The sequence below is a fragment of the Lygodium microphyllum genome, chromosome 12, assembly GCF_053477565.2.
Source record: "Lygodium microphyllum isolate KBCC chromosome 12, Lygodium_microphyllum_v1.1.10, whole genome shotgun sequence".
Taxonomy (NCBI): Eukaryota; Viridiplantae; Streptophyta; class Polypodiopsida; order Schizaeales; family Lygodiaceae; genus Lygodium; species Lygodium microphyllum.
Genome location: NC_141146.1, coordinates 25,608,181 through 25,752,359, shown reverse-complemented (window position 1 = coordinate 25,752,359; position 144,179 = coordinate 25,608,181). Strand labels below are relative to the sequence as shown.

Here is a 144,179-nt window from a genome sequence, read left to right as displayed (position 1 = left end):
CAAGAAAAGAAGAAAAAACTACTACTAATACAACAACAACAACAAACAAGAAAACTACTACTACTACCACTACTACTCAACGCCTACGGCTAGGACTAGGACTACTACGACTACAACTACTATGACGACCATGACCACGACGATGACCACAACCTCTACCACTACCACTACCACTACCATTACAACAAAAAAAGGAAAAGAAGAAATTAAAGAACTACTACTACTACTACTACTACTACTACTACTACTACTACTACTACTACTACTACTACTACTACTACTACTACTACTACTACTACTACTACTACTACTACTACTACTACTACTACTACTACTACTACTACTACTACTACTACTACTACTACTACTACTACTACTACTACTACTACTACTACTACTACTACTACTACTACTACTACTACTACTACTACTACTACTACTACTACTACTACTACTACTACTACTACTACTACTACTACTACTACTACTACTACTACTACTACTACTACTACTACTACTACTACTACTACTATTACTACTACTACTACTACTACTACTACTACTACTACTACTATGACGACCATGACCACGACGATGACCACAACCTCTACCACTACCACTACCACTACCACTACCATTACAACAAAAAACAAGAAAAGAAGAAATTAAAGAACTACTACTACTACTGTTGTTGCTGCTGCTGCTCCTACTACTACTAGTAGTAGTAGCAGTAGCAGACTAGGAGGTCCTACTACTACTAAGCTACTGCTACTGCTACTGCTACTAGTAGTAGTAGTAGTACTGCTACTGCTACTACTACTGCTACTGCTACTGCTAGTAGCAGCAGTAGCAGTAGCAGTAGCAGTAGCAGTAGCAGTAGGACTAGCAGCAGCAGTAGTAGTAGTGTCTTATGTGCATGCTTTATGTGTTGTATGTCTTGCAAGATCTCAAGCTCACTCACTCTCCCCTATCTTTTCAACATTATGGGTAGAAGTCTTGTATATGCTACACCAATACTGATTAAGTTTTTAATTTACTACCAAGTAGCATGGATTATTATAGTTGGAACATGAGATAGTCTTCATAGTAGATTTGTGAGTATCATTTGAGGAATTCCTATCCTCGTCCTTCCTTTTAGACCTTGAGGGATTTTTCCCATTACCCTCTCCAAGGTTCTCCTCCTCACCGCTACAATCTTCCCCTAGATTTGTATTGAATCCAAGTCACTATCTTGAGATGTTTTACTTTTTCCAATTGATTTAGAAGATATATTCGAACCCAACTAGTAAGGTATGTTATGTCGTCTGGCGTGCTGCCTTAACAAAATAATCAAGATCATCAATGACTAAATCATGAGTGGCCAAAGCCACTTGAAGGGTGTAACTCAAACATCAAACATAAATAAAATGTAACATCTTTCCAGCATGTTTATTATTGGCAATCCGATCAAAACTCAAAATTGAGATGTGTAAGTTTAAACATCCTAATCCCTTGTTTCAAGCCCTACAATCGTTTGTAACTTTTGACCGTCGATATGATCCTATTGAAATTGACTTTGAAAGGCTTTCTTAGTATCATCATAGGCATTCCATCCTTGCTTCACCACCACCCAAGTTGTGCCATACTTCCACATGATGGTTTCAAGCATTGTAGCTTGTTGGGAAATATCCACCTATCTTGGATAGTTGAGCACATAAGCCACTTCAAAGTACTAAATGTCAGGATCCATAACTTGCTCCACAATGCCATAGAATTGGGAAAGTGAAATCAAGGAGGGGAACAAACAATTGGGAAGAATTGACAATGTAGACAATGAGATCGAGGACTTCATGCCATTGCACAATCAAGAGGTTGTGAGCACAATGGGAGGGTTATGACTACCATCACAATCTGACATGTGATCAATGATGCTAGTGAAAGTTGGTGTTACAAACTTTGGTGATGCTAAATGATGGCTCTCATGCCTTGGGCACAAACCACAAGTTGGACTTGTAACATACCTTCTATACTCATTGTAATCCATGCATGACACAAAATAAATAATCATGAAGATAAATGAGTGAAAGGACTATTGAACAAAATAGAAGACAATTGCAGCACAAGAAACATCTTGCTTCATTGTAATTCTAAGAAAAAGATACCTCATGTGATACATCTAAATTGCTAATTGGTAGATATCAAAGGACATGACTTATGACTTATAATTGTTCAAACCAATCCAACCACACTTGGACCATTCAACATCCAATGCTCAACACACCATATTTTTGGGTGCACCAATCATCTACTTTATGGATACACCTATCATCCACTTTTCTCTCACCTAACATTTTGACTTCTTTATGAGGTTGTTGTGTATATAAATACAACATAGCTATTGAGCATGTTGAGAGTTATAGTATACCTTCTACACTCACCATCCTCCATTTAGCATTTGTGTAGATCACCATTGAAGCTCATATGAACATGGATAGAGCCTTTAGCATTGATTGTATTAGTTTGGTAAAATGGGGGGAGGGATTGTTTTACTCTTTCTTGTACTTTTGTTCATTGTGCTCTATTTTCTTACACATTTGTCTCTATGAGAGAATTTTAGACAACATGAGTATTTTCGAAAAGCTACCTAGATCCTTTGAGACATGAATCTACAATACTTCCTTAGGCTTATGTATTAGTAACTTGAAGCCTTTGTATTAGGACACATACATCCAAATTGACAATAAGTAAGGCATGACCCATGTGTTTGTAAATTTCATAGAGAATCATGCCAACTCTACATCAAACATGATTTATGGCACTCACATAGTTCAACTTGTGAAATGCATGGTTGGTTTTTGAACCTCTAAAGCATTCTTCGTTTTTTCACCTTATAGGTGTGCCACTACTATAGACAAAGTCTCAATCAAGTAGCCTACCTTGCAAAGCTTGTTGCTTAATGTTTATTATACTCATTAGTTATATCATTGAACTATGTGCCATGATATATCCTCAAGCGATATATTTGTCAAGGTTGATATTCTATTTTCTGAATTAAACTTGACCAAGCTAGAGGAATTGATGTCATTCAATCACCTAATATTGTACATGCCCACTAATCCACTAAGCATTATGGTTGGTGTAGAGTTAGAGTCCTTTCTGGGAGGTCTATAAATGGGGTGGTGCGATTTTGTTTTAACAAATCCTTTTTACGAGTTGAAAATTCTATCTCATCCCTTAAAAGGACTTAGACAAATGCTAAGGATGACATGTTAGCATCTGAATACTATTGGCTTCAATGCTCAAAGACTGTCATGTCATTCATTAAAAAGTATGCAAAATTCGGGCGGTTAATGGGAGAAGACAAAATTTGGGCGTTAATGGGAGAAGACTCAATGGAGTTAGGAAAACTCTTATTTTCTATCAAGGAGGCTCCTACCAATCCCTATCTCCATCTTTGTTGTAGGGAAGCTCTATATGTAGATTTACAAAAATTTAGATGAAAGGAGAGTGGAAGTTGATGAGGGATGCTCTCACTTTATTCTCAATGCTTTAGAGATAAAGCAAATGAAGGAGACCATTCTTACTATCAAATGTAAAGAAGGACAACTTCTTATGAACAACTTTGACATCTTGCAAGTCTTTTATAGGATTTGACCTTGATTGTTGGGTTTGAGCTTCAGATGATGGAGGATTATCACGGAAAATTGAAAGATTTTTTTGATGGTGTTGTTTCCTTGCTTTTATTAACCACTTTGGATGTGAAAGGCCATTTATGAAGGAAGAATTAAAATTAGTTGTTAACTCCATGAAGCACAACCAGTCCTTAGGCAATAATGGGTTGCTAGTAGAGGTCTTTCAAAAAATATGGGATGTTTGTGGTTAAAAATATGGACAATATGTGAATTACTATCACACCGCATGTATGATGTTGGAAGAGTTTAATCAAGGATTACACTCACCATGCTTAGTTTTTCTTATAAAATTTTGACTAAGTAGTTGTCTCTGATAGTTAAAATTCTATTTTTGAAGGTGGTACAACCAACGCAATATCGGTGTATTCATGGAAGGATGATTTTAGGTGCTATCTTGAACCTAATATTCTCAATGGACTTAGCTCTAAAATTAGGGGTTGATTTGTCTTACTAAATATGGAGTTTGACAAACATGTGTAATTGGGTAAGCTAGATCTTCATTATGTCTACACTTGGAGCCCTAGGTTTTGGTCCTATTTTTGTGAAGATGGTTGTAGCTCTCTTTACTAATGCTTCTACTTATGTTAGCATGAATGGGGGAGTGTGTGTCCATCTATGCTAAGAAGATCAATAAGTCAAGGTTTCCCCCTTTCATATTTGCTATTTGCCTTGATTATTGATTCACTACTATGGAAAGTAGATAAAATCGTTCATGGTTTGATCAAGGGCCTCCCTCTCTTTGAAGATAAGACCTTCGTGGCACAAATTTTTGTTAATTGTCATACAAGCCTTGTGAAGGTTATGTGAGTTCCCTCTTGTAGATGCACAATGAATTTGCTAAACTCTTTGCTTTGATGATCAATCAATAAAAAATTGAGTCGGTTGTGCCATGCAATTTGGATTGCACCTCATTAAACAAGGTGAGATCTTTAGCTATTTATGATGTCCTATGGATGTTTATATAACCATCAAACAAAGCTTTCAATGATTCTATGCTTGAATTCAAGCCACCAATGTTGAAAGTTGGAGTGCAATGTTAGTCTCAATTGTGGGGAAGCTCTTCATTCTCAAATCATTATGCTTATGGCTGTCATCTACATTCGTATCATTCTCTGCTTTAGTAAGAATATATGGAAGTCGGTTGAGAAACTATTTCGTGATTTTTTTTGGCATTCTAATGGTAGACATGGATGGCATTCTATTCCTTAGGCTATGATTTTAGCCAACAAAGAGGATAGAGACTTAGGGTTGATGAGTCTAGTTGATAAAGCCAAGATATTGGGTGTTTCTCTTTTCAGAAGACTGTTTAGGATCAGTCACCATGGATGTGCATTATTCGGTCTTGGATTATTGGAGCATGCATCAGAGGAAGTGTGTGGCTTGGCTTGAGCTAGGAAAATGCACTTTGTAGTACTCAAGTGGGGTTGCATATCCCCTAGTTGCAATTGGAAAAAGCATTGATTAAGCTAAGGATTAAGGAATTGCAGTGGGGAGGTGTCAAAGGAAGGAAAGTTGACAACGTTAGTGCAAAGTGTCTAGATATCCCGCTATGCATACAACCCCCCTTTGTACCTATCCTAGTTGAAGCTAGACTCTCTAGAGCCATTTAAGTGCAAATATAATGGCTTCAAGCTCATGCTATGGAGGAGTTATGGATAACAAGAGTTTTTTGGGAAAAGAAAGACTCATGGCTATCAAGTTTGACAATTTCTTAGAAGCACCCTATCAAGCATCTTTACATTGCTTCTACATTGAAAGTTGGGTGCAAGCTCTCACTTTGTATATTGCGAGATCGATGGGTGCACATTGCACTCTACACATTGAAAAGGTAGAAAAAATTATTCCTACATGCTAGGCTCAAAACATGGAAGAAGAGATTAAAAGGGTGTGGAAATCTACCTCATCAATTGGGTTCAATTTTCTTTTATGGAGATTCATGGTTTTAAAGTTCCCAACATATAAATTGGTTGGAAAGTTCTCGATGTCCCACATTTGTCCACTTTGTGGGTAGGAAGAAAAAAGTGTGTACATCTTTTTTGGCAATGTGTCAAAGTCCAACCTACCTAGAGACAAGTTAGAAAGTGATTGGCATTAAGGGAGTTTTGAGGTCTCGAAAATGCCTTGTAAGCGATCCTAGAGAGATAAAATATTTTAGGAAATAAAATTATTTTTTGGATTTTTAAGAACTTTTATATTTTGGTAAGTAAATATATCAAAATTTGTTAATAAGTCATTGTCGTGATATTCTTGTGGTCACATCAAACCTAGAAATCTAGGCCGCTATGAAGGTGACAAAGATCGTCATAATGAAGATCTCACTCATCCTCATTGAAGTGAAAACTAATATTCAATTTGAATTGTGTTTAACATTTGATTACTTCCCTCCATTCTCACTCTCTTCTTTCTTTCCCATCCTTACTAGTTTCTTCTTCGTTTTCCTTCTTATTTCTAATTCGCATACTTTTTCAATCCAATCTTCTAATCGCATCCTTAGCTATGGATCTGTCATCCAATGATCTCTGTAGCTCTAGTAAAAGACTTCTCTATCATCTTCATATTGAGTTGGATAGTGAGTATGAACCAATAAGGAATAGAACAAAACCCATTACTATTAGAGTCTACAAAACATATATTCAGGTTTGAAGGAAAGAAGAATCTTGAACTTTGGTTAGATGGCAGGCTGTATCCCAAAAATCCTAGCAAAAATAGCACTCCGCCTTTTTATAATAGCTCTTCATTATCGAGGTTCATTGGTGATGGTCATAATGGGTTTCTAGGCTACACACTTAACTTCATTGTAGAAAAGGATGTTCTCAAATTGAAGAACCATCTTTTATCAAAATATAACAATGAGTTACTACTGCAGAAGCTAGAGGGCTATGAACAAAGGATTCATTTGTTGGAGAAACACATAAAATCTTATCAACGCAAGAAAACTATTTTAGGACTTTGAAATCGACAAATGGCTCTTAGAAATATTGAGAGTCTCAAACGAGGAAGAGGTGGTTGTAGTAAATGAATCCAAGCAGCAAGGTACATTTTTTTTCACTTTAAAAATATAAAATATGACTTTGTTTATAATTAATTGTATTGATTTGTGATGTTGATTTTGTTTAGGTCTCATCCTCAACCGAATACAAGTGAAAGAGATTCTTTGAAAGCATCTCAATTTTATTATCATCTTCTTCCTTCAGTAGTTTCAAAAGATATTTTGAAGAAGAAGAAATTTAAAAAGGCAAAGAAACAATGCTTGGGGTCATTTATAAAGGATCATTCTTTGGATACTGAGTTAGTGCAGAAGACACTAGATAATATTGGTATCAGTTAAGATGCTTATATATAACTTTTTCCATTTTTACAGTCAAATATGAAGCAAGGACAAGTACGTAATTGCATACTTCCTAGGCCATCTGTGATTAGAACTATTAGACAGAGAGTGATTAACAAAGTAATGGAGATTCTAGGTGAGCCTTTCCATATCAAGGCCAGCTTCAAGGGCAAGAAAAAGGATGTTGTATTCAATGAATTCAACAATATTTTCCTTGACTTGCCCACCCTACAATACTTAATGATTAGATTATATGACTTGTCACTAGAATAGGCACAAGGAGTAGCTAGATTTGTGGTTAAACTTGGTGAAAGTGAGGTTCTAAAATGTACAAAACTAGGGAGGGTCTCTATTACCTTGATGAATAGAGCACTTTAATCATATCATTACAATCACTCAATATCCTTTAGTGTTCAATCAAAACACAACATCTGGTGGCTAGGAGCATTTGAAGTAGATACAGAGGATTTTGATATATTGTATTGGGCTTTTCATCGAACATCAATACCTGATGTTATTAAGAGACAACAAGCAGGAGAAGAGCTATTTGTTGAAGGATTTGGGAACTACAAGATTGAGTGACACATAGCTTGTGTCTTAAAGACACTTAAATATATGTATAATGTATCAAAGGGAGCCAACTCTAGATCTCCTTACCTATATTGCATGTCCACAACCATATAGTTAAACTCAAGCAATTGGAATAGAGCTCCCTCTAAGCGCAACAAGGATCCACAATTTAAGCCAGTCCTAGATATTCCTTTAGAGAATGTCCATATCTATACACTTCATGCACTTTGTAGGATAATTGAAAAACTTGTTCATCTTTATATAGGATTTGCATGGAAGCTGAAGCCATTATCAGCTAGAACAGATGCTATAATGAAGATTGAAAAAGTCTTATCGGCAATTTTTTTGCATGGTGGTAATATTGTTATTGAACTAGATCTTCAAAAGTATAAGGATGGCAATTGTGTCCCCAAAAAGCCATCTATTGGTGGAGTGAAGGCTAGAAGGTTCCTAGACTTTCATGGGAGACTTGGTAAGATAAACTCTAGATATGGTGGCTCAACTATTAGATACAATCAATGGAAGTGCCTATATAATTCAATTAAGGATCATGCTAATACTGGACAAGCTCGAAATAGAAAAGCCAATGTTTGGGAGACACTAGACAAAGTATTCTTTTATTGTGATAAAATAGAGAGGAATGATAATGATCTCAAAGACTTCAAAAACCAATTGAACCTTTTTAAAAAGGCAATGACAGAAGCTTGGGGTAATCAACACTTCTAACTCATATAGGGTTCTCTAATTGAATTTCTTTATTTGTTAACTATGCAAGCATATTTTATACAACCATGCTCCATATTCTATCAAGAAATATGGATATTTATCTATTTGGTCAACCCAAGGTATGGAAAAATCACATTATCAAACAATGACAAAATATTTTAAACACACAAGACATGGAGATGGAAGATACAAAGCAAATAGTTTATTAGAAGCCTTTCAATGGTTCTACAGATAAATTTGGCATAAATTCAAGCTCAAGGACACAATCACATCATGTAATACATCATCTTTGGCAAGGACTATATCCAATGTTACCCAAAGAATAAAATATAGATATTTAAACTTTTGTCCAAAACAAAGATATTCAAAATGGTTACAAACTAGACAAAGAGATGGAAAAATATGGGTTTCAAGAAACCCTTAACATCTATTAGTCTGACTCTATTTGCAGAAGAGTCTTTAGTTTTAGGGAATTCATTAGGTCCTCTAAAGGAATCTTTTGTTTCATCCTACTTGATGAGACCTCTACATTTCAGGAACTCTTGTTTCCTATAGCCTCTGGAAGGAGCTTCAAATTCTTAGCATCTCCTACATGGGAGAGCAAATAAGAGGCAAGAACTCTAAAGTATCCTATCCTAGATCCATTGTATCCAAGCATGAAGCCAAAAAATCTTATAGCTTCCTTCTTCTCCACCAAATTGGTAAGCTTGGAGAGCTTGACAACTTGCTATGATAAATTGCAACTGTTTGATTATTTAAGCTTCCAATATAATGACCAAGGCCTTGACTTTTGCCAAGCTTCAATGGCCTTGAGCCCTTGGCTCTTCCAAGAAAGTTGTCTGCATCTTCAATTTCTATCTGCACAATAAACTACAATAGTATAAGATGTCAGTAGATAAATATCCAATAATATTTGTCTATAATACATAGCATACTCTTGTATAAATCACAATGGATATCTTAGAATTATATTTCATACCTTAGGGTTTTGATTCTTCAAGAAGACTATCATCATATAGATTTATAAAACTTTTTGGTTTCTCCTTTAATGGAGACTTCAATTTCTCTTCATACCCCATGTTATCAATACCAAGTCTCTCTGCTAAATTTGTAACTGCTCTTCCTCTATAGGTATCCCCCCCTTTTCATATTCCACAATCTGATTAATACAAGAATGCAAGGCTATAGAGCTATCTTGAAAATTATATCCCTCAACATCAAGAGTTGCTAGCAATTCCTCTTCATAACCTATAAAATTCTTATCATTTTGAACCCATGCTACAAGGATTGCCAAGCAATAATCTTCTCTAAGATTTAAAAAATATTGAGTATCATTTAGCAATATATATCTATTTTTGTTGATGAGATAATTGGGAAATGTTGGGACACATTCAAGAGGATCTATTTCAATCTCAACACTCAACTCTATCTCATTTTCTTCCACTTTTGTAATTTTCTCACTTTTAAACAAAGCAACATCAAGTCCCTGCACTAACTGGTTTTCAATATCCTCCTGAAACATTTCACCCTTTTCTTCAACTTCTTTGTCTTTGCATGCAATATCCTCCATCTTCTTCTCTTGCATTGTATCTGAAGAACAACTATCCATATATTGAAGATATACAAGAAATCCAATATCCTTCTGTACAAGAAGACATTGATGCTGATTCTGATGAAAAAGATAGAAAAATAAAGTAAAACCCTTATAGAATTTCTAAGTTCCTGATGTATCTTTCTCCTTTTAAACCAACTTACATCTTCAATGCCTTGAAATTTAGGATTGCATAGATAAAATATTAAGAAAAGTGTGATACCCGATATTTATAGTCCCTGCTACTGCTCTAAGAATGAATGATTTTTTGTAAGAATATGCTTGGTTTGGCTTGTGATGCTTACAAGATAAGTAGCTCATCAAAGACAAGATGAGATACGTGAAAGAAATAGTAACAAAACCTGACCCTGAGTGTTCATATATATATGCCAACAGTCATCGCATGTTTGTTCAAAAAGTACATTACACTAATTCGGAGGAGGTGCGCTTAAATGAAAAATAAAATACTAAGAACTTAAAAAGTGGATCCATAAAAGTGATATCATGCTAAAAAAGTAAGTGACACATGGCATAAGTTCCCAAATAAAAACAGTATGCCCATCGCATGTGTGAAATTAACTATGCATTACAACAGCCACACGTGTAAACCAACATCCTTATAAACCCACTTTTTGAATGGCAAAAGAGTTTTTTCGAAGACAAAGCTCTTTCTATGCTTGATCACACCAACACAACGCTAATTTGATCAAAGGAAAAAATTATTCTTCAACGCAAGGCGACTAAAGAAGGCTTCATCGCCCAGTATACACATCAAACCCTCAAAAGTGTAAGTTTTTTGACAAATATGAGTTAGCCCTGAATCACTTGACAATTCCTACCAAATGATCCCAAAAAATGCTAAACATATGAAACATGATTATTCATGGCTCTTCACATTAGCAAGAGCTATTTCATGTTTCATACGTCGCTGTGAGGGCAAGTTTCTCTTTGATCGAATATGTATGAAATGCAAGATTGTGTTGGTTTCTCTTGTCCATGTTGGGCCTCCTTGCACTTCATACAACTTAGGCATGCATTGTTTCTCTTGTGCTGTAACGTGAGAGGGTGTTAGGTTCTCTTGTCCAAAAGGTTTCCTCATGTTTCATAGGTCTTGTGCATTGTTTTATTGAAGTTGGATTTAGACTATATGATTAGTGTTTCTTTGCTACTTAGTGATTGTAGATAAAATTATACGATATATTTGGAGATCTTTCCTAATTTGGTTGTATTATTTGTTTTTTTGGATGTTTCAGATGGCTAGTTCTAAGGCCATTGTAAGGAAGCAGAAAGTTGATCCTAAAGGTCTTGCTTCAAAGATCTATCAGTCCTCCAAGCCTTCCAAACTTACAAGGAAATCAAAGCCAAGAAGAAGGTTCTCACAGCATATTAGGTGCCTAAAGGAGATTAGGAGTGCAATGAAGGCTCTGAATAATGCAATTCCAAAGCTGATTTTTCAGAGGCTTGCCAAAGAAATTTGTGACAAGCATAGTCTTGATAGTTTTAGATGGACTAGGGCAGCTCTCAAAAGATTTTTTTATTGAGTTTTTCCAAGATTATTATATCTGTGCTGCTCATGCACATAGGCTTACACTTATGGATAAAGACATGATAATTCTCAGGAGATTGAGATACAGGTTTTCAAAGGTCCTTGAGTAGTCCCTCTTTTTGATGTGAAGGCTTTCAATATTTTAAATGTGCCTCCATATAGAAAGGAGAAAAATGATCCAGGTCTTAAAGTTAAAGATGTCATGCATGAAAAGGACATAAGACAACATGAGAAAGAGGAAAAGGCCATAGAAGAGCGGGCAGATAAATGGAGGGAGTACAAAAGAAAGAAGGAAGAAGAAAAGGAAGTAAAACAACTCCCATCTTTTGAAGAGGAGTTCCTTCTTGAAAGGGCTGACCCTAAGGGCTTCAATGTTTGTTACTTTTTACCTCTGGTGATATTAACAAAAGATTTGATACGGTATTTTTGGACTCTGATTGTGTTCAAATTCTCAAGAATAAAGTGAGAGAAGTAAATGACCCTATTCTTCTTGCTTGGATGAGGTATAGTATACCAAAATTTATTTTTATTCACTATATTTTTCTAGCAATAGACTTTCACGTTATGCTTACTATCTTTGTTCCTTTGCTAGGTATGTAATGCATGAGCTCCCCTTTTATATACAACAAAAGATTGAGGTTCTTGATCCATCTATCTCATACTATATGAGGAATGAGCTTGATGCAAGTGCATTTGACCATTGGTTCAATTCAATTGACTTTGAAACTTTCGAGCTTCTTCTAATTCGATAAATGAAAAGTAAGTAATTTGATATTTTGTTAGATTTTATGAGGTCTTGTTTTGCTAGATTATTGAAATATTTTTGTTTCCAGCTCTCATTGGAGCCTAATTGGAATAGACTTTGTGGAGAGGCAATGTTTCCTCATCAATTCTATAAAAGGAAGCCATGAAAATGCCAACTTGTAAGTTATATAATCTAGGGTCTCCTTGATATTTTGATCTTTTTGTTGCAAGTACTCTAAATATTTTGATATTTCTTTTGTAATAACTCTAAATTGTATTGTCTTTTTTGTACAGATAAGTGCTGGAGAAAAGGCCTCCCATGCCTTCAGACCTACTTGCAACAATGCAATATAGACAAGTTGCGATAAGATCTTGATTAATATGGTTGGAACATACTAAGAAAATTTATTCTAAAAACTACCATAAATAGGTTTCATAGTTTTACTTTGTATTATTGATTGCAGTGTCCTCATCAAGATGATAGTTACTTTTGTAGCTGAAGAGTAATTGTAAATGCCAAAAGATTGGTTCTGTTTATTTATCTCAATGATGATAAACTTATAAAGGCAATGTGAAACATACTAAATTTTAAGATAGAGGTTTATTGCAAAATAGTCCATTGATGATAACAATATAATCCATTGTAAAAAATAACAATGAACTAAAAATATTTTCTTACAAATGTATGACAGTTTACAAGGGATTGCTATACAAGTGAGCATATTTGGTATATAAGATCAAAGCTCATGAAATATATAATGGTCAATTGTATACAACCGACAAGAATGGACAATAGTGGGGGCTTGGACATTGAAGGAGAGGAGGTGCATGTAACTACAGTAGGTGAAGCTATGCCTTCAACACCCAAGATAACCAAAGCATCAAAAATAGGCAAAAGAACTCCTAGAAAGGATGTCCCTTCTCCTAAGAAAAGTTCTCAAAAAAAGTAGCTTTGCCTCGTTAATTGTAAACCCTTATGTATAAGTCATGAAGATGGCTGACAAAAATTTGTACATGTATTTTATATTGATAGTAAAAATATCTTTTCTTCAATATCCTTGCATTGTATATTCTTCTCTCTCCTCATTGATATGTGTAAAAAAAAATATGTTACAAATGTTTATTAATCAAGAAGTGAAATTAGATATACACCTAAGTGTTAAAAAAGACGGACCTAGAACTAGATCGGCTATGGTGGACACAAGTCAAACACACAGACGATACATTATCAGAATAATGAATTGTAACTCAAGTGAATTAGGTTCCAAGATAGATTAGCTTGGACTCATAAACACATACTTGAGTGACTCAATTGATAGTACAATTACATTGAAATGAGTGTCAAGTACATGCCTTTATAGCTTTTTAGATAGTACCACTTTTCCTCTTTGTGCTTATGGGATTTTAGACATCTCTTCCTAGAGCATACATCATTGTCTCTCTCTCATATACAGCCACTTATGGGCAAGCATCATTTGCCATTCTCAAATCCCCCCCTCAAATGATGAGTTCCTACACCTAATGGCATTTGCCCCCCCTATATGTGAACATGGACCATGAGACTAGCTCTTTGGCAACCTTAGGCATGTTAAGCCTAAAACTTTACATTTTTGGTAGGATTTGTTACATCCACTATGGGAAGTAGATCCACTCAGGGAATTTGAGATCCTCTATGGGAATTTTTTTTTTCAAAAACATTTTGTTGGCTTGTAGCAACGGAAAATATTTTCTTCATCCTTTTTTTTTTTGCTTTGTTGCTTCTTTGGCAACCTTTGATCTTTCTTCTTGGTCTTTTGCTCCAATCTTTGATCTTCTTTGTCTTCTTGGACTTCATCATCTTCATGCTCCTTGGCTTTTGTTGTGCTCCTTATCCCTTTTGTCGATGTGTGGTACGTGCTTTTTACTCCAGTCTTCTTGACACATTCTTTCTGCTTCATGCTTTTACAAATGGATACACTGATGGGTACATGGCCTTGTCTTATCAAGCTTTCTTTGACATACGTGGCATTGATCATTTGCACATGGTGCAAACAAATCATTTTTTCAAGTGCGGGAAGGTCTTACCAATTTGCTTTTTGCTCAATGGCAGTGTCTAATCTCGATTACAAAATGCTTCAGAGAAATTGAGAAAGCACACAATGCTAGTGTCAAAAGACACTTGATGGCAAATATAAAGAAATGGTAAATCACCTTAATGTCTAGGATTTTAATGGAGATGTAAGGAAGATGATGTGGATTAGTGAAGTGGTTTGTGAAGAGGTTAGGTGTGAATGTACTCTATTGACTAAGCTTAGCTTTTAACCTTAGTGATAAGGTTAATGAATAAGCTTCTGGATAAGCTAAAAAATCTTATCACAACACCAATGGTCATCCGTTGTCGGAGGGGTTTTTGTCGAAAGGTCGAATCCACCAGGGATCAGAAGTAGAAGGAAGTAGAGATAGGAGATGGAAGAGAAGATAGAGAATACCTAAGTGGTAAACACTACAAAGACAAAGCACAATGAATTGAATCAATATGTATTGAAAGAACTTAAAATCTTTGCACTACTCAGAAGCAATCTCCAGGCATTAGATCTCCTGGAGCTTCTTCAACTCCTTCTCTACTGCTCGGAACCCAAATCTGATGGCTCTGTTGGCTCCAAAAGGGGGGTAAAACTGCAGGGCACCTACTCACGAACCTCCCAAATCACTCCTCCTCTTCTTTCAGTTCAATCTCTAGTTTTCAGCCTTTTTACAACGATTGCGACACGTGTGATTTCGTCCATCTGTCCCTCTTGTGAAAATCCCATAATTGGCTAAAAAAGCAACTAACTTTTTGCATGCCATCCTAATCTAGAAGCTTTTTCTAACTTTTTCGGATTTTTACAATAAATAATATAAAAAATAGGCTAAAATTATCCAAAAATCTAGTATTTTCAGATAATCCATGCAACTCACACTAGTACTAATGGCTCAGATCACATTGACTCTCTAGATCAATAAAGAAGTCGGATGATGATGCATTCCATACTTTTTCACACTGTGTCCTCATAACATCATGACATCCACCCCCTCTGAACCTGCACATCCTTCGATATGTGCCAAAATCCTAGTTGTCACCGGATTCTGAGCCCTCCTTATCCTCTGCAACCATATCCTTTGCTTCTTCATTTTCCATATCTTCCTGGCTAGCCCCTGTATCATGACCACTATTTTCTTCCAATTTTGGTAACTTATAGGGAGTAGATTCCCGCCTTTTGAATAATTTAATTCTTTTCCCTGCTATCGGAAGTTTGATGGCTGTCCCATCCAGCTCATTTAATGTATAAGTAGCATTATCAAACACATGTCTTACCACATAGGGTCCAAACCATCTTTTGGAAACTTTGCGCATGGCACTATGCTGGTTGTCTAAACTGCTAGCATAAACCAATACGCAATCCCCATCTTGTATGGTCCTTGGTCTCAGTCTATATCTTTTTTTAAAAAATTTCTTGTTTTATATCCTTGTTGCCCTTAACTTTGCAATTGCTGCCTCTATGTCTTCTGACTTTCTTTCCAACTGTCTAATGCGTAAGGCCAACAACTCCTCTCGATTCAACTCCTCCTCCCAAGATAACACACTCCATGTGACTGTCATCTCTTCTATCGGCATGATAGGTTTTTGACCATACATCAATTCTACAGACATATATCCTGTAACAACACAATGAGTTGTTCTGTCGGCCCACAAAGCATAAGGGAGCAATCGTGGCCACTCTTTTACCTTCTCTCCACATGCTTAATGCCTTCACAGTAGATGGGTGACCTCTTTCACTTTTTCCATTTCCTTCAGGGTTATAGGCTGAAGTTAAAGCAAGATTTATCCCCAGCCGTGTAAGAGAAATCATGAGCTTCATTTGCATCTAACTCACCCTTATCTGCTGTAATTTTTCCCACATAGCAATACCAACAAAAGATCTCTTCTAAGAGAAAAGGACACATAGCATTTGTTGTCTTAGTACGTAAAGCTTTCCCTTCCACTTGATTAGTCAAGTCTTCACGAGCAAGCATAAGATACCTCATTTGCCAAATACTTGTAGGCATTGTGATCAAATCCACCACCCACTTAAAATGAAGAGACAATGGATATGTGGGTTGCAATCCATCTCGATGTCTCACAGATGAATACATTTGACATGTCGTACATGTTTCCACAAAGTGAGCAACATCCTTATATATACCCTACCACCAATATCTTTCTTTGATCTTTGTAAAAGTACCCCTAACACCTGTTGAGATATCGAGCTCCACTCGTGATATGTCAGGGTGATCGTTGTGCATTTATGTCACCGACTTGTCAGTTTGCAGATGCGGTTGGTATACCGCCCATGAATAATAGCTAGATGACAGCTATCCTTATCTACTCTAGTTCATGGCTCAGTTAGTATGCCACCTTAGTTAGTTGAGTTTGGTTTGAGACCCATATATAGGGTTCTTCTATTTCTATGTACTTGAGTTCTTTTTAGCTTACACAACTAAGAAGAGGAAAATTGTTTTCAGCCTCCACCTTTGTGTGTATTCCCCCATTGTACAAGCGAGAAAGCTACAAGTGAGACTCCTTCCTTCTCTCCCACAATCTTGACATGGTATCAGAGCCTTGTTCGTGGTAAGGAACTCAAGAAAGCAAGCCAAGTTCGCGGTGTTCTGGTAAGAGGACTAGTGTTGCTTTTATTTTTCTGTTTTGGGAGCAAGTCTCTGCAAGTAGCACAGCCGGAAAGAGCAAGAGTGCATTGTCTCAGATTGAGATGCCCTTCGCGGTGTAGCAAGAGGGCAGTATATGCTGTGGGAGAGGCCTTTAGCCCTTGGTTGCTCTGTTTTTTTGATTTGAGGCCATTTCGGGGCCTGTTTTGGAGGCGGAAGTTTTCTGCACGCACTCAGGAAAAGGCCCTGTTTTATACTGTGCAACCACTATTCTACAGGTCGGTGAAAAGTTACTGTAGAAATTGCATCGTATGCCTGTGCCAGAGACATTGGGAGTTACAGAATCATCCTTGTTGCCTGTTGATGCAAAATCGTCACTAGGAAGTGACTGTGTGGTCAAATACCACTTTCGTCAGTTTTGCAGATTTGCCCTTGTGAGGCTGAAGCTGTGTTCTTTGCAGTGACAGAATTTTTTGCAGTGTTCTGTAATGGCGTCTGATTCTCTTTCACAGATTGTCACTGAAAAGCTTGACAAGAATAACTTCCAAGCATGGAAGTTCAGAATGACGAATTTCCTTATGGGAAAGGATATTGGGAATTCGTTGCAGGAAATGAAGAAGAACCAGTTCTTCATGATGTTCCCAATCAACAGCAAATGCAGGCATTTAAAGCATGGCATGAGAGAGCCAGGAAAGTTATGTACTGGCTGTCTATTAGCATTTTAGACTCTATGATTGTGCATATTCAAGATGCAAGTACGCCAAAGGAGGCATGGGATACTTTGTCAAAAATGTATAGCACAAATACGTAAGCCAGGAAAATGCAGCTCAAGCAAGAGTTGCACAATGTGCAAAGAGAAAGTATGAGCATCAATGACTACCACATGAAGATAAAGAAGATTGTAGATGCACTTGCCTCCATTGGGTCGCCAGTGGAAGATGATGATTTAGTTTCTGTGACCTTGAATGGTCTAGGAAAGGATTATGCATAGTTCCGAACATCCATTTCCGTCCGTGAAAGATTTCCTGATTTTGAGGAGTTGATTGCTCTTCTAATTTCTGAGGAGCAGAGAAATGGTGGTGCATCTTCTTCAGGAGGAACTTCAAAAGAAGCTGTCTTCTACTCAAATGGTGGAAGAGGTAGAGGCAAAGGTAGAGGAGGCCGATCTGGAGGCCGTGGTAGAAATCAAAATATGTAGCAAACTCAAGAAAACCAGTCCTATGGAGGACGTCGTGGTAACTCTAGAGGCAGGGGGAGCCAAAGAGGTCGTGGTGGATGGCAAAGAGGCCAAAATGCAAACAGCAATGTTGAATGCTACTACTGTAGTAAAATGGGTCATAAGACTAAAGACTGCTATAAAAAGCAGAATGACATCATGAATGGAAAATTGCAACAAGGAAATTATGCATCTTCTAGTAGACAGGGTGATGACAGAAATGAGCATTTGTTTATGGTGCAGTACATGACCAATTCTGTGACAAGTACAGAAGAAAGCAACGATGTGTGGTATGTTGACTCAGGTGCATCAAACCACATGACAAGTCATGCAAAATGGATGTAGGATGCAAGGAAAATGAAAAAACCAGGATTTGTAGAGACTGGTGATGATACTGCACATCCTATTGTGCAGATTGGAAAATTTCATTTGTCTATGCAGGATGGGAAAAAGAAATACCTGTCGGATGTATTTCATGTCCCGAATATCACCAAGAACCTAATTTCTATTGGTCAAATGGTTGAGTAGGGCTTGCAGGTCAGATTTAATTCTCATGGATGCTTTGTTGAGGATATGAAAAATAAAGGTCACTTTATAGCAAAAGGAAAGAAGAAGGGCAGAATGTTTACGTTGGATGCAGACATGCCTGAATTGAGTGTACCAATGTTTGCACATGGGACCGGTGTAGTTGCAGATATTGATATCTGGCATAAACGCATTGGTCATGTTAATGTACAGTGACTTAAATCAATGCAAGCCCAAAATATTGTTGCAGGATTGCCTAGATTCAAGGTTGCAGAAATGCATAAGGTATGTGAAGCCTGTCAATTTGGAAAACAGGCAAGGAAACCATTTCCTAGAATAGGACTCTCACTGCAGCAATACATGGCATGACTCCAGAGGAGAGGTATACTAGTAGGAAACCAGATATTTCTCATTTGAAATTTTTTGGTTGCATTGCCTATGTTCATGTGCCAGATGAGTTGAGATCCAAGTTGGATCCAAAAGCTAAGAAGTACATCTTTATTGATTACTCTCTGCAACAAAAAGGGTATAGATGCTATAACCCTTCTACTCGTAAGTTTGTAATGAGCAGAGATGTTGTTTTTGATAAGATGAGTAGCTGGTATAAACCAGTAAATGTGATTGATAATGTAGATGCACAAAACGGTAATGCTACACAGAATTCACAGCAGCAGTCACAAGATATTAGTGGACCAGGAGCGTCCTCTAGCAGTGGTTCACATTCTTCGCCATGGACACGCAGATTGAGATCAGGAGAATCTTCTCAAAGCAATGCAAATAGTGGTATGCAGGTATCACGAAAAGGAAAAGAGAAGGTAGATCAGCCCATGTTTGATGTGAATGCAGGTCACTCTTATGTGGATGGTGAATCCAGTAGCTCAGAACAGAGCATTGATGATGAGTTGGGTATTCCTTCTATTGTTACACCTAGAGTAAGGAAGACCAGGGATGTTTTGAGAGCACCTGGGAGTGAATCTACTTTGCGTAGGTCTACCAGAGCTAGGTATCCTGTGGATAGGCTAAAATATGATGGATTTACAGCCATTCACTATGCCTATATGGTCAAAGTGATACAGGAACCAGAACCCACTTCTTTTGAGCAAGCCATGGGAAAAGAAAAATGGGAGAAAGCCATGGATGAAGAAATGGATGCCTTGGAAGCAAATGCTACATGGAAATTGGTACTTTTGCCTAAAGATAAGAATGTAATTGGTTGTAAGTGGATTCATAAGGTGAAGCACAATGTAGATGGCTCTGTGAACAGATACAATGCAAGATTAGTAGTCAAGGGGTATGCACAAACATATGGCATTGATTATGAAGAAACATTCAGTCCGGTTGCAAGGATGGCAACCGTGAGAGCAGTCATTACTATGGCTGCATCAAAGGGATGGTCTTTACATCAGATGGATGTAAAGAATGCCTTCTTGCATGGTGATTTGCAAGAAGAGGTATACATGGAGCAACCACCATGTTATGTGCATGATGTTCATCCTGAGTTTGTTTGTAGGTTGAAGAAAGCCTTGTATGGCTTGAAGCAAGCACCTAGAGCATGGTCTGTCAAGATAGAACAGTATCTTGTTACTATTGGCTTTCAGATTTCCAAGGCAGATTTCTCACTTTATGTGAGAAAAACAGAGAAAGGTATTATGCTACTTGTCATTTATGTTGATGATTTGATTATGATAGGTGACAGTGATGAAGATATCCTTCATGTGAAAATGCTATTGAAGCAGAAGTTTGAGATGAAGGATTTGGGAGAGCTGCGTTATTTCTTGGGTATTGAGGTGATTAGATCACCAAGTGGGATACGGCTCTTGCACAGGCAATATGGATTGGACATGCTATCCAAATATGGGATGACAAGCTGTAAGCCTATTTCAGTTCCTTTGGAGCAGAATGTGAAGCTGAGCGCAGATGCAGGTGAGCTTCTGGAAGACCCTACTATGTACAGACGCATAGTAGGAAGTTTGATTTATATGACTATTACCAGGCCAGATTTGAGCTATGCTGTTGGATTGGTAAGTCAGTTTATGCAGGCTCCAAGGAAACCGCATTTGGATGCGGCTAGACGCATACTCATGTATGTGAAGTCCACATTGTAGTATGGACTATTTTGTGAGACTGGGGTTCAGATACAGTTGTATGGATACACTGATGCTGATTGGGCTGGTAGTATTTTTGATAGACTATATACCAGTGGATATGTGTTCTCTTTTGGGAGTGCTGTAGCCACTTGGAGCAGCAAGAAACAGCCTACATTTGCCTTGTCGAGCACAGAGGCTGAGTACAGGGGCGTAGCAATGGCTGCATGTGAGGTAGCTTGGTTGCATAAGCTACTTTATGATATGCATCAGCCTACAGATGGGCCAGTTGTCATTTATTGTGACAACATGAGTAGTATACACTTGGCAAATAACCCAGTCTATCATGCTAGAACAAAGCACATTGAGGTGCATTATCACTATGTGCGAGAGAGGGTTTTACTAGGTCTTATTGATCTAGTTTATGTCAGCACAGAGGATCAGGTAGCTGACATATTCACGAAGGCATTGGGCGCAGAGAAGCTACGCAAGTTCAGAGACCTACTTGGTGTGCAAGAATTGGGATTGAGCTCGAGGGGGAGTGTTGAGATGTCGAGCTCCACTCGTGATATGCCAGGGTTATGTTACCGACTTGTCAGTTGCAGATGCGATTGGTACACCGCCCATGAATAATAGCTAGATGACAGCTATCCTTATCTACTCTAGTTCGTGGCTCAGTTAGTATGCCACCTTAGTTAGTTGAGTTTGGTTTGAGACCCATATATAGGGTTCTTCTATTTCTATGTACTTGAGTTCTTTTTGGCTTACACAACTAAGAAGAGGAAAATTGTTTTCAGCCTCCACCTTTGTGTGTATTCCCCCATTGTGCAAGCAAGAAAGCTACGAGTGAGACTCCTTCCTTCTCTCCCACAATCTTGACAACACCTCTATGACCAGCCCACAAGCTTTCATGAAATTCTTGCATTACTTTTATTTGTGAAGCTCTGTCACCCAAAACTTGCAATGACATACCCTATTTCTTTTTAGCATGTTTCCATAAGTATCCATCTTTTTAAAAAAACCCATACCCTTTCCTCTTGATTTTCTTAAACTCCTCATCTAACCATTCATCTCTCTTTGTTAATGTACTGAGGTATTGGCCAATTCTTAGCCACTCTCATGCATATTTGTCTTCCAGAAACACTTCTATACAAGATACAAAACATCTAAAGTGTATCCTCTTTGTTATCCAAGCTTTTGTTAATGCTATAGCAACGCCTTGCATTGCTAAATTCACTCTTGCAACATCATTTTCAGCCATAAGAAAGTCATCTTCTTCCTCCTCATCCATCATCCCATCTTCATCCTCCTCATCCATCATCACATCTTCGTTCTCATAACGTGCTCGAGATAATATGTCTGCCACTGGGTTATCTCTTCCTGCAATATGTTGAAATTCAGGGTTCAGAGATTTGATGTATGCAATCCACCTAAGCATAGCAATGTCCGAAGTAGCACAACTAGTAATCATACCCAATACCGGCAAACAATAGGTCTCAATGACTACATGAGCACCCATAAAATACTCCTTATCACATTTAAGGGCTGTCACAATTCCCCATAATTCTCTTTTAACTTGTGGATATCTTCTCTGTCGTTCATTCAATACTTTAGCACCAAAGCGAATTGCATATCTTTGCCCTTCCTCATCATCTTGCCCAATTGCCCATCCAATCCCGATTGGGCTTGTATCAACAGTAATAATGATAGGCTTTCCATGTGAATAGTCAGCCTTTCTCAATGTAGGAGCAGATTTTAAGAGGCTTCAATTTCTTCATTGCTTTTTGATGCTTCCTTTCCCAATGAAATTTCTGACCTTTCCTTAGAAGCTAATAAAGAGCATCGGCTACATGTGCAAAGTGAGGAATCCATATCAAATAGAACACACATGTACCCAAGAATCTACGCACCTTTGATACATTCGTGCATACATCTTGCATTCTATCGATCCCATCTAATTTTGCTGGTGATGGCCTTCGCCATAAGGCCCACACATATGCCCAACAATCAAAACCTCTTCAACTCCAAAGACAGAATTTTATCCAGAAAGAGTTAAATGCACCTCTTCTAGATGTGTCAAAATCCTCTCACAATCCACAATATGGTCTGCAACAAATTGTCTGCATCCATGTGCATCCATCTCATCATTCTTTTCATCCACTGCACACCCTTTGATTGGAACATCATCCAACAAGGGCATAGTCAATTGTGGTATAAAATCCTTGAGTACCCTATTCATAGCATTTTTCATGTGCCCACTGAGTTTGTTGCTCCCTGTGGGAGAGTACACATCCGTACTAACCCCAAGGGAGTCTTCATGGTTGTGATATCCCTGCTTTCAATTGCAAGTTGAAACTTATCATAACCCGAGTAAAGATCACCCAAAGAATAGATCGCTCTGCCTACAAAAGCCTCTGCAAATTCATCAACCACAGGACCTGCACCCACATTTCTTATGGTTACTTTATTGACCGGTTGCATGTCTTGAATAAATCTCAAAGCCCCATTCTTTTTGGGCACAGTAAACCAATGATTTGAGTATGGGGCTGAAGAAGGCTCCAAGATCTTCATGAAATCTTTTCATTTAGCAAATACATCATCTTTGGCAAGTAAGCTTTAGGCACTAGAATAGGCCTCAAGTTCCATGGTACATGTGGCGCCGTAAATATGACCATAGAAGAGATAACATTTGGATCCACACAACCTATTTCACTTAGTTGAAATGCAAGTGCCTTTCCATGTCTAGCCAACATCCACATAAAACAGTCTCTCTCAGAAGGCAAAAGAAACCCTTCTGCACTAACTTTCAATTCTTGTAATGTTTTAGATGTAAATTGATGACCTATATCATTAGGATCCCGTAAGCTTGGCTGCCTTGACACTTTTTCATACATACCCTCACTCTCTGGTGGAAGTGGCAAAGCAATTGGTTTCACCTTTTTGTCAACTGTCTTATACTTTGTCTCCACAAGTGATTCAACCCATTGTAATCCTTCCTGTTGAGCAAACAATGATATAACATCATACATGTCCAAAGAACATACTGACAACATTCTGTTTTCAGCCTCATTTTCTACATGTATAGTTGTCAAAATTTCAGCCATAGTGTCATTAATATTCAACCCATAAAACATGCCTGAAATGCCTTCATTTTCAGCTAGCAGTCCCAATACTCTCAGTTCCTTAGTAGCCCATTTCATAGATATGCGTTCAGCCCTGCACATAGCTTCCATAGGCTTAAACCAACATGAACTATTTGCTGTAAATTGAGAATTACCAATAGTAAATACATGCTTCATTTCATCAAAAGGCGAGTACCCCCTTTGAACAGCACTACTGTAGCCCTGCATTACAGCAATGCTTAATGAAAATCCAGGTCTTTGAATTCCCTTGCATTTGGAACCAAACCCAAGCACCTCTCCCAAGGTAAATTCCACCCGATTGTTTAAGATCCGTTCTTCAAGAACCTTCTTAAGATCTGTGGGGCTGTCTCAATTTCAGATTGCAACTTATATCCTGGCTGCTTGCCCTTCTTTTTGCCCTCTTGTTTGTTATCTTGTTTTTGCTCCTGACTGACCTCTTCCATAACATGCTCGGGAGGTGGCTGATTTGCAGCTTTAGGCTAATCCACACTTCTTCTTGTCATTCTTTTAGATGTCCTTACAATATCTTCATCTCTTTTTCGTTTCTCTTCCACAAGTACATTCATGTTTTGTACCTTTGCTAAATATGCATACACTGAATATGCATCTACTGGTGATTCCCAACCAGTTATGCCATGAATGTCTTGCCCTACATGAGGCATTTCACTATCAATGACCTTTCTCTTTTCAGCTACATGTAAAGTACGTATCCATGTTTTAGCCTTTGGACCAACCATCACTTGGCCATGCATTCTATCCAATTGTAGACCAAAAGTAGAAGCATGTACCGTCGCATAAGCATTTCGGACAGCCAAGTCTTCCAACAACTTCTGCATACCTCCCTTTCCAAAATTCAAAGCAAGAGGCAATCCCGTTTCTTGTGCATGGATCTTGCCATCTTTCCAAAAGATGAGTTGTCGTGCCAAGGTCTCTTGATAGACAGCACAATCCTTTCTCTCGTGCTGCAAACTGTCACACCACATACATCTTTTTCCAGGCTCAGGGGCTATTGCCCGTCCCCTTTCCTCTTGACCTTTTTCGTCCAATTTTGCAACCTTCAATTGAAGATCCCACATGCCGTTGACCAATTCATCTAAGACATCTTCCCTAACAAGAGGGAACAATAGCAGGTACAGAGATAGGGTTAGCCACATAAGTAGGTGGCTTATTGGATGTATCAACTGTCTTGCCCATAACTGTGGGCAAGCTAGAGACATGCAATCTTTCTCTTCTTCTATGCTTCTTCACAAGTGCAGTAACATCTTCCTTGACATGTCTTCACTCTATTTTCAAACCTGTCTCTGTAGTCTAATCCTCCAACAAATCATCAAGCTTCTCTTGAAGCTCAGGATCAGCTACCTGTAGAAACAATTCAAATTTCTGAATTGGAAGAGCTTCTTCTTCTGCAAGATCCAACTGCTTAAATTGACTTTCAAATTCTCTTAACAATTCTGTAGCCACAAGACCCTTATTGGATTGTAAAACCCACTCTTGAAAAGTCTTGTGCGTAATCAAACTGGTATCCTCAATGTAAAATTCTTCCCTGAGTGTCTTCTTGAAGGCTACCCAGTCAGCATCCTGCAAGTATAATTCAATAATCCGTGCTTTCAGTTCATGAATAGTAATGCATACAAAATACCGGCTCCATGCAGATTGAGCCACCCCAAAGAATTCCATCTTCTGAGCATAGGTATGTACATATGCAGATACATTCCTGCCATTGAATAACTTCACCTCACACTCAACTACTTGCAAAGCATTCATTACAATACTTTTTGTTTGAGCTGAAGCTTGCATCACCTGTTGTTGTTGTTGTACCTGCATAAGCATATTCATATTTTGCACCAACTGTTGCAAAACATCACTGGAGATTGTATTTGAAGATTCTCCCATCTTGTCTTTCCTTCTTTTGACAACCTTTCACGTCGAGTTTACCAATGTCGGAGGGGTTTTTGTCGAAAGGTCGAATCCATCGGGGATTAGAAGTAGAAGGAAGTAGAGATAGGAGATGGAAGAAAAGATAGAGAATACCCAAGTGGTAAACACTACAAAGACAAAGCACAATGAATTGAATCGATATGTATTGAAAGAACCTGGAATCTTCTCGCTACTCAGAAGCAATCTCCAGGCATTAGATCTCCTGGAGCTTCTTCGTAGAACAAAACGTGCATCAAAATTACAGCTCCTTCTCTACTGCTCAGAACCCAAATCTGATGGCTCCTTTGGCTCCGAAAGGGGGGGTAAAACCACAGGACACCTGCTCATAGACCTCCCAGATCACTCATTCTTCTTCTTTCAGTTCAATCTGCAGTTTTCAACCTATTTACAGTGATCGCAACGCGCGTGATTTCGTCCTCCTGTCCCTCTTGTGAAAATCCCATAATTGGCTAAAAAAGCAACTAACTTTTTGCATGCCATCCTAATCTAGAAGCTTTTTCTAACTTTTTCAGATTTGTACAATAAATAATATAAAAAATAAGCTAAAATTATCCAAAAATCTAGTATTTTTGGATAATCCATGCAACTCACACTAGTACTAATGGCTCAGATCACATTGACTCTCTAGATCAATAAAGAAGTCAAATGATGATGCATTCCATACTTTTTCACATCGTGTCCTCATAACATCACGACACCGTTCTTATAGAGATGCCTTCTCTGACCATGATGAAGACTTCTCTTGCACTGCCATTGCCACCGCCAAGAAGCTCAACCACAAGAACATCAACAACAACATTAACAGGAAGGCAGACACCATAGGCAGGAGAAGCCTTGCCTTGAAGAAATCGTCCTGTGCTCAGGAACGTGCACTTCAGAGAGCTATCAATAAATCTCTCTCTAACGATATATTGGTGAAAAGAAGATCATTTGACACATCAGAAAATTCTAAAGATGTCGGTGACTCCGAAGATGAAATCGCCAAAGCTGCGCCTGGAGATTCTATTGCTTTTCAATGCTTGTTAGACGTGGCTTTAGAAGTAAACGCAAAGAATACGATTGAAGCATCCACGGACAATGAAGTGTCTACGGGCATTATTAGTATCCACGGACAATGAAGTGTCTACGGGCAAACAAATTGAGCAGCTTGAGCATCGATCAATGAAGGATCGACACATTTTCTTTGAAAGGACTTTTACGAGCAGCTTCCCGATTCCGAGCAAGTCTTCTAAGCACCTTGGACTCTATAAGCTTTGAGCAATTGTTATGATCAGAAGACCTCGAAGCAACCACTATGTCTCCACGGTTCTCATTTTCCAACCTATCTTCTTTGAGAAGTGATCAATCTGATCAATCTTTTCCTTTGATCGATCTGATCGATTTGATCAATCTTTTCCTCTAACCTTTGAGACCTCTGCTTATTGGACTAAGCTATTCCCCAACTTCTTTCACAAGCAGGCCTTTAGCTTGTCGGTAAGCTGCCCCTTACTTAGCACCTCCAATGCGAACCTTGAACCAAGTTTCTTGAGTAGCACCTCCTTCCTTGAGCTCCTTCACCTCGTACAATACAATGGATGTGTGGAAAAGAAATTGAGATGGAAATAGGATTTTGATGGCATGTACAATGAGAAAAATCAAAGTAGGAAGGATTTAAAGTATGCATGGTAGAAGTAAGATACATCCACTAGTTATCTAGCTCAACCATGGCTCCATGTTGAAAAACACAGACCTAGAACTAGATCGGCTATGGTAACACACGATAAATTATCAGGATAAGGAATTGTAACTCAAGTGAATTAGGTTCCAATATAGATTAGCTTGGACTCATAAACACAATCTTGAGTGACTCAATTGATAGTACTATTACATTGAAATAAGTGTCAAGTACATGCCTTTATAGCTTTTTGGATAGTACCATGTTTCCTCTCTGTGCTTATGGGATTTTAGACATCTCTTCTTAGAGCATACATCATTGTCTCTCTCTCATACAAAGCCACTTATGAGCAAGCATCATTTGCTATTCTCAACCCTAAGTGGATATAATATGATATAAAGACTTACACATTTGTTATTAAGTTGGAACACAAATGAGTATGGTAGTTCAATATCTTCATTCTATAAATCCATCCTCACTTGATATAGCATACATGACGATCTAACCTTTGGGATTGCAATAATGTCCTCATCGAACCAAACATCAAGATCCATTATATGATCTTTGCTAAAATTATCAAGATTTTAGTCTAAAGCAACTAGACTGGCACCAACATAATGCCATCTACTATAATAAAAGCTAAGGATAAAATTTTGAGTAGCAATCATATATTTACAAGCTATAGAGTCTTGATCTATCTTACATATGAATTTTCCTTCTGTCCTAGTGTTCCATCCCTCATCAACAAATTGTATAACATGATCATATGTTAGTCTCTTCACTAAAAGCATGGCCTTTGATTTTCTTATCTCAGCATCATTAGAAAAGAAGTTAACAAATATATTAATAGGCATGAACAAAGTAACTTTGCTTAGTCTACTTGAGATACTAGGTTTTAATGCTCTCTGTATCTCAGAAAATATTTTACATTTATAGCCCTCACTAGTAGTTGGACTTGTTAAAGGTCACTCAAAGCTTGAAAAATCGAGCAAAGGAAGGGGGGATATTGATCCCCATTGGCTACGTTGCATGGGGACAATATAGGAATGGTCATAGAAGAATATTCTATTCTCTTCAACAAGCTTTGTCTTCTTTCTACCTTTCTGCATCTCTTCTCCAATCAAGCCATGCATCACATCAATGACATTAACAATAGACTCAACTGGTTGCCATTCCTCAAGATTAGAGGGATAGACATCTACAAGACAAATGAACAAATGTTATGATGGAAAACCTTAAACCAAGTTCAAGAAAAGAACGACTTTAAGAATCAAATCCTTACAATTTGATTTATGCATTGGAAGATTTGAAGTTCTAGATTCCAAAATATAGCTCTCTATGCATAAACACGTGTTGTACCACAACCTTTTTTATGCTATTCTTATTTACTCCAAGCTTGAAATCTCGGATTCTACCCTTCCAAGTAGAGATGAACGAGCTCTCATATCTTCACCTTTTCCCATGTTTTGCCTATTGCATGGTGATCCAACTACCTTTGCTAATGATTGTAGGAATCCATCTTCCATCTTTTTGGAATGAGTTAAACACTGATATGGATGTGATTTGGGAGCTTGGATACCTTGTTGAAGGTCAAATTTTTGTATCTATATCTCAGAGAGAGAGAGAGAGGAGAGTTAAACACTGATATGGATGTGATTTGGGAGCTTGGATGCCTTGTTGAAGGTCGAATTTTTGTATCCATATGTGAGAGAGAGAGAGAGAGAGAGAGAGAGCTAAACACTGATATGGATGTGATTTGGGAGCTTGGACGACTTGTTGAAGGTTGAATTTCTGTATCCATATGAGAGAGAGAGAGGACTAAGCTACCACAATAAAGGAGGGAAAAACACGAGAGGGATAAAAGAAAGAAGGGAAAAAAATAAGTGCTAAGCTCTTTATTAATTTGAATTTAGATTAAATATGTCATTACCATTAATCCAGGCATATCATTAAATAAAAGTGGCAGGGACTATACATCATTGATACAAAGAATGTCATAATCACGAATATAAGAGGCTAAAAATAGATATTGATAATACAAAGTCGTAATATTATTATATATATCTTTTTGAAAAATGATTTTTGGTTTTTTTAAAAATAGAACTTCTATTACGAAGGCTCTGCTCTTATTGGTTTAGAGCACTCTTTCTCTATCTCCTAAAAGGCATTTTCGAGACCTCAAAACTTCTCTAATGAGGAAGGCAACACTTTTAGTTGTGATCTTAAGGTGGCCTTGTTTGGTGACCAAGGCATGTTTAATTAAGAAACTATGAAAGTTGTTTGTCTCACAAGGGCTTTGATTATTAAGTTCATATGGCACCATAGGAACAACCTGGTGTTCTGGAAGAGGAGGTTTAGTGAGTCAACTGATTTCCTCTATAGCTTATAAGGTAATGTCCTAATTTTACTCAAAAGCTAAATTCTAAAGCTCATATATTTAACAATGTATAGGAAGCTTAGTAAGGACCATGCCACATGCAGATTTGCTATACTTTTTGGAAGTATAGCAAGTAAAGTTAACTACATGTGGCCCCTTTTTTGAAACCCTCCTACATATTATAAAAGGGGATTACTTTGCTTCAAGACATTAGAACAATCTAGTTATTACTTGCATGTGGCAAATGACCCGAAGAGTCAATTTTGTGATCCATGCCTTAGGGGCAAGACACATGCAGATAATGGACTTGCATAAGTCATCAAAGTTATTGAATATATGAGTGTGGCTTGTGCTTCTTGACTTTGACATCGAAAAAACTTCATCAAAATTAGATATACTTGGTCAATGTCATTAAATTGATTGCTTGTTACACATTCTCTATTTAGTAAATTTATGTCAATAAATTCATGACCCACTTTTCTTTAAATGTTGATGATGATCTAGCATGGCCATGAGACCATTTAGAGACTAGTATCCCTAGTGCATCACTTAATGGGGTGATTAGAGCACTGTGACGGGGATATCTGGTACATGCAATATAAGTTATGAAGGGGAAAGGAAGTGACCACCAAGTGTAAGAGTGTACACAATAACCAAGGAGTTATACATAAATGAGGATGGATTGAGCTCTAAGAAGAGGAAGTGCATTAACATTGTGTATATGTATTTATGTGTGCATCCGGGGACGCCTGGGAACATTTACTTGTGTGTAATGAGCATTTGCGTTCATTTGGTGTCATCCTCTCCCTTACAAGTCAAGGTTTAAGGTATTTTCTCACTTAATGAATTAAGGAGAGAAGTAATTCTTTCACTAAGAAAAACGAGAGAGGTAATTCTCTCACTAAGAAAGACGAGAGACGTGATCCTCTAGAAGTGATGATAGAAGTGATTTTCTCTTTCTAAGGTCTAAGATGACACAAGCTTTTGTGGAAAGTCAATCTTAAAATTGAGGCCCAAGGCAATCTAATGAACTCTCATTATCTATGGCTTAAGGTGGTTGCATGGACCATAAGTTAAGAGTAGAGTTTAAAAAGCTACTTTTCTTAAAATAGACATAGTGAATCTATTTTTAAAATATCTAGCGATAGAAAGCCGATCTCTAAAAACGGCTCGCTAGAGTTATCAGAAATGGCAAGATCTACAACTTTTGTGTTGGTCATTTTTTCATCTGAGCAATGCACAGAGAGATATTCCAAAATTGGTGCTATAGAGTAGGTCCTGGAACAACCACATCTTGCATGAAGATCAGTCTTTCCAATCTTGGTACTCAAGTCTCTCTCCAAGAAGAGAAGCTCTTGGAGCCTATAAAAGGGAGGCTCTCCTTGGGTGTGGAGGAGGTGAAGGAAGCATCACTTTGCATGCATCCAAGAGGAGGAGAGAAGGTGCGAGTGTTGCGGAAGCTCTGTTGAAATTAAGTTCCAAGAGGAGAAGGTGCAAGTGTTGCGGAAGCTCTGCTGAAATCAAGTTCCAAGAGGAGATCTGTACACACATTGTGGAGAAGAGAAGGTGCAAGTGCTGCGGAAGCTTTGCTGAAATCAAGCTCCAAGAGGAGAGCCCTACACATATTGTGTAGGAGAGACTCAAGAAGGATCAAAAGGTGCCAACTTCCAAGTTGCATAAGTGTTAGCCGGTTGTATACCGTGCAAGGAACCATGATCTTGTTCCCAGTTCTACAAGTTAAGAATTGGTTTATGTGTAACGGACTTGTCAATAATATAACTCCACAAGGGGGGAGGTGGCCCATCTTCCAATCCCTAGTGTGTTGTCAATCTCTCTATCTCTCTCTCTTTCTCTCTACATCTTTCTTTTCTCTCATCTGTTCTCTCTCTGCACCAGCATAATATTCACCATATATCTTTTAAGTATATAAGAAGGTCGAGCGTATATCTTGGATCTAATAACAATCGACTTCCACAAGTTAACGTGACATTGCATTCAATAATTGGCAATGTAATTCTCTCTCAAACCATGCAAATTTCTCTCTCCTCCACTTGTCATGTCTCTCTCATCCAATTGCACACTTAGATTGGGCTTCACCTAGTCGATTGACTCATGTGCAGAAGTAACATTGAAATTGAGCTTAGTCTCTCATGCAAGTCAATCAACGTGCAAGGATGGGTACTTAGAGCCACTCATATGCCAATTGACCTATGCATTGGCTAGCAAGAAGAGAAAGAATCAGGGCCATGTGTCACCACATAGTTAACAATGTCTCCCACTACCAATGAGCCTAATGGCATATGGGAAGGGAGAGAAATACAATGGGAGGATAGAGAAAATGCATTTCAGGTGGGCTTGATAGCGAGGTGCCAATGTCTCCTAAACATATCAGCATGGGTTCCTCTTGGGAAATGGAGCAAATCTTAGTATCATCATTTTTAGTGACTACTGCATTAACCTGCTAAAGTTTCTCTTTATCCAAAGTTCAAGTCAATATAACCAATCACACGCCCATAAATTTGACTCTATGAACTCGCACAAGTCAAAATCTTATGTGTGACTTGGTTCTTATAGGTCATAAATTACTTTAACTATCCTCATTTCCGGACCAACGTTACATTGGCCATCCTCAAACTCTTTGAACTCACACAAGTCAATTTGCTTATGCGTGACCTAGCACTTATAGCTTATAAATTACTTTAACTATCCTCATTTCCGGACCGACATCACATTTGGCTTGGCTCGTCTTATACCTCACGTTTCATTTCAAAATGTAAATTAAAACAGGTGGTACAAACGAAAACCCTTGCTGTCAATCAAAAGAAACACGGAGAAAAATCCCTGTTCCTTGCGTCTGTCTCTACAGCCTATATATTACATTGCCTACTTCATTGATCCCTCCGACAAGCTTGCTACTCTACGCTTCTGCGGCCATCTCTCTCTCTCTCTCTCTCTCTCTCTCTCTCTCTCTCTCACACACACACACACACACACACACACACACACACACACACACACACACACACGTACACATCAGGCGATGGGGAAGAACAAGGAAGCTGCAGGTGCTGCTAAGCCATCCTCGAAGAAGGAGCAGACAGCACCCAAGAAGGTCTCTGCCTTCCTCGCAAGCTTAGACAACAAGGAGGGCCCCAGCAAACCCAAAATCCTAACCGCCCCCAAGAGCAAGCCTAAGCAGGAAAACTCCTACACCTCAGGCATCGACCTGCCGCCCTCCGACGATGAAGATGAGGCAGAAGAAACCAGTGACAGAGAGCAGGAGGTCGCCAAGCGTGGCAGCGGCCGGTCCACTGAGATTAATACCAGCATCAGTGAGCGCGAGGCCAAGAAGCGCGAGAAGAAGGAGCTCATTGCTGCCCAGGTTGCCGAGCACGCCAAACAGGAGGCCCTTAGGGATGATCAAGATGCCTTCTCGGTCGTCATTGGGTCGAGGACCGCAGTACTGGATGGCGATACGGATGCTGATGCCAACCTGAAGGACATCTCAATAGAGAGCTTCTCGGTTTCTGCTAGAGGTAAAGAGCTTTTGAAAAACGCATCAATTAAAATCGCCCATGGGCATCGTTATGGCCTTGTTGGGCCGAATGGGATGGGCAAATCTACTCTTCTCAAGCTTCTTTCATGGCGGAAGATCCCGGTTCCAAAAAATATAGACATTTTACTTGTGGAGCAAGAGGTGATTGGGGATGACAGGTCTGCGTTGGAGGCTGTTGTTTCTGCAAATGAGGAGCTTATCAAGCTGAGAGAGGAAGCTGACAGGTTGCAAAACCTCACATCAGATGATTATGAGGATGGGAATACTGGGCAGGAAAGAGATCCGGAAGTTGATAGTGCTCCAGAGAAGCTAACAGAGGTCTATGAGAGGCTACAGGAACTGGGTTCAGATGCTGCAGAGGCTCATGCCTCAAAGATCTTGGCAGGGTTGGGATTTACCAAGGTGATGCAGACACGGCCAACAAAGTCTTTCAGTGGTGGGTGGAGAATGAGAATCTCATTGGCACGTGCTTTATTTGTGCAACCGACACTTTTACTTCTGGATGAGCCCACAAATCACCTAGATCTAAGAGCTGTTCTGTGGTTGGATGAATATCTCTACCGCTGGAAGAAAACACTTGTTGTAGTTTCACATGACCGGGACTTTCTTAATTCAGTTTGCACAGACATTATTCATCTCCATGATCAGAAGCTGCATTTGTACCGAGGTAACTTTGATGCTTTTGAAGCTGGGTTTGAGCAGAAGCGCACAGAAAGTATCAAGACATATGAGAAGCTTCAGAAGCAAGTAAAAGCTGCCCAGCGCAGTGGCAGCAAGGCTAAGCAGGATAAAGTGAAGGACAGGGCTAAAATGGCTGCTGGGAAGGAAGCACGTGCCAAGGCGAAAGGAAAGGCAGGCGGTGCAGGTGATGAAGAGCCTGTACCAGAAATGCCAAAGAGATGGCGAGACTATACAGTGGAGTTCCATTTTCCTGAGCCCACAGAGCTTACACCTCCACTTCTTCAACTTATTGATGTTACTTTCAGCTATCCTGGTCGAGATGATTTTGCACTGAAGAAAGTTGATGTTGGTATAGATATGGGCACTCGAGTGGCTATAGTTGGTCCTAATGGTGCTGGGAAATCAACACTCCTAAATCTGTTAGCAGGAGATCTGCGGCCTGTAGAGGGAGAATCCAGGAAAAGCCAGAAGTTGCGCATTGGCCGATATTCTCAGCACTTCATTGATTTGCTGACGATGGATGAGACTCCTGTTCAATATTTGCTGAGGTTGTTTCCAGACCAAGAAGGCTTAAGTAAGCAGGAGGCTGTTCGTGCTAAGCTGGGAAAGTTCGGTCTACCCAGTCACAATCACCTGACACCCATCCTGAAACTTTCTGGTGGCCAAAAGGCTCGTGTTGTTTTCACTGCAATTTCTATGTCCAAGCCTCATATCTTGCTATTGGATGAACCCACAAATCACTTGGATATGCAGAGCATTGATGCTCTAGCAGATGCCCTTGATGAATTCTCAGGTGGTGTCGTGCTTGTTAGTCACGACTCTCGCTTAATTTCTCGGGTTTGTGAAGATGAAGAAAGAAGTGAAATATGGGTCGTGGAGGATGGTACTGTTAGAAAGTACCCAGGTAGCTTTGAAGAGTACAAATCTGAGTTGCAAAAGGAGATCCGTGCTGAGGTCGATGAATGAGCTGGAGTAGAGATATGCACATGTGAGAACAAGATGCCTTTGCTATAATACTGAAGAAAATGGCATTGGCAGGATTTGAGATCTAAATGCTTTCTACCTTCTGAAACTTAGAAAATGGAAGTCTCTTCAGAGGCTATTGCAGATGTTCATAGTGATTTTGGATGGGATGCACAATAACTGGATTGTTTACTAGTTTTATGTCTGTTCATGCTTGTATTGCTCTTTCATAGAAGAGAGCCGGCTATCAAGAATGCTCTTCCCCCTGAAAAGATGCATACTTTCTTTTGGAATGGCTATATTTTCAGAAGAAACTTGGTTTTGAGGATACTCCTAATGAAAGAGGTTTATTGTTTCTCGTAAAGCATTGTATACTAGTGTTTTGAAGTCTTGAAGTTTATTTTATTTGTACTTGGTTTTTCCCTCAATGCATAGTCGTTTTTTGGAGAACGCAAAACTTAGTGTTTATGAAGCAGGCTATGCTAAATATGTCTTCTTCTCTTGTCCGTTTGTTGACTGTAAAGTGGAGTTTGGAGAGGCCAGGTGATTTAACCTGGCTTTGCACTTGTAAGCAGGTTTGATGGTCTTGTGAATCCAACCTTTTTGGCAAGTATGGTGGGACAATTAGATCAGCTGGCTGCTTTGCTCATCTTGATAATATTTCATTTCATTACTCCACTGTGATGCAGTATTGAGCAAGACTGCAGCACAAGAGGTCCTTAGTCAGATTTATCATCCTACATTTGGAAAGGTAGTTTTGGCATGTTGTGGGGTGTAAGATTGGTGAGAGGAAGATTTTAGCTCTGTTTGTTGCTGTGCTCTTCAATTTGAATGAACAACATGTAACGTCAGATTGTCTCAGTATTCTGTGTTTTGCCGTAGCAGTTCGGACTTTACAGACTAAAATGGTTGCTTCCAGATGGAAACAGATGGTTGTAAACTTTGGGTGACCAAGTAGTTCTTTCAGCTTTTTACCAAAAAAGGCTTCAAATTGTGAGAGTGCACAGTGGAAAGTAACATGAACACGGAGTGAATAGAGAAGGAGATGAGAACACACTGAACTTCTGTCTCTGAAAGTACAAGCTCTAGATGGAAGCAGGAATGATGATAGAATGCTAAGGAGGGTTGGCAATGCCATATTCTAACTATGGATTGCCGGGAGGGCAACTAATAAATAGGCAGTGCAGATGAAACTGGCCAATCTTATAAGGCTGACCTGCATTAATGCAGGTTGGACATGCCACCCATGCCTGAAATGCTGTAATAAATGCTGCACATGCTCATGATAATGTCCGCCTTGCCCATGGCCCAAAATGCCTGCCCTGCCTGGTGTGAAATGCAGGAGTTGACCTGCACCTTAAGTGTTTGGGACAAATCAACTAATGGAGAAATATACTGTCAGAGCTCCTAATGTCCTTGGTCGACTCAGATTGAGGTTCACAAGCAAGAGATGGCCATGCAAGGCACACATGATTGCTAATACCTACTCTTAGATCTTGGATATGGCGAAAAGCCAAAGGAGTAGGAATGGATTTGAGGGTGGTAGAAAGAGTGCCATTGCAAATGAAGTCTATTGATGAAGAATATCAACCAAGGATTATGACCCCTTTGTTGATAAAATCTGATTCAACTTGAGGCTGCTATAGGCCACTGGAAATGGAGAGGCCTCAAATAGACCACTCCAATGATGTCTAGTTGGGAATGGGTGAGCCAAGCCTTGAATCCAATTGAGAAATGATAGTGAGCAACTATTGAAGTTGCCATAATGAGCTGGAAAAGAGGAGGTTGTGCATGAAAAGGCCCAATGAAAGCCACACTTTTGCGAAGAAGCTTTTGATGATCCTAGGAATTCCCCCTGAGTGGCAATGGAAAGCTACCTCGAAGGGTCTCTTGCATTGGAAGGGGAATGGAACCGATAGAGCCTTTATCTTGCCAACCTATCACAAGAATGGCTCATGATGTAGAATCCTCAATAAAAACTAGTTGCTTGTTGAAGCCAACTTGGGTACCCCAGTCTCGCAACACCATATTCGGGCAAAGATGAGACAAAAGCCCAAGTACGGAACATGTAGGAAATTTGATACGAAACTCCAAGATGGATGGTTGAAAAAAGGAGGCAAAGTGCCAACACCACAAATAGGCCAATGAGATGTCACCAACAATAATTATATCCTCTTAAGAACAAAGACTTAGAGCCAATCGTTTCTTGAGGAGTCATGTGACTTGAAGCACTGCTATTGATGAGCTAGGGCCTCTATGAAGATGAGACAGTGGTAGAGAATTCCTCCAAGTGATGGATATGAAAGAACATTGGCTCCATCACAATAGTGGAAGAAGGGGTAGATGTAGATGGTGGCTCCATTGCTCGTCTTCACTCATGGACAAAGGCGAGGATACTTGTTCTAGTACTTCACCTGAGGATGCACAGTTTCCCACAATGTGGACCTTGGGATATTATTTGTGCTTTCTCTTTATGTTGGTATGAAGGGGTAAAAGACAACTCCAATTTCTTTGATTTCTTCCATGTCTTTTACTTAGATAGTCCTTTACTCAATGGGAGGCATTGGTTGGTCAAGCCTCTCAGAAGAAGGGGAAGGACCAAAAGGAGGAAAACAAATCCAAGAAGGACAAGGAGAAGGAATCAACTTGCCATATTTGTGGAAAGACCGGTCATTGGAAGAAGGATTGCCTCAACAAAGACAAAAGAATATCAAGAAGGACACGAAGGATTCTGGAGCGGTGGCTTCACCCTCATCAGCTGCTTTTCTATACTTAGCAATCGTTGAGGACTCTACACCGAAGATTTCTGATGTTGCGATAAGAACTCCTCAGACTCGAGAGTGGATTGTGGATAGTGGTGCCTCACGGCACATGACTCCTTTCGTTGGTGTTACCCATTTGTGACCTTCGCGGGGCAGATTCTCATTGGAGACAGCTCTTGTGTCTATTGCTACGCGGGGTGAGATGCAGCTTATTCCAGATGGAGGTGGTGGTACCCACACTTCTGAGGTGTTGCATGTGCCAGGTTTGGGGTATCATTTACTTTCGGTCCATAAGATTTGTGCTCTTGGCCTCTTGGTGGAGTTTGATAATGATATTGTTCGAGTCCTTGATCGTGGATCGAGGAAGGTTCTCTCTACAGGGTATGAGGAGAATGTCGTCTATAAATTGAAGTCTTCTTCAACTCTTACTTCTCTTCTTCTTACTTCTCAGACATAGTTCGAGCTATGGCATGCTCGGTTTGGCCACCTGAACTACGAGTACCTTCGAAAGGCGTTGCGAGGGTCGTTTGTCCAAGGATTGCCGGACATAGTGGTGAACTATCAGCCATGTGTCTCCTGCATTCGTGGGAAACTGCATCGGGATGCGATTCCCAACAAAGCTTCTAGGCGGTCTACTTCACCCATGGAGCTTGTATTTATGGATCTTTGTGGCCCGATGAGGACCGAGTCCCTAAAGGGGAGCTTGTACTTCATGTTGATTGTAGATGACTATAGCAGGATGACTTGGGCCTATTTCTTGACTTTGAAGTTAGAGGCTTTCTCTCACTTCAAGGATTGGCTTCTCTTTGACGAGAACCGTTCTGGCCAGTGACTGAAGACCTTGCGTTCAGAAAAGGGAGGTGAATTTATGTCTAATGAGTTTGCTCATTTTTGTGCAGATAGGGGCATTCACCAGGAGTTTGCTAACACCAACACTCCCCAAGAGAATGGCATTTTGGAGCGGAAGAACCAAAGTGTGATCGAGATGGCACGCACCATGATGGAGTACCGATAGACACCTTAGTTTCTGTGGGCTAAGGCAGTGGCTACCACAGTTCACATCCTCAATCGATCTCCCATTCGGCTGTTGACAGGATGACACCTTTTGAGGCTTACTTCCGGACTAATCCTGATCTCTCTTATTTCAAGATCTTTGGGTGTGACGCTTATGTGGACATTCTGAAGATGCGCAGTGTGATAAGTTCGAGGCAGCTTCTCGATCATTTGTTTGATCCTGTCAAGCGGGATGTCTACATGAGCCGAGATGTGCGGTTTGTGGAAGTTTCGGCCACAGAGGGGGGTAAGGAGCACCCCGTCCTTGGAGATCTAGGGGAGACTTGGGCTCCCAAGACAGTTTCTTTGGAGCCAAAGCCTCTTGATGGAGATTCTCCTTCTGATTCAGAGTCTTCTCTTCCACCCGCAACCCCCAAGGAGCTTCCACCGGTGGATGTTCCTGAGTATTCAGCAGATGGAGAGCGATGAGGATAGGTTTATCCTCCTCCTCGTTGGGCCTGTGACACACTCTGAGATTCAGGGATCGAGGGGGTCCTTGAGGATTGGGAACCAGAAGATGGACCGCGGAGGTTACGGAGGAACTAGGCACATTCTTCGGAGCTTGTTTGCTCCAACTATTGTTTACTGGCCCGTGTTATGCAAGATCGTGAGCCCACTTTAGTGAAGGAGGCTTTACAGTCTGCACTTGGTCTCTTGTGCCTCGTCCCTCTCACAAGAAGGTGATTGGTGTCAAGTGGGTCTTCAAAGACCAAGTACCTTAGTGATGGTTCTTTGGACAAGCACAAGGCTTGCCTTGTTACTAAAGGTTTTGCTCAGCGCCGAGGCATTGATTTCCATGATACTTTTTTCCCCACTGCTCGTATGGCGACTATTCGAGCTATTCTTGCCTTGGCTGGCCATAGGAGATGGCATGTTTATCAGTTGGATGTGAAGTTGGCCTTTCTGAATGGTGACTTGTAGGAGGAGATCTATGTTGAGCAGCCTCTTGGCTTTGGATCCTCGGATGGGAAAGTTTACAAGTTGAAGAAGGTCTTGTATGGTCTCAAGCAGGCTCCGTGTGCATGGAACAAGAAGATTGACTTGTTTCTTCAGTCGAAGTTGGAATATCAGTGCTCCAAGGCCGATCCGTAGCTTTATGTGCACAGTTTCGAGGTTGGTCGTGCGTTGTTTGTGTTATATGTTGATGATTTGATTCTGACAGGGGATGGTGAAAGTGTTGTGGTTTACTATGTGTACGCACCAAATGTATCTGCTCGGAGAGCTGCACTTTGGTCTACCTTGCAAGAGAAGCTAGCTTCTACACCTGCATTTTTGCTAGGGGACTAGAATATGACAGTTGAGGTAGGTGACAGATCGCATGGGGATACTTGCATGATTCGAGAATAGAAAATTTCATGGGAGTCCCTAGTCTTCCAGCATCAACTGAAAGTCTTGCTTTAATGGTGGAGAGCAATGTTGTTCCCTTCACTTAGCATAACCGTCACATTGATGTAACTTGGTGAATAGCACTCCTTGATAGGATGTACGCCTCATGGATGCATGGTGGCTGAAGTTGGGTAGAAACATGCATGTGTTCTCTAATGTTAGGACTTCAGATCACCTTCCAGTCCGGATTAGCTTGCAAATTATTTGTACTCAAAGATCTATTGGTGGCCCTCCTTTTAAGCTAAACCTCTCCTTTTTGCAGGATGTCACATATCGAGGAAGCTAAAAAGAGGTGGTCGACTATGGCAAGGCACATCAATGACCCAATCTCATGCCACTGGCATGACTGCATGAGGGCTATAACACTCTACTCCAAACAACATGCTCGTGAGAAAGCTAAGGGTTGAAGGTGGTCAACTCAGATGGTTGTAGAATTTCAAGATGCCACTCTATGGTGTGTAGCTATGGATCCTTCTCATCAGGCTCTGCTCTACCTCCTACAAAATGTTGAGGACTACCTTGAAAAGCAAGAGGAGTATCAAGGTGAAGGTGCAAAATTTCAACTAAAAGCACAATGGGAGCTCATGGTAGATGGACCTAATCACTATTATTTTCAGGCACTTAAGGCAAATAAGAAAAAAGACACCATTGTGTCGGTTTGTAATGAAGATGGTTTGGTAGTCTTTGATGATTGGGAAATTGTAGGTGTGTTCAAGAGGAATCTTCCCACTTTAGTCACTACCCAACCTGATACCTCACAAGACTAGGCTTGCCGTGTGGCAACCTTTTTGGATGTGGAGGTGAAAAATATCTCTACCGAAGCATTGCTTCTTTTGGGAAGGGCCTTTACTTGGGAAGAAGTTCACTATGTTCTAAAGTCCATGAAGAAAGGGAAGTCCCCAGGAATAGATGGATTCCCAGTGGAATTTTATGTGGCTCTATCAGAGATGTGTGTTCCTGATCTATGTGACTTGCTAAATGCTATTTGTGTTTCATGTGAGATTCCTTCCTTTGTCAATAAAGGCCTCATCAGGTTGATCCCCAAGGCTCAAGAAAGGGTGATGCCAGCCATTGGAGACCCTTGACCATGCCGTCCATAGCAATATGGTTTCTTACATGGTCAATGCATCCATGATGCTGTCCTAAACATCACGTTCATTATGGACTACTTCATTGGAATTTGGTAGGAGGCGATCTTATTAAACATGGATGTTGATAAAGCATATGACTGGATACGTTGGGACTTCATTTTGGTTGTCATGAACCAGTTGGGATTCAGGAAGGGCTTCTGTCATATGATTAGAGCCTTATTTATTAATGCTTTGGCTCGAGTGGCAATCAATGGTGTTCTCTCAAAGCCTTTCTACCTTTGCAGGTCAATCTAGTAGGGTTACCCAATTTCATCCCTACTATTTGCTATGGTTATAGATCAGCTCCTCAAAAACATTGACAAGCTTGTTCGTGCGAGATTAAAAGACATTGACAAGCTTGTTCTTGCGAGATCACTTAAACCAATCCAGCTTCCCAATGTGGTAACCACCTCCCTTCTCAAATTTTTGCTGACGACAACTCTAACTTAATGGAGGTTGATCAAGGCCCAATGGACACCTTGCTAAAGCTTTATGATGAGTTTTCTATAGTATCTAGGTTTGTTGTGAGTACGGCTAAAACTGGCTAGGGGGACTTACCACAATGGTTGCTTAACTATAACTTCAAGATGATTGGTCCTAGCCAGATCTTTAGATACCTAGGATGTCCAATGGGCTTTGTTGTCATGGTCAAACAATGTTTTGAAAGGTTTCTTCAGAAAGTGAAGCTAAAGGTGGCAAAATGTTCGCATTTGGCACTCAGCCTTGCTAGAAGACTTACCATAGCTAAGGTGGTTCTGTCCTCTTATGTTATTTATGAGGCTATAGTGTTCCCTTTTTCCCAAGCCAATTGGAGTGTGATTGATGCCCTAATTCGTAATTTCATATGGTCCTCGGGGGAGAGACAACAATGGCATGCTATAAATTGGCCGCACGTTGTCGTGCCACTACGCGAATATGGTGTGAAAAACTTTGAAGTGCATCGTCATCCAACTTTCTTATTAATGTAGAGTCAATGTGATCTGAGTCATTAATGCTAGTGTCTGTGGCATGGATTGTCAAAAAATATTAGATTTTTGGACTATTTTAGCCTATTTTTGATATGTTGGATATTATTTATTGTAAATATCCGAAAAAACTAAGAAAACTTCTAGATTAGGATGGCATGCAAAAAGCAAGTTGCTTTTTTAGCCAGTTATTGGATTTTTTTATAAAAAAGAAAGAGGAGCAAAATTGCGCACGTCGCGATCACTGTTGTGACAGGCTAAAAACTACACTTTGAACTGGAAGGAGTGAACTAGGAGATCCCTGACTAGGTGTCTTGGTGTTTTGGGATTTTATTCCCCTTTTTTGGAGCCAACAGAGCCATCAGATTTGGGTTTCGAGCAGCAAAGGAGTTGTTATTTTGATGCACATTTTTAGTCTATGAAGGAGCTTCAGGAGATCTAATGCGTGGAGATTGCTTCTGAGTAGTTCTAAACAAAGGATTTCAGGTTCTATCAATACATATTGATTCAATTCATTGTGCTTTGTCTTTGTCGTGTTTAACTCTTGTCTATTCTTTTTCTTCTCTTCCATCTCCTATCTCTACTTCCTTCTACCTCTGATCTTCGGTGGATATGACCTTTCGACAAAAACCCCATCGACATTGGTGAACTTGACTTGAAAGGTCGTCAGAAGAAGGAAAGACAAGATGGGAGAACCTTCGAACACAATCTCCAGTGATGTTTTGTAACAGTTGGTGCAGAATATAAATATGCTTATGCAGGTACAACAACAACAGGTGATGCAAGCTTCTCCTCAAATAGAAAGTGTTGTGATGAATGCTCTACAAGCAATTGAGCGTGAAATGAAGTTATTCAATGGCAGGAATGTAACTGCATATGTATATACCTATGCTCAAAAGATGGAATTTTTAAGAGTGGCTCAACTTGCATGGAGCCGATATTTTGTACGTGTTACTATACATGAACTGAAAGCGCAAATTACTGAATTATACATGCAAGATGCTGACTGGGTAGCTTTCAAGAAGACACTCAGGGAAGAATTTTACATTGAAGATACTAGTTTGATTACGTGCAAGAATTTTCAAGTGTGGGTTTTACAACCCAATAAGAGTTATGGCTACATAATTGTTAAGAGAATTTGAAAGTCGATTTGAGCAGTTGGATCTTGTAGAATGGCAAGCTCTTGCAAGTCAGAAAATTGAATTGTTTCTACAAGCAGTAGATTCTGAGGTGCAAGAGAAGCTTGATGATTTGCTAGAGGATCAGAATATAGAGATAGGTCTGAAAACAGAGTGGAGATATGCCAAGGAAGCTGCTACTGCACTTGTGAAAAAGCATAGAAGAAGAGAAAGATTGCATGTCTCTAGCTTGCCCAATGTTATGGGCAAAACAATCGAAGTATCTAGTAAGCCACCCACTTTTGTGGCTAACCCTATGGCTGTACTTGCTATTGTTCGCTTTGTTAGGGAAGATGTCTTAGATGAATTGGTCAAAGGGATGCGTGATCTTCAATTGAAGGTTGCAAAATTGGATGAAAAAGGACAAGAGGAAAGGGGACGGGTAGCAACCCCTAAGCTAGAAAAAATATGTATGTGGTGTGATAATTTGTAGCATGAGAGAAAGGATTGTGCTGCCTATCAGGAGACCTTGACACAACAGCTCATCTTTTGGAAAGATGGCAAGATCCATGCACAAGAAATGTGATTGCCTCTTGCTTTGAATTTTGGAAAGGGAGGTATGCAGAAGTTGTTGGAAGACTGCTATCTGAAATGCTTATGCAGCGGTACATGCTCCTACTTTTGGCCTATAGTTGGATAGAATGCATGGCCAGGTGATGGTTGGTCCAAAGGTTGAAATATGGACACATGCTTTACATGCAGCTGAAAAGAGAAAGGTTACTAATAGTGAAATGTCTCATGCAGGGCAAGACATTCATGATATAACTGGTTGGGAATCACCGGTAGATGCATATTCAATATATGCATATTTAGCAAAGGTACAAAACACGGATGCACTTGTGGAAGAGAAACGAAAGAGAGATGAAGATAATGCAAGGACATTTAAAAGCGTGACAAGAAGAAGTGTAGACCAGTCTAAAGTTACAAATTAGCCACCTCCCCAGCATGTTATGGAAGAGGTTAGTCAGGAGCAAAAACAAGATAACAAACAAGAGGGCAAAAAAAAGAGCAAGCAGCCAGGATATAAGTTGCAATCTGACATTGAGACAACCACAGATCTTAAGAAGGTTCTTAAAGAATAAATCCTAAACAGTCGGGTGGAATTCACGTTGGGAGAGATGCTTGGCATTGCCAAGCGAAAAATTCATGATGACATCATTGACATAATTGAGAGAAAGCGTCAGTTTCTTGGGATACCACATAGTGCATTGTTGCAATTTGAAGAGGAAACTGGTTTGTTAGGTATTCGTGCTGAATATGAGCATGAAGTAAGTACGGGATTATCTATGCAAGATGCTACTAATTAGTGGATAGCATGTGGAAAAGAGAAGAAAGTGGATGAAAATGCATTGTCTTGTAGCAATATGCATGGTGGAGTAAGGCAGTTGCAACAATATGGGGAAGAGACTCTAGGATGTATTTCTCAAAGTCATTATACAAGAAATCATTGGGCTAGGGCTACCACTGAAACGGTAGTGAAAATAGGAGAATGTGAAACTCCTTGCGTTGCTTTGCTTGACCATGGGTCTGAGATTAATGTCATTGAGCGTGGATTGTATGAGAATGATGCATGGCCTATGTGCCTAAAGCATACTTGCCAAAGCTTATGGATTTGCTAAATGAAAAGATTCACATGAAGATCTTGGAGCCCTCTTCAACCTTTGTGAAAACATGTATGGTATGCCAAATGTATTCATCTATGAGGCATCGGGATGGATTGTAGCCCACATATCCATCATCTCTTCATTTTAAGTGGGTGGTGGATTTAGTCATGATGCCTATAGATCATCTTTTGCCAGTATGGCTATGTGGGAAAAATTACAACAGATAGGGGTGAGCTAGATGAAGATGAGACTCATGATTTCTTTGCACAGTTGGGGATAAGCTTGCTTTAACTTCAGCCTATAACCCTGAAGGAAATGGAAAAAGTGAAGAGATCATCCATCTATTGTGAAGGCATTGGCAAAAGCATGTGGAGAGAAGGTAAAAGAGTGGCCACGATTTCTCCCTTATGCCTTGTGGGCTAACAAAACAACCCATAGTGATGTTACATGATATATGCCTACAAAATTTATGTATGGTCAAAAACCTATCATGTCGATAGAAGAGATGACAGTCACATGGAGTGAGCTACCTTGGGAGGAGAAGTTGAATTGAGAGGAGTCATTGGCCTTACGCATTAGATAGTTGGAAAGAAAGTTAGAAGACATAGAGGCAACAATTGCAAAGTTAAGGGCAGCAAGGATACAAAACAAGAAATGATTTGACAAAAGACATAGATTAAGGCAAAGAACCATACAAGATGGGGATTGGGTATTGGTTTATGATAGTAGTTTAGACAACTAGCACAGTGCCATGCGTAAAGTTTCCAAAAGATGGTTTGGACCCTATGTGTAAGACATGTGTTTGATAATGCTACTTATACATTAAATGATTTGGATGGGACAGCCATAAAACTTCTGATAGCAGGGAAAAGAATCAAATTATTCAAGAGGTGGGAATCTACCAGCTATGAGTTGCCAAAATTGGAAAATAATAGTGGCCATGATATAGGGGCTAGTTAGGAAGATATGGAAGATGAAGAAGCAAAGGATATGGTTGTAGAGGATGAGGGGGACTTAGAATCTGGTGACAACTAGGATTTTGGCACATACCGAAGGATGTGTAGATTCAGAGGGGGTGGATTTCGTGCCACTATGTGGACATGGTGTGAAAAACTCTAAAGTGCATCGTCATCCAACTTTCTTATTAATGTAGAGAGTCCATGTGATCTGAGTCATTAGTGCTAGTGTCAGTGGCATGGATTGTCCAAAAATAATAGAATTTGGATAATTTTAGCTTATTTTTAATATGTTGGATATTATTTATTATAAATATATAAAAAAACTAAAAAAACTTCTAGATTAGGATGGCATGCAAAAAGCAAGTTGATTTTTCACCCAGTTATTGGATTTTTTCATAAAAAAGAAAGAGGGACGAAATCGCGCACGTCGCGATCACTGTTCACAAGCTAAAAACTACACTTTGAACTGGGAGAAGAAGAAGAAGTGAACTACGAGATCCCTAACCACGTGTCTTGGTGGTGTACTAGGGTTTTACCCCCCTTTCGGAGCCAACAAAGCCATCAAATTTTGGGTTCCGAGTAGCAGAGAAGGAGTTGTTATTTTGATGCACATTTTTGGTCTACGAAGGAGCTCCAGGAGATCTAATGCTTGGAGATTGCTTCTGAGTAGTGCCAGACGAAGGATGTCAGGTTCTATCAATACATATTGATTCGATTCATTGTGCTTTGTCTTTGTCGTGTTTACTTCTTGTCTATTCTTTTTCTTCTCTTCCATCTCCTATCTCTACTTCCTTCTACCTCTGATCCCTCGTGGATACGACCTTTTGACAGAAACTCCTTCGACAACGTTACTTCGAGAAAGGAGGAGGGGGCACGTGGGGCTAGAGGCTACTCTTGAGAAGGCCCTCAGATTAAACTTTAGCCTACTAAAGAAGATATACACCCAACCTTGGGCAATTTTTCTTCTTGATTGGCTACTCAATGCCAATACTCCAAACTGTCCTCTTAAGTCCCTCTCCATAGAGGATAAGCTATTCTATGTGCTAGGAAAAATCAAGATTCCCTCTTTGTCAATAGCCCAAGGTTTAGTTTAGAATTGATGAGTCATCACAATGGAGTTGAGTTGGTGTGCCAGACCTGGATTGAGAGGTGACACATCTTTATAGGGAGTGATATGGCTCAGCAAGGATGCCTATGATGACATCTTTCTTCCTTTTAATGCCAATCTTCCCATGTCCACTGTGTGCTAGAGAAAAGGTTTGCGCAGGTGGCATGATGCTTGGGACCCTACCACACTAAACTTTAAAAGCCATCAAAGACTCCAACATGAGTACAACCTTACACAAGCTAGAAAGCAATGGTTGGAAAGGGCGTTTTCTAGAGTTAAGGAGCAATGGCCTACTTTGTACCACATTTCCTTTGAGGCCTCAACTCTCTTATGGGTGAACCATAAGGGTAAGCTCTTGGTCAAACTCAAGTCCAGAGAGGATTTCAGAGATGTATCTGAAAAATGGCTAACAAAATCGTTAGACTATTGGAAGATTTTTTTCATATGGATAGCATTTATGCCCGGAAGAAGAAGAGAGTAAGAAAAGTTTGGAAGGCCAATCCATTGGTGAGGCTAAATTTGTTGCTATGGAGAATTATGATGAACAAGCTACGTGTCAAACAGAGAATAAAGTTTAAAGTAATCTCTCCCCTATGCTTGTTTTGTAAGCAAGAAGAGAAAGATAAAATGCATATATTTTGGAACTGCCCTGAAGTTCGGGCTATGTGGAGAAGCCTTAGGAAAATTTTGAATGTGGCTAGTTTATCTATAGCCTTTGGTGCTAAACAAGTACCTTTTAGAGATCAATGGCGGTTCAACAATGAGGAGATTAAGTATTGGCATATCCTTCGAGCCTTCATCCTATAAGAGATGTTTGGAGCAACAGAAATGCCTTATTATTTGGTCGCTTGAACTCTCCCTATGGTGTCTTGGCTAAGAATATTTAAAGTTCTTACAAAATGATGTTTCTCTAATGAAGTTCCTTAAGGGCCACACTCATCGTATTGCTGCTAGCATGTTGCAAAAGCCCATGTAAATGGCTAGTTGGGTAACTATTCCTAGGGTTTTGTTTAGATTGATGCTAGGTTCTTGTTGTTTCCCTTATGGGAAGCTGTAATTTCACCTTCTTGAGTAAAACAAATTCATATTCCGCATTATTTTTTAAAAAAAGTCATGTGAATTGGGGGGGGTGGGGGATATTGAGATTGAATGTGGGGAGAGTTGAGGGGATGCCATTCACTGAGAGGAAGAAGTGCTATGAAAGAAGATGAAAGGGTGATGCAATGAAAATTCAATTACCATCATCATCTCAATCGTCCCTGGTAGTATCACTAGCATCGACCTCATCATCATTTCCTTCTTATTCATCATCTCCCTCTCACTATCGCCCTCTCTCCCTTGCCCAAATCTATTGAGCATTAGTCTTCCACCCTTTTCTAATCTATGGCAACAAAAATTTGGAGGACTTAGAATTCAATGTGGCCCATTTCTATATACATTGATGAGAAGAAAGGAAACAATTAGCCCTTTTTAACCTTCAAAATCAAGGGGTTAATAAGCAAGTAAAGTCTAGCTTCTGTGCATTAGAAGAAATGGCTCAAAATCGGAGTGTGAAATTTGGTTTAGGGAGTGGGAGCCATTGTCAAGACTTCCATTGCTGGATTGCAAGATGGACTCCTCTAAAGGCATAACTACGACTGTCGAAGTTTGCAAATAAGTGTTCACATTAATTGTTCACATTGAAATAAGTTTGCATTAAGTGTTCACATTGAAATAAGTTTGCAAATAAGTGTTCACATTAATTAATTATGGACTTGAAAATGCTTTAAATTATCATGTTTAAGAATTCTCATTACTGCACCATGATTTTGGCTTTCTATCTATATTCAATTATATTGTTGGTTTTAGTTTGAATATTTAAATATACGATCTAGGTTGACAGGTGCAACTCAGTAAAGGAGTATGAAGTTCTATATGCAATTCTTGTATGTTTGTCATGTAGTAGTTTTACTAATGGTTTTTAGACATTTGACGTGTTTTGAAGCGAAGTACGTTTGTAGATAAGTTTTTGTGTTGTTTAAATCCATGGAGAATCTCAAAAGGAAAATATGTATACTTATATAGTTTGAGTCATTGGTCGTGATTTTGAACATTCACTTTTTTTTGTATGTTAAATGAGGTTTCTTCTCTTCAAAAAATAATACTCTTTACATCTTGTTGGGTGTCCATATAGGTTATTGTACCTTATTAGGGTTGCATTTTTCTTATAGATGGTGGCTTGCTCAAAATTTCTAGTCTTGTCTATACTATCAACTATTGCTTCTATGCTAACCTGGAAGTTATCCTCGAATGGCTGGAATGTTTCTATGTCTTTCTTCATTTTCTTGATGGAATTTATTCGGTGTTATTGGATTCTTTTCTTGACGTTTTTCGTATGTCTTGCATACTCATTGCTATTTTTCTTACATCTTATGTTGTAGATGAAGCACTTGCTTTTGTGTCTCTATGTTGGCACTTTTGGATTGACTCATGGGTCTTGGTTGCAGACGATGTTGGACGATATGGAAGTACTTAAGTTGGTGGTTGGACTTGTAGTGGTTGAGACTACAAGTTTGGCACTGGCAAAAGTTTGGTATCCTCTTGGTTTGCTTCTATTTGTATTTCAGTGAGAGAAAAGTTGATATTATTAGTTTTTATTTTTTGAAATGTTTGAGAAGAAGTCGTGTTTGAGAACTTGCCTGTTATGTAGATTATGTTGCTGAGTGGATCGGAGTTGGAACCATGTTTCTAGGTATAGACCTCTCTGCTCAGTGGGTATGTGACCTTCTAGATTGTTATTGCAGGATTTTCATGACCGTGTTTGTAGCGGTTATTTTTTGTGTAATCTTCTAGTGTGTCCTTGCCTTCTTTTTTCATGACTTCTACCAATTGGTTGAGTTAGGTGTTAAATCCGTAGTGTAGCAACTCAATTGGATACATTCTGATGCTGTTTGTTCTTGTGTCCAGTAGCGTTTGGGCCATTCTTGTTCGTAGTGGATTGTCAACCATGTCTTCGTACTCAAGTCCGAGTCTATCGAGTATGTATTTGAGGAATCTTGCATGTTAAGTGCATATGAGTTAGCATTGTTGTTTCTAGTAAAAATTAACGTTGTGAAGTTTTAGGAGGTTGTGTACCAATTGCGAGCTTGTCATTTGATGCACGATGACGTTCATTGATGAGAATTTGAGCGCATGTGGCCATCACTTTTTGGAGGTCATGATACATTGCGAAGCCATTGATGTATGTTGATGGCTTTTGACCTACAACGTTTGCCATTCTCATCTGGTTTGTTGTAATGTACTTGCAATTCTGCGTATTTGCAAGACGATTCTGATATGGCACTAGGTGTTCTTGTGGTTTTGAATGTATAGTTGGAACATTGGCATGCATAGATGAATGTGGTTAGGTAAAGTAATCTATTAGTCTTTTTATACATAGTAGGTATCATTTAGTTTGTGTGTACCTCATCCCGATTCATATTTGCCTTGACGTGTGTTGTATATCTGTAAGGGAGAAAATAAGGAAAGTACATTAGTTTGTTAACACATTAGTCTATTAACAAACTACGTTTGAAAGAAGGTATAGAAGATTGATTTATTACTTGCTACAAGAAGCGTATGATATTGTTGTGTGATAGAATGTGTTGTGTTTAATCTTTTTTTTTTTTTGGAGCTATGTTATTTCTTTAGATGGTATCAAGAAAGGTGTCGAAGCAAAGGCAAATGGATCTGAAAGGCCAATGATACACAAATTTCTTTTTTCAGTCACACAAGAGACCATGATGTACACTAGTCCTGGCGTGTATATGCTTCTAATGTGTAGAAGTGCTTTTTGGTTTACAGTGGCTCCTTGTGATTTGTGACCAGTAATCGCGTATGCTGGTGTCAAAGAGAACATGGATTTATGGTACCACTTACTATTCAGTGCCTTGCGTTGGTGCTTGCTACGCCACTGAGGGTGAGTTGTTGGTTCATTGAAAGGATTGTGACTTGGATTCTTGATATCATTTTGTTGTTTGATTTGTTGATATGGTCGATCTTACACATCGTACCATTTGTTGCACCTATGGTAAGGTCAATGTTCTTAGTTATCATTGCAGTCACTCCAACTGCTATCTCGTCTATCTAATGGAAGTTCTTGTCATGTAGCCAGGTTTGCAATGTTGGCTCCTTGTTTACATTCATCTAAACATTGGCAGACTAGATTTGTTCAGTTGTGTAGTATTTGTGTAGAATTTGCTTGTTGTACTTGTGAACATCTTCCTTGTGTGTGCATATGATTGTTGTTTTTTGGTCAATGAAATCTAGGACCTCCTTCTCGGTGATCATGCACTAATGTAAGCATTTATGTATCTCTCACTTTGTTGGACAATGATGCATGATTACTTAAAGGAATTGTAGGAATGGCAAGTCACATGCGTGCTGAACTAAGGTTTGGAGAGTGTGTTGCTTTCCATGTGTCCAGCTTGGCAGACACTTACTATCTAATGTACTATGATATCAAACCTTGTCCTTGTTAACATAGACATCTCATCAATGATGATTGTGTTAGCTTCCCTTATTGCTATGTAGCGTTCATTTGTCTCTTGCAATTGTACTGGATATTACTGTGCACATATTGGTATCTTGAACTGGTAGTGGACCGTGGTGGATAGGCTACATAGTCTAGTTGCAATTGCTCTTGTGCTTGCTTTCAATACTATGCTCTTATTCCTAACAATGAGGTTGTAACTATAGTAACATATAAGGAAGCTTTTTCCACTACCAGGTGTGCTGCTAACAATGTGTAGACCGTATGTTGCATCGATGAGGTGGTTGTAGACAGCTTGTTGTTTTGTTGTTAGAGTAATGTTAGGAATTGTTCGGAACTCTTTCGTGAGTTATAACATCTTTATCCTTATTGATGCGACGCTACTTTCGCAGTGAGAAGTTGGTGGAGGTATTGTGAATGTCCTTGGGTTGTCTTTGATGAAAGGGATCCTTTGAATGATCATGTTCATCAATTGGTGGATTCGGTCCGAGGTGAGAAAGTTTCTTTGTGTGTAGTTTGTGATGAACATTTCAAGGTCTTCCACATTGGCCACGAGACCATGGAGTTGGCACTAGATGTAGTATGATTGTGCTGAGTTCTCAGTGCTTATTAGTTCTCTCTCTGTCATCCTGAAGGTTATTTGTTGCAATAATGTGTTGAAGAAGAAACCTTCAGTTTGGTGTCCTAGGTGAAAATTAGTGAAACATACTAGTCTTGTATGCTCCTTCACTGTATTGCCATAAGCATCGTAGAGAGTGGGTTTGATGCAGTGGTGGTTTTGGTGATGTTGTAGTTTTTGTGGTAGTGATAGAATGTTAAATGCTCTAAGCTCGATGGCCAAGCACAATAAAGGTCTACAGGGTGCATGATAATATTCCTTGTCCTTGTCAACTTCCATTGTTGTATTTGTGGAGGGGAGTTGTCAATGTACTCAATGAACTCGCTTCGTGTGACTATCAGGATCTATAAGCAATTCAACGCTACTTCGGTTGGGTGACACTGGCTTGCACAATATTGCAGTGGAAATTAATTTTTGCTTGTTTGAGTCCAAGTCTTGCAATCCAAGTCTATTGGCATCTTCTCTCTAGATATTTATATTTTCGATCGGCTCCGCCTTCATTGCGTACTTGAGCAAGTAGTAAGAGATGGAAGAGTTTGTTACTCGTTGAATATTCATGTGAGCTGACCATAGGAGTAGTAATGTTGGGTGATGAGCACAACATTCTGTGCTCATCTCCAAGATAATAGTGCATGTATTGTTGAGTTTCAGGGTCTATTGTTGGTTCCGGATCATCTTCTCAAGCATATGAAAATCTGTACTTGCATTTACTGTGGCCGTTACTTTTGCTTATGTAGCAAGCAACACGATGGCATCTATGAATTTGCTTTTCCATGATGAGGTCTCTTAGTTTTCTTGTCAAATTGCACCAATCACCATTGGATGGAATACACGCGCATATCTCGTTTGTCGTATTTGCAATGTTTGCCTCATGTAATGGTAGGATTACGTGTGCATGTAAGGAGCCCCTATGTTGAATCTCATACCTAATGACATGGTGTTGGATGCATCCAATGTAGGTAGGTCTACCAAGGATGTACTAGTTGAAGAAAAGATGGAACTTGATGTGGAATAGGATGGCGCACTTGACGGGACAATCTTTCCATGAGAATTCATGATTGAACTTCTTTACAATGCATTCCAACTTGTTGATCTCAGCCCACCTTGTAGTGGTGACCTCATCTACACTAAATGTAAGGAAGAAATGAGGCATTCTCTATACATCAACCATTGCGATAAGTCCTTCAAGTTATGTTGGTGCCAAGATGGGGATCCTAGTATTGAGGCGGGAACAATATACCCAAGGATGTGCTTGACGACCTCTTCATTGGAACTATGCTTGTTTGCACACATGTAGTTGTCGATGTCCCTTTGTAGGCAAGTCGTGCTTGTGTTGTTCACGATCAAGACAACCTGTTTTAGCTTATATAGAATCAGGATATAATGCTTGTGTAAGGTGTACTCAGAGAACATGGTTGAAGCCAGCATCTTGATGTATTCGCTAAGATAGATGTTGCCGTCGTAGGTGCCATGGCCAAGTGGGAATAATAATGGAAACACTGCATTTTCCAAGGTGATATCTAGGTAGGGTGAGCTTATTTGCAGGCAAGTTGTGCGTCCTTGAACGTCACTATTCTTACAATGAGATGGTTATTTTTTCGTAATATGATGTATACGAACTCATGCTGATCATCTCTTTGGAATGCCTATCGTCGACTTGGCTCGACTATATTGTCGAGAAAACTGTAACATGTTTCATTCCTGTGTTCTGCTTGGAGCATTAGCTCAAATGGAGAGCTTTTACCATGGAGCTCTATAATCCTTTTGATTGATTGCTTGCTAAGGATGCAAAGCTCTATCATTGGATGTGGATGTTTTGCTATAGCCATGTACTTTTGGATCTGTGGATTATGTAGCATGTTGAAAACAAGCTCATCCACAATATCAGATGTAGTCAAGTTAGTTCTAGTAGATGGTTGCAAAAGTGATCCATCATTCCAAAAGACTAGAGGGTTTTCAAGAATGGATCAACGGTCCAAGGTTTTGTTTGCATCGCTCTTGTCATTTTGCAAACCGAGATGGATGTATCAATGATGCTCAATAGTTGAAGTTGTAACGACTTTGCATTGAAAATTTGTTTTGTGTAGTCTGGTAAGAGTGACACCACATATTTGTTTCTCTCTTTCTTTGCAAGACATGGTTGACATTTAGTTATCATCATGTTGACTTCGTGTTGTTGGCATGCAAGGATGAGAATAGTGCTTTACTTATATTTGTTCTATAGATGGATCATTCTTTTGCAAGTTGACAATGTGATGTTGGATTGTGACTATACCACAGGATGCACACATTGTTAGTCTTCTAATTATGCTTTCACAACTTGTCATCCAAGATGATTTGAAATTTTCTATGTCATACCAAGTTGCAACAAAGGGTTTTAATTATGTTTTTCTACAAGCCATAGTTTTCCTTTTTCTAGAAGTCCTAAAGGATAACTTGTGACTTTGTTTCTTTGTAGCATTCATTGATACATATGAGAATAATATGTTTTTATCATAAAACTGCACTACACTTGTTCACAAAAAAAAACATGATATATATCATAATTAAGTTTTTTTAAAGAAATTTTATTTTTAACGTGCAAGGATGATGATTTTTTTCTTAATAGTAATTCTAATAAATAAATGAAATCAATAAAAAATAACAACACTTCAAAAAGTTAAAAAAATAAATGAAATGAGAGAACATGTCATATAGCATGCTGAAGAGTTGGCATAAATCTCTTCATGATTAAATAATTATGGGAGAACGTGCCATTTCCTCGTCCATTCAAAATATGCAGTTTGTTGAAGTTTTACGTTTTCATTTTTTTTAGTACGTTTGAAAGATCGTTACGCTTTCATTTTCACCATACATTCAAAAGATCATTTTCTTTAAACGTCATTTTACTACTATTTGGCTGTTAACTAACATAAGTCTATCTACTAATACTACAACTATTAATTACATATTAACTATTACAAATACTATTGATATTACAAAAGTGTAACTAATTAACTAATTATACTAGAACTATTAATATTACCAATAAGTCCAACTAATTAAGTAATACTAATATTACTAATAAGTATAATTACTAATATCGTAACTACTAATTAACTATTAACTAATACAAATACTACTAATACTACACAAGTCTATCTAATTAAGTATTACTAATACTACATAACTCAAACTAATTAACTAATAATAGTAGAATCTCTCTCTCTCTCTCTCTCTCTCTCTCTCTCTCTCTCTCTCTCTCTCTCTCTCTCTCTCTCTCTCTCTCTCTCTCTCTCTCATTCTAGTAATTAGAGCAAGCCTTTTCGATTAACCCTAGTGAGTTCGCAATGCTTTCAATTAGATGTATGGCAATTATCCACGAGATGGCTTAGGTGCTTTGACTTGAAATGGTACCTCTAGTTGCAACTCAAGCGGCTTCGTTACTCAAACATCATATGCTAAGGCTCTTCTCCCACTTAATACATATAATATACTTCTTGTATCATGGGGGTGACCTTCAAGTGGCTTTGTACAACCCCAACTCAAGCAGCCTCATTACCCCCCAGACAACATATGCTAAGGCTTTAAGGTGCCTCATATTGACAATCGTAGCACAAAGGCTCAAAGCCTTAGCACCTTGGATGAAAAAGTAAAGGCTCAAAGCCTTGCGTTGGATGAAAAAATAAAGGATCAAAGCCTTGCCTTGAATGTAAAATGCCAACTTAGGCTATCGGTTGGCAACAATCTTAAGGCTTAATGCCTTGGCAATTTGGACAACATGCACCTTGACAATTCAAATGAAATTAATCGTAAGACTTAGTGCGTTTGTCAATGGTCACTCAAATGGGTCATCAACATTATGCTTCATGGGACAACACCAAAGGATTCATGCCTTAATCAACTCAAACGGAATCAATGACATAATGCATGCCTTAGTTGATGGTCACTCAGACACCTTTAATAACTATTACTAATACTACATCAGTCAAACTAAGTGACTAATAGTAGTACAATCTCTCACTCACTCACTCACACACACACACACACACACACACACACACACACACACACACACACACACTCTCTCTCTCTCTCTCTCTCTCTCTCTCTCTCTCTCTCTCTCTCTCTCTCTCTCTCTCTCTCTCTCTCTCTCTCTCTCTCTCTCTCTCTCATTTTGGTAATTAGAGCAAGCATTTTCAATTAAACATAGTCAGTTTCTAGTCCTTTCAACTAGATGTATAGCAATTATCCCACAAGATGGCCTAAGTGCTTTGACATGAAATGGTAGCACTAGTTGCTAAAGGTGATGTAAAACTCTTCTCCCACTTAATAGAGATAATATACTTCTTGGACCATGGGGGTGACCTTTAAGTGGCTTTATACAGCCCTTTGTCAACTCAAGCAGCCTCATTACTCAAACCACATATGCTAAGGCTTTAAGGTGCCTTATATTGATAATTCTAGCACAAAGGCTCAAAGCCTTAGCACCTTGGATGAAAAAGTATAGGCTCAAAGCCTTGCCTTGGATATAAAATGCAAGGCTCAAAGCATCAACTCGGGCTGTTGGTTGGCACTAATCTTAAGGCCTAATGCCTTGGCAATTCAGGCAACATGTGCCTTGGCAATTCAAACAGAATCAATCGTAAGGCTTAATGCCTTTGTCAATGGTCACTCGGATGGGTCATCAAGATTATGCTTCATAGAAGAGCACCAAAGGCTTCATGCCTTGATCAACTCAAACAGAATCAATCACATAATGCATGCCTTGGTCAATGGTAACTCAAACATCTTCAATTTAGACTAATGTATGGGCTCAAGGCTTATGATGACCATCATCTGCCTTCAATTCAGAGATTTATCAATGTTTGGGCTTAATGTCTTGGCAATTTAGATAGTTATTTGCTCTAAACATTTACGAAAAAGTGGGAAAGCCAAAGACACGCAATGTCAAGCATATTTTCTTCCCTTGTGCAGGCAATCAAAGCTTTGATGGTGGCGGGATGACACTCTTATGTGATGGCAAATAAATTCAACAGAGCCGAACGTAGATGTAGAAGTGCAGAAAAGCAAATTTCTGGAAAAGAACGACAAAGACAATAAACATAACAAAATTGTTAGTTTTAAATGTATGATTAAAAAGCTTTGTGTTGCGTTTTAGAAAAAGCTCCTTTAACTTTTTAAAAAACTTTAAAAAAGCTTAACATAGGTCATCGACACTTGAGTGTGGAGTGTGCAAATTGAAGTGTGTAAATTTTTTTTTTAATTTGCATGCACCAAGGAGAATTTGAAAAAAAAACAAAAAATATCATTTAAAAACATTGTATCGTTGCACCTATGAACACACAAGAAACGTATGAAAATGCTCAAAAATATACTTTAACCAATTATGGAAAAAAAACAGTATTGTCTATCAAATTTAGTATTCTTTCTATGTTTTATTTAATGCTAAAAATATGTGGAAATTCTTTGAGAACTTTTAAACTTCCTTTGTGACGTTAAAAAATTAAAAATTATCAATTTTATCAAAAATTTAAAATAGATTAATTTCTTAACAATTTAATAAGCAATTATGTATGATGTGATATGATAATTGACGAAGTGGGTAGCTAAAAAGGGTTAAATCATGTGATTTCATTTGGATGCTGAATTGTACATTCCCCAGTGACTAGAATAAAAAGACCGGCAACTCATGGATGCAAAGTCTAGACAATACCCCAAAAGGAAAAAAGTAGAAGAATCAACGATAACTACTCCCATCGCACTGCCATTGTCTACAAATTACGATGAATATGTCAACGAATTCCTGTCATAGCTAAAAAGGGTGAAAGAAGAAAATAAAATCATTGTTGCTGAGCTCGAGGCCAAAAAGGAGACTATGGCAACCTTCTAGCTAGAGAAAACACACCAAGTAGCAAGCTATCAAAGTGAGCTAAAAGCAGAGCTCAAGGCTAAAGAAGGAGAAGAAGATAAGTGGTGGAAGGGACTTGAGGAAGAGCAGCAGGAGAGTTGATCAGCCTGCAAAGGCAATACAAACTCCTAACTCCTCATAGTGCAGAATGAAGAACTGACAGGGCGAATGGACAAGATCCAACAAGCCATGGATCAACTCATAGTAGTAGAAGAAGCACGAAAGCCGTAGAAGGGGAGGAGCATAAAAAACAAATGGATGAACTGATAGATAGGTTGATGATGGGAATGGAAGAGCAAGGGAGGTTAGAGAGAGAGAGATTGAATACTTAAAGAAGGAGAAGGAAAAATAACTGAAAAGTGGAAAGCGCAAGAATCGACTCTAGTGGCCCTAGGGCGAAGACAAAATGAAAGCCTAGAGGAGATGCAACAAAGGGCCAATGAGTTGGTGACAGAGAGTGAGAAAAGAGTGAAAGACCTAGCGAGCTACCTGGCCCTTGCAACAGAAGGAAATGTAGTGTTAGCGAAGAGTAGGGCAGCACAGGCTATGCAGACAATACTAGAAGCCCAACAACGTGCCTTCCTCAGTGCTATAATGGATGTCACAGAGTCAAAGAAGGAGGAGACCGTTGAATTACTAAAGAAAAAATTGGAAATTCCTCGCAAAGAAATAAGGTATGGGTTGTGTGCTCAACCATAGGAAGAAGGGACTAGCCTAAGCCAAGAATAGCAAAGGGATTACTTGCTAAGGGTAGGGCTAATGGTCGAAGAGGTGGACCTACTAAGCTTCAAGGAAGAAGAACCACAAGAGCCTAGGAGTGAAGTTGAAAGCTAGAGGCCACTTCTAGAAGCCAAGCTGGAGTTTGAAGAGGAACTAGGACCACAACCTCCCTCTCCACACAACAGAAATGCAGCAAGAGGTGCACACCACTACCGAGAGAAAAGTAGAACTCAAGAGGAAAAGGGCAAGGATGTTGAAGTAGGCAATAGGAAGATTAAAAGCCTAACCAACAGTAGCCCCTAGAGCGCCCATCCCACCATGAGCGGATTGCTTCCAGTGGATTGGAATGTGGAGCTCATAATATGGGAGCAAAAAGAAAATGGCCACCAACCTTTTGACTTCACCTTCAAATTCCCCTTCACCTTATGCAGAGTGCTATCGACCAAAGTGGTGGAGGAGATAATAAGCGTGGGAGGAAGGCTCGGTAGTAGGTGGAACCAGGAGAGAGAGAAGAACCCAACAACATGATGGGGAACAAAGGTACCCAAATACTAGGAAGACAAAGTCATGGAGGTGCCCCAGACAATTCAAGGCTACGAGTCCTAACCAAAGTGGCAAAGGAGAATCTGGGATAGCAACATGGACTCCTGGATGTCGTTTGCAACACACTACCCTTCGAGAGAAATGACCCCACACATATGCCATATCCAAGAAGGGTAGGGGTGGATTTCAACCCTGATATCCATGGCAGATATGATTTTCCAAAGATATATAATGTAAATGCCACCAAGCTAGAGGATGTCCTAACCTTCTTCGAAACTGACCTATGGGACTCAATTGCCCATTTTCTCAATGAGTTCACTTTTTGCCCAGACCCTGCTTAATATTACTACCTGGAATTATTTGAGATTACTTAGGGTACTACTTAAACAGGAGCCCACACCACAGGAACACCACCTCCCACCACTCTTTTTTAATCTCAATGCTAGCATAGATAGTTGTGCAATGGCTAGGCTAATGATGCACGCTGCCCTCCTGCCATATTTTTGCATAGCCCTCTTAGAGGATATGAGCGATAGCCATTTCACTAGCTACAACCATCCCTTTCTATCCACCACTCCTATTTTTGCTTGAATAGGCCTAAAAGGATACATCCAAAGTAGACAATTTCTTAGCAAATACATTAAGCCTCCAACCTCTCCCTCTCATATTTCTAATGATGAGGACTAGATCTTTGTCTTTTTTTTTTTTAAAGGAAAAGAAGAAAAGAGAAGAAAGGACAAGAAGAGAAAAGACAAAGAAAAGGAAAAGAATAAGAGATCACTAGAAGGAAATCACACGGGAAAGCAACTGCATCATCTCACTACATGTAGACCACAATCACTGCACCTAGGGGTCCTCAAGTTAGGAATGCCCGATGGCTTCAGTTGACCCCGTCCTCCCTAACCCCCTAGCCCAGTTTGATTGCCCACATCAAGCTTAGGGCACATCAAGGGCAGGACATACCTAGGGAGGCCACCCTCACTTATGGTTAGACCTGCCTCCCTAAGCCACACTCACCGCACCCCCTTAGGCAAGAACTAGGTCCTCAAGTGTGGGACAACATCTAGGTTTATGTCTGGTTCGGAACTAACTCCCAATTCCACTAGCAAGTGCACAAGGCACCACATAGTAAGATAGACACACCCCCAAGCAGTGCACCTTATTTTCTTTACAGGTAACTCCAAACAATGCAAGCCACCAACTTCGGAGGCCCCATCATCATCGACACACACAACCCCCTATCAAATCACTGAATCTTCCTCAGTTCAAACCCGCAAGTGCCATGGGACTGATACTTGTCTAAGAGGGGGGTAATGTTGTAATGTTACAAGACATGTCACGAACACGGACACGGACATGGACCATGTAGCCAAAAAGAAGCAGAGGAAGACCAAGGAAGCCCAAGTCAAACAGTGAATGAAGAAGCTCATTCTGCCCAAGCAGGAAAAGTGAAGGAGAAGGCAAGCTCAGAAAAAACGTGGGAGAGCACCGAAGATTCTAGCAAGGCTCTCTCAAAGATGAAGGAGGTCTTGTCAAGGATGAAGGAGGTCCTCTCAAGGATCAAGGATGCTCTCTCAATAATGAAGGAGAAACTTCGAGGGCTTTCACAAGGAAAGTGTAGGGTGCAATGTAATTCATTTTGTAAGAGTGCCAAGCTCCCTTCTATGTAAGCTGTAAAGTCTAAACAGACATGGGTGAAGGGATAAGGCAACTAGAACAAAATAGGGAAAGAGGGCCTTGGCAAGATGCCCGATCACGTAAAAAAGGGGACGGGTGCCCAAGGGATTCAGGGTTTTGTCCTGAAAAGTGAATGAGGAGCTCATTCTTTAGTGTGTGGCAAAAGTGGTCTCTTCTTCTTCTCTCATTCTTACTTGCTTGTGTGTACTTGTTGAGAGAGGGAGTGTGAGGGAGTGAGTGTGTGAGGGTGAGGGATCTTGGAGAAGAAGCTCTCCATCATCTCCTCTCTTCTTCTTCTCTTCTCTTCTCTTACGCATGGCTATGGAGGATGGAGCTTGAAGGAGGAGGCTTGAGCTTGCTTGAGCTTGTATCTCAAATCGTGGAGCTACCAGTGTGCTTGAGGGAGGAGGCTACTCATTCGGGCATCAAGGTAAGCTCACTACACCTCGTAGGATCGAAGGTGCGTCGGCTAGGTGAGAGATAGACATTTGTGCTCACTTGAAACGCTTGAAGTAATAAGCGGTCTATGGGTCTTGGTAGTTGAGCATGAGCTCCCACTACAGTAAAGGAGTTAAATTCAATTAAATAATTTTTATGTGTACATGTGCAAGAACCACTAACACTAGATTAGGTTAGAAACAATACTTTTCAATGCATGGATCTCTTCTTCAATGAGCATTTGTATACATGAAGTGGCATCATCACAAAATTTGCACTCTCTTTAGAGCATGATGTGTATGGGCACATGGTACATCAAGGACATTTTCATGATTCTAATTAGGTGCACAAAGGGTTGTGAAGGAGCCTCTATCCAATGGGCATTAAATTAAGGGCTCCGATTTTCTAATCATTATTAAGTGTTGTGAGGATGGTGGGTGGAGTGTAGCTTCTTGCTCCAATCTTGGGGGTGAGGATGAGAAGAGAGCATTTTTATGTTGGGGGGAGACCCACATAACTTATGGCCTGCATTTTTTTGTGTTTATTCACATATTATTTTTATGTTTATTTGTTTGGGCCTACTATATGCATGAGTTGCATAATGTGTACTTGTGGCTAGTCATTATATGATGTGTTTCTTGTGATATTATTAGGGGGAAGTTTATTTTATTTGTTATCTTTATGTTTTAGATATGCAATGGTATATTGTATATGTGTGTCACAATCCTAATATAATTCATTTTTCTTTGCTACATGTATATAGATTATATGTCATTTGTGCTTGTGTGATCATATATATATATATATATATATATATGTGTGTGTGTGTGTGTGTGTGTGTGTGTGTGTGTGTGTGTGTGTGTGTGTGTGTGTGTGTGTGTGTGTGTGTGTGTGTGTGTGTGTGTGTGTGTGTGTGTGTGTGTGTGTGTGTGTGTGTGTGTGTGTGTGTGTGTGTGTGTGTGTGTGTGTGTGTGTGAACCAATGCTTAGGAACATTTATTCTTAAGGCCTCAAAAAAGAAACATTACGTGGAGGAACTAGAAAAGCTAGTATGCAAACTCATTCATTGAGCTTCTTTTTTGACGAATTTTGAAATGCATTGAAGACATCAATCTTCTTACAATTAGGAAATATCCATACTTTCCTAATGGCATCATCAATGAAAGTGACAAAGTAAGATGCTCCACCCAAAGAAGTTGTAGTCATAGGCACACACACATCACTATATGTACCAATTCTAAGCATTCGGATCACCTACTACCAATGCCCTTTTAGATGTGCACATGTAAGGCACATGTGAGCTTAAGTTGAGTGTGTCACAATGACAAGGCAATGTGACAATGGGGACATTAACAGACTTTGTTGTGGATACGTGCCAACGTGTGCCTAGTGTTGGATCTTGGTCAATCTCGAGCAAAATGACAATTTTTGAGTCTTAATTTGGATAGTGACATCAATAAAACCCTAATTTGCAACTCTGGAGACTATTGTTAGGGTATCTTACAAACTGTATCAAGATATGTGTGTCAAATCTCAACTATGTAACATAGGGATTTACTAGAAATCGAAGAGATCATAGTAGACCTAAATAAAAGTGTTCATCTACAATCAAAGCAGTATGCCTGCAAGAGGGGAAGATCCAAATTGTGCTTGATAGTGCTTGTAAGCAAGAGGCAATTTGGGGCTTTATACTTCTAATCAATTCTCACTTCCAGGTAATGTATTTAAGATCCAATTTGTGCTTAAATGTGCTTTTAAAAGGGGAAATTTGGGGCTTTATGCTACTAGTCATTTTTTAGCTAGATGCAAGTGTTTAAAACCCAATTTTTGCCAAACATGCATTGGATCAAAATTGAATTTCATGATTACTGGTTATAGATGACAACTTGTATCCCAAATCTTTTTGGAGAGTTTATTCAATTCATCAAGGAAGATGGAATCCTTGGAGAGCATTGCTATTGGATTTAGATCCTTGGAGTATTTTAATGAATCCTAAAAGAAATAGCACAATGGGCACCAATGTTTTGGGACCAATCAAGTAACAATTTGTCTCAAATTTTGGAGGATATTCTAGCCCTCCTCTCAAATTCTAGGCTAGGCTTGACTCTTCGTGATGGTTGAAGTCAATTCTTAGTTGTATAACAAGTGTTTTAAGTAATACTAAAAGAGATAACACAAGGGGCACCAATGTTTTGGGACCAATTGAGTAACAACTCATCTCAATTTTTGGAGGATATTATAGCCCAATCTGGTAAAGTGTTAAATCTTCCATTTTTATTCATTTTATAAATCCATTGCTTGTTGTAAATTGCAATATATTAGTGCAATTTATGGTTCCATCACCCTACCATAAAAGGAGGGTTGGTTTTATGCTTTCATCGGTGAATCTCGATAATGCAAGGACTATGTCTTTTGGACACCAAGGAATGCATTTAAATATGGAACATGTTGGATACTTTGGAGGATTTGTATTTCATGTTATGAGACTAGTCATGATACTACTTTTGGTATGCATCTTGGATACTTTGATGGAGGATTTGTATTTCATGTTATGAGACTGGTCATGATACTACTTTTGGTATGCATGTCATGAATGAATTTGGTGTCTAACCAATAATGTATAGATTGCATGGATTGTATCCTACAATTGCTAGTGAAATGTAAAATTCCATTTATAGTCACATTGGAATGGTCCTCTGTTAAGCAAATAAAAATGTTTGACAATGCATATTGTGCTCGTAGTATGTTTGCAACACGAGGGATTGGGGCTAGTTAGATAGATACAATGTTTTATACATCCAGTTGGAATTGTAGCAATCTAGAAGTTTTGGGAACCCAACTGATACAAGAGGAAAAGGGCCTAGAACCTAGAGTAGTTTTTGATGCGAGTATAGTTAGAGGTAAATTTTCCATATATTAATTAATGAAATTTTAATATTGTTTCATCCATATAAGGATGTAGATGGATGGAGGAAAGTGACTTGGCAAATCATCCTTAGCGTTCTACTTTACCATTATATGTTTCAATTGGACCCGACTCATGTTCATTCAAGTTCAATAGAGCATAGAGGGTTCAAAGTTTTGCTTAATGCTTTAAAGAAAAGATTGTGCCTCCACTCCCCTATTGATGGATAGCTCATGTACATGATGGATCTCGGGTGTACTTTGCTTGCACTATTTTTGCCATTAGGATTACTATCCAATATACTAGTCATTGTGACTTAGTGTATATGTCTATGGTTTGCACCTAAGCTCCGAAACTATATATTTACATGACATTTATAGAGTATATTGAATGTATATTTGGATATGATGTACATTTGCAAGGCATGCATGGGACACATAGATGGCATACAATGCACATTTGCAGTAGGTGATGCAAGTAATGCACATTTTTATAAGTTACATGTGGTTTGCAACTAATGTATACTTTACATGAGTATTATGTGCTACATCATTGCTATGCGGCACTATTTCTGCTGATTTTACATATTACTTTCCCTTGATAGTCAAAATAGTGTTGGGTTTTGGCACGTGGATGCATCCCTTGAGGTCCTAACAAAAATTATGGTTCATGTTTGTGAATCATAACTTTGTTTTGTTGACTAGAAATATCAACATGCCATGTGCATTAATTTGGTCATGCAATAAGTACACATGTTTAACTATGATCTTGAATGCTTTACCATTGGTCATATATGCTTCCATCATTTTGTAGTGCAATTGAGGATGATTGCAAGGATTCAAAGGGACTTCTATCACAAGGACGTGGATTTTCAACTACTCATTAGACTTAAGTCGAGATGTTTAAGTTGTATACATGTGAGAATAAGTAAAATGTGTCTCACAATGACAAGACACTTCTAGCTTGGGAAGTAGGGGACATTGAGAAGTAGTCATGTACAAGTGCCAATGAGTGCCTATCAAATCTTGATCAAGGATAATTAGATTTCCCCTTAACAATGACTTTTGATATCATAAGGGTTAAAGATTTGAATAATTTAATATCTTAGACTAGATTTACAAAAAGTTTGAACACTTTCAGATTTAAAGAGATTAATAATTTTAAATTGAGGTTGAACAACATTGAGTACTATTTTAATGGTGGTAGGGAAAAGGACTATATTGCTCAAATTTTATAAAGGTTCAAGAAAAATAAATTTACCAAATATCAAGTTTGGGTCGATTTGGATTGCATTCAAGTGTATCTTCCATGTTGGGCGCTCTCTCCCATTTTGAGGTGGTTGTTGGGCCATATAAGACTACAGAAGGCCATGGAGATTAGTTTGGGGCAATTGATAGTAGTTGATGCACAATCTAAAATTTGGGATAATTGATAATAGCTAATGCACAATCTAAAGCAAAATAATAGCAATTGACGCACAATCTGAAGCAAAATAATAGCAATGGATGCATCATTTTGGAGCAAAAGAGCAACAGTTAAATCCTAATCCAGATAGTTTGACAACAATAGAATCCTAATTTGCAATGATAACTACTATTAGGGCATTTTCTACACAAGGAAATCAAGATTCTCTCATCTACTACACTTTTTGAAGTAGAAAAGCAAAAAAGCACTCAATTATTATACAGGCATCTCTCTTGCACGAGAAAGTTCAAATTTTCTCTAATTTACCACTCATCTCCCTCCTTTGCAAATCTAAAATTTCACATTTCCAATCTATTGTAGCAAACTTAATTTCAAAAAAGTTTAAGATCTACCAACAATATCAAGATATGTAGCCTTGAAATCTCAATCATAGAATATATGGATTTGGCAAAAAATCTAAGGTAATAACAATTGTAAAGAAGATTGCTCCTCTACAATCAAAGTGGCATACATGCAAGAGAAGAAGACTCAATTTGTGTTGGAATGTGCTTATATGAAGCGATGATTTGGGACTTTATGCTATTAGTTATTGTTGACTTGTATGTAAGTGTTTAGGATCCAATTTGTGCTTAAATGTATTTGTAAGCAAGGGGCAATTTAGGATCTTATGCTACTAGTCATTTATAACCTCCATGGAAGTACTTAAGATCCAATTCGTACCCGTGTGTATGGAATCAACGAGTGAATTAAATTTTGTGATTGCTGCTTACAAAGGACAACTTGGAATTCCAAATGTTGTCGGAGAACTAGCTCCATCCACAAGATAGGAGGATCCTTTGAGAGAGTTCATCTCAAATCCAAATCCTTGGAAAGAGATCCTCCTAGTTTCCAAGCAAGGCCTAACTCTTCTGTGGGATTCAAGCCAATTCTTAGTTGTACTAAGTGTTAGCAGAATAAATATGAAAAAAGATACTGCAAGGGATACCAACATTTAAGGGCCAATATCGTGTTGCCTTGTCTCAATTTCTAGAAGGTATTCTAGCTAGAGTGGTGAAGTGTTGAATTTTCACTTTTAATTTATTTAATGAATTTATTGCTTGCTATAAATTGTTGTAAATCATTGAAATTTAGGAATGTGTTTCTCTCAGATTCCAAGCAAGGTCTGACTCTTCTCTAGGATTTGAGCCAACGCTTAGTTGTATAACAAGTATTTGGAATCAATGTGAAAAGAGATACCACAAGGCGCACCAATGATTTAGGGCTGACCCAGCTTGTCTCAATTTCTGCAGAACATTCTAGCCCAAACTGAGTATTGAACTTTCAAATTTTATTTATTTTAGAAATTTGTTGTAAATCAGTGCAATTTAGTGTTCCGCCACCCTTCTGTATGAAGGCAGGCTGGTTTCATCATTACCTCATTATCAGGTGCTGCCACCACTGCTGTAAGCCACCACCCTGCTTCCTAGTGCAGCCACCTACTTCCTGGAGGTGCCACCCGTGCTGCCAACCTACCTCCCATCAGCCTGCCTGGAGGTTCCTTCTGCTGTTGTCAACTGCTCCACATCACTGAGAGCTGCATTTTGAGTTTCAGCCTGTTGTCTGATTAGCCTGCCATGTGGCACTCGGTCTGATCGAGCTGATTCAGCTGCTGGACATTGTCTATAGATCTGCATTTTTGCTACTATTGTATCCATGTCATCAGATTTCAGCATCCTTCATGTATTGACTTGGCTGCCGTGTTTCATCACCCTCAGCTCAAATCTTCTGCATCTACTTCATTTTCGCTGCACTCAGGATCCGTACACAAAGGACAACACTTCCGATACTCTCCCTTGCCCACTCCTACAAGAATTAGTGGTCATGGGACATCTCCACTCTGTGAGCACCCATATCTGCACCTTCTTGATTTATTTCATTTCAGTATTCATTCATTCATCAGATTTTCCTTTTTGTGTTTTTTGTTCTTGTCTGAGTTTCACTGTGTTTTAGTCGTGTTATTACAGTGTTTTCTGTGTGTAAACCCTGCATATCTTCACAGCATATTCTAAAATGTTGTCATTGATGTAAATATTTACATGTAGACAACTTGATTGAAGCAGTCTTTCCCAACACCATTATTGCCATGCATCTTACAGCTTGCCAATAAAGATGTCCATCCTATAACATCAGGCAAGATTGGCATTGTCTGAAGTAACTCAGCAGCCTGTTTCAGGTATCCCACACGACCAAACAGATCCAAGATACAATCATAATGCTCTATGTTAGGAATGATCCCATATTTCTCTCTCATACTTTCAAAGTAGTAAAGGCCCTCATGCAGCAGACCTGAATGACTGCAGGCAGTCAGTATGCTAGTAAAAATCACATGATTGGGCCTACAGCCTTCTCGTTGCATATCTTTAAAGCATTCTCTGGTCATGTTAGTATCACCATGCTCAGCATATGCTGATATTAAGGCACTCCACAACACCAGATCATGATTTGGCAACTTGTGGAACACATGGTGAGCATCCTCCAATGACCCACACTTAACGTACATGTAAACAAGGGTGCTACCAATCTCTGCACCAAATCCTGATTGGGTCTCCACAATCTGACCATGTAGTAGCCTGCCCTTCTGTAATGCTCCTATGCTGCCACAAATCCTGCATGCACACAAATAAGAAACCCTGTCTAGAGTTGCACCATTTTTTTGTAGCTTTCCAAAAAGTTCCAGAGCAAGGGTATGATCCCCATGCTCATAGTATCCAGACATCAATTGACTACATACTACAACATCCTGATATCCAGATTCATCAACCACCTTCTGTGCTTCCCCTAAACTTTCACACTGAATATACATCTCAGTAAGTGCACTTCTTAAAGCAACATCTGAACCGAGCCCACTACTTACTAGGATATAATGTATCAGTCGACCAAATTCACCTGCTCCTATGCTACCACATGCCTTTAAAATGCACAAACAAATGGTACTATCCAGTTTTATTCCTTCCAATTGAATTCTATGACAAAGTTCGAGGGCATAGAGCCCCTCACCCTGCTCAGCCAGTCCTGCAATCATCACACTCCATGATACTACATCACGTCTTGGCAAGTTATCAAACATTTTGTGTGCTTCATGAAGACTACCGCATTTTGCATACAAATGTGTAAGGGCATTGCCAATATTTGATTCTTTATTGACACTATTCTGGACTATATATTCATGTATCAGCCTGCCTTGTGGCAAGACTTCCAAACTCGCACATGCTTTCAAAATGCATAGAAGTACAGCAGTGTTTGGTTCTATGCCCTCTTCGTGCATTTGTGCAAACAACTTAATAGCAAGAAAACTACAGTTCTGCTGAACAGAACCAGAAATCATCACAGCCCATGACACCACATTTCGATTTTGCATTGCTTGAAATAAAGTCATTGCAAAGTTGAATCCTCCACATTTTGAATACATGTCTAGAAGTGTGTTTCTAACGCATTGTTCTGAGTCAAATCCTTCCTTGATGATCTGGTCATGTATCGACATCCCTTCCCCTATTGCTCTTAGGGAAGCACAAGCTTGAAGGCCACATAGAATGGTCACTTTGTCAGGTTTGGTGCCAGCCTTAATCATTTCCTGGTATAGCCCAACAGCTGGAAGACCCAAACCATGCTGTGCATAACCACTAATCATCACACTCCATAACACTAAATCTCTGTGCTTGATTCGCTCAAACACACTCCTTGCCTCCTCCAGACTCCCACACTTTGAATACATTTCCACTAGGGCACTGGCAAGACTTACATCCAAATCAATTCCATATATACTCGCTTGGTTGTGAATTACTTGACCTTTCCACAAGGTCCCGACATTGCCACATGCTTTGAGACTAAATAAAAATATCACTTTGTTTGGCCTTACACCCTCTCTTTGCATTTGCTGGAAACAGCTCTGGGCACCCTCATCATAACCATGATGAACAAACCCAGCAATCATTGCACCCCAGGACACTACATCCCTCTCAGATAAATCATTGAACACTTTGAGTGCCTCTTTAAGTAAGCCAAGCTTGGAATACAAATCAACTAAGCAGCTTCCTGTATAAACATCCTGATGGAGACCATTAATAACTATTTGAGCATGTATTACCCTGCCTTCTTCTAACTTCCTAGCATGAATGCAAGCTTCTATCATGGCAACAAAAGTCACTGTGTCAGGGGTGATGTTAGCCTGCAGCATCATGTTAGAAATATTCAAAGCCTTTTCGGCATCTCCAAGCGTGGTATGAGCAGAAATGATTGCATTCCATGTGTAGACACTTGGGGCAGCAATCCTTTCAAAGACACAGTGGGCATCAGACAAGCTGCCACTAGAAGCAAGCGCTCGGATAAGGTGGTCACTGAGAACAGGAACTGACTCAAGTCCACTCTTTATCATGAGAGAATACGCTTTGCGACAATGTCCTAGGTCATTAGTCTCGGTGCAATCCTGCAACATACAGTAAATTTGTTCCCTGATGGGGCTACTGCTTCTCGTTGAAGATGCCCGAGAATGTGCTTTGAAACAATCTTGCGACATACAATAGATTTGTTCCCTGATGGGGCTACTGCTTCTCCATGAAGATGGCAGTCTGCACAGTGCCATAGGGGGCTCGCTGGCATAATGAAGGAGCCCGAGAATGCTTGGTTTGCACATTGCTTGAGTAAAAGGGAGCGAATCTCCATGAAACACAGCACAACGTGACTGCAAACGATCAGATGTCCATCAAACGCCATCAGGTGTCCATCAAGCATCACGAGCAGAATCTGGATCATCGTTTTCAGGGGATTGTTCTTGTTTTGCTTGTATGAGCTACAACTCTGCAGAACGATCAGAATTCCATCAAACATCACAAAGAGAATCTGAATCAACGTTTGCAGAGGATTCGTGTCTCTTTTGCGATGAGCTTCAACTCTGCATGGGGTAAAGCGGCACCACGTAACGTCTTCTGATGCAGAGAAATCCACAGGAGGAGACACGCAGCATTGTTCTTCTGTTCGATGAGTGGTTTTTGAGCGTATTACACGCATACCAGACAGAAACACTGTAAAATGAATTTACAGCGGTTTCTGACCGTATTACACACATACCAGGCGCACGCACTTTAAAATGAGTTTCGAGTGAGAATGAGAGCCATGCCACGCCTAAGTATATGAACTTAGGCATGGCATGGCTCTTAAAACGCTCAAGAATTGTTGACTAGTGTCAAGTGGATTGTTAAATTTGCCAAAAAAAAAAAAAAAAAAAAAGTGACATTGGGATAAAAATTCAAATGGACTCAATGCTCTTGGTCAAGTTCATCAATAGCCCATTCACTAAACATTAAAATTGCTCCTAAAAGGGTAATTTATTTGATTGTGATATTTTCCCACACATAGTCTTCATGTTCTAATCAAAGTTATTTATTTCAAAAAGCTAAAAAAAAGTTTGTGTCTAATTGCAATTGGCACTTCTATAGAGATTTATTAAACAGCATGCCTCATGGTGGGGCCCATGCTAGAATCTATTTTCAACCTCAAAATCTAGGGTCTAGTTACAATATCTACAAAACCTACAAAATCAAAGGAAAAACAAGCAACTTGTCAAGGTTGAAGGTGTTTGTATTAGCTCTGGGAAATGATTTGCATTAGCACAACCTCCCATCTATAGCGCTAAATGAGTCGATCCCCTAGCCCTATCAATATATAGGGCCAAGAGTTGCCTAAGGTCTAGAGCCAATGGTGGATCTCACATTATGGTGCATGTCCAACTCCATATAACATGTTTTAATGGCCATACTTATATACATATTCAAGTGAATTTAGATCAAGCTTTTATTTAATGGTCAACCATCATTGCACTCATTCCTTCATGTGTTTCTTACCCTTTTTGTTTGTCCTCCATGTGTAAAAGGGGAGTGGTCAAGGAATCTCACAAGTAGTTACTCAACTACACATTCATCACTCTTAAGGATGCTAATACTTGGATGCTATAATGGATGAGAAAACATAACTCTTAATTAACAATGAAACATTGTATTCAAGCTAATTAAACCAACTACATGCTTACATGGATTTTTGGTGGTCTTTCTTCATCCATTTTTTAATGAGTTTTTCCAAGCCACATCTCTAATACTCTCCAACAACCCCCCTTGCCCAATATCTTGGCTTGTTAAGGCTTCCCCTTCTCTGTGCACATCCCCATCCAACTCCCCCCCCCAACACCACACACCTTCCTAGGCTTATTAGCTTCAAGTTAACCCATGGAACATTAACTTTTGTAGAATCATCAAGTTATGGGCAAGATACGTTACAAAGTAAATTTTGTTATGGGAAACATTTTGATGGAGCAATGGTAAGCTTTGATTAGACTCTAGTTTCTTCTTTGTCTAGACTTCTTTGCTTGGATTTCTTGGTTGTTAATTTTTCTTTTTCAATGCTTTGCTTCTTCTGCCTACCTTCATTGACTTTATGTTGGGATTGTCCCTTCCTTGGTCTGCTTGTTGCTCCAGTATTGTTGAGTTCTCTCATTTGTACATGTGATTGTGATCTAATGACCCTCACATTTATAACTTTGTTTGTGTGTGTGTGTGTCACATATATGTGTGGGCGTGTGTATGTCCTTGTGTGTGTGTGTATGCATGTGTTTTATCCTATTGAAAGATATGGAAAGACTTATGCATGTAGATATTCTCATTGCCTCTTTTCTTTTTTTTGCAAGGGATCATGAAGTGAGTGGGCTCAAGCAAAAGCATCATATAGATACTTCATTTTGATGGGATATGAGAGTTTAAATAAGAGAACACAACAAAAAGCACACAAATAACGAAGTGCCTCTTAAATAGGCATCATGTGTATCAATGGGGACATCAAGAGACCCTAGCATGCAACCTTGAGTCATGCATCCCTAGATAAGTAGGACTCTAACTTGACTCACTCAACCTTGTTTCCTTTTTACGTTGTCATGATTAGACTATGACTATTCAAATTGTGTTAGAGATCATCTTCATGAATCAAATGTAGCTACCATGTTTTGGACTAAGGCCAAACTTGTTACACCGTGTATCCTAGAGCTAGGGGAGGAGAAGAATAGAAGAAACATTTTGAAAGAGGTTTTAAAGAAGATAAGACACAATCATCCCAAATCTTCACCTCCACTTCCTTTTTCTTCTTCTTCATCTTATTTTCTTGACAACTTAGAAATATAGTCATAGGGTGGAAGTAGAGAATCCTCTCTAAGGTGCAACATATATAGGAGTATGTTTAACATGGTATATAGTTAGGCATTTCTAGTGATGGCATTGAGTCAACACTAACAATATTGTCCAACTAGTATAAGGACAAGTAGCAAATCAAGTAGAGTCATATTTTGTTTCAACTTATCTTCTTTCCTCCAACAAAACTAATGAGAAGTAATTCAAACTTGATCAAAATTTGCAAACCATAGAAGACATTTTAGCAGTTCTTCTTCCCTTTCAACAATTCCACAATTGTGAAGAATGTGTTACTAGATCTATAGTGTTGTTGGACTTGATGTGTAGTGATGACTCGATTATATCATGTGTCCCTTCTCCAAGCATTGTAATGCAAAGAGAGCAGCTAAAAGATTGTGCCAAACTTTTCCTATATAATGTTGAGACACCCTTTACTTAGTGTAGTTCTTCAATGCCATTTTGGTTAGATTTGCCCTTAATCTTGAGCCTTTCTATGAGTTGTTATTGGACAATTCTTATGCAAAATACCAACAAGAAAGAGATTGTATAAGAAATGATGAGATTGTGCCAATAAGGGCTTTATTTTGGCTTAGAGAAGAGGATGAAACATTTGGAAATTGCATTTGGGTCCCAAGGCAAGTCTCAATTCCTATTATGCTAAGGTATGGTGTACAAACTTAAGCTAATTGCTTTATGACCTTTGAAAGTTGAAGTATGAAGAAGCTTAACAAACATGACTCCATATCATATCCATAGTAGTGCCAAGAACATGCCTATATAGCTTTTTAGGTGGTATCTCTTCCTATATTTGCTTATGTTATGATTTGTATAATATAGAAAATACAAGACTATTAAACAAAGGCCCTTAAAATATGGGGTAACTGTACATCTTAACCTTCAAAGGCCCCATTTGCACAATATGCAGTTCAAGCAACCCAAATACGAATTGCACGTGCCACACATATTAATCCAGCCATGGAATCTTTATGAATGAAACTTTCATTGATGTTTTAAGCATCCTCCAATGTAAGTGGGCTTGTGATATTGTAACTGTTCAAAAGTTATCAAGCTTGTGAAATCTGCTCTATCCGATGTGTTATGCATGTTAAACCAGGCATCGCATCAATGTTTTCAGCATAGACTTATAAATTAGACTTCCATTCATGATTTCAGCACTCTCCAATGTAAGTGGGCATGTACTTCAATGAGTATTATAACTGTACAAATATTTTCAAGCTTTGTGCAGAGGCTGCGTTGAGTAATACATAAAGGCATCAAAATGATGAAGAGAATTAACATGCTCAAATTCCAAGGACTGAGACATATATATACATATTCTTACAATCACAAGCTTGCTCCTTGCTTGAGGCCCGGATAATCACTTCAGCCCAGATTGTTGCCAACAGGCTGTACATAAAGAGGGAATTGATCTTGATCCTTGACGTTGCAAAACATTGCTGGAGGATGACCAGGAAGGCACACTGAATTAAGAGACAAATCCTGGCTCAAAAGCAGTAATCAGGCAACCCTGCTTCAGTCTCACTTGTAAAGGCATCCGGTTCATACGTACGTGCTGATGCCTCATTGTATGGACCACCATATGACTGTTTCACAGGTTCTTCTATGCTTTCAAAAGCTCCAGGTACCTCTCCATGCATTGATGTAGTCTCCAGAAAAAGTAAGAACATTGTACAAGTAGCAAGTGATGCAGCCAGTCCAATCAGGGTGAGCTTGACTCTACTTAGAACTGGTTTTACCTAATGCCAGGCAACATGTGTAAACAGTTGTCATAAGCCCGTTGAAATAACAGGAAAGAAATGCAAAACAATGAGATTTCTTTATGCCGCATGCAAACTCTATTGTATCAATATGATCACAGCAAAATGTTTGTATAGTGTTCAAATTTTTCTTCCCACAAACAGGAGAAACAAATATATGAGAACTACACTGTTTACGAACCAACTGCAGGATCATAGATGGCAGCTTTTTGATGTGAAAGAGATTCACCCAACAATCAATGGTTAGTGTCTGGTCATCACTTTCCTTTATTTCCCTGGTTTAGACGTCCTTTCACCCATACAAAACTTATACATTTGACCTCTAGACCTGACAAGGAAAACTGTATGTGCTCAGCTGAGCTACAAGCCTGCATGTTAGAGGTCCTGTGAGTTAAACAAGAGCAAATGACAAATTCAAGTGCTGCATATATATCATAGGAAAGTGAAAAGATGAGAATAGACAACCAGCCACCTGATGCTCGCAGCTCACCACTCTAAACATTAGGCTATATAATAATAGGTCAGGTAAAAAGCCATGGTGGTGGTTGTGCCATCTCATGGGTTGATGCTTTTTCAAAAGAAGGCCCTAAGCCAAAAGGGTAAGTGCCAGCTAACATTATCTTATGCGTCAACAACCTTGCATACTATGTTTAATGTTCACTCTGCTAATGAGAGAGTGCAATCCTAGAAGCAGGAATTTCCATGACTCGCCCCCATACTGTAATCCTGTACTACTGATCTTGTACTGGCAAAGTCCATCTGTAAAAGTGATGCCATCCCATCCTACCTTGGTGATTGGTAGGCTACCACATAATCCAGGCCATACCAAAATGTGAGTCAACATAATCTCAATATACTACAAATAGGTCCTACTTGAATACAAGCACATAAACACAACCTGGTTGCTGGCAGTAATTAAAGGTGTTTCCAGGAGTGAATACGCCAAGCACACGATTGGCTAAGCACAACCTTGTTGCTGGCTGCAATTAGCATATGTTAACAGATCACAAGGCTACCACCTAAAGCCAACTACAAGTTTCCATTTGGAATGACAAGGAAACATTTAGAGGCCACGTCACACATGATTTGAGCCAAACAGTCAGGGCTCTGGAGGCTATGCAGAAGATTTGAATGCAGTTTGACACCAAAGGATTAATCATTACTGCACAAAGGGACCAAAGGATTTACATGGCATAAGCCTTTGGTTTAGTGAAATCATAAGCAACAAAAACAGTGAAATTCTCTCTTTGTTTAGCAGGTCTGACTTTCAGATCCTGCCTGTACAACAGAAGAATTAGTTTAGGATAAGAGCTGTAACATTGTGGTACCTTATATGATCCAAGAAGCCGATCTCGAGCCAAAACTTCTGGGGGTTTGACCCAAATCTTCACTCGAAAACATGCAGCACAATTTTTGAAATTAGGAGATATACGCCTTGTAACTCAATACACTTAAAAGCCATCCACTAAGCTAGCCAGTCACAATCATACTCAAATAATTTTGTCATCCCATAAGTACCATCAAAGGACTCAGGCACTCTATTGTTGCAACACTGCAGCAGAGTTACTAACTTCATGAAACAAAGTTTACACATTTCTCAGAAATTTTTAATGGTATTTGGACTCAACAAGCCATCAAACTTTTTTATGCAACTTGTGAACCAGATTTCTAATTTTAGCTTTTTGTAGGCCTTACATGTAAGCCAAGTGCAAATTTCCAACAAAGGCCAAGACAGGTGCATTCTAACACCAGCATTCACAAAGTATCTAATGATTATAGACAATGCAAGGTCTACATTCTAGATTGCATGTATCTGCAAATCCACAGAAGATGGACACAAAAGCTTAAAAAGTAGGGTAAGTAGTAGTATATGACAACATGGCGCAGTGGAGACACGTTCAATGACATGTCAGCCTCAGTGACATTATGGATGATCTTAAGATTAAAGAATTTCGATGAGATGTCACCCTCCGTGATCTTATCAATGGATTGAAAATAAAGTGACAGCTAATGGGCACCCCACTTTGTTATAACAAGGTAGCAGGAGTTGAGAATCAAGTAGGAATTAATGCTACAAACAACCACAAACTCACAATAAGGCAGCAAGCAGAAATTTAACCTTCCTTTGGAAGTGGAAACATTTGCGACTTGCAAATCTCGCAACAACCTTGTGCACATACTGGCCCCTTCCTTATGGGTCAAACTACTACTCCCTCTAGATTGCACACACCAGAAATTGGATGGAGGAGAAAGTAGTGGACATTTCAAACCAGGTGATGGAGCACATGCCGTTGTGGCTGGGCACAGGTGGGCTGGAGCTGCTTTTGGAGCAGTTCCCCAAGTGCTTGATGGACATCCACTGGCAGACTGCAACAGTATTCCCACACCTCAGCATGCTCATGGAAGCCACACAGCAACAGCATCTTCCCATGGACATGATTGACTGAATACCATTGCCCCAGGCCGTCAGATCTTACAAGAAGACAGAGACATAACTGATGGTTTGGCTGATGGAGGCACGTTCAGTGGTACTAGTGATGAATCTCAGACCCCCCCCCCCCCCCCCCCGCCCCCACACCCCCCCAATATGCTTTTGGCTTAGTATGGAAGGGTGAATTTCACCCTCTAAACCAGCAGCCAAGCTTCTGTCCACAGCACACAATTCACCCTCTTCCTCATCCTTTTTGGTAGACCCTACTCCATGAATAGACACCTAGCATCCTGGAATGTTAACACTGTCTGCTTCAATGGAGCACAAGTTCCTAACTAATAGTTCAGCAACAGCTCCAGCCAGTCCTTGTTGGATGCATTGGCATCTTGTTGTTATAGGGGCATGAGCTCTCCTCCCCTCACACTAGCCAAATCGGGGAGGTACTTCCAGGAGGTTCATTCACCTACTTGGAGTACTTGATCAATGCCCATGAGTGGAGTGGGGTGGAGTGTATACTTCAGCCAGACCAAGCCTACTGTCCTCCATGAGAGATCATGGGACCATGATGGCCTGGCAAGCCTTGTGGGTTAGGCTAGGTGTGGAGGTTCCAGCATGGGCGGCCTCGACATCTATGCATTAATGGAGGTTGGAGAGCAAGTTGTATTCTGGATCAAGGTGGTGGCGAGGCTGACCACAGTTGGAGGAGACTCCAATAATTTAGAGACACTAGAGGATCGTCAAGGTGGACACACCGAGTTCCAAGGCATTGCAAATGGAAAGCAAGAGCCTGGGGGCCCTTTCTTTTCACAACGGCTGCCCAAGATGCTTGGAGAGACTCGACCTACCACAGGCAGGATTGGGTGTGGGTGCAGCCTCTTAGAAGTGACTTGAGAGGTTCAATATGGGTGATTGAGGTGGCTCTCAGAATGGATAGATTGGACAATTGGTAGGCACCAGTCTATCAGATCATGCTCTAGTTCTTCTGGTATTGGATGCACCTGCACCTTTGACCTCCACTCCTGTCTGATCCTAGCTCAACTTATAAGCGCAAGACAATACGTAGACAAATCAGGGAGCTTTGGTCTATAGTCTAGGATCAAGTGGCAATGATAATATATAGGGTAGCATGGACCCTTGGAGAGTCATGCAATATTTGGCAGTAGGCCTTATGTGCAAGACAACAATGCTGGGAGGAATGAATACTACGACGAGAGTTGACAGCCATCCAATGGTTGCTACAGGACTCCTCTGGGGACCATAGTACATACCCTTCACATGCAGAAGATGCATGGGCAACTGCCCTAGCCAGTATGGAGGACAGGAGGTCCAAGTTCTTCTTTCATCCCATTGGTGCTTTTTGGGCATAGAAAAAGACACCATGAGCAAAGAGTTCTTTCAAGTACATCAGTCTAGCTAGACTAGGGATTAGATCTGCAGCCTTAGAGACCACTATGGGAAATGCAGACCTATCCAGAGGAGGTGACAGGACTGGCTTTGATTTCTACAGATGACTATTTCAGTATGACCAGGTTTAGCACGAGTGCTCTGTTGTAGAAAGAAGGTTTGGGGGGTGTACCCCATTAGTAGTTACTAGAGAGATGGGATGGTCCCTCTCGGAACCTTCAAGGAGCATGAGCTGGTCAAATGCCATTAGTAGTTACTAGAGAGATGGGATGGTCCCTCTTGGAACCTTCAAGGAGCATGAGCTGGTCAAATGCCAAAGAGAGGATGGGACATCTAGGGCCTTTTTTTCACCTTTTAATAGAAGATGAGACACCCTGTGCCGATGGCTTTTCAGGAGATTTTTAGCTCTTGGTGAGTGTCAGGTGTCAAAAGATGACGTTCCAACGAGACAATAAGGTTTGCGGGGAGGAACACGGAGTGAACTCGGTAAACACTGAGAAGAGAAGAGGAGAGAAGAAACTCTGATGAATGGAATGATGAAGTTCTGAATCATGGAGTGAATGTGATACAAGGGAACAAGGGTGCCGTAGCACAAGGAAGATGATGAAAACAGCCACGAACCACGAATCGCAATGTCCCCCTGAAGGGGTGTGAGGGTAGTGGAGAGGCTGAAGAGAAGAGGTGACGGACTAAATGAATCAGCCGTCAAGAATGAATGAGAGAGTGGCCTATAAATAGGCACAATCAGTCTACGGTGGCGCCCCTCAAGCAACCTCTTTGCTGGTCTAAAATATCTCCTCCCAAAAAAAGGGGATTCAATTGGAGCTCACTCTGTGGCCTCCATCATTCTTGTGTTTGTAGCCTATAAGGCCCTGACAAATATTACTAGCAGCAGACTCCACCCCTTTGTTACCAAACATAATTCATGACAGTCAAACAGGTTTTGTTTGGGATTGGAGCATCATGGGCAACATCCTTGCCTTCTTTGAGACCACAAAGCAACCCCAACACAACGGGTAGGTGTTACATACTTGAACACCTGGATGGGTGCTAGTGGCATTTATCATAGTGGTCATGAAGTGACCTCGTGTGAATACAGCACCTACTGTTCACACTGCCCAACTGTGCCAGTATTCGTCCATGGCTTGTACTGTATGCAGCACTAACGGTCACCATTGTTACTGAGATACAATGACACATCTGCCACTGCCACTCACAGCATGGCTACCTCAATCCACCACAGGTTACACAGCTACAGAATGCTCACGCTTCCCAAACAGTAGTTGTCCTACTGTTGTTGTATTGCACCATTATCAAAAGGCTTTCCTTAGTTGCAGCTGTCCTAAGGTTGCCCAATCTCAGTGCATTTTCTGACACGCTACTCTATTAAGAGTGGCATTGTTACTACTGCCAAACCATGCTGGTCTTCTAAATGTGCACCACTCTTCTAGAGAACTATTGAAAACTCCTTTATCAGAGCTGCCATGTCTGCTACTGAATACAGTGCCAAATGTCAGATACTGAGGAGTACTGTACACTACTGTATCTACAGCTTCTTTGAAGCAATCAATAGCTATCATCCTGTGCCACACTGTCGGTCATAATTGGTAAATTAGTATAACTTACTGAGCAATAACTAAATCACAATTATGAGCAGCATTAATATATGGGTTTTCAGCATATGTTTGCTTCCTTGAAGATTGACAAAATTCAGTATCATTGTCTGGTTATTGCCGGCTGGTCAATTCTTTGAAGACCTTTCAAAGCAAGTGGTCATTTGAAGTCAGCAAGCATGTTATCCAGTAATAGTGAAGGTGGAACCATCAAGTTCAAAGGTCATGCATTCCATACTTGCCAAACAAGGATCCAGCTAATGCTCATGAAGAAAGGACTGGAATATTGCAAATGAAAAAGGGAAGCAGCCACAAGATGCAATGCAAGTAGTTGCATGGGAAGTTAGAGATGATTTGGCCTAAGCTATCATCAAGTTTGAACTACATGACACTTATATACATCATGTAAATGGGTGTGAGACTACAAAAGATGCATGAGACCAGCTGATTAAGCTATTTGGGGCACAATTCAGAAGCTCCCAGTTTGAATTACTCATTGAGCTTTTAGACTGAAAATGATACATCATTCCTCCTTAGAAACTCACTCGAAGCAGGTGTAAATCTCAAGGTGGAAGGAGGCATAGCCATTGGTGTCTTACCCTAGCACAACACAACAAAAAACGAATTTTTATCCTTTTTATTAATTTGTATATTTAATTGTTTATTGAATCTGTTTCATTTGTAATATCTACATGTCTAAAAAAGTGTGTTAGAATTTACCAATTCTATGGTTGGTGCCCATTGCAATGTTTCAGTTGTTTAGTTTGTAGTGTGAACATAACTAAAGTAATAAGTTATGTCACTACTTTTAAAGTTAGTACTGTAGTTAGTTGACTAAATGTGGGGAGTTTGTGGTAGAGTCTAAAAAGATAGGTGGAAGCAAGCTAGGCAAGCTAAGCAAGCAAGGGAGACTGCCCTTGGAAAGTGTTGTGGAAGATACCGCGAATATGGTGGATCTAGAGTCAACCACTCCAAATACTAAAAAGGGATAAATGAGCACAGATGCATGTTTACAAGAACAGAATGCCGATGCACTGGAGTAATGCAAGAGACAATGCAGATTGTCATGCTCATGCAAAATGCTATGCGACCGTGTACTTGGATAGTGCCCTCGCAGCAGGGGAATTGTTCACTTGCCTAAGTGTTCACATCCATCAAAATTTCTGAAACTTCTCCACAGAGAGATGGAAATTTTAACCTTTAAACTTTTGTTCTCGAACCAAAATTTCATCAAGTTCCTAAACCTCTTATTTTTATATGATCAAGAATATTCTCTGGCACATCTCCAAGGAAAAATATAAGATACATGAGATGCATTATGAATGCTTTAGTAATACAGTAGCTTCAACATGTAAGCCACATCAGTGATCATTGTAAAACTTAAAAAGGTCCATAGTGTCACATAACTTAGGAAGTAAATGGCCTTTAACACTTATTTTCTGAACCATTGTCAAAAACACAAAAGAACTTTTTTTCTTTTCCAAAGAAAAATATAAATTCTATTAACACACCTCGAAACATATGTCCCAAGGCAAAAAACCGAGTACAAAGCAGCCCTGCAAGGGACTTCCATATCAAAACTTATATAACAAGGGGAAGTCTATTACAAAGCTTGAGTGAATAGCCAATTAGGAGGTCTATAATGCCAGACCTTGTGGGTTTGGAAGAGGAAAAAGGTACCAAAATCCCATGTCTTGAGAAAAGCATCTCTCATCTTCCTCATAGTCTCTAAACTGCCTTGTGTTCTCTCCCATCCACGAAGAGTATGCACAATCTCTGTCCAGATGCTGAGAGAGTCTTTGCAATAGATATGTCCTAAAAATCAATAGCTTGGCTACATCTAGCTATCCATATGTACCAAGAAATAATGCTAGCTATGAGCTCCCATCTGCGGCAATGCCCCTAAGTCCATACTGTCTGTGAGGAATCAGGCATGAAAGTCCTGCTCACAACCTGCCCCAAGATGAGATAAGCCTAACATTCCTATACATCCTCTTACCCACAAGCTGGGCCTTCATCAGTGACCCATACAACTATCCCCCACGTAGCAATCATAGAATCTATAGTGCCATGAAAGACCATCTCCAGACCTCCTGAGCCTGTGGGCAATCCCATATGCAATGCCTCTGAGTCTCCTCATGCTCCCCACATCTAGTGCAAGGAATGAGGTCTCTATCATTGCCAAGCCATATACCAATTGCTAAACTCCTACATGCTAGTAACCAAAGAAAGAATGAAATCTTTCTTGGTCTAAAGCTGTCCTCCGAAATCCTATAAGGAAAGGTTGTGATATACCCTAGATAGTCCAATGCTCAGTTGCAACTGGCACCACTCTAATCCTGCTCATTTGCATTCTCCTCCTCCCTAACCCAGTGGTATAGTCAAAGAAGGGTACATCTTGAGTCATCTCTACAAATGGATCCCTCCATACCCACTCCCCAAGTTCTCACTGAAGTCTCTGTAGCCGCCTCCTCCTATATGCCCAATGTCTCCATCCATCTTCCAACCACTCCCCCACTGCAGAAGCTACTTGTGCAAAGAACCTCCCCCAAGATAGGAGGGTCCTCTCTCCAATGGTACAGTCTTACTTTGTCTTGAGTAGCTGATTAAAAAGAAGTGGCTGCCTCAACTTCTCTTCACCACTCATTGGTTCAACCTGATGAAGTCCTCTAGATATTTATTTCCATGCCCACATGATAGATGTAGCAAATTTGACCTCAAAACTATTCCCAAGCCATGTAGCTTAGATATGATGAAATAGCCAGTGTGTACTAGGCTGCCATAGTCCTCCATGAGCAAGAACAATGGTCTCTAGGTCAATAACCCCCAAACCACCCTAGATCTAGGATGGATAATTATATTCCAAGATACATTAGCCCTCACATGACTACCATCTCCACTTGATGAAATGAAATTATTATGAGTCACTTCATTTGGCCAACGTAGCACATGGTGGCTAACAAAACCTGATTTACAAATACCACCCTACCTGCTAGTGATAGTCTTGCTATGCTCCAATATAGTAGCGTTTGTCTTATGCTAAGTAATAAGGGTGCCAGCTACTGCTCTGAAGAAATATCAATGCCTATATAACAGCAAAAGTATCTCACAAAAGTGCCACAGGGGAGCTGAGTAAAATTCTCATGTGGTTTCCAATCTATCCGCCAAGTATCACAAACCCAAAATCCATAGGATTTGTGCCAATTAATAAGAGCTCCTAAAGCTTTGTAGAAGACCTCCATCGCAGCTACAAAGGCCCTAAAATTCTCCTCATCCCCATCCAAGCAAACAGATGTGTCTGCTAGGTGATCTCCAATCACTACCCTTTGGGATGAGGTGAATCAATCCCTCTAACATCCTTTCTAGCATATCTCCAAATGCCATGATATCCTGAAAGGTTGTTTAAGTCATTTGTTTATCACATCTCAATACCTTAGGAAATAGCCCTATCCAATCCATCATCCCCTCCGTACTTCCCTAATGGTAGTACTAGCAAGGCCTCAGCAATCTCCTCCTTTGAGATTGGGGCCATCAAATGTATCCTCGTGCTCTCTATGACCACTCTCTTGATACTCTACCACACAATTTCGCTATCCCTCTCCAATCCTTGAGGCCTTGTCATCTACCCAACAAAGGAGTGTAATGATCCATGGCCTCCTAACTAACCTCTTGTGGCCCTTGGGCAAGGAATCCATCTGTTCTTCTAAGCTTCTAAGACCCTTGATGGAGCAAGACTGAGCTGAGAGTGAGTGCGACGGATAACGCACACAAAGAGTAGAGAGCAGTAGAAAAGAGAGTGAGCATGACACCTTTGATGTTCGGTACAAAAGACTAGTATGTACCTCGTTAGGTTTTAGATAGATATATATGAAAGTACAAATGTTTAAAAAGGGTTATAATTGCATTTCTCCCTAAATTTTCACTTTATATCATGCACAACATCCACATATTCTAAATTAGAAAGAGAGATATTTGCAACAATTGTATCAGCCTTTATTTTCTTAGTTTCTTTCGTTACCAAATTAGGATAGTTCTTAATGACATGATTTCTTATCTTAAAATACTTGCACTAGATTTTACCATCACTTTTATTCTCACTCTTATTAGCCTTCTTTATCTTAACAACATTTGTAGACTTTTGTCCAGTATAAAAAACGTAGCTTTTCCTTTATTTTTCTAACTAGCCACAAAAGTTTGTCGTGCTGTCAAGTACATCTCTAATGAAGTGATACTTCACCTGTATGTGCTTCGTCTTTGCATAAAAGACGGGATTCTGTGCTAGCATGATAGCACTCTGACTATCACAATGGAGAACAGGTAACTCTGTAATGCCAAGCTCTCCCACCAGACGTGAAAGCCATAAAGCCTCCTTGCATGCCTTAGTGGCAGCCCCATACTCTGCCTCTGTAGTAGACAATGCAACACACTTTTGTGGCCTGGAGATCCAAGAGACTGCTCCTCCTCTGAAGGTAAACACATACCCAAAGGTGGACTTTCTGCAGTCCACATGACCAGCATAGTCTGCATCCATAAAGCCAACAACAGATGCCTTCTGCTTTCCAAAGCAGATGCACAAATCCTTTGTGCCTTTGAGATATCTCATAATACCTTTCACTGCTTCCCAATGCTTTTTACCAAGGTTTGCCATGTATCTACTAACCACTCCCACTGCAAAGGCAATGTCAGGATGTGTAGCAATCATAGCATACATCAAACTGCCAATAGCTGAAGCATATGGTATCTTGGTCATTTCAGCCTTGTCATCATCAGATGTAGGGTTGTCCTCTACACTAAGTTTCACATATGGAGGCAATGGAACCCCAATTATTTTCCCCCCTCCATATTGAAACGCTGCAAAACCTTGGAGATATACTCCTGCAGAGATAGATAGAGTAATCCTTTTGACCTATCTCTGAGTATTCGCATGCCAAGTATGTGATTTGCATCACCAAGATCCTTCATGTCAAAGCTGCTATGAAGACTTTGCTTCAATGAGTTCAAGGCATGAGTATCCCTGCCACCAATCAGCATGTCATCAACATACATGACCAAGATAATCAGGCTGCCTTCTTGGTGTACAAGCAGTGATCCACTTGACTTCTATGAAAACCTTGAGACTGCATAAATCTATCAAACTTATGATACCATTCTCTTGGTGCTTGTTTCAACCCATACAAACTCCTTTTGAGTTTACATACCATCTTCTCTTTCCCTTCTACCACAAATCCTTCAAGCTGTTACATAATATGTCTTCATTTGCAGATCACCATGTAAGAATGCAGTCTTTACATCCATCTGTGTGAGCTCCATATCCTTAACTGCAACCAAGCCCAAAATGGTTCTCAATGTAATCATCTTGACTACAGGAGAGAATATCTCATCAAAGTCAACTCCATGTTCTTGCTTATACCCCTTCGCAACCAATCTTGCTTTGTACTTTGGCGAGGAACCAGAAGTGGCCTTCATCTTGTAAACCCATTTGCATGGAAGGGTTTTCTGCCGCTTAGGCAACTGCACCAAGTCCAGAGTGTCATTTTTCTCAAGAGATTCCATCTCTGACAACATGGCTTTATACCATTTCTTGCTATCCTATCTATCCATTGCTTCCTTGAAGCAAGACGGTTCACCACAGTCTGTCAACATGACATAATCAGCCACATTGTTTGCACCAAGAACTAATCTATCAAGTTTTCTAGTAGCCCTAGACAATCTCCTAACCCAATGATCATTGTTTGCTAGCTGTTGAGCCTACAAATTTCCATTTTCAGCTTGCTGTCCTAGCATTTCAGCCTGTAAATCAGCATTAACAGCTTGTTGTCCTAACTATTCCTGCACATCCAGTGGCTCATCATTATGGGCAATGGTTGGCTTATCATTTTCAGCATTATTTTCTGCATTTGCAGGTTCATTTACAGCAAGTATTTGCTGCTGTACAACGGGCACATTTTGCTATCCGAAAGGTATTTCTTCCCAAAATACAACCCTATGGACTTCCTCTGTTCTTTCGGGCTGTTTGTGCATGCAATCTTCCCGGAAGATAACATCATTGCTGCGTACTACTTTTTTTGTCTCGGAATTTCATAATCTATACCCCATTTCACCTTCATCACCATATCCTAGGAAAATACATTCACAGGACTTTGGCTCAAGTTTGCTGCGTTCTTCCTTATGTATGTGCACAAATGCTTCACAGCCAAACACTTTTGAGTGTGCATATGAAGGTGGCTTGCTCAACCATTATTCTTGGGGAACTCCCCCTCCCTCCCCCCCCCCCCCCCCCAAACAAAGACTTGCTTGGTGACCGATTAATTAAATGTACGGCTGTCATAACAGCCTCTGCCCAAAAACCATAAGGTAAAGCAACATGTGACAGCATTGTACGGACCTTCTCTTGAATGGTCTGATTTGTACGCTCTGCAACACCATTTTGGGGCGGATTATGAGGGGCAATGAGCTCCCACTTTATCCCTTTGCTGTCACAAAATACCTGAAAGGCCTTGGACACATATTCCCCACCATTGTCAGAGCGAAGACACTTAAGTGTCTTATCAGTCTGATTTTCAATCAATGCCAAGAATTTTTGAAACTTGTCAAGCACTTCGTCCTTGCTATGAATAGGGTAAACACATACCTTCCGTGTAGCATCATCGACAAAGGTGACAACGTATTTCTTTCCCCCTAAAGATAACCCTGGCATCTGACATACATCGGAATGTACTAACTCTAGAGGAGAAGATTTCAGCAAAAGAGACTTCTTATGAGATGTCTGTGCATGTTTACCATAAATACAATGATCACAATGCTCAAAATCAGCATAACAAAGACAAGGCAAGTAACCCACACGAGAAAGCACTTTCATTCCAGTTTGACTCATGTGTCCCAACGGGTCATACCACAAAGAAATACTTGGCTGTTCGGTCACTGCAACAACATGGTCATGCACACTAGATACATGGAGAGGATACAAGGTATCACTGTTATAACCTTTGGCAATCACTCTAGATCCCTTATAGATCTTCCATTTCCCATCACCAAAGGTGGTATGAAATCCATCGCTATCTAGCTGCCCTATGCTAATCAAGCTCTTCTTGAGCTGAGGTACATGCCGTACATGCTAAAGTGTGAAGACAGAACCATGTTGAAACTGCAACTACACACTGTCAATACCTGCATTATCACATACATAGTTACTCCCACATGCATAGTTGTCCCCAAGTCAGAAAACCACTCACAATGAGGGGTAACATGAAAGAAAGCACCTGGATCTAGAATCCAAGTGTGCATGTCATCATCCGTATTTGCAAGTAAAGCATATGTACTAAAGTGTGAAGAGACAAAGAGTACGTCATTCCCACTGTCACTGTCATGAGTGACTGCATTCACCTCTTCGATTTTGACAATGCTCTTCTTAGGCTGACTCTCTTTCTTCTCTTCCTTGCTATCATCTGTCTTCTTGCCCTTTCCTTTCTCTTTCTTCCAATTGTAGCAGTCATGTTTAAAGTAACCCTTCTTGCCACAATGATGGCATTCAACATCCTTACCACGTGTTTTACTGCATCCCTTGCTATCAAATTTTCCATTCTACTATGAACTGCCCCTAGTATGCAAAGCACTGGAAGACTTACTAGATGCATTGTTCTGCCGATTAATTTATTCCATTAGTAGAGCACTCTCTACATCAGCATACAGAAGGATCGCATTAGAATTGCTCATAGCAGTCCTGAATATATTCCAACTCTCTAGCAGAGTGCAAAGCAAGAACGTAGCCTTAAATTCTTTGTCAATCATGAACTTCAAGGCAACCAGCTGGCTGAAAATGGAGTTAAACTCACTCAAGTGAGTAGACATTGCTGTACTCTCTTTCATACGCAAATCCATAAGCTTTTTCAGACAATAAACTTTGCTTGCGGCACTCTTCTGTGCATACAGTCCTTCCAGTAGAGTCCAAATAGCATAGGTAGAATCCAAACCTTCAATGTTAAACAGCAAGGCATCAGAAATCAATAGCTCAATGGTTGAGCGTGCAAGCTCATTTAACTCATCCCAGTCTTCCTGTTCCATATCTGTGGGCTTTGCCCCTTTGGTCTTAATCGGCCTTGCCTACTTCTTCTGCAACAGGATATTATAGCATTGTTTTTGCCAGACTACAAAGTTGTGTGCTCCTTCAAGCTTCTTAATATGCATGAGATGACTATTGTCACTGCTGCCAACCACAATTTTCAGTCCAAATGTGACCAAAAAATTCAGCAAATGCAGGCCCAAACTGTCACACAAGTGACCAAGGTACAAACAAGTACCAACCAGCAATAAATAACCACGTAAAAGCAGAAATTTCAGACCTGCAAATAAATTTTCAGAAGCACTAAACCTTGTGCTACAGCACTCCACAACTGATTACAGCTGTTCCAAGGACAAATACATCACATTACATGAGAAGTCCCAAATTTTAGCTGCAATTTCTGTTGTACAGGCACCCACGGGCACAAAATTTGACACACACGGTCAAAAGCCCCAAAATTTTTGTGCTCAAAGCATCAACCATACATCTACACTGTCTCTGACATGCATAGAATAGGCCAATTTTGCCAAAATAGAGCAATTTCAGCAAAACCCCCAAATTTTTCTAGGTGCTAGATGTCTAAATTGCATGGAATTAAACCCGCATGTACATAAAATGACCAAATGGCATACAAATTTCGCCCAAACAGCAAAAGCCCCAAATTGCATGGGGTCCAATGTGCATCAATGTCGATAAATTGGGTAAATTTCAGCCCAAATCTTACATGTACATGAAAAGCCCCAAATGTCGGAGGCAAAATGTCACAGATTCCTACAATTTCTGAGACAAATATCACTGTTGTGTCTTGCTCGCATCAAATCTAGACAAATCCCCAAATTTCTCAGGTCCGGTGTACACAAATTCCAGTGAAATTGAAAAAATTTCACTAAAATGTGAAAAGCCCCAAAATTCCCAGCCAAATGTACATTAATTTGCAATTTCTAAGTCAGATTGTCCAGTTCTACATTAAAGCCCCCAAATTTGGGAAAAGCCCCAATTTTTCCAGGCCAAATTTGCACAGATCTGGAAACTGTGCTTCGACGCATGAACGTCATCGAAGGAAAGGGGGTAAAAGAAAAGATTTGGGGAAAATTTTTGATTTATTTTTTTTTAACTTGTCGTGGGATTCGTTGACCCACTGGCCGGTCGCATCAGTCACGCGACACAGCCAATCGCTTGTCTCATCATGTGCCTACAGACCTAGTCCGCCTCCGCCTGCCCGCTTCGTCGCTCCCACGCTAGGCGTTGGTCACTAGCCTGGTCGCCCATCAGCATGTCGCAGCCCGCCGTCCGCTTGATCACGTCAACCTATCTCCAGCATCGCCTGCTCACCTAGCTGTCACAACTATTCAACAGGCCACCAACTATCGAATCTGCGCTCGCTTACCAAGCCATTGCCTGCTCTTCAACCCACCAACTCTCCGCTTGGCAGTCGCCTGCTCACCCAACTCACACCTGACTACACCTTGAGAAGCGTGCACTCCTAAGCTGTCTCGAGAAGCGTGCACTCCTTGCATACTCTGATACCAGTTTGATGGAGCCAGACTGAACTAAGAGTGAACACGATAGATAACACACACAGAGAGTAGAGAGCAGTAGAAAGGAGCGTGAGCACAACACCTTTGATGTTCAGTACAAAAGACTAGTGTGTACCTCTTTAGGTTTTAGATAGATATATATGAAAGTACAAATGTGCTAAGGGTGTGTTCACACCCGTGCACATATAAAAGGCACGATGGCCCTTTATTCCCAAAAACCCTACCTAGAGTGTCTAGGACCTGTGGTGCGAAAGAATTCTTTGTTCAACCTATCTCTAGCTTGTGTCCAAAAAGATGCCCTCGCATGGTAATTAAACTCTAATTTGGCCTCCTTCATAGCATCTATTTCCACTTTGGCTGCACACATCCTCTCTGCCAACCTACATCCTGGTTGCCTTTCCTCCTCCCTTTGAAGTGCTGCCAATGAGGCTCTAGCAAGCCTCTCTCTCTCTAAGAGACCTTCTCTCTTGCTCCTAGACTTCTCCTTAAGAAAGGATCTCACCTCTTGCAAAATCTCATCCAAGTCTCTAGCTGCCCTACCCACTAAAAATGATTTGGCCCTCCAAATCCTAGTAATATCCTCATTCCTTGTCATAATACAAGTCTAAAGGAATTCTAATGCGCGTAGTTGTTCCTATGGCTCCTTGCTTTGTAGACTCCTTTGGTGTGCTAAAGCTGACCCTGAAGCACCCTTTCCAATGGGTTTACCTTTGTAACTCTCACTAGAGTGCCTACAACTATATCATGTCTTTCAATGCATGCATCAGTGGTCGGTCACCTGCCAAGCGACACACTAGAGACAACGCTTCCAAAGGCCGCCACTGTATCTCTAATGTCGAGCTTTGCGTCAGGATCGAACCTGATCTATGGGATAGTGTCAGCCGTGGGAGCTATGGGGGCTTCACTGGTGTCCCCAAAGGCAGAGGGTGGACTGGCTACTGTCATATGGATCAAGTTTTCTCCTTCTGGCTTTTGTGTGAGATCTTGTGATACTGAATTTTTGGTGCTCTGCTGATCTTGTGGTAAATCTTGTTGTGAGGGAATGAGTGATAAGAAAAGGGCAGCCATTGCTTGGAACAGTGCTGCTAGGCAGGGGGAGTAGAGGCCATGGGTTTAGCAAAGCAGGTAATCTTCTCTCTACATGTAGACCCAAAATCCTACCTGTAGCAAATAATTTTGGGAAGCTGAGATGGCACCATGGTTGGTGGGGAAGCGACCGCCTTGCTTCTGAATCCTGACAGGCAATCCCTCTGCTTCTGTTCAAACATGAAATTTTGACTCCCGCCATTTTGCACTAACCTTGGAGAGCTGAGGCAACACCTGTGTCAAACCTTACACCACCTGTTATGTCCACATCAAGTCAAGCAAGGTAGATGGAGAGGCAGAATGGACCAATGGGCGAGGCTGTCCCAGTGTGATCACGACCTACAGAAGTGCAGTCCAGGGGCACCGTCCCAGTGTGACCAACGTGACAGGAACAGGAGCAGGTCACAACTTAAATTGTTCTAAATTTGCTAGGGATTGAGCCTGCAAATGAAGGGATATTTCAGCTGACAAATCGTAAAACACAACAGAACCTGACCACCCTCAATAAACTCTAATACACAATGGCAATGGTTGTCGGAATGATGCATCAACTCCGCATTGCTTTTGAAATGACGAACTTAGGTTGGCTTCACTATTTTTTTGGCATAGAGATTATACAAGATGAGCATAGGATTTATCATTCTTAGTATGGAAGTATTGTATGCAAATACTTTCTAACTTATGGCATGACAGCGTGTACTCATGCTTCCACTCTCGTAGATCTAACAAGCAAGCTCATCCTTGACATGATTTAGAGCTGATTTATACTACCTGGATACCAACTTTTGGTTGGGTCCTCCTTTACAGGCCAACCCTAGACAAGACATTTCCTTTTCAATCAGCATTTTTAGTCAATTCTCTAACTTCATCATTTTAATCATTGGCAAGCCAGCATGCAAGAGTTTCACTACCTCAAAGAGGTAACACATCTCTTCAATCTTGGCATTTAATACCACAAAGACACAACTCTATAGGGCTACTCACATTTAGGATGGACCAATGACGTATAACACCAAACACTCACATGGACTCCACACTCAATTTAGGTTTCTACCATTTGCCCAACTAGAAAGGTCCCACATTCACAACATCTTTAGCAAAGCCAGAGTATTAGGCTTGTTACGATGCAACATGGGACCTTTTGTACCTATGTCAGCTTCTTCAAGAGCTAGGCATGCAAAGGAGCACTCCACAATCATCCACTTCAACAGTCACAATGCCATTAATCTAGCCTGAAACACAAGTTTACATCGAGGAGCAAGCACGTTGGGATTCATACCACCTTATTTGTGATGAGCAGATCGACCTTGCACACTTATAATGGAGTATGTCCCTACACAAGATAAATGTAGGGGATGTCTTTGTGGAGATATGATAGGGTTTGCAAAAGAAAACATTTAGCGTATGATCACAACTAAAACACAAAAATTAAACAGAAATACAAAAACACAGATAGAGGAGGAGAGCTCTAAAGTGAATGCATAAATGTTGTAAAGTGTATAAGATGTTCAAGGGCGAGCTATCCAACAGAATGGCTCTCATGGGAGCAAGCTGCGGGAGTAGTCAAAGTGTGACATCCACCAGACAGTGGAGACAAATCCAGAGTGTTGTAACCACCATTAAGAGCTGAGATGAGGCTGAAAGTGCAAGGGCAGCAAGCTGGAAACCAGAATACAGCAGTCTCTAGGGCTAGAACTGGTATATGCAGCCATGTAACAACCCAAAGATGATGGCACCTAATCACCAAAGGCTGTAGGAAGCTGGGTGACAATAGAGAAAGGTAAAGGCGACACTAACTGGACCTGCATTGCAGTAAATGCAAGCTACAGCATGCACTGGAAGTGGCTGGACAGCAGGGCGGCCAGCTCAAATTGTAAATGCATCTGTCAGGAGGGGCAAAAACTGATCACCAACAGCTGGAATCGGGAGGAGCGGCAGTGGACAGGGCACCTGGGGCTGTTGATGACATGGCAGCAATCGTGATGGGCTGACAGCCACTGGAGGGAGAGCTGATGGCTGAAACCTATAAAACAAGGGATAAGGCTGAGTGGTGGGTAGCCTGTCTATTTATAGATTAGTGGATCCTCCCAAATTAGAGTTTGGCTTATGGGACACAAACACTCTCTAGGATCATGCACCATTTAATGAAACTTTGGGCAACTTACATGGTTTGGGGCTGTTTTAAAGAGCTAATCAGTTTGTAATACATTTTTTAGCTCAACAGCCTTCACCAAGGATTACCTATCAGCATCCTTGAAGATCTTCTGCATAGAGTGCTATTCGGGATATTTTGACCTTTCAATGTTTGGGCGTTTTTGCAACATTTTGGCCCAGAACTGATCTGACCAGACTTAGGTCAGCTGGATTCCTGCTGGCCACCCACTTTCCTAGGTGCTTGCTTCTTTTTGTCAGCATGACATATTCTGTACCTTCTACACCATCCACATCTGATAAATCAGAAGAACAAGACACAAGGATAAAAGTGGCAATCCTTGAGTTTTCCAGAAGTTAAGATGTTGCATTTTCCTGTTTACTGATTTGCAAAGATAAACATACATGACACCACATTTATATAAAACCTTCTTCCACTCACCAGATTGTAAAATAGTAATACAATCTATTTCTAAAATCTGAAACTTTATTATGGGAGGTCAATAAATGTAGCATACCGCTCCATCGTACCATCCCGTCTCCTCATCTGCCACAAAGCCATGAAGATTACCAACAGATCAAACCGATTTGCACTAAAAACTTTACAGATACTAACTATGCTCTCAAGACTCATCATACAGACAATGTCATTTACCATCAAAGGAAACAACCACAAAATTCTATTTGATTGGACAGTACACAAGCTTAAAATAGAAACTGAAACTCTTCAACAAGTACACAACCGGATGTTAATTCCAAGCACGAAAGAAATGTTAGGAACTGTTCCCACCAACTCATAATCATAGATATAAATGTGTCCTGATTAAAAGAAGAATAATAAGATTTAGAATGACAAGGAGATCAAGAAGGCCAAGAAAGCCAAGAAGAACTGAATTTTCCACAATTGAAAACGAGATGGTAAAAGGTTAAGTGGTTGCTCGAAAGAGAATGAAGAGATGAGCCTTTTTGCCTATGGATTGTTCCTTGCAGCAAGCTATTCTCTCCCTAGGTTGGCAACTGGCTGCTAGAGAATTTTAAGATGTACTCACACATTGGACAAAATGATTTCCTTTTTCCCAGATAGAAACTATCCTTCTATTAGTGGGGAGAGTCACTCATATATAAAGTGGTGGCTTATGAGAACTGAATAATGTCATATAACCTGGCTATGGTACTCTACTGTGTAAGAAGGGCCACATGACCAAGTTTCCCAGAAAGCCTATCAACGCATGCCACTAGGGCATTCCTCTGCAGATGGCAGGTAGACTCCCCCCGTGGAATGATATAACTAAAGAAGATGATACAGATGTATGAGTGTTCATGGAGCTAGTTGAGTAAATGTAGGGTCTAATGTTTTAATTCCTCTCCTGATTACAACACTTTGACCTTGCATCTGAGTTCTGGGTGAGGAGGCCTTTTTCATTGTGCATCTTTAGACCAAGTGCTGACATGATTGTTGAAGAGGACAGGTTGCCTCACCCTTTCTTCAACAAAGTCGGAAGGCCTCTAATTTAGGCATATAGAAATTGACCTCCTCTGATGATGGCTCCTTTAAACCAATCTCAAAGCCCCTCCCTCAATCTGTAACAACTCTCCTCCAATCTCCAGAGTGAAAGCTTCTTCCATGGCTTCTTACCTCTGCAGCTCCCAAAAATCTTTTGTTAACACATAAATTTTATGATCCTGACCACTTACTACACAGCTGCCTCTAAATCCTCACCTTCGACAAACAACCACCAAAAAGTCAAGGTCCCAGTACTCACTTTGTCTCTCTCAGCTTGTGTTCCATGCAGTAGTCTTTAATGACTAGAAAGATAGTACAAGCATGATGAGCTTTTGACTGCCAGATGAATGGGCCATGGTCAGAACAGATAACTCCCATCATTTTAAAAAGTAACAGAGTGAACAATATGTCTGAGCTCAAGCCTTGTCAACTTGGAAAGGCTACAGGATAGCAATACATAGAAACTACATAAACAGTTTTGCACTCGAAAAACTCACTCAGACCAAGTTTTGAAAAGGTGTGCTGCTAGTAAAATCTTCGTGTTAAGTTGAGAGTAAACCCTAATAAGCAATCAGAAATCTAACAAGAAGCATTGCCAGAACAAATAAACTCAAAATTTGACTGTGCAGCTACAAGAGAGAGAACTGTACATTCAACAGTTGCACTAAATAGACGATTTCCCACATAAGCCCAACCAAGGTACATCCTCAGAGCTGCTAATGTAGCAGCTAATAAGCCCCCACAAAGTGCTCCAATGCCACATTTGACAAACTCTTCTTCAGGGTTCAAATTCCAAGCCATGACAGGCCATCCCAGTAACAGAGCCACAGCACCACCCATGGCCGAAAGTTTGAAACAATATGCTGTAAGATCCTCAGCTGCCCATGAGAAAAGCACCGAGTTTAAAAGATTTTGGTATTCATTGACTGGCTGCTGGTCTGAAGGCACAGGAGAACCATTCCCCGAACTACTATTCGCAAAAGGTGATCCAAAACAAAACATATTGTCTCCACTGTCAGATGATTTTCTTCCCTTCCGAATCTTTGCCTGTACATGTAAGAACCTTAGACACCTTGATGTCCCAATAGTCCGATACCTTTGTGCAAAGCATCCTAAACTAAGAGCACTGTCTTCACGGCTAAAAAGTGCTGTTCTCTTACAGTATTCCAGTGTGCTACGACTTATAAATTCTGCAGGATTATGTTTCACAGCTCTCTTCATTGTACTGGCATACATCCAGGATTCACAAGAAGCATGTATAGTTGCCATACCAGTCAGCCAATGCCTGGGAAACCTGCATGATTCAGCATAGCTATTATAGAAACAATCGTATTCTCTTGAAACTCAACTCCACGTATTTTGTCAGTGGCATCCAAACATGATACAAAAGAAGAGGGTGAGAAACTAATTACATGTCTCTTTTAACTTTATATTTTAGTACTCATGACAGAAAGGGCAGAAAGTAAAGGAAACAGCAAGGAGATTCAATAGCAGCAGCCAGACATACACATATCAGAGAAGTTTTAAAAAAAGATGACTGAAAATTATGATGAGACTTCAAATGCCAAGTTTTTCTTTTAAAATGACAGAAAAAGCCAATAGCATGGTAGATTGTAGTGCATCAGCAGAAAAGAAGCCTAAATCATTGCACGGGAGGACAAACCTAGAACAAACAAGGAGAGTTAAGTTGATAGCAGCATAGGAAGTGGAAGTCTCTTACCTAAAACAAGGACAAAATACATGTACCTGTAATGTGAGAGGATGAGTTCTGAGAAGTATTCCACCTATCACAGTGCAACTTCCATACCCTAAGACAGTGTGTCATTGAGCTGGAACACTGCAACCTGTTAGCCTTAGCCTTGGCCAACATCTCAAGGTCAACTCTTTGTCATCCCGTGCACTTGGAATGCAATTTTGTTGTACATGTATCCCATCTACTTTTATGGGATACATCAGCTACATTTAGCTTTCTTAACGATTGTGCACTTTAGAGAAGAGGGCAACCTTGACTCTCCTGCAATCCAACCTAATCATGTAGCGCAATATTTTATTCACCTTCACATCCATGTGCATGTTTCTTCTAACATACAGCTTTACGAAACCTACGACTTAAACCATGACGAATTATAGTCCATGTTCTGTCATGTGCACCTGCTCCACTATGTTGCACATTGACAACTGTTTTCTAGTGCTGCCTATACTATCAAAACAAGATACTATAAGCATGTTGTGAGTCCATAGTCCCAAGATGGTAAGCTACATAAAGGTTCTATACACACTGGAAAGCCTTGTTCTAGTTCTTCTAGTGTATAAGCTACATAAAGGTTCTATACACACTGGAAAGCCTTGTTCTAGTTCTTCTAGTGTATAAGCTTCCTAAAGGAAGTTCAGCTAATGGCATCAGGTAAAAGAATGGTGATTGCTCTTGTTAAGAGGCATGGAAACAGAGGTACAAAGAACAGCATGGGAGAGGAAAAGGAGGGAAGAATGGCAGAGATAAATGAATGAAACAAACAGGAACCCCATGTGTGCAAAATATCAAATGGATGAGTGAGGTGTGTATGCATGCAGCCTATGAACAGATGGGAGGAAGATAACTGGCCAACCTGATCTAAAGGCATAAATAATGGCTGACCTGACAAAATGCTAATGACTACTCCAATCCAAAATGGTCTTGATGACAATTCTCAGTCAAAAGTGGGTGCAGCAATGGAAGCGTGTCAAACTGTTGTAATAGACGGCACAACACAAGAAAAGAGAGACTATAAAGAAAGAACTTAGAAGAATTCTCAGGAAATGGAATCCATACACCAATACATGAGACAGCCGGATACAATAGCGAGTCACGAGCTAAGTGGGCACTGGCACCAGCTCCCTCTCTCCAACACGACTTGCAAGTAACAAAGTATGCTGACCATGTATCCAAGGAAGAGGCAATAAATAGGCTAAAATGGACCAATAACCTAGATCAGGTCAGCCAGCTGAAAATGCCTAAAATAATCAAGTCCGCCAGCTGTAGACCAAATAGGTCAAGTGCTAGATAAGAAATGCACTGATAAAATAATGTGCCCAGCCCCTAACAGATGCACAAACTCGCACATGAGTTAACTAATCTGCTAACGCCCTCTCTCAAATCAGTGGTCAGCTAGTAAAATACCATATACAATGATAATAACTCATCATAGTACAGACAACCATGGCCATTAGAATAGGACCATGAATGCCCAAAGCAATGGGTGATCAGCCACCACCAAGGTGCAGGCTGCCCACCATTCAATCAATCCTGGTCTTGCTGACTTCAGCCATCAGCCCTCTTCCACAAGTTGTCTAGCCCTGAGCAACTACTGCTACGTGGTCTGCAGCTATTGCCCAACCTCCCATTGCTATCGAGGATCAGCTGCCATCATCTTCAAGCAATTACATTGCTATGTTTAGCCCTAGAGACTATTGCGTTCTGGTTTCCAGCTTGCTGCCCTTCCATTTCCAGCATTCACCTAATCTGCATTTGCATCTACAACAAGTCATTTTTGTGTTTGTAGCACTTTTCTTCATCAGCCTCTGCTTCGACTAATGGTTATTGCACTCCGGATCCATCTCCAATGGACAACACACATCGACACCTCCCTTAGCCCACACACATGAGAGCCACTGCTGTTGGACATGTCTACCCTTGAGCATTCTATACATTCTCTCAATCATTTAGAGTATTGATTCATTCACTTCAGATTTCTCTTTCTTCTTTGTTTGTGTTTCGATTTTTGCACTTTAAGTTTTGCGTTTAGGGTTTGTGTTTATTGTGTTATTTTCTGAGTTACTATGTTTCAGTCGTGTTCGTACATTCTATGTTTTCTCTGTGCAAACCCTAGCATGTCTTCACATGGTATTAGAATCAATGCTCTTTTAAAGAGTATCCTGTGGCTATCATGGAGAGTTTGGTTTTATGCGAGATACACGAATGACACATGCTGATTCACAATGGCTCAAAACCGCTCCATCTTTGAGTCCTTTGATGCTTTCTCAAGCTACTCCTTCAATGGAGGCCATGATGAGACATTATGGTCTTGATTTAGAGAAAACACTCCTACTAACCTTTCTTATAGGGATCGCTCATCAAGACCCAACTCTTTTGTTGGGAATAAAGGCTCATTGTGCCTTTTATAGTGTTCGGGTGTGAACGCACCCTTACACTCTTTTACTTTATATATTATCAAAACCTAAAAAGTGGTACACTCATTGTTGTACCAAACATCCATTGTGTCGTGCTCACACTCCTCTCTACTGCTCTCTACTCTCTGTGCAATATCTGACGCTCTCACCCTCAACTCACTCACTCCAAATCCATCAAGCTCCAACAAATAGGTATCAAAGCCAGTTGCACGCATCAAGCCGCAGGATAGGCGAGCATTTGACACTGACACGTGGTTGGCAGGCAACAGATTGTCAGGGCGAGCAAACTCATGCAATCATAAGTGTCGCAAGCAGGCTCGACATGCAGGGGCACACAACAAGAAGCATGCGGCAAGTTGCAAACACCGCAGGGGCACATGGCAAGTAGCAGGCGATAGGCCGCAGCCCACGCGGCACTTTCCATGGTAGTCAACAGGACACAGGTACACCGGCAGGCAATAGGACAGTCCGGTGATAGGTTGCAGGCCACACGTCTGATTTGACGGGTCCTGGTCAACGCCAGGACAGACCCGTCATGCCTTCTTTTCCTTTTCAAAATTTTCTCCTTAAATTTTGCAATTATTTTACCGGGCGTTCGCATGCACAGCATATTTGCCCTACAAATTTTGGGGCTTCTCACATTTTAGTGGTATTTCTTCAATTTCACTGAAATTTGTGCAGTCTGAACCCAAGAAAATTGGGGCTTTTGCAAAATCCCTTCAATGTGTGCAACAAATGTTTGGTATATGCACTTCGGTACGTGTATTGATGCAATCTGAATGGATTACCCACTAAGAATTTGGGGCTTTTGATCAAAATTGTCAAATTCGTGCCCAAGAACGCCTTTTTGAGCAGAAATTGCAATGAAATTTTGGGGATTTCATTTGTAACTAGTGGATTGGTCTCTAAAATGTGTCAATAATTGCTTAAGGAGTGCAGCAATAGACACCTTTTAATTCTGAAAATCTATTTGCAGATCTGAAATTTCTGCAATCTCGGAATTCTTTCATTGTTAGTTGGTACTTTTGTGTACCGTGGTTACTTGTGTCACATTTAGTCTCGCCTTTGGTGATTGGTTAGTCAATTGGGGACTACAAATTATGGCTGGAAACAATGATAGCAATAATCTTTTGCACATTAAGAAGCTTAAGGGTGCACATAATTTTGCAATTTGGCAAAAACAATGCTACAATGTCTTGGTGCAGAAGAAACATGTAAAGCCCGTCAAAACAAAGGGAATCAAACCAGCAAACATGGAACAAAACGAGTGGGATGACTTGGACGAGCTTGCTCGCTCTACCATTGATCTCTCAGTGTACAACTTGCTCTTTAACATTGAGAAGCTGAATTCAGCATATGCAATGTGGCAAAGGCTTGAAGAATTGTATGCTCAAAAAAGTGTAGCCAACAAGGTTTATTGGCTGAAAAATTTAATGAGCTTTCGCATAAAAGAAGGTACAGCCATGTCTGTACATTTAAATGAGTTTAACTCAATTTTCAGCCAGCTGATTGCTTTGGATTTCCATATTGATAAAGAGTTCAAGGCTACTTTCTTGCTATGCACTTTGCCTAAAAGTTGAGATACTTTCAAGATAGCTTTCAGTGATTCAAATACTCAGCTGTTATACTCTAATGTGGAGAGTTCTATGCTGATGGAAGAACTCAATAGGCTAAAAAACTCAACAAACAAGTCTTCTAATGCATTGCACACTACATGCAGATTTAAGCACAAGGGCAGTTCTAAAAATAGAGCACGCAACAAGTCTCGTGGAAAAAATGTGGAGTGCCATCATTGCGGCAAAAAAGGGCACTACGGAAGATCGTATACGACGTACCATCGATGCAACACTTGAAGCCCAATCCATCCACAAAGAAACAAAGATAAGTAAAAGAAACTTCAAATTTTGTACTTTCAATGGATCTTGTGATGGAAAGACTGTACTTGCTTTTATCAGTCAATTTGATGATTACTTCCATGAAGAAACATATGCTGAGAAAGACAAAATTAAATGTGTAACTAACCATTTATTTGATCGAGCATCCTTATGGTCGACAGTGATCCGCAAGAGCATTGATTGCCTTACTACCTGGGAGACTTTCCAAAAGAAGTTTTTGTAGAATTTCCTTCCTCCTCAGTTCCATGAAAAAGCCATAAAGCAATGGGAGTGATACCTTATATCCTTTGCATGTATCTAGTGTGCGTCACTTTGTAGTCACCATAACTGAGTAGCCAAGTGTTTCTTTGTGGTATAGCTAGTTGGGACACATGAGTCAATTTAGAATGAAAGTGCTCTCTCGCTTGGGTTATTTACAATCTTTGAGGTATGCTGATTTTTAACAGTGTGATCATTGTATTTATGGTAAACATGTTCAAACGTCACATAAAAAATCTCTCTCTAAAGTCTTCACCCTTAGAGTTGGTACATTCACATGCACTCACTGAAAATCAAACCAACAAGACATTAAAATGCCTTCGCTCTAACAATGGTTGGGAATATGTGTCCAATGCCTTTTAGGACTTTTGTGACAGCAAAGGGATTGAAAGGGAGCTTACTACCCCTCATAATCCACCCCAAAATGGTGTTGCAGAGCATATAAACAGAACCATTCAAGACAAGGTTCGTACAATGCTATCACATGCTGCTTTATCCCATGGATTTTGAGCAGAGGCTGTTATGACAACCATACACTTGATTAATCGGTCACCAAACACATCTTTGGGGGGGTTGGGGGGGGGGGGGGGGAAGGGGGGGGAGTCCCTCAAGAAGAGTGGTCGAGCAAGCCACCTTCATATGCTCACTTAAGAGTATTTGGCTGCGAGGTATTTGTGCACATTCACAAGGAAGAAAGCAGCAAACTTGAGCCAAAGTCCTGTAAATATATTTTCCTAGGATATGGTAATGAAGGTGAGATGGGGCATTGATTATGGAATCCCAAGAAAAGAAAAGTAATACACAGCAATGATGTTATCTTCTGGGAAGATCGCATGCACAAACAGCCCAAAAGAACAAAGGAGGTCAGAAGGGTTGTATTCCACAAAGATGTACCAATAGGACAGCAAAGAATGCCCGTTAGACAGCAGCAAATACTTGCTGAAAATGTCCTTGAAAATGCAAGGAATGATGCTGAAAATGATCAGCAGGATCTTGCCCATGATGTCCCACAAATTCAGCAAGAACATGTGCCTTTGGAGGAACAACCTGAACCAGCCGTGAAGCACACTGAATCTGCACAACAACAAGCTGTTAATGCAGATTTACAGGCTGAACAGCCAGCAAATCTTGACCATTGGGTCCGTAGGTCGACCAAAGTGTAAAAACAACCAAATAGGTTCATTCCTAGTGTAAACTTTGTGGCTGATTATGTCATGTTAACAGATTGTGGTGAGCCATCATGCTTCTACAAAGCAATGGACAAACAGAATAGTAAGAAATGGCACAAAGCAATGCTATCAGAGATGGAATTCCTCATGAAGAATGGAACTTGGGATTTGGTGCATTTGACAAAAGGACAAAAAGTGCTACCCTGCAAATGGGTTTACAAAATGAAAGTTGCTTCTGGTTCTTTGCTAAAGTACAAGGCACGCTTGGTTGCTAAAGGGTACAAGCAAGAACATGGAATTGATTTTGATGAAATCTTTTCTCCTGTAGTCAAAATGACTACTTTGCGAACCATCTTGGGCTTGGTTATATCTGCAGACATGAAACTTATATAGATGGATGTAAAAACTGCTTTCTTACATGGCAATTTGCATGAGGAGATCTATATGCAGCAGCCTGAAGGTTTTACTACAGAGGAAAAAGAGCACATGGTATGTAAACTCAACAAGAGTTTGTAGGGGCTGAAGTAGGCACCACAAGAATGGTATCACAAATTTGATACATTCATGCAATCTCAGGAATTTCATCGTTCTCAAGCTGATGGCAACCTTATTCTCTTGGTTTTGTATGTGGATGACATGCTAATTGCATGCAAATATGTTCATGCCTTGGACTCATTGAACAAGAGTTTACACAATAGCTTTAATATGAAGGATCTTGGTAAGGCCAATCACATTCTTGGCATGCGTATACTCAGAGACAGATCGAAGGGTCTTTTTTATCTGTCACAACAGGAGTATGTCACTAAAGTTTTGCAGCGCTTCAATATGGAGGGGAGGGAATCCATTAGTGTACCATTGTCTCCATATGTGAAACTTAGTGCAGATGGCAGCCCTACATCAGATGATGGAAAGGCTAAAATGGCCAAGATATCCTATGCTTTAGTTGTTGGTAGCTTGATATATACTATAGTTGCTACACGTTCTGACATTGCATTTGCGGTGGGAGTGGTTAGCAAATATATGGCATATCTTGGCAAAAAGCATTGGGAAGTAGTGAAGGGTATCATGAGATGCCTTAAGGGCACAAAGGATTTGTGTATCTGCTTTGGTAAGCAGAAGTCATCTGTTGTTGGGTTCACAGATGCAGACTATGCTGGTCATCTTGACTGCAAGAAGTCTACTTTAGGACATGTGTTCATGTTCACAGGTGGAGCAGTCTCTTGGATATCTAGGTTGCAAAAGTGTGTTGCATTGTCTACTACAAAGGCAAAATATGTGGCTACCACTGAGGCATGCAAAGGGGCTTTATGGCTTTCACGTCTTATAAGAGAGCTTGGTATTACAAAGGTTCCTATCCTCCACTGTGACAGTCAAAGTGCTATTATGCTAGCACGGAATCCTAACTTTTACGCAAAGATAAAGCACATACAGGTGAAGTATCACTTTATCAGGGATGTACTTGACAGCAAGGGCATTGAGCTTATCAAGGTACATACAAATGATAACCCTACAGACCTTCTCACGAAAGGTCTTCCAACCGAGCGGTTTGGCCATTGCCGCCAAATGATGGGGGTTGGATAGTATATATATCTTTTAGCTTTGTACATGCATAGACTTAGCTAATTCTTTTCTCTACCTTCAAGCATGTTGCCTTTAGATGGGAGATTGTTGGGAATAAAGGCTCACTGTGCCTTTTACAATATTCGAATGTGAACGCACCCTTACACTCTTATACTTTATATACTATTAAAACCTAAAAATAACTTTCCCATGCAAGTGGAGGAAAGGCTAAATAGGGCTGAAGGGAGAGGGAAATCTCATTTTTTCATTTTGGGAGCTGTTGGAAAGAGGTGTTGGATTGTTGCTGCCAGTTTTTGGGGCCAATTCCTAGCCATTGGAGACCATTTTGGTGATGGAGATTGCATATTCTTGACCTTGGGAAGCTGACAATTGCTGCTGATGCACTTTCTCCTGAAGATCACAGTCTCTGATGCTCCTATTATTGTTGGTGCATCCGTTGGGGCTGGTACAACAGGGCAGCAACTGATTTTGATCAGTTCTTCGCGACAAATCTCAAAATTTTCTCTCTCTACAGCATTCTCTCATCTCCTTCAGCCTATGCTCAGGCATTCGGAGAAGATCTCAGCCATTTTTGGTGGGCTGATCTGTAATTTCTGCAGTAAACCCTAATTTACAGCAGAAATTAGGGTTTAGTAGCGACCTTGGGATCCATGCCAGAGATTGAAGGCTCAAGGGACTGAAATCAGCAGCTGATAATTGAAGATTATCAAGGGATTTCAGGAGCCAGTCCATCCCAAATCGATTTGGGGCAGCATTTGGCCAGCCAAGGGTCAAATTGGAGAAGAAGTCCTGGGTGAAACAAGGGGCAAATGACCTAAAAGGCTTGCTGGACATTTATGACAGCAAGAGCAATTGGTTAGCAGGAGGAGATTGAAGAATCTCAAGTTGTACTCCTTCCAATTGAATGAAAGCTAAAGAAATACCGCAAGGGGCGCCAGTTTTGGAGCCAACAGGGAGTCTACTGTCCAAGAATGTTATGGTAAAGTGTGTATTTCATTTTATGTGCATTTATTTATTGCTGTAATTAACTCTTAAATCAGGTTATCGCCACCCATTCCAAGAAGGAAGGCTGGTTTCAAGAGTGATCACCTCTCAATTGAAGAAAGACTATCCACTCACGACAACCAAAAGTTCAAACTCTTCACAATTAAGCCCAATGGCAAGTTCATACAATCCATTTTTGTGTAAGTCTAATTTTGTCTATACTGCTCCTTTTGTTATGCAAGAATTAATTGTAAGGCACCATGGAGACCCAGGTTGGTACCGGTATGGATTTGAAGAAAACTCTATATTCAAATATGTTCCACGAGGTAATCCTTCATTCTTTATTTCACTTGAGTACGGGTTTAGAGCTTCCCCTTCACCTTCACATTTTCCGCCCTTCACTCCTACTTTCACTTCAAAGTTAGATTCCTCTTCTTTTCTAGACCCTTACTTTAGACCTACAATGGGTTATCCACTCTTAACGCACATTGTCTTTGATGCACATCAAGGTTTTAGGCCATCACTAAATACTCAAAGGTATAGTACTCTGCACATTGGTACATCGTTAGTGAGAATAGTACTCTGCACATTGGCACATTGGTACTCAGAGGTATAGTACTCTGCACATTGGTACACCCAATACATCACAAAACAATACAAGCTAACCTATCCACTCACGGTGTCGATAACGAGGAAAAATAGGTGATGAGGTATCCATGTGATGAAGAAGGATGGTGGTGTGGTAACAACAGCAGCCGGTGGAAACAGCTTACGATCCGTGCAAGTGGTGCTCTGCACAATGAGATGCAAAGTACGCTATATGCTGAAGAATGCTCATGCAGCAGGTGCCACTTGGACAGTGTCCCTCGTGGGAAAATTGTTCGCTTACCCAAGCGCCCTAGTACAAGGATGATGTAATTATGCAATGCAAAGGGTAAGGTACAACCGGGGAAAAAAGCCGATGGCGAAGACAAAGTGCTGAAGCCTGTAGAATACCAAGAAGGATAGGAACCCCCTCTCAACCTGGATGTAGATGCTAAAGAAGGAAAATGAGCCTGATGTCGGTCTTCATATGGTGCCGAGAACCATAAGGAATGAAAGAAGATAAAGTGGATGAAGTGGATAAAGCACCCCGCTAGAAGAGCAAGGTAGAAGTCACCGCCATGATAGCATCGAGAGAGATGTTGCACGATCCGCCTTCGGAGGGAAAACCTCCATGTTGAAAGAAGAGCAAGCACTCCTAAGATGATGAAACCATGAAAGGAACAGTGCGCATCCCCACGTCTCTAGCCCAGGGAGGACCAAAGCAATCTGCAAGTTAGCCCTACACTAAAAGACAAAACCCTGCAAAAGAGATGAGAATCTGCAAACACATAGGTTAGTGGTGAGATGCTCCAAAGCAAAACAAAACAAAGAGAAAATCTAACTCAAAATATGTAACGTGCCCGCCCCTCAAATTGCGGGACATGTCTTAGCAATCCATCGAGAGATCAATCTAGAAGACGCCGCCCGGCACTCCCAAGGAATGACACGGGTTTTGCCAACTAGGGTCTCTCGAGTCTGCCTCGCAACGGAACTTATCCGGCCGTTCCCACTAGGATCGACCTGAAGTCCGGGCTCCTAGTAGTCGACTCTTTCTAACAGCCTTCTAGCGTCAGTCTACAACTGCTCCACTTTGCGCAGATGCAACTGGACCAAAGCAGACTCATACCGCACTTGGTTCAAAGAGAATGGGAAACGCTCGACCTCTCTGCCCGTAGGGCATAGTCCCATTCCGGTCCCCTAAAACGGTATGAATCACGATTCTAACCAACATTGTCTAAGGTTATCGTCCGACTTTCCCTAACATTTCTCATTAACATTTCCTTTGAGGAAAGCTCTCGGCTAACCGAGACCACCCTTCCGTAGAATAGACCCATCGGGGTCACATCCACCACGCTTTCCTCGGGGGTTGTTTTACTTATCTAATTACCTACATCACATTATGTTTAACATTAAAAAACAGCTTCATTAATTAACCCGTTAATCACAAGTTCCTTTACGTAATTTAGGGCAGGGACACAAAGACAAGATAAAACAATATCAAACAGTTCCTTAACTTATCTTCATGTTAATGTTTGTCTCCCACCCATACAAGAGAATTAAGTGTCCCTTTCTGCCTCCGCACAAATAATCCTTCTGTATCCCGAAATACATCAAGTATCATGCCCGAAGGCTATCCCAGCAATCTATAGGATTGCTGCTCCAAATTCCGCCCTAGACTAGTACACGGGGCTCGAGATCCCATCTCGAGTCACGTCGGCCTCTTGTGCGGGATCCGAAGGCAAGGAATTTACAGCCAGAGCCTCCCCTGGCACCCAAGCGTCCTCCTGCTCCAAGCAGCACCCATGGAGAGACCTCTCGCGGCAGATTAGGTCCATATACCCGGCGCGGCTAACAACCCCCTTGGATAGGGCCAGACAGACAGTCGGAGGTAATTGATCCCGCCTCTCCCTCCAGGCTTTTAACATGAAGCATTAAGTGTTTTGCCTTGAATTAGTTCCTTGAGCAAAAAAGTTCAAACAATGTACCTAAGTGTACAATCACGATCATTTCGAAGGCCGTTTGTACAACCAACTGCTAAGGTGTGATTCATTTTTCTCGGATGCTCCCAGCATCCAATCCTGGATCGTTCGTGACTTGGCAAGATCCCAATAATCTCAAACAAGATCATGCAAGCAAATATTCTTGGTAAGTTAACTTATTTTGACTTGCTCTTCCCCTTGGGTTTTACCTTATGGTATCTTAACCCTAACTCAAAGCATTAACTGGTCAACCAAGGCAACGCACAAGCCTTATTCGCAACCCAACCAAGGGCCTATTATTCTTCCAGTTCTTTACTCATCTCCCTCTAACCAAGTTCAGTTAATACACTTGGCAACGCAAGACTTTTCATCTAGGCCTTCAAGATACAGTCTAGATGCATGCGTCCCTTCCATCTCTCTTAGTGCGGTACTATGCAGAATTTTCCAATCAGACTCATCTTACTCGCACTTGGGATTCTTAATGTATTAATACAATCCGTGATCTTTAACTCTTTTCACATTTAGTCAATGAGTAATTAACCCTAATATACAGGTACTTATATGGCCTAAGTTTCCCTACATCAGTACAAACGCATCATAAGAATAGAAACTATCATTTCATGTGTTTAGTTTAATCACGGATGCAAACCATGAGTCTTACCAACTAACCCCACACTAAACTAGATGAAAATCCGTCATTTTATGTAAACTATTATGGAAACTTATCATTTCATGTGGCATAAACCTATGCGAAATTCATTATTCTATCATTTCACGCGAGCTTTCCAAGTAATGTTTGCAACTCGAGTATAACACTCAATGCATAAGATGATCGCAATAATCCCCTAAGGCATGCCCATCCCTCATGTGTTTTCTTTATGAAATTGATATAATCTAAAATCTTGAATGGTGGTATTGTACAACTCCTATGGCAAGCTATGCGCAACATTAATGAGTCTACAGATTTTAAGTGTAATGATATAAACATCTAGAGAAAACAAGAGTTTGAGGAACCTGGACTTGATTCGCAGGAGTAGGGGCATAGTTGATGCTTGCCTCACCGTCTGCATCTCTCGTGTCTCTGGCTCCACTTATGATTGAGACTCGTCGCAATACTCGGCTTTGGTGCCATTGTGGAGAACTCCGCCAAGATCTTCTTCTTCTTCAACTCCACCCTTTCTCAACCTCCCTCTCTCTCTCTCTCTCCAAAATGCAACAGGGCCTTTGACTAATCACATCTCTCTCTCTCTCCCTCTCAATCTTCTTCTTCTTCTTCTTCTTCTTCTTCTTCTCTTCTCTTCTTCTCCTTCTCTCTCTCTCCCTCTTCTTCTTCTTCTCTTCTCCTCTCTCTTCCTCTTCTTCTTATTCTTCTTCTTCTTCTTCTCTTCTTCTCCTTCTCTCTCTCTCCCTTCTCTCTTCTCTCCCTCTCTCTCTCTCCCTCTCCCTCTCCCTTAGCGCTGATCAACGGGGGGGGGGGGGCGGGCTGCGGTTGATCACTAGGGAGGAGGGGGGAGTCTCCCTTATAAGGTGGAGGGGGGGGGGAAGACGGCTGTCCGCCACCACCCACCTCGGGGCTGCATGCCCCCCCACTCATTACTCTCTCTCTCTCTCTCTCTCTCTCTCTCTCTCTCTCTCTCTCCCCCCGCCATGCAGTCGGCAGGGGGAGAGAGAGGGAGAGTAAAAAAATTTGTGTAATTTTTTAAAAATTCTAGGGGGGGGGGGGGGGGAAGATATTACAAAATAAATGCAATGAATGTGTATGTGTGTGAGTAAATGCAGCGGAAGACAAAAAAATGGAAAAACTAAGGATAATGAATCCTATGGGCCCGACTCTAAGAGTGCGAAAAATGAATGCTAGACTAACCTAGGGTATCCAAAAGGACCAAGAGGCATGCGAGTCGAAGAAGGTGGCTACCATCGCATATGTCCAGTAGCAGGGCTCTGCCAAGGAAATGCCTGACAAGGTGGAGAGGAAGGTGAGATGGATGCATAAAGTGCAACAGGATCGGAACCTGCAGACCAATCAGTCAGTCCCTCAAGGGTAGTGAAAGAGATGGGTTGCTGAGGTTCTACTCGAGCCACATGTCCAGCAGCAACAACTAGTGCTGAAGGAGCAGATGAAGCAGAAGCGGAAGGCATAGCCCCACTGGACTGTGCAGTCACATTGGTCTGCTGAGGCTTTTTAGATGGAAGACCTTAGGCCTTGGAGCAACACTCCTCGTCCACATGGCCTATCTCTGACAATGTGTGCAAAACCGGTTTTTCTTAGGGAGTTGCTGCGAGATAGATCTAGATTCTTTAGTTCCATCTGAGGAAGAGGAGTCACCCTTTGATTGGCTTGCCTTTGCATCTAGCGAGTTCTTGCCACTAGTGGTTGTCCCTCTCGAAGAAGAGGCAACCAACCCCCTCTGCTCTGAATAAGGCTGTGATGAGGATTTTTTGTGGACTTGATCATACAGCCTCGCGTAACGCAAGAACTGGCACTCAAACTCATAGAAGGTTAGCAATCTAGGTTGGGAGATGATATGTTGAATGAAATTGAAGTACTTGTTGGGCAACTTATTCAAGAAGAATGTAACCTGATCATCATCTGACTTTGGAGAGCCAATAGTAGCGAACTCTGCAAGTAGCCGCCTATATTCAACCAGCTTGACTTTCAGATCATCCCCTTTCTTAATAGAGAACTCTTGAAGCTCAAAGTCGAGATTGATGCACCAAGTACGATCACGAGCCGCATAGTGGTCGAGAAGGTGACTCCAACGCTCTGACGCGAGCGGGAAGTGCTGCAACTAAGAGTGAAACTCGGGAAGCAATCTCTGCATCAGCTCAACAGTGACTGTGGCATTGCAGGTTCTCCATTGATAGATGTAATTAGGGTGAGCTAGTCGAGGGTCCGGCATAGACTCTAGACCAATGACGAGGTCCCAAAGACCCTGAGACTCAAGCACTTGTTGCATGAAATTAGACCGAGTGGTGAAATTTGACCCATTAAAACGTATCTTATCCCTGAAGGCATTCTTGGCCGTTGCAACAGGAGTGGTAGTGCTCGGAAATGGATATTGTGAAAAAGTATAGTGTGGGTAGGATGGGGGAGTGGAGTACACTTGGAAATGGGTCCCAGAGTGTCCACCAGGCATGCATGTAGTGTGCAAGGTGGATCCATAGGTAGGGATGGGTTGACTAGGCATGGGCATGGTAGCCACATGAGGAACCCAAGGAGGTGGTGTCAAAGTGCAGTGATGCGGAAGCGTGGGACCAAGACTGAGAGAGAGAGTGAACACAGAGAGAAGAGAGAGAGAGGAAGAGACAGTGGAAGATGAAGATCTGTTGTATAAGGTGTGCTGTATACAAAGATATGCAGATATATACACGGGCGCAGTGCGCGGGACTGCATGTCTCCACCTCGACGATGCAACCTGCTGTTCACCTCGAAGTACGGTGCAATCTGCACGATCTCCAGCCTGTAATCTGCACGAATCTCCAGCCTGAAATCTGTAATCAGAAGTGTGGGAGGATGTGCAGAACGTCGGCTATAAATAGCCAGAAAGAATGCGCCCAGAAAAAGCAGGTCGGCTGCATTAAATGCAGCCGACTGGTCAATCCGACTGGACTACCACGTGGCTGGCCGACTGTCAGTCCGACCAGACTGCCACGTGGCCTGGTGACGTGGCTGCCTGCCCGACAGGGACTAATAATCGCTAACACCCCCTCTCAGAGCCTGGACGGGGCAGAAGCCTGAGGGATCTGGCATGTCTCCGAGGTAGAGTCTGAGGAAGCGCCTTCGTAAACAAATTTGCAAGATTGTCCTCCGTCTTGCAGTACTCCACAGCGATGGTCTCATCCAAAAGCTTCTCCCTGATGAAGTGGTACTGGATCTCTATGTGCTTCGTCCGGGCATGGAAAACAGGATTCCGTGCCAAGGCAATACAACTCTCATTGTCGCATTGCAGCAAAGTAGGACGAGTCTGGGGGCAGCCAAGCTCCTCCAACAATCTCTGAAGCCACACAACCTCACATGTGGTGGAAGACGCGGCCCGATACTCCGCCACAGTAGACAAAAGGGCTACCATGGGCTGCTTCTTGCTACTCCATGAGATAACACCTGCATCCAAGGTAAAACAATAGCCTGTAGTAGACCGCCTGTGGTCCACATCGCCAGCCCAATCCGAGTCGCTCCAACCTGCAAGTACAAGATCTGACCCACCTGTGCCTGCTGGATAATGAATCCCTAAGTCAAAGGTCCCCCTCAAATACCGAAGTATCCGCTGAGCAGCCTACCAATGCACCGTCTGAGGGTCACTCATGAACCCCGCCAAGAGACCAACAGCAAAACAAAGATCAACACGAGTGTTGAGGAGCCAAATCAATGATCCAATCAACTGACGGTAGCGGAAAGCATCCGCCAAGGGAGAATCGGAATGTGAAGTGGCCTTCTAGTTCGGATCCATAGGAGTAGAAATGGTCCGACAATCCTCCAGCACAAAAGAAACCAAGAGCTCCTGTACATATCTCTGCTGAGAGATGAAAATCCCCCTCTGAGACTGATAAATCTCATGGCCTAAGAAGAAGTGGAGTAGACCCAAGTCCGTCATCTCGAACGCCTTATGTAAAGCTGCCTTCGTCTCTTTGACCTTCTGTGCATGTTCACCTGTGACAATCAAATCGTCAACATACAATACAAAAAGCACACAACCAGCCTCGGAAGTGTGTACATAAAGCTGCGGATCGGCCTTGGAGCGCCGATATCCCAACTGTGATTGAAGGAACGAGTCAATCTTCTCGTTCCATGCACGCGGAGCCTGCTTGAGGCCATACAAGGCCTTCTTCAACCTGTAGACTTGCCCATCTGAAGATCCAAAGCCAGGAGGCTGCTCTACATAGATCTCCTCCTTCAAATCACCATTGAGGAAGGCCGACTTCACATCCAACTGGTAGACAGGCCATCTCCTATAGCCAGCCAAGGCAAGAACACCTCGAATAGTCGCCATACGAGCAGTGGGGGCAAAAGTATCATGACAATCAATCCCTGGGCGTTGTGCAAAACCTTTAGCAACAAGGCGAGCCTTGTGCTTATCCAAAGAACCATCGCTAAGGTACTTGGTTTTGAAGACCCATTTGACACCAATCACCTTCTTATGAGAGGGGCGAGGCACGAGATACCAAGTGCCATTCCTCTCAATAGCCTCCAACTCCGCTTCCATAGCTTTCTTCCATGGTGCGGACTGTAAAGCCTCCTTCACGGAGGTGGACTCTCGATCCTGCATAACACGGGTCATCAAACAATAGTTAGAGCAAACAAGCTCCGTAGAATGTGCTTGGTGCCTCCGTGACCGCCGCGGACCATCCTGCGGTCCCCACTCCTTAGGGACCCCCTCGATCCCTGAATCATGGAGTGTGTCACGGGCCCAACGAGGAGGAGGCCGGACCTCTCCTCGTCGCTCTCCATCAGCTGAAGTCTCTAGAATATCCACCGGTGGTAACGCCTTGAGGGTGACTGGTGGAACAGTAGACTCTGTATCGGAAACAGAATCGGAATCAAAAGGCGCTGGCTCCAAAGGAACTGTTTCGGGGGCCCAACTCTCCCCTGGATATCCAAGAACGGGATGCTCCTCACCCGCTGCTATGGCCGGAACCCCCACGCTTCCGCATCGCTGCACTCTGACATGGAATAAGCTGCATCTCACCCCGTCCTGCAATAGACACCGAAGAGCTATCTCCGATGAGAATCTGCCCACGCGAAGGTCACAACTGGGCAACACCAACTGATGAAGGAGTCATGTGCCGGGAGGCACCATTGTCAACGATCCACTCTCGAGCCTAGGGAGCTATCATCGCAGCATCAGAAGCCTTCGGTGTAGAGTCCTCAATGACTGCTAGATGAAGAAACGCAGCTGATGAAAGTGTAGCCACCGCTCCAGAATCCTTCGAGTCCTTCTTGTTGGTGTCCTTCTTGTCTTTGTCAGGGCAATCCTTCTTCCAATGGCCGGTCTTACCACAAATATGGCATGTGGATTCTTTTTCCTTGTCCTTCTTTGACTTGTTGTCCTCCTTCTTCTTCTGTTGGTCCTTCCCCCTTCTTCTGAGAGGCTTGACCGGTCAAGGCTTCCGACTTGGAAGCATGTTGTCCCTTCAGTTGTTCCTCTTGGTCCAAGACCATAGGAACCAGCTCTTCCCACCGAAGAGTAGACTCGTGCCCCGAAGCAATAAGGGCGGAGTAGAAAGCACCGAATCGTGGCGGCAACTGGGACAAGAGTGTGATTGCCATGTCTTCGGAGGAAATCGGCTTCCCCGCATTCTGAACCTGCATCCGAAGCTGTCTAAGCTTGTTGATGTGCTCCCGCAACGAAGAAGACTTGTTCACGGACAAGGTCCGCATCTGCACCTCCAAAGAAACCCGCTTCATAAGGGTCATCCAGTTATACATCTGGTCAAGCTCCAGCCATATCTCCCGAGCCACCGTCAAGTGCTTGATGTGGGCTATCACGGCTATAGTACAAGACAGAAAAAAAAAGAACGAATCCGGGCATTCAGTTTGTCCCAGTGAGACTGTGCCTTGGTCAACTCCGCACGAGCATCGGAAGAGAGTTTGGACTCATCTCTCACCGAGGGCCAGTCGATCTCCTGTACAAGCTCCGCCAAATCGTAAGACTCAAGGATGGCCAACATCATCACGCGCCAGATGCGGTAATTGTCGCCATCGAGATTTTGATCTGAGGAAAGAGCCGGTAAGACAGGCACCTTCCAATCCATGATCGTCTGGAACTCCAAGTCAGTCTCTGTAGACATCTTCACCTGTAATGCCTGCAAAAATGCAAAAGCAGCCCCCTCTAACTGTGTAAATACAGCCTGCTAGGGCTCTTTCTTCCGCGTCCCGAACCTTCTTTAACCGCCGTAGGCAATGAAAAAGTAAAACCTGCGCTTGAAAGCTAAAAACACAACCTTCCTCCTCTTCAAACAGCAGCAAATTCACTAACTGGACTCCTTTCCCACGCGCCCACGCTCGCTTCAGCCTTGTTCCGATGCGCAGCCCTCCCGCTCGCCCTCGAACGCTGGAAACGCAGTCTTGTGTCGCGATGGAATCTCCTCTTCAGGTAGGTTCTTCACTCAGCCAGCCCTTCTTCACTGCTCTGATACCATGTCAGAGTGTAGCGATGCGGAAGCGTGGGACCAAGACTGAGAGAGAGAGTGAACACAGAGAGAAGAGAGAGGAAGAGACAATGGAAGATGAAGATCTGCTGTATAAGGTGTACTGTATACAAAGATATGCAGATATATACATGGGCGCAGTGCGCGGGACTGCGTGTCTCCACCTCGACGATGCAACCTGCTGTTCACCTCGAAGTACGTTGCAGTCTGCATGATCTCCAGCCTGTAATCTGCATGAATCTCCAGCCTGAGATCTGTAATCAGAAGTGTGGGAGGATGTGCAGAACGTCGGCTATAAATAGCCAGAAAGAATGCGCCCAGAAAAAGCAGGTCGACTGCATTAAATGCAGCCGACAGGTCAGTCCGACTGGACTGCCACGTGGCTGGCCGACTGGTCAGTCCGACCAGACTGCCACATGGCCTAGTGACGTGGCTGCCTGCTTGACAGGGACTGATAATTGCTAACAGGTGGGACAGGAACACCATGAGCAAAAGATGGGAATCCCTGCATAGGTGTAACCCAAGGAGAGTGTGAAGACGCACCATAAGCTAAGGATGGAAACCCCTGCGTATGAGTGGTCATGGGAGATGTGAAGCTAGGGATAGTGAGGGGGATGCCCATCACAGTCGTCCCAGGAGTTATGGGTGTGCTCATGTGCTGAAAGGTGAGAGGCACTGTGTTAAAGGGTGGCATTCCCCCTAACGAAGTACCATGGTGCAAAGAGGTAGAGAATGGGATAGAGAAGGAAAAGGTGCTAGGAGCGGAGATGGAAAATCCAACCCCTAGGGTGTGTGATGCAGATATGGAGTGTAAGCCAAGGTTTTGGAAAGATGATGAGAGGTGTGATATAGAAGAGGATGGGATGGGAGGGAAGTGAGAAGTGTATGTGATAGACTCAAATGAAACAGAAGCTGTAGATGTACCTGAATTTCGTCTGCTTCGTGAGCCCCCTCTATTGAAGTTCACATACGCAAAGCCAGATCATGTACCTCAAAAGAAGAAACAGGCGACTGTTTTGATTCATGCAACACAAAAGAATTGTACAAACCTGACATTGGACCTAGCCGAGATGATGAAGATGGATCGCCAAACGTTCCGAAAGCCGTATGTCCTCCATGATCGAAGAGATGGCTAGCCTTACCAACCGGTCCGGATGTGGTAGCAAAACTGGTAGGAGGGGTGTAAACATCACCATACTTGTTGCGATAGTACTCCTCAAAGTCCTCCTCTATCATGTTAGTGAAATCTGATGAAGGTGGAGTGTCATCCTCCTCACCGAGTCCATAATGCCATCTCAGGGCCTCCAATGATGGAGAAGCCTGATAAGACATCATACGAACTGGAGAAGAATGTGTTTGGGACATTGTGATTCGGTTACGAGTCGTATTGTGTGCCTCGCACAAAGACTAGCTCTCCACAATATCCACAGGATACTCTTTACAAGAGCACCGGCTCTGATACCATGTGAAGAAAACTGCTAGGGTTTGCACTGAGAACACACAGATTGTACGACCATGACAGAAATACAAAGAGACAGACACAGACATAGAGGGAAAAACTCAAACCCTAAACGCAAAACTCAAAACTCAAACACAAACAAAAGAAGGGAGAGAGAGAACACAACTCTGAAGTGAATGAATGATGTAAATGAATGTAAGAGTGTACAGTGTGCTCAAGGGCAGAGCAATATCGGAGTGTGACGTCCACCAAAGACGGATCCCAAGTCCGTGACCACCAGTCGGAGTGTAGGAGTGTTAAATAGTGAATGGTAGCAGGCTGGTCATCAAAACGCAGCAGTCTGGAGACTGGTAACTGGTAAACACAGCAATGTACCACCGATCGGAGGCTGGAAACTATACACAGTCCTAGAGATGATGGACAGCAAGCTAAACAGCAGTCTGAGGGACAGTCTGGAGCAGTCGCCAGCAGCTGAGAGCTGTCGCCTATAGCAATGGACAGGCTAAAGATAATGTGGCTGCAGTCGCTGATGGCTGGACAGCAGATGGAGGCGGGCTGCAGGCTGGAAACTGGGCGCCAACAGCAACAAAGGGTGTGTGGACTGGTGTAACCTGCAAACAAGGATGATGGCTGAATGGGGGCAACCTGTCTATTTATAGATGTGGAAGGGCACCCCAAAAATTAGGGTTTTCACTAAACTCTCTCGAACCACTCCCCGTTTTAGGGTTTCCACTGAACTCTCTCGAACCGCTCCCCGTTTTAGGGTTTTACTCTAAAATAGCATTTTTAGTGTGTTTTGGGGCAGTTTAAGAGGCTAATCAGCAAGTAATGCATATTTTAGCTCAACACTTCTTATCTAAAAAGAATAGGTTTTGTACATTTTGCCAAAAACCTTGCCATGTAGATGACAATTGTCACTCAAAGGCCAAGGGTCTTAGACCCACACCCCAAATCACCTCATCCTTAGCTAAGGGTCTCCTACCCACCCCCAAACCAATCCCCATTCCTAAACCAACCTCAGCCCCTTTCGGCAGTGGTAGTGCTACTCCAAGGGGGTTGAGAGGGGATCTTCCCCAGGGAGGTAGCGCAATTTCTCTATCCCCTAGTATTCGTGGTCATCAGTTGTGGCTCGCCATTGATGTGGTGAATCATGAATCTTGTTAGCCTACCTATTTTAGTCTATCAATTTGTCATCTCCTAGTTATGAGCTCTATCAAAGTCTAATGGAGACAGAAGCTGTGATTGTGTTTTTCTTAGGTTTGTCAAGCAGTTTTGAGTTTGTGCAGCCTTTGGATGTCAATTTCCAGCCCTTGCAACCTTCTGACTGCTCCAAGAGGGCCATGTCAGCATTTTGCCCCCACATCAGTATTTGCACCCTATCCAGCGGCTGCCAACTGCATTTAATGCAAGTCGGCAAATTTTTTTGGGCCCTAGTTAGCTGGTCGGCCAAATTTTTGAGTTTTCAGCTATATTTAGCTGATTTGCTGGCTAGGAAAATCACTTCTTTTTCAAGTGCTCCATTGGTGACTGCAATCTCCTCCATCTCCGGCATGGACAGCAGGCTGCATACTCTCCATCTCCGTCACTGTTGGTGCTGCTGTCATCATTTCAGCCTAATCCGGTGCCCTCACTAATGCCTCGAGATGCGTGCAGGGACTGAACAGTCCTCTCCTTTGTATTCAGCATTCTTCTTCAATCAACATAGATCTCTCTCGTCTCTCTCTTTTTTTTTCATAAAACTCCTCTCTCTCTCTCTCTCTCTCTCTCTCTCTCTCTCTCTCTCTCTCCGTGTTCATGGTTCTCTTCCGTTGCGCACTCTCACATGGTATCATTGTCGAAGTGAGTACACGGAGTCACCCCATCGAGAGGAGACTCCCCAGGCCATCTGTCCCTTGCTGAAAACGCAGATTTTCAGCGTTCTACTGCTCCATGCAACATAGGTGGACCATCTACAGTCCTTCTATTGCGGAGTTGTAGCTGATTTCCACCACTCGGGACCATCTACAGCAGAATGCAGATTTTTGTGGGAGTTGAGCTTGATTGCATACTCCTCAAGGCATGGGATGTTCAAGGTAGGCAAGAGCCCAGACTTCCTTGAGCACACCATTTGAACATAGGTGTCCAACCAAGCAATGCACCTAGCAAAACTTGAACCTAGAAGCTTGCAACTATAAGCTAGGATGATCTACTCATAAGTTCATTTCTGAGGAAATAGTTGATGGGTTGGGGCTGATTCTAATATCTCCTACAACAGATCGTCAAGACATATCCAAAAGCCCAAGAAAATGCATTGGGAAAAAAGTCGCACTATACATCATTGTAGTCCCATTGTAATTATCATGTGTGGTTATTTGCATTTTACATTCAATTCATACCCTTTTCAAAGCTGCTCCATGAAAGAAAAGTCTCCCCTCCTATGCTGGGTGAAGAAACTGAAGGCAGTTTCAACTCTCAAAAACACATGCAGATCTCAAAATCCTCTTGCAATCACAAGCATGTCTGAAGACTGAAATTCTATTAATTTTTGTGCGCCTTGCAGAGAATGGCCAGAATCCAATAAGTCCTTCAAAAATCCCAAAAATAGCTTCAAAGACCAGATTATCCAATGCCCAAATCCTATCCCCCTCATAAAAGAAGATAACCTTATATTGTCATTTCACACATTCTATGCTTAATCAAGCAATCCCCCCCATAAAAGAAGAGAAAGCACTATTGCCTGAAGAAGAATGATGGTATTGTCGTTTCAGGCATTGTCTCCATGAGTCAAACAGTGCGCTGCCATTCTTCAGCATCAATAGCTTTTCCAATAATTCTGATTTATTAAATTTAGGACTTATGATACCATTCTTCAGCTTCCAATAGTCTTGAATTGTTAAGTTGCAACATAAGCATTCGCTTTACTACACATGAAATTACACAGGCATATCATGCACACCCGGATACCTTTGTGTGCGTGTGTGCGTGCATGCGTGTGTGTGTGTGTGTGTGTGTGTGTTATCCGACCTGGAAAAGACGGCTAGCGCCAACGCACAGAAATTCAGAGTCGATAGAATCTTCTTCCTTTCGTGAAATATTGACACAAAATCATTTCTCTTACATTTGAGTTCGTTCTTTTTATGTTTCTATTTATTTGTGGACACGAGAACAAGAGCCGAAGATCGGCTGAATAAAAAGAAAAAATAATTAGTTATCACTTCTACATATAAGATCATTCTACAGCAAGAGCCGCGTCACACCGAGGTTTAGTGGTGGGCGTGACATTACATAAGAGTGCTCAATAGTAAGAGCTAGGTCAAACTGAGGTTTAGTGGTAGTAAGACCCAGGTCACAATGAGGTTTAGTGAGGTTTAGGATTAATGCCACCCTGCCACTAACCCTCAATCGCACCATGAGGGTTTGGATAAAGTGGGGTCTGCATAGGCCTACCACTCCCCTTGCTACAACCCTCGAAACTATTGTTCTAAGGTTAGGTTAGTGGCACTAAGCTTCTGATTAGTGGGTTTGAAAATGGCTACTTGTAGGTAACCAATCGCTTCCATCATAAATAAGCACTACTACAAAGATCCAATCATCTCGTTTTCTTCTTAGGATTAAAGTGGCCTTGCTTTACACTCCCCTATGGGGCATGACTGCAAGGTTAGCCTCAACATTTCAGGTTTCACATAATCTTACAAACACTAACATAGCCTAGTCCTAAGCCCTACATGCAAGAGTAGTACTCCTTTTTTATGGGTTGAGCCAAGCAGAGAGAATTCGAATACTCTCCTACTTTGTGGCCTTTATTTAAGGGCAATCTTGTTCATAGTCTACCATGTCTTCCCAAGAAGAAAAATTGTTATCTCAATGTCGATTTAGGTTTCCTTTCCCAATCTCCACTCAATCTTTGAAGTTGAAGTGTGCTCTTTCACTAGTGTCACTTGTGAAGGGGCTATTTGTGCCCTCCCTCCCTCTCCTCCAATCATAACAATGACCACATAGCTTGTATCCTTTGGGATAAATGGGTTGAGCCATCCAAAGTTTTGGACATCCATGACAAGTGTGGCTTGGATTTCATTTGCAAGGTTCGCTTCTCCTTCCGTAATGCATGTTATTTGTGCCATCAAACTAGACTTTGCTACGGCTTATCCCCAAAAGCACCAAAAGAATGAGAAGGGGAGCAATGAGATCAAGGGGAACACTCCACCTACCTTAAAACAAGATACTCAAGGTGAAAAAAAAAGAAGATACTCCTTAACACCAAAAGAGATAAGACAATCCCTACCTTCCACAAAATCAAGATAGGACTTCCTAAAATCATAGCATGGCTATTGAAGCTACTCACATAGGTCAATCTAACCAAGAGAAAGCCAAGTCAATTGATGGTCATGTAAGGAATGATAGGGTCTTGCATCCTATTTACATTAATAGACCTAAAAGCATTAGGGATGACGACAATGCTAAAGGCAAGGGAATAAGAATATCAAGGTGTCAATCAAGAAGATGGCAAGAGGATTTCAAACATTTACTAACATATACACTCCTCTTGTTGATGTTGATAACACTTAGCCTAATCATTACGGACAAGGTGTTAAGAAAACTTTCGATGCTTACCTAGAATGCTCGAGGTCTATGTTCCAGAGAAAGACAAATTGAGCTTTGCTCCCTTGTGAAATGATGCACGTTTGACCTAATCAGTGTACAAGAGATCAAGCTAGGTTTAGAAAATGATTTCGATTTAGGCCTACCTAACTAATGTTGTTTCCTCGATCCCTACTATAGAGGTAAGGGTTGCACACTAGTGTTATGTTTTATTGAGTCAATTTAAATTGATGGAGATGATGATGGCTCCTTCATGAGAGTATGGATTACTTTTTGTGAAGTATTAGATCGCTGCTCAATTTACGCATTGAGTACCTCATGTATGCAAGCTAACAAATGGAAAAGTGTTGCCTCACACATGTCTAGTGATTCACTCTCACTATTTGGGGATTGGAATATGACTCTAGGTGGGTCAAATCATTCCCACCTCCTGGATAATATGTTTGAATGTGAAAAGGAGGCTTGGAACCGACTTAGCATAGCAAGCTAAATTTAGTAGATGCCATTTCTCTTGTGGACAGCTTAGCTTGCAAAAGTGTTACATGGCATAATCAACACAAAGTTTCCTACATCATCCCATGTTCCTAGAATAAGTGAAGAAGACTTGAGCCTTTCCAGTCAAGGTTGACAACCCTTCCAAGAGCTAGCAATAGTGCATGTTGTGAGTCACTAATTTCTACAATAAATATGGGTGAGCTCAAGTTAAGTTGGGGAGAGAACAATTTGATCTGACTCAACAACATAGAAGCCATATCCTTACTACTCTTCTTTGCATGCTTGGTTATGTCATATTACTTTATCTCCTACAAGATATTGAGAGTTTTATTAGGATAGGGAGTTGTATAGAGTTTTATGTCTTAATGTGCAAATGAGATTTAAAGCATTGCTTGTGAGTGAAGCCTCTACCCCATTCTTCCTCTCCTCTCTCAAGAGGAAGGAAAAAGAGAGAAGTAGTACTTATGATTGAAGATGAGCATGGGAGAGAAGTTGTTGATGATGAGGACATTTATGCAATTTTCAAGTACCACATCTTAGCTATTGTTATCCTATCCTTTGAATGTGATGGCAAAGATTATAATAGGGCTGCAACTTTTTTGATAATATGCAAGGATCTATTGCCCTTGATAATGCTTTGTCTCAAGGTTATCCTTTATATGCCAATGAGCTCTTTGAGGTTGTTAAACTATTGAAAAATGGCAAAGCCCTCTGCCTGGACGGTTTCCATATAGATTTCTTGTTTGGAAATCTAGGAAGTCTACAAGCAAGATCTTGCAATCTTCTCAACTGCTTAAAAATGATTGTATGCTTACTAAGGTTGCCAATGAAGGTGTACTTGAGCTTGTTCCTAAAGCTACTACAAGGCCCTTACCTAGTGATTGGAGCCTCCTAGCTGTACTCATCATGGCTAAGACCGTTGTTCTCAAAGTGAAGCATCTTCTTTCAAGATTAGTGCATCATTGACAATATGGATTTATCCATAGCTGCAACATTCATGATGCAATTCTCAATATCATTTTGAGATTGATCGAGTCATGGCCTCTAAGGAAAACCACATATTATTAAATATGGATTTAGAAAAAGTATATGATCATGTGTATTGGGAATTTCTAATTGTTGTCCTCAATAAATTTGGTTTTGGTGAGATGTTTTATAGGATGATCAAAAGTCTCTTTTCCAATGCTATAGCTACCATTTCAATAATGGATATACTATTGATAGGTTTGTCCTCAGAAGGAGCATTTAACAAGGATGCTTGCTCATGCCTATGTTTTTTGGTTTTGTCACTCACCCACTTCTTTTGCAACATCAAGCTTGCTACCAAAAGAGCTACAACCAAGCCACTGGTCCTTCTAGATGGCCAATACATGTGGGCCTGATAGGTCATCAACGTAGGAGCTCCCTGAAATATTTGATGAATTTTCTTACCTATCTAGCTCAAAGATCAACAACCCTAAGTCAAGATTACTCTAGCTTGTGAAAAGCGCGGATCTAGAGCATGGCTAGAGTTATGGAGGATGGAAGATGATGGCTAGATTCATGTTGACATAAACAATGTAGAGCAATTGTTACACAAGTGAATTAGGTTCCAAGATGGAAGCTTGGACTCATAAACACAATCTTGTGTAGGACACTGACAATGACAAAGATACTAAGTGAGAGTACGAAGCATCATGATATTTTATTCATTCCATAGTGAAAGTGATAGTAAAGTACAATGCTTTATAGAAGTTGGGTTGTTCCACTCTCCTCATTGTGCATATGGAATTCTAGACATCTCTTCCTAGAGCATACATCATTCGTCATTTCTCAACACCCCCCCCCCCCCCTCAAATGTGAGTTCCTACACTTGCTGGCTTTTACCTCCCCTTCATGATGACATGGCTCAGGAGACTAGCTCATAAGCAGCCTAGTCAAGTTAAAGCTTGAAACTTTACATCTTTGGCAAGGGTTTTTACAGAGCAAACCACTAAGGAAAAAAACATATGAAAGATACAGTGAAAATTCTTTTAGAATAGTCTGTCAGAGTTGTTGATGGTAGCGGAAGCATCTTCTTCTTCTTCATTCATGAATTGGTTTTGGTGGTGATCATTTTGCATCTGCTATGCTCTTTTCTTATGGAAACATTCACTAGCTATATGGCTAGTCTTACCACAATAATGACATGTCATCCGATTTTTGTTATCGGTGTTGAATCCTGGACCTCTTCCTTTGGGTCCAGCAGCTCCTTTGGTGTATAAGAAATTTTCCCTGGATGATGGGATGCCATCTTTTGCATTCTTGTTCTTCTGTTTGTTCTCTTCATCAAGAAGAGAGTGCTCAATATCTTTAAGTGAGAGACTTGGAACATTACTTAGGGTGGACACAAGATTCTCATATGGATCCTTATTTATACTTGCAAGTAGTACAGCTATTGCTCCATCTTCATCAATATTCTTCTTAAGAGTCTCAAGCTAGGTTTTTAGGCTCTTGAACTTGTTTATGTGTATGGTTATGGAAGCACTGTCTTTTATATCTAGTTTATAAAACTACATGAGTAATTTTACCTTTGAATTCTTTGCTTGGGTACCAAACATCCTCTCAAGTTCCTCCCAAGTAGTTCTAGCATCTCTAATGCCAGAGATATGATGTAAAACATCATCACTTAGTCCCCAGGCAATGATGCCTAGTGCCTTGTTATTCATCTTCTTCCATTCTTTGGTTTTTGGTGGAGCTACTACAAGCTTTCTGAATCTTCTTTCCTGTCATCTACATAACCTTCATCATCTTCAAAGAGATCCCAGAGGTCTTTCCTCATGAGGTGGTACATGGTCTTTTCCTTCCAAGAATGGAAACCTTCTCCATTGAACTTTGCTATTTGCTCAAGCTCTGCCATGTTGATAAGCTTCAATTAACCAACAAAAAAGTTGTATTTCAATGTGTTAAGAGACACAAGTGCAAGGTAATGTGAAGACACACTCTATAGCATCAAGAGATACTATGTCTGGTCTTGAGCTTGAATCTTCTTCCTGCTTGATGGTGATTCTTGATGTTTGTCTTGTCCTTCAACTTGAGTCCCCTCCTTGCTGGTAAATGACTTGAGTTTAGCAACAGATCTAAGTAACGGTACTTGGCTTTGTCAAATGGATTTGAGAATGGAGTGGAGGGAAGCTTGAATGTTAATGGCTCTAGTGTTTATTAGGGTTTCCAAGAACAGATGACTTGTTTTTTGGCTGTAGCAGATCGTACAAGCAATCATTTGGGACAAAAATTGTTGGGGAGGTAGCCTATGAAGTAGGGTTCAAAAGCCCTATACTAGTAGGATAGATTGCACCACGTGGAGGAAGCTCTGATCATACGTACAGGGATTGGCATAGCTTAGGACAGCGACCATGAAATATGGAAATGCCGGAGCATGGAGTGCTCAATGTCATGAGCTGTTGTGGCAAGAAGTTTTGCCTAAAGCAGAGGGAAAGATCTCCATAAGAAATCATGTGGAGATATTTCTTTATTTGGGAAATCCAAGGCCTCCAAGTTAGGTAGGTGTTGCTATCCACATATACAATTATGGAAGCGACTCTAAAAAGAGGCAATGCTAAAGCTATAGTCGCCCAGTGTCAATGATTGAGGTGCCAAGGAGGAGCTCTGGAAGTAGAGAAACACTTTTCCATAAGGAATTTTAGAGAGATTTGGCCTTTGGAGAGAGATATGAAAGCTTCAAGCTGGCACGGTGCTGTTGACTATGGCTTCCATTGAGGCTTCGTTGAAGGTAGAGATGCAAATGAAGTTGGAGTTGGGGTCCAGCACTCAAATTGAGCCGAGAATAGATGGAGAGGAGCTAAGCCATGCCCGATTGGGCTCTGATACCATGTGAAAAGCACGGATCTAGAGCATGGTCAGAGTTACGGAGGATCGAAGATGAAGGCTAGATTCATGTTGACATAAACAATGTAGAGCAACTGTTACACAAGTGAATTAGGTTCCAAGATGGAAGCTTGGACTCATAAACACAATCTTGTGTGGGACACTGACAATGACAAAGATACTAAGTGAGAGTACGAAGCATCATGATATTGCATTCATTCCATAGTGAAAGTGATAGTAAAGTACAATGCTTTATAGAAGTTGGGTTGTTCCACTCTCCTCATTGTGCATATGGGATTTAGGACATCTCTTCCCAGAACATACATCATTTGTCATTTCTCAACAACTCTCTTTGAAAGAAAGGGACAAGTCAATACAATTCCTAGGTGCCCCAATCGGTGTTGGTATTTTTGTTAAGCAGTGCTTTGAATGGTCCTTTGAAAGATGGTTGCTAAGATCAAGAGTAAAATGGACATCGCATATGGGATGGCTGGCAAAGTGGTCCTATGGAAGATCATTTTATCACCCATAATTCTAGTCACAGAAATGGTCTTCCCCTATATCTCTTCTCGATGGACTAGATTAGAAGCCATTCTTAGACAAGTGCTTTGGTCATTTGCTAATCTTACTAAAGATCATTTTATCTCCCATAATTGTGTTCACAACAATGGTCTTCCACTTGTATCTTTTCAATGGAATATATTAGAGGCCATTCTCAAACAAGTTCTTTAGTCATTTGGCAATGTGAAAGGTTGGCATGCTATTGCCTAGGACTAAGTCTCATCTTTGTTCAAAAAAGGCAAGCTTGGCCTAGAACCACTAAGAGAAAAAGCCATCATATTCACTTTTCAATTGATCAAAAGGATGCATGAAGATCAATCTCGTGGGTAGTGCTATAGCCAACTAATATCTCAGGGTAAGTTTTTTAGTAAGTTCTAGCTAGATTGCAAATTATCTGATAAAATTTTAAGTGGAATTCCTAAGGTTTTCATTGAATTCTCATTTGTTGCACAATAGATCATCAATGCCTGGAGTGAGATCACTCCCTCCATGGAATGGAAAGGAGTGGAGAGAGGTAAGGGAGACTCTTCCCTTTTGTTCAATGTCTAGCTAAATAGTGCTATCTATGATGACCATTACATCCCCATGAGTCCCAATACTAATCTTTGCTACAAAGTACATTGCAAAAGCTTGGTCATATGGGTTAATAGTTGGGACCCAACCTATGGATCCTTCCTACCTTATATTCCTCACATTGTAGTCTACTTTGGGCTCAATCATGAGGAGGTTGACTAGGTCCAATTGCTTATCTCAAGGACTAAACCAATATGGTCATCCTCTAGAATAGCGGTTACCACCAAACTACTATAAATTGGGGCAATAAAGACAAAAAACCAATGATTGCAATGAAGAAGCAGCTTGACTTTCAGGATTCCAATGCTCGTTGGTTTCTCAAAATTGCTAAATCATGCAAGAAAGATGATCCTAGAGGCATGTTGTGGACTTGGAAGATGAGAGTTAAGAACGCTCTCATGTTTGCACCCTCCCATATGCTCAACATCCTATTATGGAGGATTATTCTCAACAAGTTAATAACCAAAAGTAGGATCGCCAAAATTTGACTAGTGTCACCACTTTATGTCCTATGCAAGGTTCAAGAACAAAGCATCAAGTATCTTTTTTGGGAATGCAAGAAAGTGAATGGTCTATAGGTAAAAATAAGAAAGGACATGGAGAAAACAATCTTTACTCAGTAGAAAGCTAGAAGCGTATGCTCATTAGGGACAAGGGAAACTTTAATGAATGCTTGAAAAAATTTTGGTATATGCTGAGAGCTTTAACCATGTAAAAAATGTGGGCTTTTAGGAATGATATTACATTTGGAAGGTTGCACAATGTTAGGGGTATTTCAACTAATTGTAGTGTTGCTACTTTTGCTAAGGCTCATTTACTATTAGAAGAATGGCTAAGAAGGATAAGGCCATGGTGCCTCTTTGTAATGTCCTTTAGAATGTTGCCTAACCTTCATGTGAGGGTGTTTTATCCTCATCTATGGACAATGTAATTTTTTACCATTACCTTAATATAAAGATTGAACATTATTAAAAAGGAATCATGTTTTCCACAATCTTGACTTACGTGTCTTTATCCATGCTTTGAAGTTTTGGTGAAATTATTTGCTAGGTAGTAGATTCACCCCAATAAGTAACCATAAGAGCCTCAAGTGGATATTGAGACAAGCCTTGTATATAAGAACAATCATCACCACTTTTAAATATATAGTAAAATGCTGTGAAAAATCAAGAAAAATCTCACACAATGAGGACTAAAAAATGATTTAAGTTTACTAATATTACCTTACAATTAGCCAAATGTTACCATACAAGAGTTTAGAAACTAATCTTTATTAGTGTAATAACTTTGGCTCATTTAGTGCCATGTTATTCTTAAAAGCAACTAGCAAATATTATGAAAATGAAATATATAGCCTCAAGAGAGAGTTCAAGGCTTGTCATTGACTTCCAAAACTAACTAGGGCCTCAAAAAGGACAAGAGGGGATTCTTTGTACTAGTAGCTAGCTTGCTAAAATCTTTGGATGTTATTTTATACACATGCCTATCTTTTCTTGTTATGAAATTATGATATATATGATATATATCATAAGTTATCAAAATTTATTACGAAAATAATATTAGTTTTACATTATTTATTTTTTATGGATTTTGTCTATTTGTTATATCTAGCATTATGTATGACACTAGTCACATTATGCTCGGTAGATAGATGAAAGGATATTAATGTGCTTTGTGTTGTGTTGAGCAAATTATAAGATAGAGTTATGTAGAATAAATATTTTGAAGAAGCACATTTCAATGTATAGGAATCAATTATAGTTGAGTGCTTCATAGCACGGAATTATTGTATTTTTGTGTGTTTCCTAGCGTAAGAAAATTATAATGCTCATGTGCAATTTAGCTACTTCAACATTATTATTATTAAAGCCTAAAAGGTTTGGTTATGATCCTTGTAAATCTTAGTTTAGGTGTATTTAATAGGTGTTTGAAATATTGGAGCAAAAGCATGAAGTTTATGCAAGAAAAGCAAAGGCCCAAAAAGGACATGCTTTTCATGTTATTTTTTAGCACAAAAGCTTAATACAAATCAATAAATACATGCATGGGGGAGGTTGTCAATCATGCATGGGAGGAGATTGTACCCAATCTTATGTCATGCATGCTTGTCTCAATTTCTCATGCATGGGAGGAGATTGTACCCAATCTTATATCATGCATGCTTGTCTCAATTTCTCTTGTCTCTCATCTCTATTTACTTTCCTATTGAATTTGTGTTTCTCTCAATTTTGACTAATAATTGGTTGTCCTATGGTGAAGGTTCTCAACATTGGTGTCAAAGCGAGGTGGTTGGTCTACACTCCAACATCAAGAAGGCATACATCCATTCATGGAAAACCTCATCATTATCATAATTAAGGATTGTTCTTTTATCCAATACATAAAGGCATCATCTTACAATTTGTGCTTCAAGAAGTGCTTTTCTTCAACACCAACAAGTGGTGTTTTCTTATGCAACTCCAAGTTTCACTATAGATTGAAAACTCAATGATATTATAAGCTTCTTATTATTACTATTTAAAATGTGGAATGGGACTATATTTATTATTATTATTATTAATTGATGACGACAAAGCCATCACTTTCTACCATCATGGAAGCCACCCTAATTGGAGGGAGTCCACTAGACTCGGCCATCACTAATCGTTCCTTTGTTGACTCGTCACCAATTGCCCTTCCACTAACATCCACCAACCTTGCCTCGCTAGAGATCAATGGTTGTAGTTTGATATCCTATCATCATTTCATCATACACCATTTCATCAAGATTCATTTCATTTAGAAATGTTTAACACAAAATCTTTAAAGCTCAGTTCAAAACTAATAAAGCTTTGAATATTTTTCTAGGTGGCCATTTTATAAAAGAAAAAGGGGGGGGGTGCTTATAAAAGCCCTTCTCTAAGTAGCTAGCAGCACCCTAAGTTCAACGTTGCCACCATTTTATTCCACCATCCAATGATGTCAGTTTCAGATTAGTGCAACGCCTTACTCTCAACTCTATCCATTGGATGACAACAAATCCATGGCCATGATTTAGTTGGCATGGTCACATTACAAGTCCATGAAGCTATTCCTTCACAAGGAGGGAGGTCCACTAGTCAAAAGGCCTTATTAAGGCCTATTGCTCAAGCATTATTGGGTTCACTACTAAGGAAAGGGGCAAACTAATAAAGATTTAAGGCTTAATCATAAACCCTAAGTCCTCATTTCTTATTTTCTTTAGTGGGGAGGGTGCCTAAATACTAAGCCCATTGAGTTGGAACAAAATTTGTTTAAGAGCTTAGGTTATAGTCTTTCTTTGGGTCATTCCACACAACAAAGGCTTTAATCCTTTTTACTTTTACCCGTCCCACCCCTGCCTCAAATTATTATTTAGCCTTGATAAAAACTCTCTCTAATGCTTCCAAAGCCTCGAGATGCACACAAATAAATAGTCTAAAATTTGCTCTTGCAAGAATTATCATTCCAATATAAAATAGACAAATAATAAAAAATGAGTCGTATACCATGCATTAGGGAGTATATTTACACAGCCTACTTAGTTCATGGGATAAAAAGACTAACATATTTTGACTTGTAGAAAATTCTGGCAATTGGTGAGTAAGTCTTGAACAAAAATTTTAGGACCATTTTCAATAAGTAAAGGCTTAGAAAGACAAAAGGAGGGTTGGATTCTATGAATCGATGGACTTGCAAAAGTGCATGGAAAAACTCGAACATTTGTTGACAAAGGAACAAATGCTAAGAATTCTAGGTTTGAAATTTGATATACAATGTATTGTTATTTATTTATTTATTAGGGAAAACACACACACACACACACACACACACACACACACACACACACACACACACACACACACACACACACACACACACACACACACACACACACACACACACACACACACACACACACACACACACACAATTGATATTTTGACTAGACATCATACTAAATGTCCTTATTTGTGTATATTTAAATGTAGATTACATATATGTATATATATTTATGTGATTGTATTTATGAAGTCATGTAATCTTTTTAGATCTTATTTATTTAGTGATTATTTCTTTAATATTCTTATATTTTATTTTAGCTTAACTATATATACTAAAAACCCTAGAAATCATGTACTTTATGATATTACGTCTTTATAAGACATTAAACTTCTCATGTTTAAATTCATTATCCCAGACTACCTCCTTGCATAAAACAATTATCTATCTTAGTCTAACTTTATGACATAGTTATCAAAGTCCAACAATCCTAGATAGCTCTATAGATGATTTAGTATGGTTGCTATTAAAAAGAGGAAACCAAAACATTTTTTTGTGAATTTTGTCTATTTCTATCCAAAGTTATGTTATGGACTTTATCTATTTTATTCATACATTGGCTATTTTTCTACATGTTTGTGTTACTTTGAGAAATGTGTGAGTTTAGTGAATTATTATTATGATCTAACACTAGGACATTTTTAGAAGCATGCATGGTTTATCTTTAGGATTGAGTTTATTGAGCTTTTATTATTTCCTATTAAGAGGATATTTTTAAAATTCAATCTAGGTATCTGGTTATTAAGTACTTGTCTACACACATAAGTATATAGGTGTTTAGTTGTAATTATGTATCTATCCAAATGTTAGGAGAGAACCTCTTGATTTCTAGTCATTGACGAAATCAAGCAATCCCTTGTGACCTTGTCCTTTAAAAATAAATTGCAACTATAATTCACTTATATAAATAATACAACCACGAGATGATAGATTTTATCCCTAGAATTTTTATTTTAAGGAGAAGATAATATTATTATGGCTATGTATTGAAAAGAGGAGGTTTAAATGATTAAAAAGTATCCAAAAGTTTAAATTAGCTCTCCTGCATTATGGACCATTTCATATTATTCATATGATTAATAAGAATACATTTAGATTGGCCATTCCTCTTCATTAGAAGATTTATAGTTCTTTCCACATTAGTTTGTTGAAACCTTTTAAGGGAATTTCACTCATTACTCCTATTGTACATGACCCTCCACTGTTAGAAGAAGATATAGAAATTTTCATTCTTGAAGTAACTCTTAATCATGACTATACCACAACTAGAACAAAAAATTAGTATTATAGCTATCTAGTAAATACAAAAATCATTCTATGGAAGAATCTCAGTGGATTTAAAAGTTGGTGCTAACTCCGACATATGACCATCTAACAAATGCCTACCACTCATAATCACATTAATCTTTCATGGACCCATATTCGTTGCATAATGTACTGTTTCATGTAAAATCCATGGAACCTCATTTTCATAGAAAAGTGTCAATTCGCTACATGAGGTAGCACTAGCATGTGGTTGGTCACATTTATAGTTTTTTTTTCTTTTATTAAGTGAGAGTAGCTGCTTTTTAATCTCCAAGAAATATTATGGTATTATGGTATTTACAATATCTTAATGACATTCACTATGAAAATAAGATTATTTTTACTTTATTTATTTTTGTGTAAAGGTGATCAGATTATTAAATGAATTTATGTAAAATTAATATTTTGAGAAAGCACATTTTTATGCATATAAATTAATTATGATTGAGCACTTCATAACATGAATTTATTGTATTTCTGTGCATTTTCTAGCACAAGGAAATTATAGACACTCATATGCAATTTATATACTTGGACACTATTATATTGTAAATACTAAAAATCTTGGTTATTATTTTTCTAAGCTTTAGTTTAGGTATATTTGATAAGACTTAAAAATATTAGAGCAAAAGCATGGCATTCGTGCAATAAAGGTAAAGGCCAAAAAATGAGATGCTTTCCAATGTTATTTTTGAGTACAAAAGCTTAATACAAATTAATAAATACATGTATAAGGAAGGTGCTTGTCCTTGCATGGGGAGAAGATTATACCAATCTTGTGTCATGCATGCTTTTCTCAAATTATACCAATCTTGTGTCATGCATGCTTTTCTCAAATTCTCTTCTCTCTTGTCTCTATTTATTTTCTTGTTCAATATGTATTTCTCTCAATTTTTACTAATAATTGGTGGTTTTATGGTGAAGGTTCTTAATATTTCTAAGCAGTCAAAAAAGGCTTTTGGCTTTTTGAATACACCTTTCAACTAGATTTTATATGTCATTTTTATGATACTTTTTCATTCTCCAAATTTCCCTGAGGACAATTGCTTTGAGTATTGCCCGAAGGAGGCAAGCATCATCCACCATGAGGCCTTCGTCCCCTAACACTTGCTTGTTTAAAGGTGATTGAGCTATAGAAACCAAGATGGAACATAATCTTTTCGATCCTCCTTAGAGTCTTGTGCGTATTGGTAGACATTCCCAAAAGAGATGGGGGATATCTTCCCCTTTCCTCCTGCAGAACAAGTAGAGGAGACTAATTTCCTTGAATTTACATATATGCTCTTTTCTAGGTAGCTTATTGAAAAGAACCTTCAGAATCATCATGTGAGGTGGAAAGTAAGGGTCGCCAATCATATCCACTTGATTCTTCTCTCCATACCTTGGTCGAGTCGCCGGGGCATATTGTCATCTAGCTTTGTTGTAGCTTAACAATGAATACCAAAGTGGTTTTCTTGAATCCCTTCCTATGATTTGCTTTGTCTAAGGCATTTTATAGACTTAGCAAATATCCATGAAAGCATATGTCCGCAAGACACGAGTTTGAAAATTATGAAGTCTCATAAAAGGGCATTACTCTTCAAGTTATCCAAGGAATATCAGCTATCTAAAGAGGATAGCAAGCACTGGACCACACTTTGTGGGATTTATGCCAATCGCTCGAGGAATATAGGCAAAATACCTTCTAGATTCACTATTACAATTGGTTGTCAGAGTTAAAAATAAAAGAAACTTAATAGATACACTTGCATATGTGTAAATGTTTGGTCATCCACCTCCCATTCAGGCAACTCCCCACCCACACTGTCTATAAGGGATCTAAGATTATTACTGCCTCTATGACTTCCAGTACTTTAGAGGGGAATTGTCACAAGCCATGTGGAAGGTGGGCCATGCATTCTTCTTCTTGCTAAAAGCTCCACTAACCAATTTAATTATGTGTCATTTAGCTTGAACTCTTCCTACATCTCTAGCCATGGTTTCCAATTCCTCCTCTCCATATCCCATAGGTCAACCCACTTATTGAGACCCTTTCTAAAGATGCTTATGGAGAGCGACTCCTTGTGGGTTTTGGGAGTGAAACCATCCCCAAATGCTACAGATTGGAGCTCAATGGATCGTAGCATGGTTGGGTCCCCTATGTTGTTTCTTATCCACTTAGCCTGCCTCAAGACACTCCTCCAGCCCAACAAGAGTGCCTTTGCTATGTCTGATCTAGTGATCTTAAGTCTAATACCTAGGCAAGTGGGCATGGCCACCGGTCAATCCTTTCGAGGAGAGCAAAGCGAAGCCTATTGATCTTGATGTAGGAAGATCGAGACCCCACCCCCTTTCTTTTTTGGATGTAGTAATCTGATCCTAGCACATTGTTGGCCATTTCTTGCCCTCTCCATAATTCCACATGAAGGCCTTTCTCCCAATAGGACTTGCAGAAGGGGAACACCACACCCACAAAGAAATTACAGGAGGTAAAAAATAGATTGAATAATAACGACTCTGCCTCTACTTTTATAGACCCCATTTTACTCATTTCCACTTTTGGAGTTTGCTCTTGATTTTCTAAAAAGGCCACTAAAAAAATTAGGCTAGGGTGATGCCTATACCCACACTGGGCACCCGAGATACCTCAGCTGTAGGCCTAGGGTGTAATGCTTGAAACCCAATCTGCTCAGCTAGGAGTAAGTCCCATGTCCCAAGTACAATAGCTTAGTTTTTGTCTCACTTATATTGATTGAAGATTTGTAGCATAGCTTTCTATGGCCTCCACTATGTTGGTGTTGTCTTTATGATAAAGAGTTTGTTAGAAGATAGGCATAGGAACCCAGTGTAAGCAAGGGTGTATGAGGGCAGATGGGTGTGAATAGCCTGAAGGACAGGGGAAACCCTAACCCTAGCCAAGCAAAAGCTATATAAATAGCCCATGGATCACTATCAAAGTGTAAGAGAGTGTACCCAAGTTGTACTTGTAAGCAACTTAGTAAACAAGATTTTGTACTTGTATTTTGAGCTCTCTTCTCCCTCTTGTGCACACTTGCTGATGACTATGGCTGATGGCTTTGATACCATGTGAAAATATTTTCACATGGTATCAAAGCCATCAGCCATAGCCACAAGCTTGACCTTCTTGTTTTTTTTCATCTTCTACTGTCACTAACAGTGATTTTAATCACCGAGTTCTCTCCTCCAGAGTCAGTTACTAATCTGGAAACTCCATTTCAGAGGTTCTTTCACTTGGTAGGGCATCACCAAGCTCATCAAGATCAACATCTATCATCTCCAGTAAACTAGAGATGAGTGCTTGTAAGCACTAAAGCACATTGCTCAATCATTTTGCTGCTGGTATTTACTCAATCTGAGTTTTTCATCAGAAAATTGAAACCATTAAGTGCTCTACTTCATTTTGTAAGGCTATGTGTAACTATAAACACATAGACCATCCTATCGTAAACTTGTGTTGCTTGCTGCATATCATGTGTGGTTTCTTTCAAATATCTTGGTCAATGAAATCAAAGAGACGAGTGTCATTGTACTCTCCTCGAAGTCATCAGCAACAAGCATTGAAATCATAGACCTTCCTTGTCCAACACAAGGTTCATATACTAAACCATACCATAAGGAGGAGCCAGAAGTCCATGTCAAGATTGTGGGAGAGAAGGAAGGAGTCTTACTTGTAGCTTTCTTGCTTGCACAATGGGGGAATACACACAAGGGTGGAGGCTGAAAACAGTTTTCCTCTTCTTAGTTGTGTAAGCCAAAAAGAAGTCTCATACAAAGAAATAGAAGAACCCTATATATGGGTCTCAAACCAAAGACAACTAACTAAGGTGGCATACAAAGTGAGCCACGAACTAGAGTAGATAAGGACAGCTGTCATCTAGCTATTATTCATGGGCAGTGTACCAACCGCATCTGCAACTAATAAGTCGGTGACATAAATGCATAACGGTCACCCTGGCATATCACAAGTGGAGCTCGATATCTCAACACTCCCCCTCGAGCTCAATCCCAATTCCTGCACACCAAGCAGGTCTCTGAACTTGCGCAGCTTCTCTGTGCCCAATGCCTTCGTGAATATGTCAGCTACCTGATCCTCTGTGCTGACATAAACTAGATCAATAAGACCTAGTAAAACCCTCTCCCGCACATAGTGATAATGCACCTCAATGTGTTTTGTTCTAGCATGATAGACTGGGTTATTTGCCAAGTGTATATTACTCATGTTGTCACAATAAATGACAACTGGCCCATCTGTAGGCTGATGCATATCATAAAGTAGCTTATGCAACCAAGCTACCTCACATGCAGCCATTGTTGCGCCCCTGTACTCAGCCTCTGTGCTGGATAAGGCAACTGTAGGCTGTTTCTTGCTGCTCCAAGTGACTGCAGCACTCCCAAAAGAGAACACATATCCACTAGTAGATCGTCTATCAGAAATGCTACCAGCCCAATCAGCATCAGTGTATCCATGCAACTGTATCTGAACCCCAGTCTCATAAAATAGTCCATACTGCAATGTGAACTTCACATACCTGAGTATGCTTCTAGCCGCATCCAAATGCGGTTTTCTTGGAGCCTGCATAAAATGACTTGCCAATCCAACAACATAGCTCAAATCTGGCCTGGTAATAGTCATATAAATCAAGCTTCCTACTATGCGTCTGTACATAGTAGGGTCTTCCAGAAGCTCACCTGCATCTGCGCTCAGCTTCACATTCTGCTCCAAAGGAACTGAAATAGGCTTACAACCTGTCATCCCATATTTGGACAGCATGTCCAAGCCATACTGCCTCTACAAGAGCTGTATCCCACTTGGTGATCTAATCACCTCCATGCCCAAGAAATAATGCAGCTCTCCCAAATCCTTCATCTCAAACTTCTGCTTCAATAGCATTTTCACATGAAGGATATCTTCATCACTGTCACCTGTCATAATCAAATCATCAATATAAATGACAAGTAGCATTATACATTTCTCTGTTTTTCTCACATAAAGTGAGAAATCTACCTTGGAAATCTGAAAGCCAATAGTAACAAGATACTGTCCTATCTTGTCAGACCATGCTCTAGGTGCTTGCTTCAAGCCATACAAGGCTTTCTTCAACCTGCAAACAAACTCAGGATGAACAGCATGCACATAACCTGGTGGCTGCTCCATATAGACCTCTTCTTGCAAATCACCATGCAAGAAGGCATTCTTTACATCCATCTGATGTAAAGACCATCCCTTTGATGCAGCCATAGCAATGACTGCTCTTACAGTTGCCATCCTTGCAACCGGACTGAATGTTTCTTCATAGTCAATGGCATATGTTTGTGCATACCCCTTGACTACTAACCTTGCCTTGTATCTGTTCACAGAACCATCTGCATTGTGCTTCACCTTATAAACCCACTTACAGCCAATTGCATTCTTACCTTTAGGCAAAGGTACTAACTCCCATGTAGCATTTGCTTCCAAGGCATCCATTTCTTCATCCATGGCTTTCTCCCATTTTTCTTTTCCCATGGCTTGCTCAAAAGAAGTGGGTTTTGGTTCCTGTATCACTTTGACCATATATGCATAGTGAATGGCTGTAAATCCATCATATTTCAGCCTATCCACAGGATACCTAGCTGTGGTAGACCTGCGCAAAGTAGGTTCACTCCCAGGTGCTCTCAAAACATCCCTGGTCTTCCTTACTCCAAGTGTAACAATAGAAGGAATACCCAACTCATCATCAATGCTCTGTTCTGAGCCACTGGATTCACCATCCACATAAGAGTGACCTGCATTCACATCAAACATGGGCCGATCTACCTTCTCTTTTCCTTTTCGTGAAACCTGCATACCACTATCTGCATTGTTTTGAGAAGATTCTCCTGATCTCAATCTGCCTGTCCATGGCGAAGAATATGAACCACTGCTAGAGGACACTCCAGGTCCACTAATATTTTGTGATTGCTGCTGTGAATTCTGTGCAGCATTACCATTTTGTGCATCTACATCATCAATCACATTTACTGGTTTATACCAGCTACTCATCTCATCAAAAACAACATCTCTGCTCACTGTAAACTTACGAGTAGAAGGGTTATAGCATCTATACCATTTCTTCTGTGCAGAGAGTAACCAATAAAGATGCACTTCTCAGCTTTTGGATCCAACTTGGATCTCAACTCATCTGGCACATGAACATAGGTAATGCAACCAAAAAATTTTAAATGAGAAATATCTGGTTTCCTACCAGTATACCTCTCCTCTGGAGTCATCCCATGTATTGCTGCAGTGGGGGTCCCGTTCATTATGTAGACTGCTGTAGCAACTGCCTCAGCCCAATAAAAATCTGGCAGGTCTTTTTCATTGAGCATGGCACGAGATACCTCTCCAATATGCCTTTTTTTCTTTTCTGCAATTCCATTTTGTTGTGGGATATGACTACATGAATATTGCTGCTTTATGCCATGCTCCTGCAAGAACCTTGCAAACTCATTTGAGAGGTACTCTCCCCCTCCATCTGACCTTAGGCATTTTATTTGCAGGCCTGTTTCTTTTTCAACCATAGCTTTAAGAGTTTTGAAATGCCCAAAAACTTCACTTTTCTTTTTCATAAAATACACCCAAACTTTTCTGCTATAGTCATCAATAAAAGTGATAAAATAATGACAGCCTCCAAGAGATGCAGCTTTAGTAGTCCACACATCAGAGTGAATTAATTCCAATGGCTTCTCACTCTCTTGAACATGTCTAGGAAATGGTTTCCTTGCCTGTTTTCCAAATTGGCAGGCTTCACATACCTTATGCATTTCTGCAACCTTGAATTTAGGCAATCCTGCAACAATATTTTGGGCCTGCATTGATTTAAGTCGCTGTACATTAACATGACCAATGTGTTTATGCTAGATATCAATATCTGCAACTACACCGGTCCCATGTGCAAACATTGCTGCACTCAATTCAGACATGTCTGCATCTAACGTAAACATTCTGCCCTTCTTCTTTCCTTTTGCTATCAAGCGACCTTTATTTTTTATATCCTCAACAAAGCATCCATGAGGATTAAATCTGACCTGCAAGCCCTGCTCAACCATTTGACCAACAGAAACCAGATTCTTGGTGATATTCGGGACATGAAATATATCGGACAGGTATTTCTTTTTCCCATCTTGCATAAACAAAGAAATTTTTTCAATCTGCACAATAAGATGTGCAGTATCATCACCAGTCTCCACAAATCCTGGTTTTTTCATTTTCCTTGCATCCTCCATCCATTCTGCATGACCTGTCATGTGGTTTGATGCACCTGAGTCAACATACCATACATCATTGCTTTCTTCAGCACTTGTCACAGAATTATTCATGTGCTGCACCATAAACAAATGCTCATTTCTATCATCACCCTATCTACTAGAAGATGCATAATTCCCTTGTTGCAGTTTTCCATTCATGATGTCATTCTGCTTTTTATAGCAGTCTTTAGTCATATGACCCATTTTACCACAGTAGTAGCATTCAACATTACTGTTTGCATTTTGGCCTCTTTGCCGTCCACCACGACATCTTTGGCTCCCCCTGCCTCTAGAGTTACCACGTCCTCCTCCATCGGACTGGTTTTCTTGAGTTTGTTGCATATTCTGATTTCTACCACGGTCTCCAAATCGGCCTCCTCTACCTCTGCCTCTACCTCTTCCAGCATTTGAGTAGAAGACAGTTTCTTTTGAAGTTCCTCCTGAAGAAGATGCACCACCATTTCTTTGCTCCTCAGAAATTAGAAGAGCAATCAACTCCTCAAAATCAGGAAATCTTTCACGAACTGAAATGGATGTTTGAAACTGTGCATAATCCTTTCCTAGACCATTCAAGGTCACAGAAACTAAATCATCATCTTCCACTGGCGACCCAATGGAAGCAAGTGCATCTGCAATCTTCTTCACCTTCATGTGGTAGTCATTGATGCTCATACTTTCTCTTTGCACATTATGCAACTCTTGCTTGAGCTGCATTTTCCTGGCTTGCGTATTTGTGCTATACATTTTTGACAAAGTATCCCATGCCTCCTTTGGTGTACTTGCATCCTGAATATGCACAATCATAGAGTCTAAAATACTGATAGACAGCGAGTACATAACTTTCCTGGCTCTCTCATGCCATGCTTTGAATGCTTGCATTTGCTGTTGATTGGGAACATCAAGAAGAACTGGTTCTTCTTCATTTCCTACAACAAATTCCCAATATCCTTTTCCCATAAGGAAATTCGTCATTCTAAACTTCCATGCTTGGAAGTTGTTCTTGCCAAGCTTTTCAGTTACAATCTGTGAAAGAGAATCAGACGCCATTACAGAATACTGCAAAAAATTCTGTCACTGCAGAGAACACAGCTTCAGCCTCACAAGGGCAAATCTGCAAAACTGACGAAAGTGGTATTTGACCACACAGTCACTTCCTAGTGACGATTTTGCATCAACATGCAATAAGGATGATTCTGTAACTCCCAATGTCTCTGCGCACAGGCATACGATGCAATTTCTACAGTAACTTTTCACTGACCTGTAGAACAGTGGCTGCACAGCATAAAACTGGGCCTTTTCCCGAGTGTATGCAGAAAACTTCCGCCTCCAAAACAGGCCCCGAAATGGCCTCAAATAAAAAAAACAGGGTCGCGAAGGGCATCTTGCTTCACCGCAAAGGGTGTCTCAACCTAAGACAATGCACTCTTGCAATTTCCGGCTGTGCTACCTGTAGAGATCTACTCCCAAAATAGAAAATGAAAGCAACACTGCTCCTCTTACCAGAACACTGCGAGCTTGGCTTGCTTTCTTGAGCTCCTTACCACGAACAAGGCTCTGATACCATGTCAAGATTGTGGGAGAGAAGGAAGGAGTCTCACTTGTAGCTTTCTTGCTTGCACAATGGGGGAATACACACAAGGGTAGAGGCTGAAAACAGTTTTCCTCTTCTTAGTTGTGTAAGCCAAAAAGAAGTCTCATACAAAGAAATAGAAGAACCCTATATATGGGTCTCAAACCAAAGACAACTAACTAAGGTGGTATACAAACTGAGCCACGAACTAGAGTAGATAAGGATAGCTGTCATCTAGCTATTATTCATGGGCGGTGTACCAACCGCATCTGCAACTAACAAGTCGGTGACATAAATGCATAACGGTCACCCTGGCATATCACAAGTGGAGCTCGATATCTCAACAGTCCAATCTAGGTTCACATCATTGAAGCCTAAAAAGACCATTAAACCTTTGAAGAAGATTGCATATAAGAAAAGACCACCAAAGTCATATTTTGAAATACTACATATGTATGATTTTCAGTCTTTCTCTTCATTGCAATTTTGAATATCAATTGTTTGTAAGGGTGTCCTTGATTTGCTTTCGTATTCATTGGCAAGTTTGTAAGGGACTAGACATTGCCCTTGTCTTAGCAAGTGGTAAGACCTTCCCAATGGCCACAACATATGCTAATGTCTGCCCTCAAATTAATAAATTTGATGGCAAAGATTTCCACCCATGGCATGTATTTATCAAGTACAAGATGATGGAGAGAGGGTATTGGCCTCTCATTCAAGGCACTAGAGCTATAAACTCTGCAAATCTAGTTGACGTAGAGGATGACCAACATGCCCAATCAATCATCATGTTACACTTAGACGAGTCATTGATTCATCAAGTTGACCAACTAAATACTGCTAAAGAAAAATGGGATGAGCTTGAAAAGCTCTATGGAGCCACTAGTAAAAATACTAAAATCTTCCTTAAAGTTGAATTCTTTAGCTTGGAATATAAATCAGGAGAAGACTTTGGAAAATTCATTTCTCACATGAAGGGTCTCATGGCACAACTTGCCTCAATACAAGCTCCAATCCATGAAGAGGATGCTATTGCTATTCTCCTAAAAGCTGTGAAAAAAGTGTTTCCTACCCTTGTAACCACTCCTACCAACATTCCGAATCCTATCTTGGCAAGTACTATCCAATCCTATTTGGATGAAGAAAAGAGGAACCACAAAGAAGGCAACACCAGTCAGGCATCTTCAACTTCCCATGATCAAGTTTTGGTACATACAATTCTCACTAAATGTTCTTTTTGTAAGAAACAATGGCATATTGTAAACAACTTTTGGAAGAAGTATCCCAAAAAAATGAAATGTAACAAATGCAAGAAGACAAGGCATATCGCTAGTGAATGCCCCAACATTCCTAAAGTACCCAAAGAATTGGTGGCCAAGTATGTCTCCAATCCATCTGATTATCGACTTTTTTAAGCCTCTAAACCATCTACCTATAAACACTCTTTTAGCCTAATCCATAAAGGCATCCCATTTGTTTGAGGGGGGAACATCTTACATGCTTTGTAATCCAATGCCACCCTGACATTGAGGGGGGGTGTTGGAAGATAGGCATAGGAACCCACCATAAGCAAGGGTGTATGGGGGTAGATGGGTGTGAATAGCCTGAAAGATAGGAAAAACCCTAACCCTAGCCATGTAGAGGCTATATAAATAGCCTATGGGTCACTATCAAAGTGTGAGAGAGTGTACCCAAGTTGTACTTGTAAGCAACTTAGTAAACAAGATTTTGTTCTTGTACTTTGAGTTCTCTTCTCCCTCTTATGCACACATTCCAATGCTTGCCTCTTTGATATTTTCATAGAGTTGTGGCTTGTTTTTTAGGAGCCCAATGCCTTTTATTAGGTCCTTCTATATGTATAAACGAAGAGCTTTTAGAAGTGGATGGCTAGCTACTACAAAGAGCAATAGTGCAAGGGGGCATCCTTGAACCACATTCAATATTGGATCTTGGATATGTTGGCCATGAACAAAGCCATGAAGATGTGGGTGAACTAGATCAGGAAGTAGAAATTTGATGTGACATGAAAGGGCCTTCGCCATTACTTTATATAAAATCTCTTGCTATCTTCTTATCCCTTGAACACTATATTAGGGAATCTGGGAATTCTCATATAGTTTATGTTGGGGGTAAAGGCACCTTTGCCTAGCCACCCATGTATTACTACACTGACAGTACTTGCACCTGCACAGTACATGCAATGAGTGCCCATCATTTTCACTTCATTATTTATTCTTTCATTGAGATTTGAATTAAGGAAAGGCCGGTCACACATTGTGATTGTTGGAGTTCCCACATCATGTGTGTGTCTCTCTCTTGCTCTTGCTCCTTCCACCATAGCTCTTGCTTCCGCTCATACTTCCACTTCAATGTTGGGAATAAAGGGCAATGTACCTGACCATTGAGCTCACCCACCCAACATTATACTCTATGTACTATATACCTATCCAGAAAACCAAAAGAGGTACACTATTGTACTTGCACACTGTGTGTGTGTGTGTGTGTTTCTCTCTCTCTCTCTCACCTACATAGTATCCACCATTGAAGCTCCATTCTCTCTTCGATCCACACACTTCAAACTGGTATCAGAGCTTGGGATTCGGGAGCAGGAGCTTACGTAGCATGGGAGCAGCAATCCACTTGAAAGCTTGTGGCTATGACAGCCATGGTAGCTCTTTGTTAAGGTTTGTCTTGATCTTATTTGCTTTGGCATCTATCAAGGCACCTTTGAACCTCATTAGGGCAGAGCTTGGGCATTATTGAGTGTGTCTTGAGCTCATTTGGAAGAGCACTTCAAGTTGGAAACATGACAGCCATGTCTCTTTGCTTGTTGTGTTATTGTAGCCTTCCAACCCTCCCAACCGCCCATGCGCCATCACATCAATAGCCATGACTTCTGTCTCAGTTCTAGACAAATTGACCATAGGTCATTATTTTGCTTATAACTTGAGCTAGAAAACTTGGATTTAATTTTTTTTATAAATAAAAAACAAAGCTCACTTTGAGCTCTATGACTTTGTAGAAGAGCTTGTGAGCTGATTTGGAGTGCAGGTATGTCTAAAATTGAAAACACATAGCCTATTTTCTAAGGATAGTGTATATGGAACTTGGTTGCAGGCAGATCAGCCCACTATCTTGATCATCTCCTTCATCATTGGAAACACCATCATTGGATACTTGAGAGCTCACTCTTGAGCTTGGCATTTGATTCAAGCTTGGCATTGGCATTGGGAGTGTTTTACTTAGTTTCTTGGACTTTTCATAATAGTTTACAGGGCAACATTGATAGTTCATGCATATGCTTGAATAGTATTGGTTGTTTGATGCTTATGCATGCCCAAATGGGTGCCTACTTGTCATGGAATGTTATGCATACCATTTGGTACTGATTTGGAGCTAACTTTGGCACTATCATTGCTCATTTTGACAGTGAATTCTCTACTAGAATAGTAGGGGTTGAATGCAATTTTGTCAGTGAATGACATGCCTATTGGTGCATGCACTATCTCAGGTACTCAAAGTGATGCCTAGATGCTTATCTTGGATGTCATATACCTAGGAATAATTTTGGGGATGCTTTGAGCTTGGTTTGAGCTTGGGACATTTGTCTTGGTTGGAAAATTACAGTTTGCAAGTACCATAACAGAGAGGGTATTTTGGACAGTTGGACGGTTGTCCTTATATACTGATTTGGTATTGATATTGTTGATATATGCTTTGGACATTGGGTGCACATGCTTTATGCCTCATTTTTAGGCTGAAACAAATCAGTCTGTGTAGGCATTTTGGTGCTGTTTATAGTGAATAGCAGATCTCGCTGGTCAGTCTACATCTCTTCTTGGTCGCTTGCTTTTTGACAGATTTGGCTTGTGTTCTTGTCATTTGATCTGCAATTATGGCTGGCAATGGTGACAACACTCATCCTATGCACATCAAGAAGCTTGAAGGGGCAATTAACTTTGCAATTTGGCAAAAGCAGTGCTATAATGTCTTAGTGCAAAAGAAATAGGTGAAGCCTATCAAGTTGAAAGGAGCATGACCAATAAACATAGAGTAAGAGGATTGGGATGAGCTGAGTGAGCTAGCTCATTTGACCATCGAGCTTTTAGTTTCTGATGCTTTGTTGTTCAACATAGAAGGGCTCGATTCTGCCTATGCCGGAAACGAGTGGAGGAATTGTATGCTCAAAAGAGTGCTGCAAGTAAAGTCTATTGCATGAAGAAATTGATAGATTTACACATGAAGGAGGGAACAACTATGTCTGTACACCTCAATGATTTTAATTCCATTTTCAGCTAGCTGGTTGC

At 40.6% G+C, this 144,179-nt stretch overlaps 3 protein-coding genes across 5 annotated transcripts; 1 reads left to right on the top strand and 2 right to left on the bottom strand.

The window, feature by feature from the left end:
• Nucleotides 1–32,575: 32,575 nt before the first annotated feature.
• ABCF4 (general control non-repressible 4) lies at nucleotides 32,576–35,339 on the top strand. Its single transcript, XM_087689289.1, has one exon. The coding sequence runs from the start codon at nucleotides 32,816–32,818 to the stop codon at nucleotides 34,976–34,978; it is 2,163 nt and encodes a 720-aa protein (XP_087545415.1). The 5' UTR covers nucleotides 32,576–32,815; the 3' UTR covers nucleotides 34,979–35,339.
• Nucleotides 35,340–66,641: 31,302 nt separating this feature from the next.
• LOC148027554 (pentatricopeptide repeat-containing protein At5g39350-like) lies at nucleotides 66,642–70,955 on the bottom strand. Its single transcript, XM_087689288.1, has one exon. The coding sequence runs from the start codon at nucleotides 70,513–70,515 to the stop codon at nucleotides 67,918–67,920; it is 2,598 nt and encodes an 865-aa protein (XP_087545414.1). The 5' UTR covers nucleotides 70,516–70,955; the 3' UTR covers nucleotides 66,642–67,917.
• A 3,224-nt stretch (nucleotides 70,956–74,179) lies between these two features.
• On the bottom strand, nucleotides 74,180–118,983 carry LOC148027553 (uncharacterized). 3 transcript variants are annotated; one of them, XM_087689286.1, is made up of 5 exons: nucleotides 118,555–118,693; nucleotides 95,266–95,909; nucleotides 93,630–93,658; nucleotides 76,158–76,214; nucleotides 74,180–74,808 (listed from the first exon to the last, which is right to left on the bottom strand). In XM_087689286.1, the coding sequence occupies exons 1-5, from the start codon at nucleotides 118,596–118,598 to the stop codon at nucleotides 74,557–74,559; spliced, it is 1,026 nt and encodes a 341-aa protein (XP_087545412.1). In that variant the 5' UTR covers nucleotides 118,599–118,693; the 3' UTR covers nucleotides 74,180–74,556. The 3 variants fall into 3 exon arrangements, with proteins under 3 accessions (XP_087545412.1, XP_087545411.1, XP_087545413.1); XM_087689285.1 differs by lacking the exon at nucleotides 118,555–118,693 and adding an exon at nucleotides 100,805–101,009; XM_087689287.1 differs by lacking the exon at nucleotides 118,555–118,693 and adding an exon at nucleotides 118,842–118,983 and having other exon boundaries at nucleotides 74,181–74,808.
• Between the last annotated feature and the right edge of the window lie 25,196 nt (nucleotides 118,984–144,179).

Bases quoted from the DNA above. Each gene is read 5' to 3' on its own strand.
- ABCF4 (XM_087689289.1), top strand. From the start codon at position 32,816: ATGGGGAAGAACAAGGAAGCTGCAGGTGCTGCTAAGCCATCCTCGAAG.
- LOC148027553 (XM_087689285.1), bottom strand. From the start codon at position 100,854: ATGCTCTTGCGGATCACTGTCGACCATAAGGATGCTCGATCAAATAAA. The intron at 93,659-95,265 runs GTACAGTTCTCT...GCTTTGTGGCAG, and splicing joins ATTTAGTGCAACTGTTGAAT to ATGAGGAGACGGGATGGTAC. The intron at 76,215-93,629 runs GTATGCTACATT...TTTCGAGTGAAG, and splicing joins CGGGATGGTACGATGGAGCG to ATTTGGGTCAAACCCCCAGA.
- LOC148027554 (XM_087689288.1), bottom strand. From the start codon at position 70,515: ATGTGCAAACCAAGCATTCTCGGGCTCCTTCATTATGCCAGCGAGCCC.